Below are 143,865 nucleotides of genomic sequence, written 5' to 3'. Positions count from 1 at the left end.
TTTCTATTTATATTCTTGCCACTCCACTTATTTTTTAGCAGTGGGTGCATTTTAGAGTCTCCCATTTTGTGAGGAATTAGATCCATCTCTTCCAATGCTGTAATTAACATAAAATAAGGCTTGAATAAAATATTAGAACCTAAAAAAAAATAGTTGAGTTGGAAACAAAGGGTGACTCAAAAGGGTTTCCGCTGGGGATTAATACATACAGATCTGTATTTTAGAGAATCTCGGGCACCAGTCTTTAAAAGATTTTATTTATTTATTTATTTATTTATTTATTTATTTATTTATTTATTTATTTATTTATTTATTTATGAGAGACTGGGGAGGAAAGGCAGAGGGAGAGGGAGAAGCAGATTCCTTGTTAATCAAGAAACCTGACAGTGGGGTTCTATACCAAGACTCCGGGATTATGACCTAAGCTGAAGGCAGACGCTTAACCAACTGAGCTGCCCAGATGCCCCCTCTGGCACCATTGTGAAGGACATCAATGAAGATCCTGAGGAAACGAAGAACAAATTGGTAGCTATTGCAGCCATCTAAACAATATTTCAGTTATGGAACAGGATTAATTCAATTAAGTCTCATAACCCTCAAAAGTAGATGTGACCATATGCCATTTTACAGATGAAGAAATCAATGAATAGGGAGGTAACTTGACTTGCCAACAGTCAGTAAGTGGCATCAGATTTCGAACCCAGGCAGTCTTTTTTTTTTTTTAATATTTTATTTATGTATTTAAGCGAGAGAGAGAGAGAGAGAGAGAGGATAGGGCAGAGGGAGAGGGAGAAGCAGACTCTCTGCTGAGCAGGGAGCCTGATTCAGGGCTCAATCCCAGGACCCTGAGATCATGACCAGAGCTGAAGGCAGTTGCTTACCCAGCTGAGCCACCCAGGTGCCCCCAGGCAGTGGGTATTTTTTTTAAATTTTTATTTATTTATGATAGTCACACAGAGAGAGAGAGAGAGAGAGGCAGAGACACAGGCAGAGGGAGAAGCAGGCTCCATGCAGGGAGCCTGACGTGAGACTCAATCCCGGGTCTCCAGGAACGCGCCCTGGGCCAGAGGCAGGCGCCAAACCGCTGCGCCACCCAGGGATCCCCGGCAGTGGGTATTAATACTGCTTTTTTAGAGGCTTTGAGAATAAGGGTGGCATGCCATACTGGAGGTGGGACTGCAGGTTGTAGGATATTATGAAGCTTTCTTACAAATCCCTTTTGAACATCTCTCTCCCTTCCCAGCGTTAACCCTCATTCTGGCTGCTAACCTCTGCTCTAAAGGGCTAATGCTGCCACTCTGCTTTCCTTGAGAACTTTGTCCTTCTCCCTCAGGGCTGTGTATTTTCCACTTAGTTCTGAGACTGTGACCTTTCTGGTGTAAGCACCCTCCTGGGCTAAGTGAAATCTCCTTTAGATCTGATTATTTTTTTCTGGAGATAATCAAACCATGCTTTCAATTCCAGGGAAGGTGGGAGAAGTCTGGGAATTCGATGGCATTAAGATGTTGGATTTGATTTCAGCTTTGTTTTGTTTGTCTCAAGGATCCTCAAGTGGAGATAAGAAACCACAGAGAGAGAAAAGCCAGAGGTTTGAAGATTTTCCTTTGAAAATGCTTAAGAGAAAGAAAGAAAATACTTATTAAATATTTGGTTTCAGACACTTAAGAGAAATATTCAAATGGCATCTCCCTGGTCATTACTTTGCTGTTTTGGAAGGCAGCCCTTGTACACAGCCAGATATTTTTTCTAAATAACTGAAAAGAAAACTAAACCAGTGCAATAGTGGCCAAGTTCTTGTGGCCTTTTTTAATGTAGGATTTTTTTCTGAGGATAGTTTATGATATATAGTCTAAAATTTGCAATCTCAGGCATGCCAGGGGGCTCAGCGGTTTAGCGCTGCCTTTCACCCAGGGCCTGATCCTGGGAGACCCGGGATTAAGTCCCACGTCAGGCTCCCTGCATGGAGCCTGCTTCTCCCTCTGCCTGTGTCTCTGCCTCTCTCTCTCTCTCTCTCTCTGTGTGTGTGTCTCTCATGAATAAATAAATAAAATATTTTAAAAAATAAAATAAAATAAAATAAAATAAAATAAAATAAAATAAAATAAAATAAAATAAAAATTGCAATCTCCTCAAGTTTAAAGAACCACGTAGGGACATATGTCATAATATTTGTACAAAAAATTTGATGAATACATGTATACAAAGGCTGTAATTTTTATTTTTATTTTTCCTAATAAAGAAAAGCTAAAAAGAAAAAAAAGAAAAGCTACATGTGGAATACAGAGAATATAAAATACAGAAGTCAAAAAATTTCATCTTACCATCATATATAAGCATTATGAACATTTGTACATATTTCCTTCTATATTACTTCCCTCTTTTTCTTTCTTTTTGATTACTGCATTTCTCTTATTTTATAATCACAATGTTTCTGGTGTTCCACTTCAAACATAGCTATTTCTTCCTCATAGTATATAAACTGCTATTTAAAATATATACATTTGTTGGGGTGCCTGGCTGGCTCAGTCAGTGGAGTATGCAACTCTTGCTCTCAGGGTTGGAGGTCTGAGCCCCATGTTGGTTGTAGATTACTTAAGAATAAGATCTTGGGATGCCTGGGTGGCTCAGCGATTTAGCGCCTACCTTCAGCCCAAGGCATGATCCCGGAATCGAGTCCCACATTGGGCTCCCTGCATGGAGCCTGTTTCTCCCTCTGCCTGTGTCTCTGCTCTCTCTCTCTGTGTCTCTCATGAATAAATAAATAAAATCTTTTTAAAAAAATCTTAAAAAATATATAGAGAGATTTGTTTTAAAGTGTAAAAATAGGGATCCCTGGGTGGCGCAGCGGTTTGGCGCCTGCCTTTGGCCCAGGGCGCGATCCTGGAGACCCGGGATCGAATCCCACATCGGGCTCCCGGTGCATGGGAGCCTGCTTCTCCTTCTACCTATGTCTCTGCGCCCCTCTCTCTCTCTTTCTCTCTCTCTCTCTCTGTGACTATCATAGATAAATAAAAATTTAAAAAAAATTAAAAAAAAATACAGTGTAAAAATAGGGCAGCTCTGGTTGCGCAGCAGTTTGGCGCCGCCTGCAGCCTGGGGTGTGATCCTGGGGACCCGGGATCGAGTCCCACGTCGGACTCCCTGCATGGAGCCTGCTTCTCCCTCTGCCTGTGTCTCTGCCTCTCTCTCTCTCTCTGTGTGTGTGTGTCTATGAATAAATAAATAAAATCTTTAAAAAAAATAAAGTGTAAAAATAATTCTATTTAAAAAAAGGCATGCAATACAAACATACTAGTCAGACACATAAGTCTCTCAGCCCTTTTCCAGACTCATTACCCAAGGTACCTCAAATGATGGTTTGATGAAATTCTCAAGTTTTCACAAAAGCAATTTTTTTAAAAGATTCTATTTATTTATTTGAGAGAGAGAGTGCATGAAAGAGAGCACAAGTGGGAGGGAGGAACAGGCTCCCCACCCAACAAGGAGCCCCATGTGACTCACCCCAGGACTCTGGGATCATGACCTGAGCTGAAGGCAGATGCTTAACCAACTGAGCCACCCAAGCACCCCAACACAAAAGCATTTCTTTTTTTTTTTTTAATTTTTTTTTTTTATTTATTTACGATAGTCATACAGAGAGAGAGAGAGAAGCAGAGACACAGGCAGAGGGAGAAGCAGGCTCCATGCACCGGGAGCCTGACGTGGGATTCGATCCCGGGTCTCCAGGATCGCGCCCTGGGCCAAAGGCAGGCGCCAAACTGCTGCGCCACCCAGGGATCCCCACAAAAGCATTTCTTGAGGTTAATTTTTCCCCCTCGTATCTGTAATCCAAATCAATATACATATATTTTCTCTAAAGTGTTGTTAATGATTTCTTGTCTAACTTTTTTTCTGGATTATTTTTTTACACAATGTTTTTAATAACTATGTATGAAGAAATGTTGCTAAAACACTGAAATGCCAGTTCACTTTACCGTGAATGAGTTGGAGGAAGATTTTATACCAAGAGCATTGTTGGAATACAGACATTACTTGAATAGAGGCTAACCATGGCTTAGATTCTCTTCTTTCTTCACCTTTCTTAAAAATAAATTTTTTACTATGTGATAATTTTAGATCTACATAAAGACATAAAGACATAAAGATAGCACAAATCTTTCCTATATACACTTCACCCAGCTTTCCTAATGTTAGTATCATTTTTAATCATGGCACATTTGCCAAAGCTAAGAAATTAACATTGGTACACTATTAACTACAGACTCCATTTGGATTTTATTAGTTTTTCCACTAATATCCTTTTTCTGTTCCAGGATCCAATTTAGGACATCTCATTTCATTTAATCACTTCATCTTTTTAGTCCCATTGTTTCACTGCTCTCCAGAAAATTTTTGAGAAGGTAAAGGTTTCGAGACAGCACATACCAACAACACATTTGAGATCATGTTAGCAAAATGAGGCTGTAATCTACTGGAGTTTTGAGATTCTTGGTGGATGTTATTTTACTTAGTCATCCTGCCTCCTTTGGGCAAAAATATTTGAGGGGTAGCTGTACCAAATGTCATCCATGAGTGAAATCCTCAAGGCATCTTTTGAGAAATGTTAGACATGACTCCATTCTCAAAAATAGTTCCTACCCCACCAACCTTCTCATGGAAATTACAGCAACAGAGATTTGTTCACCACTCTGGACGACAGACGCCTCCATATATTTTTATGAAAAGTGCAAATCGGGGTGCATGAGTGGCTCAGCAGTTGAGCGCCTGCCTTTGGCTCACGGGATCCAGGATCGGATCCTGCATTGGGCTCCCTGCAGGAGGCCTGCTTCTCCCTCTGCCTATGTCTCTGTGTCTCTCATGAACAAATAAATAAATTTTTTTAAGTGCAAATCATCTTCATATTAATTTATCAGGTCTGTTTCTTTGACGGGTTGTCAGGTAAACTGATAGAAGAACAAGCTTGGGTAGGTGAGTTAAGGAAGTGCTGAGGACTAGCTTGAGAACATAAGGAAGAACTTGGAACACATTCAGACTAAACTGTTGGAAGGAAATCAGAGTATATTTGTGGGAACTGGGAGCCTAGAAGTGTGTATATGGGGGTAGTTGGAAGGCTGGAAGGTTGGAGAGAAGGAACAGTGCAATTTCAGGGCATCTCCAGTGGCATAGCGGTTTAGCGCGCCTGCAGCCCAGGGCGTGATCCTGGAGACCCGGGATCGAGTCCCACGTCCGGCTCCTTGCATGGAGGCCGCTTCTCCCTCTGCCTGTGTCTCTACCTCTGTGTGTGTGTGTGTGTGTGTGTGTGTGTGTGTGTGTGCCTCTATGAATGAATAAATAAAATCTTAAAAAAAAAGGAACAGTACACTTTCAGAGGAGGAAATATATTTCTGTGAGAAGTGATAAGAAAACAGAAATCTAGCCTTCTTTATACCTTTTCTGTAGCTAAATCAATGCTGAATGGAACACAATGCCCCAAACACCGATGACTGTTGATGGTGTTCTGTCAATTTATACTGACACAGTCATATCATGACTGAAACTATTAAAATACTTCCAATTCAGTTGGTAAAGCAGCTGCTCCCTTGGGCCCTCAAGTACCTTTTCACTACCCTAGCTGCCCTGCTCCTGCCCTGGGACCCCTGCGAGAAGGCTTACAGCTCTCTGGCACAGCAGGAGAATTGCTCAATGGCCAGGGCCCCGCTTCATTTCTGATGACTGTGCCAAAGTAGTGGGCAAATATTTGTGCATCATTCCCACTGATAAAGACCATGACCCAGATCCTTTGCTGTATTTTAAGTATTGAGAGGATTCCAACTATCAGGACTTCCAGACTCAAGCCAGCTTTCCACAATATGGATGGAATTCCTCCACCAGTTTGTCTTAACTTATTAAAAAAAAATTGTGGTAAAATTAATGTAACAAAATTTGCCATTTAATCATTTTTTAGTGTACAATTCAGTGGCATTAAGTTACTTTTATAGCTTTATTACCAATAATGCAATTTTTTTTTAAAGTTTATTTTTTTAGTAATCTCTACACCCAGCATGGAGCTCAAACGCATGACCCCAGGATCAAGAGTCATATGCTCTTCCAACTGAGCCATTCAGGCACCTGACCAAGAATGCAATTCTTAATATTTCTAGGCATCTAAAGCATCTGTGCTTTGGCTCACAATATTTCTTTCATTTCAAATATTTTGCTCTTTCATCTGCCTATTGAAACCCTGAATATAGGGGCACCTGGGTAGCGCAGTGGTTGAGCATCTTGCTTTGGCTCAGGTCCTGATCCCAGGGTCCTGGGATTAAGTCCCACATCGGGCTCCCTGCGGAGAGCCTGCTTCTCCCTCTGCTTCTGTCTCTGCCTCTCTCTCTCTGTCTCTCATGAATAAATAAACCAAAAAGAGAGAGAGAGAGAGAGAGAAAAGAAACCCTGAATATATATCTCCCTGTCCACCAAAATCTTCATTAATCTCTCATCACGAAGACTAAGCCCTGCCTGCTCTAAACTCTTGAAACATGCAATTTTGAAAGTTTCAAATATTTCCACTGCTGCCTTGCATCATCATTTTTCTGTGTGTATGTTTATGTATTAACACCATCTAGACACCTGTTTCTTAAAGTATGATGCAGGAATCACTTGTATCAGAATCATGTGCTTTAAAACAATGACAAAACAAAAAACAAACAAAAAAAAAACAGTAACGATCCTCAGACCCCAGTACCAAATATTCATTTCATAAGCCTGAGGGAGGGCCCAGATCGGGCATTTTAAACAAGTTCCCCCAAGGGATCTTATGCATACTGAAGTTTGAGAACAAAGTTCTAGGCAATTTCTCCTAAAGGGTAGGAGCTATGTCTAGCTATTTTAGCATCTTTCGTAGCACCTTGTGCTCAGTACTCAATAAACCTTGAATCGAGCAGCTCAATTGACGGAATACCAAAAACATGAATATGTTTTTCTGTTAATCTCTATGATTTAGACAACTGTTTTTTTGTGTGTTTATTTTTGTTCTTGAGTTTTTTAAGGATTTTTTTTTATTTATTCATGAGAGACACACAGAGAGAGGCAGAGACATAGGCAAAGGGAGAAGCAGGCTCCCCATGGGGAGCCCGATGCCAAACTCCATCCCGGGACTCCGGGATCATGCCCTGAGACGAAGGCAGATGCTCAACCAGTGAACCACCCAGGAATCCCTGTGTGTTTATTTTTGAATGGTCGGTGTCTAGTCCTACTTCTGCTAAAAACATCTCATTTTCTTTGTTTCCCTGAAGAAACTACTTCTTCCAAGTATTACACTATGTAGTTCAGTTGGAGTTAATCTACTTCCCGATTCTGGGGTTGTGAATGTGACCAGGCCAGCCTTCAAAGCCTAAGGAGTGATTTGTTCAGAGGTGTGCAACCCAAGCCAAGACCCGGGGTCAATCCTATTGTTATGGTAAACTCTTTCTTTTTTTTAAATATTTTATTTATTCATTCATGACAGACACACAGAGAGAGAGGCAGGGACACAGGCAGAGAGAGAAGCAGCTCCACGCAGGGAGCCCGATGTGGGACTCCATCCCGGGTCTCCAGGATCACAACCTGAACTGAAGGTGGCGCTAGACCACTGAGCCACTCAGGCGCCCCTGGTAAACTCTATCGGGATTGTTAAACTGGAATAATGTAGCTTGAAGTCAACACGGAGCTGCCTGAGCATGAAGCCACTGAAGAAAGTGGAGCCTAGAGATTGATGAGAAAGAGAACATCCTGAGGATATCCATGGAGTGCCTGGATAGAGCCTCGTCTGAAGCTTCCTCCTTAAACTTGCAAGTATTAAGCCAATTAACTCTCTTTCTAATTTAAACTAAATTGAATTGGCTCTGTCTGGCTTACACCAGGAGTCCTGACATCTATCTTTTTTTTTTTATATATTGCCCTCTACCACTTGATACTGTGAGCCAACAACTTTGAGTCTTGGGCTTTCCCTAACTCTCTATGCCAATGCTAACTATCACAAATATAATTTCTCAACAATGCTCAGGCCTGTTTGGACTTCTTTATTTCATTTGAATGGGTGTGATTTAAATCCCTCTATGAGTGCAGTCTTTATATACCTTTGAGCATGAAATGAACGCTAATTCAATTTAGATGAGGATATTCTAGATGTCATCTTTCCTGGAAAACTTCCCTGACTCTCACACTTCCTAACATTCCAGGTTAATAGACTCTCTTTTAGTTTTTTTTTTTTTTTTAAGATTTACTTATTTATTTATGATAGACATAGAAAGAGAGAGAGGGGCAGAGACACAGGAGGAGAGAGAAGCAGGCTCCATGCCGGGAGCCCGACGTGGGACTCGATCCGGGACTCCAGGATCGCGCCCCGGGCCAAAGGCAGGTGCTAAACCACTGAGCCACCCAGGAATCCCCTCTCTTTTAGTTTCTATGCTTACCTTTTTTCCAGCCCTCTTTACTCTGTTATAATGTTTACCTGCTTTCTCAAGTGGAGTTCTGCTTTCTCAAGTGGAGTTCCTTTTATCTTTTTTATTTTTATTTTTTGGTAATCTCCAATACCCAGCCCAGTGCTTTGCACAGAGTAGGTACTTGACATACAATTATTGAATGAATGGATGCATAATGAAAATGATAGTTACACTAATTAGGAGAAACTCATTTCTTTCCCCATACTTTCTCTAAGAAGGCTGCTGCAAATCAGTAACTACATTTAAGACTTCTGTTCATCAATCTTGTTGCCTTATCTTCCATTGTATGAGGCATATAGAGATGGATATTGGTAAGCTATGCAAATGCTGGCAATCAGGTGTGAAGGGTTGAAAACATGGAAAATTAAAAACAACTGAAGGAGCCTGGAAGTTATCTTGGGAGAGGAAGATTTAGAGTAGAAAACAAAACCAGCTTCAAATACTTGCATTGGGTGGGAAAAGGGCAAAAAATGGAGCCAATAAATTTACACTGAAGTTCTCCTGCATTAAAGAATTCTAACAATTAGGGCCATCAGAGGTACAACATGGCTGCTTCAGGGCTTCCTGAGCTTCCCCATTCCTGAGGGGCCCCTGTAGAGCCCAAATATCATTTGGTGGAGAATCTGTAGAACAGTAGTTAGTGGGGGGTCAAGAATTCAAAAACCGGCCCTTTACGAAGGTCTACTGCCACCCAGAGAACATTAACTTTTTAGAATCTTTTTAGGAATTCTAAGAATCTTTGAATCTTGAGAGTCTTAAAAAAAAAAATTCCTGCTACTTCTTGTGTAATGAAGTATGAAGTATGAAGAATTGATTCCTCCTCCTACTCCAGTGCTACACTGAGAGACAAGACAATCATGTAGCCCAAAAACATTGCTTTGCATTTGGTTAGAACAGGGCTCAGAAGCATGGGATGCTCCAATATATGTCCTACATTCTGCTCAACCCCAATCTTAAGGCTTCATCAGTGTAAACTTTGGTCAAGACCCGTGCATGTTTGTTTATGTCTTTGGGTAGTTTTACCTATTATCCTTAGGTGGTGACTAATTAATTAAGGATATAGGCCCTGCTATAACAACCAAAGGCTGTGTTCATGAAAGAGTAGTCTAAGGACCACCTGCATCAGAATCTCTCAGGACATTTTAAGAATGCATATTCCTGGGTCCCACTCAGACTTACTGAATGAGACTCTTTGGGAGGTTGGGCTAGGAATCTGCCTTATAACAAGTAGAAGGGAAGAAAATGAATTTTCCCTCTACCCTTCTGAATTCTTAGCTGAGCTCACTGTGTAAGAGATGGATTAACAAGGAAAAACAGAAGGATGTTAACATGCACATCTCATGTACACATGGGAGATTCCAGAGAAAAATGTATAACTCACAGAGGTAGCTTTAGAATTTAGGCTTATCTACTATTTCAATAGGGAAAGAGGAACGGAGATATAGACTTTAGAGGAGAGAGCAAATTATTTTTAGCAAAGATAGGTGAGCCTTTAGAAGATGGAAAGTATAATCATTTAGGATAAGGTATGTCTGGGTTTGGTGTCAACTTTTAGTCTCCTCTTCCGTGAGTACAGTCCATTCTTTCTGGGTGGTGAAATTCCCAAGAAGGAGACTTGTAACAATTGGGTCCCTTTTGGGGGCTCTGTCTTTAGGCAGGTAAGGGGAGTTGAGAGAAAGTCTTTAACTACATTTCCCTGCATGTGCCGTCTTCAAGTGCCTACAGCCCAAAAGAATCATTATGCCAAAGTGGCATATTTTGGGGTGACACATCCCAAACCCCTATAGATATATTTTGAGGTGGCATATTATTACCCTTCACAAGCAACTCCAGGTACTAATTGTGAGCCATCAAGTTTGAGGCTCATGACTTTAGGAAGTAACAGGATAGTAGTGAGGGGAACTCCCCTTCTCTGAATGCAGAAGTTATCTTTTTGGAGAAAACTGTGGACTGTTCTCAAATGACGAACAGCAGACTACTAGGGAAGAGATGAGCTGAATTTTTTCACTGCTAAGTCTCTGAAAATATATGACCTTATTAGAATTATAGATATCAAATTATATTTTATCTACTCATGTGGTGAAAAGATATTTTAAATTATATAATTGTATAGTCGTGTGCATGTTAAGTAATGCCTTTATTTTAAAAAGAAGTCAGGGACCACACACAAAAGGTAATTATGTGAAGGTATGGAAGTATTATCTGTTGGACCCTGGCTCACGGGTGCCAACGTGTCCCGGTGGACGCCCCAGAGACTCAGACCCCAGACAGGCAGATGCAATTAGCAAGAGGGTTTATTGAACGTTTGCGCAAACGGGCTCTCCGCCTCCGAGGAGGAAAAGAGCCCCGATTAGCAATCACAGGGATCTTTTAAAGGCAAAAGGAAAGAAACCGCCTAAAGACAAAAGAACCGCGGGAGTCGCATAGCATCCAGGTTGATTTCACAGAGGGTCAACATGAACCTATTCAGGGACATTCCAATCAGGGTGTGGGGGGAAATGGTTTTCTTTCTTTTTTTTTGGGGGGGGGGGAAATGGTTTTCTTATTGTAAACAGAATGCTTTTAGTTGCTAAAATTTCAGGAAGGCGCCTGGATGGGCTGCCTCTGGATTAGGGCTGGCCCTACTTACAAGGGGGGAGGTTTCTTCATTATCCAAACTTATTTTGCAATATACATATATATATCAAATCATCACATTGCTGAGACCAGAGGCTGAACTCAGGTTCTGACAAGATGGCCGGGCTGCCCCACAGAAGTATCAAGGAAACCCAGCATTTGCTGGCAGAACCAGTTCCTGGCTCTTCCTGGAGCAGCAGAAGGCCAATGAATCCCAAGCCATAGAAACAACTAGAGCATGGACTAGGCTATATGCCATTAATAATATTTAAAATCGATCTGATCATCACATGTGCATCACTTCTCTTGTTCTGCCAAGACCTCATTTCTTTTTTGTTAGCATTTAATGGACACAGTCTTAGAAACATTACAAAATAAAAGTCCAGACATCTTCAGTCCTTTGGAGATTCAATGCACATTAACAAATCTATGTCTTGCCCTGATTCACTGTTGTAAAGCATGAGCGGAGACTAGAAGTATCATCTGGATTGCCATGAAAATGTTTAAAAGTGGTGGCCCCTCTCTGCTTTTATTCATTTCCCCCATCAGGATTTAACTGTAAAGCACTGTGAATGAAAGTAGTTGTCAGGCTTAACTGCAGGGGTGTAGGTGTTTTTCTTCTGTTTTTTGTTTTGTTTTGTTTTTTGAGGGGAGGAGGTAGTTTTATTTTAGTTTTATGGGCTCCCTGCCCCTTTTCATGATGATCTAATTGCATTGGTTAAGCAGCTAACCAGTTCTTTAGAATAAAGAACTGCTCCACTACATCATTTGCTAATGGATCATCTGGATTGGGAGCATTTAACAAGCCTGGATTGATAGCAGAACTGTGTGAATCTGCAGTGCTGGGGACCACTTATCTTTCAAAATATCTAAACATGTTCTTCCCAACTTGTCTACATTTTAGGGGTACCTGGGTGGCTCAGTGGTTGAGCATCTACCTTTGGCTCAGGTTGCAATCCCAGGGTCCTGGGATTGAGTACTACGTCAGGCTCCTCCGGAGGGAGCCTGCTTCTCCCTCTGCCTGTGTCTCTGCCTCTCTTTCTATGTCTCTCATGAATAAATAAATAAAATCTTTAAAAAAAAAAAAAGGAAAGAAATTCAACAAAAAAATTGACCTTGACATATTTAGAGTCTTCAAATATTATTAGTTTAAAAAATATATTATTGATTAATATTTTCCAACATTTGTGTGATAATCATGAAGAATGAGAAATATGGGAAAGTAAATGACTTGCTTTTATAAGCTCATATTAAAAAATTCTTTTTTCTTTGCTTTTCTTTTTTTAATAATAAAATTATTTTTATTGGTGTTCAATTTACCAACATACAGAATAACACCCAGTGCTCATCCCGTCAAGTGCCCCCCTCAGTGCCCGTCACCCATTCACCCCCACCCCACCCCCGCCCTCCTCCCCTTCCATCACCTCTAATTCGTTTCCCAGAGTTGGGAGTCTTTATGTTCTGTCTCCCTTTCTGATATTTCCCACACATTTCTTCTCCCTTCCCTTATATTCCCTTTCACTATTATTCATATTCCCCAAATGAATGAGAACATATGTTTGTCCTTCTCCGATTGACCTACTTCACTCAGCATATTACCCTCCAGTTCCATCCACGTTGAAGCAAATGGTGGGTATTTGTCGTTTCTAATGGCTGAGTAATATTCCATTGTATACATAAACCACATCTTCTTTATCCATTCATCTTTCGATGGATGCCGAGGCTCCTTCCACAGTTTGGCTATTGTGGACATGGCTGCTAGAAACATCGGGGTGCAGGTGTCCCGGCATTTCATTGCATCTGTATCTTTGGGGTAAATCCCCAACAGTGCAATTGCTGGGTCGTAGGGCAGGTCTATTTTTAACTCTTTGAGGAACCTCCACACAGTTTTCCAGAGTGGCTGCACCAGTTCACATTCCCACCAACAGTGTAAGAGGGTTCCCTTTTCTCCGCATCCTCCAACATTTGTGGTTTCCTGCCTTGTTAATTTTCCCCATTCTCACTGGTGTGAGGTGGTATCTCATTGTGGTTTTGATTTGTATTTCCCTGATGGCAAGTGATGCAGAGCATTTTCTCATGTGCATGTTGGCCATGTCTATGTCTTCCTCTGTGAGATTTCTCTTCATGTCTTTTGCCCATTTCATGATTGGATTGTTTGTTTCTTTGGTGTTGAGTTTAATAAGTTCTTTATAGATCTTGGAAACTAGCTCTTTATCTGATACGTCATTTGCAAATATCTTCTCCCATTCTGTAGGTTGTCTTTTAGTTTTGTTGACTGTATCCTTTGCTGTGCAAAAGCTTCTTATCTTGATGAAGTCCCAATAGTTCATTTCATATTAAAAAATTCTTATGTCTACACTGGAAACCAGGCCAAAGGTGCAGTGGAAAAGATATACTACTTCTCATTTTATGATGGCACATTGCATCTCCAAATGGTCTCTTTTCTAGGTCATAGAAAATAAATTATGTTCTTGAAAACAATTCCTAGCATTTACTTTTTTTTTCTTTTTTTTTAGATTTTTATTTATTTGTTCATGAGAGACACACACAGAGAGAGAGAGAGAGAGAGAGGCAGAGACACAGGCAGAGGGAGAAGCAGGCTCCTAGCAGGGAGCCTGATGTGGGACTCAATCTCGGGTCTCCAGGATCATGCCCTGGGCTGAAGGTGGCGCTAAACCACTGAGCCACCCAGGCTGCCCTGAGATTTACATTTTATTTGCATTAGAACATATTTGTTACCCAGAAATATCTCAAGGTAAATGGCCTTTGGAAGAGACTGCTACCCATAAGCTGAGTTATCAGACATACTTTCTCTAGTGAAAAATTAAAATGGACATCAAAAGCCTGGAACTTGAAATGAAAAGACAACTTTTTTTTAAAGAACACTGACATTTGGGGCAGCCCCGGTGGCGCAGCGGTTTGGGGCCGCCTGCAGCCCAGGGCGTGATCCTGGAGACCCTGGATCGAGTCCCACGTCGGGCTCTCTGCATGGAGCCTGCTTCTCCCTCTGCCTGTGTCTCTGCCTCTCTCTCTGTGTCTCTATGAATAAATAAATTAAAAAAAAAAAAAAAAAGAACACTGACATTCTTGAGACCTAGCCTTTTAAAGAAGCTCAGAAGAGGTGGTACATCTGAATCCCAGGATTATATTTCAAAAACTCTTTGTGTTCTAGCTCCAGCTTGAATTGCTGATTTCTGACAAGTATTTTACCTCCTTGCATCTCTACTTTTTGTGAATCAAATGATGGTCATTGTTACTAGAGGTCCCCACTGTTAAGAATCTGCAACTAAAAAGTACTGTGAAAATAACTAGTGCTACTATGAATAGAGCCCATTTTTCTTGTGTTTTCAGATAGCAGTTTTCTTCCCATCTCAGTCTATGTATACTCCCTTTATTTCTACTGCTATTGTTGGAAATCATATAGACTAAAGGCTTACTTTTTGTGCTGTCATCACTGCCTTCCAAGTTGTCAAGATAGCAAGATTCAAAGATACAAAGATACAAAATCTTTAAAAAGCAGGGGGGAGGGGGCTGCACCTAGATGGCTCAGTTGGTTGGGTGTCTGCCTTCAGCTCAGGTCATGATTCTGGAGTCCTGGAATTGAACCCCATGTCTGGCTCCCTGCTTAGCGGAGAGTCTGCTTCTCCCTCTCCCTCTGCCCTTCCCCTCACTCATGCTCGGTCTCTGTGTCTCTCAAATAAATAAATAAAATCTAAAAAAAAAAAAAAAAGATAGCAGGGTACTGTATACAGAGAAGACAGTTTTCTGGGAAAGAAGATTTGATAGAGAGGAATATTATAAAACCTTTTGTCTTTGGGATTAAAAATCAGGAATATCATGCTGTGTTGTGTTAATAAGATGTAAAGAGGTAAATGTAGAATTATGGTCAACCTCATTTCTCCAGAGTACTTTAGACAATGTGTTGTGGTTTAGAATTCTAAAAACTCTTTTATTGGGACGCCTGGGTGGCTCAGTAATTGAGCATCTGCCTTCAGCTCAGGGCATGATCTCAGGGTTTCAAGGTGGAGTCCCGCATGTGGCTCCCCATAGGGAGCCTGCTTCTCCTTCTGCCTATGTCTCCACCTCTCACTCTGTGTCTCTCATGAATAAACAAAATCTTAAAAAAAAAAAAAACTCTTTTACTGAGGTACACACACATGAGCATACATTAATCATAAATATGGAATTCAATGATTTTTCTTAATTATATGTACACCCAGGTAATCTCCATTCAGATCCAGATGTAGAAAAATTTCAGTCCTCCAAAAGGTATAACTTTTTTTTAAGATTTCATTATTTGACAGGGAGAGGGAGAAGCAGGCTCCCCACTGAGCAGGGACCCACTCAGGGCTGGATCCCAGGACCCTGGGACCATGACTGGAACAGAAGGCAGATGATTAATCGACTGAACTACCCAGGTTCCCCCATAAGGTACAACTTCTACTGCATTTTAAAATGGCTTATTTAAATTATAACTCAAATAAATGAAACATACTTAAATATTTGACATGAGTTAAAAAGAAAACCACAGTCCCCAATCACATGACGTTGGGTTAAGTCCTGAGTCAGAAACCCAAAACTTAATACCTAACCTAACTACAGTGTCAACCCTAAGAAATGTAACCTTCAGCTAGAGCACATGGGAACTCCTGGGGCAGTGCTAGGAAATTTACTGACAAACCCCCTTCCTTCCCCCTTTAGGAGGGCAACCTTGCTCAAAACAATGTTTTTGTTTTTGCTGATAACTTCCTTTTTTCCACTCCCTCTCTACCTCTAACAACCCTTCCTTTTCTGTAGCCCTTTAGAGCTCCCTTCTACTTGCTAGATGGGATGCTGCGCATGCATGAATCTACTAATAAAGCCAATTAGATCTTTATAATTTACTAGGTTGAATTTTTGTTATGTAACACATGTTAAAATATATAAATAAATATGATCATATATTACTAAAAACTTTAAAAAGTTTTATTTATTTATGATAGTCACACAGAGAGAGAGAGAGGCAGAGACACAGGCAGAGGGAGAAGCAGGCTCCATGCACCGGGAGCCCGACGTGGGATTCGATCCCGGGTCTCCAGGATCGCGCCCTGGGCCAAAGGCAGGCGCTAAACCACTGCGCCACCCAGGGATCCCTAAAAACTTTAAAAATTAAGAGAAGGGGTACCTGGTTGGCTCAGTCAGTGGGGTATGAGACTTTTGATCTCGGAGGTATGAGTTCAAGTCCCACATTGGATGAGGAGATTACTTATAAATAAAATCTTAAAAAAAGAGACAGAAAGAGAAGAAAACACTCATCCACTGTTTTACTACCTTAATGAAATTGCTTTGATTTCTGATAATTTCATTTGTTAAGAGGAGAACCACAGGCCCAAAATGGCATCACTTAGGTTAAGGCCTGGAGTCAGTAAACCAAGACTTAATACCTAACTTACCTGTAATTCTGAGTCCCACCTTAACCTTTTATTAACCAGCCAGCATAGAATTTCCCGGTCAATACTAGGAAATGTACTGATATATCCCTTTGGCTCCCCGTAGGAGGGCAATCTTTCCTAAGCAATACATTCCTTGCTAATAAGTTATTTTCTTGGGCCGCCCGGTGGCGCAGCGGTTTAGCGCAGCCTTCGGCCCAGGGCATGATCCTGGAGACCCGGGATCGAGTTCCATGTCGGGCTCCCTGCGTAGATGCGTAGAGCTTGCTTCTCCTTCTGCCTGTGTCTCTGCCTCTCTCTCTCTCTCTCTCTCTCTCTCTCTCTCTCTGTGTCTCTCATGAATAAATAAATAAAAATCTTAAAAATAAATTCTTTTCTTTTTTTGTGTGACCTTTCTCGGCCTTTAAAAAGAGGCATTTCTCTTGTGTAGCTCGTATTTAGATGGGATGCTGCCCAATTCATGAACCATTTAATAAAACCATTAGATCTTCACATTAACTCAGTGGAATTTTATTTCTTAACAGATTCAAGTCTTTTTTCACATATTTTTAAAACATTAGGAAGAGAGGGGTGCCTGAGTGGCTCAATGGGTTAAGAGTCTGATTTCAGCTCAGGTCATGATCCCAGGATCCTGGTATGGAGTCTCACTCAGTGGGGAGTGGGGAGTCTGCTTCTCCCTCTTCCTTTCCCTCTGCCCCTCCCCTGCTTGTGGTGCTCGCTTTCTCAAATAAATAAATAAATAAATAAATAAATAAACTTTTATTTTTAGAAAGATTTTATTTATTTATTCATGAGAGACACACACACAGAGAGAGAGGCGCAGAGACACAGACAGAGGGAGAAGCAGGCTCCAGGCAGCCTGATATGGGACTAGATCCCCGGTTTCCAGGATCACACCCCAGGCTGAAGGCGGTGCTAAACCGCTAAGCCACGGGGGCTGCCCAAATCCCACTTTTTTAACCTGACATCATGTCATTTGCAGTTTCCATGATGTTTCATAATTCTTTGTATTTATAATGATTTGCTTCCACATAACATTGCATTGAACGAACATGATATTTTTTTTTTACTATTTCCCAACTGTCAGAAATAAAGACTGTGCCAGCATTTGCTCTTTGCTGTGAATAATATATTTCTGTATACAGAGTTTTCAATTTGTTAATAGCTTTTCAATGATCCATTTTACTAAAGGGAAAGAAAACCCACGTCTTTATTTCAGTACGTTGGCCAAGACATTAACTTTACTTCACTTCCTGTTCAACAAACGCAGGATAACAGTACAAGCCTGGAAGGGCCCTCAGAAGTACCACAGTGCTGCCTAATTTCTGCAAGATTTCCATGAGATCATAATTCAACTTTAGTCTGATGGCATCCCCGAGTTTTAGAATTGCTATTGCCATAAAACTAATGTGTGATATATATATATTTTTAAGTCACCTTCTCCAGCTTCCTGATAGGAAACCATGTCTGCCACCACCCCACCCCACTCTCATACCTTCTAGCTACTGGTTTTAGTTATTTATTTGCCAGTCTTCCTCTCTGTGCTCACTCTTCTGTTTCTCTCTCCAGGCCCTCCCCACACTCTCCCCTCTGCCATCTGACTCAGGAGACTGACCTGAGTGGACCAGACAGTGCTGAGCTGATGGGCCCCAACAAAGAGGAAGGACAAGGAAACAAGAGTATGAACTCCCCACTGGCTCCCTTAAAGCTTGGCTGCACCTGACCTCTGGAGATCACAGCCCCTCTCCACAAAACATTTTTGAAACACCTTCTCTATGTTTTGTTAACAATAATACTTCCCTGTGTCCCTTCAGCCTACAGAGAGCAGCCCCAGGATACCGCCCTGTCCTGTTTGCTTTTCTCCTCTTCTCCCCTTCCCACATTTCTGAAAATGGCCTATTTAATCAACCTATTGGGACTATTTTCATTTGAGCGTGCCATCTGTTTCCTGCTGGATGTCTGACTCATTCTGTATACCCTCAACAAACACAACCCACACCATCACAAAATGGGAGTTGTAACTATTTGTTTTGTTGATTCTGATGGTTAAATGGTCCAGAAAATACTGGCATGGCTCACCTCTGGTACTTAACACTGCATTGCTCAGATACTTCACAATCCCTGTCAGAAGGAGAAAGAAACTTCACTAGTGAACTTCGGTAGTAATGTTCATCTTCAATGGCTTATGAACTAAAAGAGTTATAGTACTCTTTCCTTTAAAGTTCAGATTTTTATCCCATGACAGCTCTCATGTTAGATAAATCTGTGCCAGAGCTACTTTATTTTAATTTGGGAGAGAGAGAGAGAATCTCAAGCAGACTCCCGATGATGAGCACAGAGCCCGACTCAGGTCCCTGTTTCATGACCCTGAGATCATGACCTTTGCCAAAACCAAGGATCTGACACTTAACTGACTGAGCCACCCAGTTGCCCCACAGAGCTATTTTAATAATAGCATGAATCAGAGCACCTGTCTTGCTCGATCAGTAAAGCAAGCAACTTTTTTTTTAAGAGTTTATTTATTTATTTATAAAAGACACAGACAGAGAGGCAGAGATACAGGCAGAGGGAGAAGCAGGCTCCATGCAGGGAGCCCGATGTGGGACTCAATCCTGGGACTCCAGGATCACACCCTGGGCCAAAGGCAGGTGCTAAACCGCTGAGCCACCCAGATGTCCCAAGCAGGCAACTTTTGATCTTGGAGTTATAAGTTCAAGCCCCACAGTGGATGTAGAGACTACTTAAAAATTGAATCTTTAAAAAATTTTTCTATTAAGAAAATAATAATAGCATGAACAGATGATATAAGAGCTAGTTGTATATTTTCCCTTGGTGGGTGTTAATAACTCACAGGCTATGGATGAAATAAGAACTCTGGTAATTAAAACATGTTTAAAATAGCCAACATCTGGGGATGCCTCGGTAGCTCAGTGGTTGAGTGTCTGCCCTCAGCTCAGGGCATGATCCCAGGGTTCAGGATCAGGTCCCATATTGGCTCCTTGTAGGGAGCCTGCTTCTTTCTCCCTCTTTCTGTGTCTCTGCCTCTCTCTGTCTCTCATGAATAATACTAATAATAAAATAGCCAACTTTTCTGAGCACTCAAGTTACTCCCTACCTATAACACAAGCACATGTAAAAACTGAAATAATTCCTCCAAGCCTTTGGGCACATCATTTGGCAAGTTACTTTCTGGCTGTGCTTAGTCTAAGTTTTCATTTCCTACAGAATAAGTGTTTTGAGCATTAAGGAGATAGTAAATGGGTTGAGGCAGAATTATTAGGTTAATTATTTCCTTGTAGAAGGAATGCTTCAAACTTGATAAAAGGAAATAGGTGAAGAAGGTGAGGGTTGACTCAAACCACTATATCATTTTCTTGATAGGTTTCTCCTTCTGACTTTCAGTTGGACATGTTTTGCTCTTACAAAGGCGAGGGTGTGGATCAGGAAGTAAAAAAAAAAAAGACATGTAGGGCTGACTCAAGGCCAAGAAAAACTTGGGCTTTCTCACTGCGAATTGAGCAATCCTCTCCGTGCTCCTCACTCTCCTGACTGGCCTCATCCATTCCCTGTCCACAGTTTTTGAATGCTGGTGAAGTCCAGAGCCAGCAGGCAAGAAAGAATTCTTGACCCATCTTTGGTGCAAAATGTTGGTTTTATTAAAGCTGGGATAGGACCCGAGGTGGGGGGGGCAGGAAGAGCTGCTGCCCCAGGGTTGTGATGGGTGGCTGACTGTATACTTGGGAGTTGGAAAAGGGAGGTTTTCAAAAGAACTTTCATATGCTAAAGAAGGCGTACAGCCATTGTCAAGTTAAGGCTGTTTTTGCCTCTAGCAAGGCATTAACATTAAGACAGTTGGGAGTTTCCTACCGGAAGTTAGGTTATTGACAAGAATGCTTTTTTTCTCTTAAATCAATAAAACATTTGTCAACTGAGCAGGTTAACCATTTCTTTTTCCTCCCCTCCCATTTTTCCTCCCCCTCCTCCCTCCAGGGAGCTTTTAGGATCTCATTAACTAGATAAGTCCTTCTATTATATGATCTCATAGCAACATATACCTTTCCTTATAAGCACTTACTATATTTTTGCATTTATTTTGACGACCATATTATTTATATCTCTCTCTCTGTCTCTCAAGTCTATGAGGGCAGGATGGGACTGATGGGATCTTTTCCCCCCTCTTAACGTTAGATCCTCAGGCCTCTAGCGTCTGATACTGAGATCCTCAGGCCTCTAGCATCTGATACTCAATAAACATCAGCTGAATGAATGGAAATGAATTTCATCATAGTCTTTTTTTTTTTTTAATTTTTATTTATTTATGATAGTCACACAGAAGGAGAGAGAGAGAGAGAGAGAGAGAGAAAGAGAGAGAGAGAGGCAGAAGCAGGCTCCATGCACCGGGAGCTCGACGTGGGACTCGATCCCGGGTCTCCAGGATCGCGCCCTGGGCCAAAGGCAGGCGCCAAACCGCTGCGCCACCCAGGGATCCCAATTTCATCATAGTCTTATAGGAGCTCCAAGGTAAACGGGGCTTTACCATGGTCTACACTTTCTTTCCCCTTGACAGAGAGCAGCATTTGCAGAAGCAAGTTAGAATGGGTGTTTCCCAAAGAAGCTCTACTTACCATAGACACCCTATTAAGTTTCTCCAGGATGTTGATGGTTATAGCCTTCTTTACGTGCAGGTCATCCCTAAGAGGACTATTTTCTACTTGACCTATGGTTCCAAAACCATGTCCCTTGATAAAGCCAAACTTAAACATATGAAACAATAACACTCCCTTAAAAAACCTTTGCAGAAGAATTTCGCTATTAAGGTTCTCTCTTGACTAGGAGATGTCAGAGAAGTCGGTTCCTGGCACCTTTGATTTTCTTCTCAAACCTGGTCCTGCTTTGTAGCATTTTAACTTGCTCCTTCTTTAGAGTGCTACACAAGGGTGAAATAATAATAATAATAATAATAATAATTCACATCTATTGAGTGTTGTTGTTTGCTATCACCAGGCATCATCCTAGTCATTCCCTATACCACTGACCTTTGGACAACACAGGTTTAAACTGCGCAGGTCCACTTATATGTGGATTTTTTTTTAAAACAAATGCAGTACAGTACCATAAATGTGTTTTCCTTATGATTTTTCTTATATATCATTTTCTTCTCTCTAGCTTATCCTATTTTAAGACTACAGTATATAAAACATATAGCATATAAATAAGTGTTATTCAACTATGTCTTCAGTAAGGCTTCCAGTCAACAGTAGGCTATTAGTAGGGAGTCAAAAGTTTTACATGGATTTTCAACTATGCTGGGAGTCAGTGTGTGGTTTGTACGCAGGGGTGCAAGAGCACCTGGTTCTGGGGGTCCAAACAGACCAGGTTTGGCTGCTCACCACTGACAAAATCCAAAGGTGGTGGTGCAACAAGAAATGAATTTAGTTCAGCAAGACCAATAGTGGAAGAGAGGGGATTAGTATCTCAAAGACTGTCTTCAAAGTACCACAGATACTTCCAGGTTTATAAGAGGAAAATGTGGGGCAAAGGTGGGTAGGTATGTACAGGTAGGCAGCAAAGATTCAAACTGATCATTGTCTTGGAGTCGATCACGTGTGGCGTCTTGCAGGTTCTAGGCTGTCCCTACTGCTTGAGGGGATAGATTCAGTTCCCATCAGGGGATGCTTCGCTCTCAGGGTCTTTTGACCCAAGAGACTAGCTGGAAAGAACTCAGCTAGAAAGTTTGAGGTCAAAATGGAGCAGCTGGAGTCTTCTTTCAGGTGCCCCTAATTCCTGCATATTCTGGGTTCAACTACATATTATTTCATTGACTCTTAATGAGAGAAAAGAAGTCCTCTCAGGTAAATGCTATTATTGATGTAGTTTTCATAATAGTTTGGTGAGGTTGGTGGGGTATAGAGCCAATGGCCAAGAATTCTTGAGACATCTTTGGAGCAAAATGGTGGTTTTATTAAAGCACAGGACAGGACCTGGGAGGCAGGAAGAGCTACTGCCCCAGGATTATGAGGGGCAACTGATTATATGCTTTGGGGTTTAGGGAAGCAGAGATAAGATAAGTTCCAAAAGGATTTTCACATGCTAAAGAAGACTCACAGGATACTGGAGGCCTTGCTATTGTCATACCAAGGTTGTTTTTCTCTCTAGCAAGGCATTAATATTAAGATAGTTGGGAGCTTCCTGGAGAAACATTATACTCTGCCTGCCTCAAGTATTTGCCAATGGCCTGCCGGTTATAAGAACATTTAACTTTATCTACATTTCCTTCTGCCATTTTTTCCCCTTACCATTATTTTTTTAACTATTTTTTTTAATTTTTTTAAAATTTTTTATGATAGTCACAGAGAGAGAGAGGCAGAGAGGCAGAGACACAGGCAGAGGGAGAAGCAGGCTCCATGCACCGGGAGCCCGACGTGGGACTCGATCCCGGGTCTCCAGGATCGCGCCCTGGGCCAAAGGCAGGCGCCAAACCGCTGCGCCACCCAGGGATCCCCCTTCCCTTACCATTATTATCCTCATTTTATAGCTGACAATATGGCAGGTGAGAGACAATAAATTTACCTAATATTAAAGGGGCAGTGGAGCCAGATTTGGAACCCGGGTAGTCTGATGCCCCAACCCACACCTTCATGTGCTGAACCACAGTGCCTCAGCACAGCTAGTGACCCTAACCTGTTAGCTTCTCATCCAATTGGGTAAGCCACAAAGACTACTCAAATTGTCCTCAGAGGGATGCCTGGGTGGCTCAGCGGTTGAATGTCTGCTTTTGGCTCTCAGGGCAAGATCCCGGGATCCTGGGATCCAGTCCTGAATCGGGCTCCCTGAGAGGAGCCTGCTTCTCCCTCTGCCTGTGTCTGCCTCTCTCTCTCTGTCTCTCATGAATAAATAAATAGAATCTTTAAAAAAATAAAATAAAATAAAAAAGTAATCAAAAGTATTTTATCTTTATGAAAAAAATATATTCATTGCATACAATTTCTCAGATTCCATATAAACCCCCAAATAACTATTATATAGATGATATCTAAAGAGCCTGTACTAAAAATAAAAATGAATAAAGAGCCAGTACTATATGTTAATTGCTGAGTTAACAAAATTACATTACTATTCCAATTTTAAAGATGGGGAAATTTCACCAGGTTGTGAAAAGACTTTCTTAAGCTCCTTAGCTGTTATGTGAGAGCCTAGATTACATTCAGGCCTATTCACTTATAAAGACAGCAATCTCTACAACTGACAGCATTGTTTTATTTTTTTAAAGATTTGTTTATTTATTTTTAGCAAGAGAGAGTGCAGTGGGGAGGAGCTGAGGAGACGGAGAGAGTCTAAGCAGACTCCCTGCTGCGTGTGGAGCCCTACTCCGCTGGATCCCCTGGACAGGGAGCAAGACCTAAGTGGAAATCAAGAGTCCATCCCTTAGCGAACTGCATCACCTAGGTGCCCCGACTATAATCTGTGGTATAGCTGTACCAAAAGACAGCAGTGTCTGCCCTACCATTAGATTTTTAGGTGATTTCCAACCTTTTAACATTAGAAGTGGCAGTTTGGATATGCCTGGCTGACTCAGTCAATAGAGCATGAGACTTGATGTCAGGGTTGTAAGTGCTTGTCCTACATTGGGTGTAGAGATTACTTAAAAATATATAATCTTAAAAAAAAAGAAATGGCAATTTAATGAACATTACAGTTAATTCTTTTCTTTGAAGTAAAAATAGCATTATCCTTTCTCTAGAGTACATAAGTAATAGACGTTTACTATAAAAAATCAAGGAACACATGAAATTTTAAGGGAAGTATCATCTGAAATTCTATCATCTTGTAATAGCCATTGTTAACATTTTGCTGATTACAATTTTGTGTCTTTTTTATGTATACCATGTACAATTTTACATAAGTAGAATCTTATGTCTCTCCATGTTTTTTTCATTCCCTAACTCCCAACAAATGTAATACATAGAACTAAATAGGGGGTTCATTATTTATTTTACAAAAATGGGATTGTTTATTTTGTAAAAATAGAAAAAAGAAATCACTTCTCTCCAATGTGCTCTTTTAGCTTAAAAATAAATCATGAAAATTCCTCCAAGACTACTAGTATAGATCCAACTCAATCTTTTTGATGACTCCTTGATATTCCATTGGATTTGCCACAGTATCTTCAATACTCCCCATTTTTTTTTAAAGATTTTTATTTTTTTATTCATGAGAGACACAGAGAAAGAGGCAGAGATATAGGCAGAGGGAGAAATAAGCAGGTTCCCTGAAGGGAGCCTAATGGGGGATCCCATCACAACCTGAACTAAAGGCAGACACTGAACCACTGAGCCATCCAGGCATCCCAATCACTACCCTATTTTTTTTTAAGATTTTATTTATTTATTCATAAGTGACAGAGAGAGAGAGGCAAAGACACAGGCAGAGGGAGAAGCAGGCTCCATGCAGGGAGCCTGACATGGGACTCAATCCCGGGTCTCCAGGATCACACCCTGGGCTGAAGGCAGCACTAAACCGCTGAGCCACCTGGACTGCCCCCAATCACTACCCTATTAAAGGGAATTCCATTTAGGTTTCTTTCTTCTTTCTCCTGCCAATCCAAGAATGTTGTAAATAACATGTTTATATAAATATCTTTACTTACAAATATGTCCTTACTTTATGGAATAGATTCTCTGACGTTACTGTCTTGTGTGACTTCTAAACCTAGGTCAAGGGCTAGCTGGCAAGCAAATTATGGCCCATGAGTCAAATCATGTCTGCCCTTTCCCCTCCATTTTTGTATGGCCTATGAACTCAGAATGGATTTTTTTTTTAATGGTTGAAAAATTAAAAAGAATAATACTTTGTGAAATAGGAAAATTATATGAAATTCAAGTTTCAGTGTATAATTAACATTTTACTGGACCAAAGCCATATGCATTTATTTATATATTGTCTGTGCTACTTTCATTCTACCATGTCAGAGCTGAGTAATTGTGACAAGAATATATGGACTACAAAGCCCAAAATATTTGCTATCTGGCCCTTCAGTACACAAAAGTTTACTGACCCTTGACCTAGGTGATTGATGTACTTCTCTTATTGCTATTAAATGGACAGGGTAACTATTTTAAATCTTTTTTTTTTTTATTTTTTTTAAATTTTTTTTTTTTTATTTATTTATGACAGTCACAGAGAGAGAGAGAGAGAGAGAGAGGCAGAGACACAGGCAGAGGGAGAAGCAGGCTCCATGCACCGGGAGCCTGATGTGGGATTCGATCCCGGGTCTCCAGGATCGCGCCCTGGGCCAAAGACCGGCGCTAAACCACTGCGCCACCCAGGGATCCCGGGTAACTATTTTAAAATACATTTATTTGGGACACCTGGGTGGCTCAGTGGTTGAGCGCCTGCCTTCAGCCCAGGGCATGATCCTGGGGTCCTGGGATCAAGTCCTGCTTCAGACCCCCCACAGGGAGCCTGCTTCTCCCTCTGCCTATGTCTCTGCCTCTCTCTGTTTGTGTCTCTCATTAATAAATAAACTCTTTTTAAAAATGAATAAATAAAATAAAATACATTTATTTTAGGGTATGAGGGGGTAAAAATCAATAGTTAAGAAAGTGGGGGAGTATTTAAAGCTGTTTTAGAAAAGTATATATATTGATTATTCCCTCTGTATAAAAACTATTTTGATATTCTGATTTCAGCAATTACCAGCATAAGTATATTATCTGGGGTAGTGGGGAGATAAATTCTCTGGACAGGTTGCAGGTAGGGTATCAGACTTTTGTTTCTTTAACTGTCAAGTTCAGCTTATTCCTTCCTTCTTTTTGTCTTTTTAAGATTTTATTTATTTATTCTTTTTTTAAATTTTTTTATTATTATTTATTTATGATAGAGAGAGAGAGAGAGAGGCAGAGACACAGGCTGAGGGAGAAGCAGGCTCCATGCACTGGGAGCCCGACGTGGGATTCGATCCCGGGTCTCCAGGATCACGCCCTGGGCCAAAGGCAGGAGCTAAACCGCTGCGCCACCCAGGGATCCCTTATTTATTTATTCTTGAGAGACAGAGAGAGAGAGAGGCAGAGACACAGGCAGAGGGAGAAGCAGGCTCCATGCAGAGAGCCCGATGCAGGACTCGATCCCAGGTCTCAAGGATCAGGCCCTGGGCTGAAGGCAGCGCTAAACCACTGAGCCACCCGGGCTGCCCATTATTCCTTCCTCCTTCATGTCTATTCTATAGTGCTTTTTGGATGCCTAGGGACAGCCAGGCAACCAGCTGCTACTTTGCAGACCTGCTAAAATAAGCCAGGACTAAATGTGAGAAGAAGCAGTTAAAAGTGTTAAGTAGCAGGCTGACTGACTTAAGACTAATTCTTAGCAGAATCAGAAAGAGGAGACTGTATTACAGATAGATCCACCTCAGCCCTGAACAGGAAAGTGTGCATAATAAGGGAGACAAGGGAAATGCCAATGGAAAAAAGACAGATTTTTTTATAGTTAAACACAGAGAAATAACTGATTTTCTTTTCCTGGAGAAATGTTCCTAGAATTGGCTGTTGAGATTAAAGCTGCCCTTGAAAAAAGGAAACAGGGATCCCTGGGTGGCGCAGCGGTTTGGCGCCTGCCTTTGGCCCAGGGCACGATCCTGGAGACCCGGGATCGAATCCCACGTCGGGCTCCCGGTGCATGGAGCCTGCTTCTCCCTCTGCCTGTGTCTCTGCCTCTCTCTCTCTCTCTGTGACTATCATGAATAAAAAAAAAAAAAAAAAGGAAACAATTCACTTAAGGATTTATAGGAAATCAGGAATTCCAAGAGGCAGGAAAAATGAGTGTACAGGAAGACTAGTCAACAGGTCAGAGGGGGCAATGGGAAAATTTTCACATTTCCAACTCTGTCACTTTTGTTTAAGCAAGAAGCTTATTTGTTCACCGTTAGAACTAATGTCCTAGACCCTAAAAGAGCATAATCTCTCCTTTTCCCTTTGTCACTATGCATTCTACTAGATCTGTTCAGCCAGTCCTCAGGTGTCAATGGGGTGGTGGTTCTTGTCTGGGCACTGGGCATTCCATGGTGGCAAAGCAAGCAGAAATCCTGCCTTCACAGAGCATGCAATCAGGCAAGAAAAGAGAAACTATAAGCACGTAAATCAGTACATTCTATAGTATTTAGAGGTTGGTAGATGCAATGGAAAAATAAAGCAGGGAAGGGATGGATGTGAAGGAATAGGTATAATTTTTTAAGCTTTTTTTTAAGCTTTTTTTTTTTTTAATTAGTTTCAGAGGTAGAGTTCAGTGATTCATGAGTTGCATATAACAATCAATGGTCATTACATCAAGCACCCTCCTTAATGCCCATCACCCATTTATGCCTTCCTCCCACCATCTTCCCCTCCAGCACCTTCCCTTCCCCTATGTTCATCTGTTTTGTTTCTTAAATTCCACATATGAGTGAAATCGTATGGTATTTGTCTTTCTCTGACTTAGTTTGTTTAGTATAATACACTGTAGTTCCATCCATGTGGCTGCAAATGTCAAGATTTCATTCTTTTAGATGACTGAGTGATAGGAATCAGTCTAATCTTAAGTAGCATGGTCAGGACAGGCTTCTAGGAGGTGACACATGAGACCCATACATGTCAAGGATGAGGACTCCAGGAAGGGAGACTGAAGGAGCAAGTGCCTGAGATGAAGCACTCCTGGCTTGGTGAAGGGTCTGTAAGAAGTCCAGCTAGTTAATGGGAAGCAAACAAAGAGAATACTTAGGAATGGGGTTGGAGGGGATCCCTGGGTGGCGCAGCAGTTTGGCGCCTGCCTTTGGCCCAGGGCGCGATCCTGGAGACCCGGGATCGAATCCCACGTCGGGCTCCCGGTGCTTGGAGCCTGCTTCTCCCTCTGCCTGTGTCTCTGCCTCTCTCTCTCTGTGTGACTATCATAAATTTAAAAAAAAAAAATTAAAAAAAAAAAGGAATGGGATTGGAGAGCTGAGGGGCTGGTGACTGGCACAACCGATATGTGCTTTGGCTTTTACTTTGGGTAAAATGAGTGAAAATTTTCCCTTAAAAGTGGAGATCCCAGGGGCTCCTGGCTGGCTCAACTGGAAAAGTATGCAACTCTTAATCTCAGGATTGTGAGTTCGAGCTCCATGTTGAGTGTAGAGATTATTATAAAAAAATCTTTTTTGATCTTTAAAAAAAAATGTAGAGATCCCAGATCTAAGATCTGAAATCCACTCCTAAATCTCCATGTCTTCTGCTACCCTGTTTTTTCCCTAATCCTCCATGCTCACTGCCTCCAGATTATCTCTGTAACATCAGGGCCACCGCTAGAGGCCTTAGTGAAGCACTTGCCTCCCATGCAAAAGTTCCAGGAGTGCCAAAACTTTTCGTAGTTACAGATTTTCCTTATGCTTCAGTCTCTGAAATGGCACAGCACAGCACTGTTATTGATCCTATCTTCATTTAAATTTTGATGTTTTCTGGGGACGCCTGGGTGGCTCAGCGGTTGAGCGTCTGCCTTCAGTTCAGGGCGTGATCCCGGGGTCCTAGGATCGAGTCCCAAGTCGGGCTCCCCACAGGGAGCCTGCTTCTCCCTCTGCCTCTGTCTCTGCCTCTGTGTGTCTCTTATCAATCAATAAACAAAATCTTTTTAAAAATTTAATATCTTCATCATCATGGAATTTTGGCATTAGTTTTAATATTTAGAAATATAATAGAAATATAAATCGTCTCTGCACTGGGAGCAGCTCTCCTGCTACAGCCCCTCAACCCCCGAAAATCTACGCCTGTGCAAAGTTCGTCTCCACCCCCTTCTTGGTCAGGAGCACCTCTCAGCTGCTGAGCCGATCACTGTCTGCAGTGGTGCTAAAACCACCGGAGACACTGACAGAGGAGAGCCTCAGCAGCTTGGCAGCCCCACGTCCCCTGACCTCATTTATTCCTAGCTGCAGCTTCTGAGCCAGCACCAATTCAAGGGACATTGACACAGCAGCCAAGTTTATAGGGGCTGGGGCTGCCACTGTAGGGGTGGCTGGCTCTGGGGCTGGAATTGGGACTGTGTTTGGGAGCCTCAGCGTTGGTTATGCCAGGAATCCCTCTCTGAAGCAACAGCTCTTCTCCTATGCCATTCTGGGCTTTGCCCTCTCGAGGCCATGGGACTCTTTTGCCTGATGGTGGCCTTTCTCATCCTCTTTGCCATGTGAAGGAGTCGTCTCCACCTCCCATAGGTCTTTCTCCCTTGTCTTGTCTGCCCATAAAGAGTCTCGTAGAAAATACAGGTCAAGGCTGTCTAATAGAAATGTAAGCCAAGCCACATACATAATGGTATTTTTTTGAGGTTTAATTGACATATAGCATTATATTAGTTTCAGGTGTACAACATAATGATTTGATATTTGTATATATTGTGAAATGATCACCACAATATGTTTAATTACCATCTGTCACCATACATAGTTGCAAAATGTGTTTTGTTTTTTGTTTTTGGTATTTCACATCTATTCTTTTTTAAAATAGAAATATAATTGGCACACACATAACATTAGTTTCAGGTATATAACTTAGTGATTCCACTACATATATGTCCTTTTATTTACATTTATTTATTATTTATTTTTAAGCAGGTTCCATGCTGGGAGGCAGCTATAACTCCCAACGTGGGGCTTGAACTCATAAACCGGAGCTCAAGAGTTGCATGCCTCACAGACTGAGCCAGCCAGGCCACCCTGCAAATGTTAACCATGTAATTCGAATGCAAAACCATCGAAATTACACAGTTCATATCTTACAGCTTTTGTGCACATGTGTATTTCATCTTTATCAGAACTGCCAAAATACTGTACAAAACTAGCTCAACCATTTTATTACACTTCTCGCGATACCCGTATGTGCTATCACACTCTAATTTTGGCCTAATGATAAGGAAGTGCCGAAAATAAAATAAATTATGGCTTGCCCTGTCTTTCCTATTCTATGCCATTATTTTCAGCATAAGTAATGGGCTATTACTGAGAAGTAACAGGAGTAAGAAAGGGTGTGATAGGGTTTCTTGTTTGTGTTTCTTAGAACAGTTGCCCTCTTTCTGTGTTGGAAGCCGAATTCTGGGTGGAACAGAAAGTGTGGCCTCTCGGAGTGGTCAGTGTCCTTGCCTACACATTTGTAGATGCAACCTGCTTACCGTATACTAGCTTTGAGTCTCATCAAACTCCCACACATTGTGAACCCCGTGGAATTCTGTGTTCATGTGCATCTCAAACTCTATGTGCACAGAGAGCGGCAAGAAAGAGCAGACCTATTGCATGCATCTCCTCTGCTCGCATGCACTCTAGTGTCCCACCAGACTTCACTCACAAAACACAAATTCAAACATAAAGTTTTTCAGAATTTCAAGAGAATACAGCAAATCATTAGACTAAGCTCAAGGCCTTCTGAGAGGCAGAGCCCTGAGTGACAGACATCACTGGCCACACACCCGCCACATACATTTGCACCAAATACCTCAAATTCCTTGCTAGTTGTGGAGAGACTGTTGCTACCTATTATCTTCTCTCCTTCTTCCTTGGTTAACAGAACATCAATTTTATTTGGGGTTAAAAGGGGTTCAGTGGAAAACTATTTGCCAGCAGCTTGTGGTGCTACCAGAGCCTGTGAAGTGCTTTTGGTCAGTCAGATGCAATGCTGAAGTGTTGTATGGGATTTGGGGAAGCAACCCATTCCTCCTTCCAAGCTGCTTAGAATACAAGCTGTGACAGCTAGCATGCCAGCAGTCATCTGGGAACATGAGATGGAAATTAGGTTCTCTAATGAAGCAGATAGAAGGTGCCTGAGTTCCTGAAAAATCATGGAACTGCCACATGAGTCCTTGTTTGCTTACCTCAGGGCTTTTGTGTGAGAGAAATAAATCTGTATTTAAACCATTACTCTGTAGTTAAACTATTATTAAAAATAAATAAATAAACTATGATTATTATTAGGCAACTTTATTATATCCAGATGAAACTCATCCCAATTTACAGGTAAAGTTGCACTAATTCTCATAGGTTAACAAATTAAGTTAAACTGTGTTTCAAATACAGATCTTGGGCAGCCCTCAATTTGTTATTGGGTAACATGTTTTGAAGCCCCTGGCTTGAATGGCAACCATTTCCAGGATTAGAGGCACTTTTCCTCTTTCTTCCCAGTTCAGGGCTATGTTCTGGTGCTCTGAAATTGCTACAGTGCTACCATGCAATGTGTTAGAATGACAATTATAGTGATAATAGGATAATATAGGAGTATAAATTTTTTCTAAGTAACTTAAATACCAATATCTAGCAATGAGTATGGGAAAGAAAATCATTAAAATCCTTGTGAATGGGCAGCCCGGGTGTCTCCGTGGTTTAGCACCGCCTTCAGCCTGGGGTGTGATCCTGGAGACCCAGGACCGAGTCCCATGTCGGGCTCCCTGCATGGAGCCTGGTTCTCCCTCTGCCTGTGTCTCTGCCTCTCTCTCTGTGTGTGTCTCTCATGAATCAATAAATAAAATCTTTAAAAAATAAAATAAAATCCTTGTGAATAATTGTAAGACGACCTATACAGGAGATGTTACCATAAGTCAGCTAACCATGAAAAATGGTTGCTACCATTAAAGAAAAATTAAAGGAAAGAGATCAAGTTGACTAATACTGCCATCTAGAGCTACTAAATATCAAAACTACCATTTCTTATCTATAAGGAAACTGAAACTCAGGATTTGGGTAGGTCAGGATTTTTTGTTTTGGGGTTTTGTTTTCAAGTTGTTATTTAAATTCCAGTTAGTTAACATAATGTAGTATTAGCTTCAGGTATATAATATAGTGATTCAACAGTTCCATACAACAGCCGGTGGTCATCACAACATACACATTCCTTAATCTCCATCACCTAATTTCACTCCTCTCCCTCACCCCCTCCCCTGTGGTGACCATCAGTTTGTTCTCTAGAGTTAAGAGTCTGTTTCTTGGTTTGCTTCTGTCTCTTTTCCCTTTGCTTGTTTGTTTTGTTTCTTAAATTCCACATAAGTGGAATCATATGCTCTTTGTCTTTCTCTGTCTGACTTATTTCACTTAGCATAGTACTCTCTAGCTCCATCCATGTTGCACAAATGGCAAGACTTCATTCTTTTTATGGCTGAGTAATATTCCATTGTGTGTGTATACACATCTTCCTTATCCATTTGTCAGTCAATGGACACTTGGACTGCATCCATAATTTGCCTATTGTTTTTTTTTTATAAATTAATTTTTATTGGTGTTCAATTTACCAACATACAGAATGCCTATTGTTGATAATGCTGCTATAAACATCAAGGTGCATGTATCCCTTTGAATTAGTATTCTTTGGGTAAATACCTGGTAGTACAATTGCTGGATAATAAGGTAGTTCTATTTTTAACTTTTTGAGGAGCCTCCATACTATTTTCCACAGTGGCTGCACCAGTTTGCATTCCCACCAACAGTACAAGAGGGTTCCCCCTTCTCCGCACCCTCACCAATACATGTTGTTTCTTATCTTGTTCATTTTAACCATTCTGACAGGTAGGTCAGTTTTTTCTCCCACTGACTTTTACAGGCTCTCCTAATTGGTCCATTTGTGAAAAACCACTTGACATTGCCAGGGAGGTACCTGTCAGTAACTGCGATGACAGTTGGAATGTAATCACAAACTGAGCTAATCTATGGAGTGTGTTCCACTTTCCATTTGTCCAGTCTAAGAGTCGTCCTAGCTAAGGAGCACAGAGGATGGACATTGGACTCAGAAGCATGGAGGTTAAAGCAGAAGTGAGTCTAGGAAGAGGATGGTAGAGGAAAGCAATAGAATTGCAGCATCCCTACCTCTTCTCAGAAGTCCTTCCTGCTTGTCCTCAAGAATTGACTTCATTCAGGTCTATTTTCACCCCTCCTGACTGGTTTATTGTCTTTCCTCAGCCCTGTTTGCTCTGTGATGACCTTCTGAAGGTTCATACTCTCTCTCATTCTCTTTGTAACATCTTTCTCTGTACCCTTTGAGTCAGTGTTGTTTGGTAGAAAGGTGCTGTGATTTGAATCTGAGCTCTTCATTTATCTTACTATTTTCAGAGGGCCACCACTGAGATTTTCGGAGGCTTGAATCATTCTTATCTGTATAGCGGGACATATGTGGACATTACAGGGTGGCTGCAAAACTTACATGGGGAAATCTGTTGTAAGAAACTGGCATGTGGTAGGTCGTTAGGAAATGTTATTTTTTCCCCTTTCTCATTTTCTTGTCTTCCAGAAATCACTGCTTGGGAAAAATTAGTAAAAAGGAAAATTAGGGAGTGCCTGGGTGGCTCAATCAGCTCAGGTCATGATCTGAGTCCTGGGATGGAGTCCCTCATTCGGCTCTCTGCTCAGTGGGGAGTCTGCTTCTTTCTCTCTCCCTCTGCCCCTCCCCCTACTCATGCTTGCACTCTCTCTCAAATAAATAAATAAAATCTTTTTAAAAAATAGGCTATTGGTATGAGATATTAGGTATGAATAATGTTGAAAGATTGACTTTTTCAAGATTTATTTATTTATTTATTTATTTATTTATTTTAAAGATCTTATTTATCTGTTCATGAGCATCACAGAGAGAGAGGCAGAGAGAAGCAGACACCCTGCAAGGAGCCCAATGCACGACTCGATCCCAGGACCCTGGGATCACGCTAAGCCAAAGGCAGAAGCTCAACTACTGAGTCACCCAGGCACTCTCAAAGATTGATTTTAAAGGTATGATGACAGTGGATTCTTACTGTTTTTCTGCTTTTTTACTTGACTGTTCTCTGAGAAAGGGAAGCTCATGAGACACAATTGCATGGTGGAAGGAAAAACCATGGGCTATTCTACTCACCTATCTGTAATTTGAAACAAATCAAACTCTCTGAGCCTAAGGTCTTTGTGAAATATGAACACTATTCTCTCTCATGCCTATTCATTCCATGCTTATGAGGACACATTAGGTAAAATAGTTGGAAGGATTTTGTAAAGTATAAAGTAAATACTAATATGAGTGATAATTAATATCTTTTGTGGGGTGCCTGGGTGGTAGAGTTGGTTAAGTGCTCACGTCTTGGTTTCAGCTTAGGTCATGATCCCAGGATCTTGGGATCAAGCCCCCAGACTTCCGAGTGGGGAGTCTGCTTAGGACGCTCTCCGTCTGTCCCTCCCCCATCCCACCTCCACCTCAGCCCCACACGCTTGCATACTCTCTCAAATAAATAAATCTTTTAAAAAATTAACTTCTCTCTCTCTCTAAAAAAAAGAAATACTTAAAATGAGGACTCAGGGCCTTTTTTTTTTTTTTGGCTTTATTTATTTGAGAGAGGCAGAGGCACAGGCAGAGGGAGAAGCCGGCTCAATGCAGGGAGCCTGATGCCGGACTCAATCTTCACAACCAGGATCACACCCTGAGCTGAAGGCAGACTCCCAAGCACTGAGCCACCCAGGCCTCCCGAGGGCTCAGTGTCTTATGCTGATGATACCAAACTCTTATAATTTGTGCCTGAGAAAAATGATAAATACTTATGAAATTACTATTCAGAAAAATAAATTCTGATAAATTATTATTCAGAAAAAGGTTAGATATAGTGCATACTGAAATGGAACCAAAAGTCTGAATATTCATTTCTCACCACTCATGAACCCTTCTGTCCAATACATATTTATTAGCATCTACCATGTTCTTGAGCTAGAAAAACACTTATCATTATCGTTAGAGAACTTAAAATGTAGTAGTCAGGAGAGTGGAACTGCAAGCATATAAGTAGATGCTGGAATAGGGCAGCCTGGGTGGCCCAGCAGTTTGGCGCCGCCACCTTCGGCCCAGGGTGTGATCCTGGAGACCCGGGATCGAGTCCCACATCAGGCTCCCTGCATGGAGTCTGCTTCTCTCTCTGCCTGTGTCTCTGCTTCTCTCTCTCTCTCTCTCTCTCTCTCTCTCTCTGTCATGAATAAATAAATAAAAGCTTTTAAAAAATCTTAAAAAAATAAGTAGATGCTGTAATAATACAAAGAAAATAGTAATGCCAATGATAGTTAACATTGACTTAGTCACCAATGACCTCAATTTTGCCAAAGCTAAAGATCAACACTCAATCCATCTTGTTCAAAAGGCAACGGGCAGAGGTGATCATTCCCTTGTTCTTCACTAGCTTAGTGCACACCCCATGTTCCTGGTTTTCTCCTAGGATCAGTCCCCTGCTACATGCTAGCCACATGCACCTCCCACTGAGTGATCTCATTCAACCATCTGATGACTGACTTCTCACTTCTACACTGAGGACTCCCAATTTTATGATTCCACCTTGACTTTTCTGCACAACTCCAAAATGGCTGATCTTACCACCCTTTCTATAAGAAACATCTTTCAGTTATTACCAGACTGGATTCCTGATCTACCAGCCCCAAAACGAAGCCTTCTGCAGGGTTCTACATCCCAGGAAAGAGAACAACTGTTCACCCATTTGCTCAGGCCAACCTTGGAATAATCCTAATCCTTTTCTTCCTTTCTTTCCTCCTATTTCAATTTTTTAAAATATTTTATTTATTTATTCATGAGACAGAGAGAGAGAGAGAGAGAGAGAGGCAGAGACACAGGCAGAGGGAGAAGCAGGCTCCATGCAGGGAGCCGGACGTGGGACTGGATCCCAGGTCTCCAGGATCATGCCCTGAGCCAAAGGCAGATGCCCAACCGCTGAGGCACCCAGGGATCCCCTCTTTCCTCCTATTTCCAGACCATCAGCAAATCCGTGGACTCTTTCAAAAATGTCCTGAATGTGATTATTTGTTCTCTCCTGCCTTCTAGGGTATTGCCGTAGTCCCAAGGTCATCCTCCAGGTCTGAAGCAGCCTCTCCTAACTGGCTTTTCTTGTACCATTTTTATTCTATTATATTCCACACAGCAGCCAGAATGAATCTGCTAAGACTGAAGCCAGATCATGTCACTTCTCTGTTCAAAAGCTTCCAACTGCTCTCCTCTGCCCTCCGCAGATACAAGGCTGACACACTCCCTCATTTTCTATGTGCCCTAGGCGCTCTGCACAAATATCACTTCATCAGAGAAGTGTCCCCTGAAGTCTTATTAAAAAAATAGAAGTTCCGGGGTGCCTGAGTGGTGCAGTCAGTTAAGCATCTGCCTTGGGCTCAGGTCATGTCTATCCAGGATGGAGCCCACCATCAGGTTCCCTGCTGAGGGGGCAGCCTGCTTCCCCCCTGTCCGCATGTCCCTCCCGCTGCTTGGACTCTCCTTTATCAAATAAATACATACATACATAGAAATAAAAAAATAAACAAATAAGATACAAGTTCCTTCTACCTCCATCCTCTATTACTTTGTTATTTTTCTCAGCGTTGCCACTGACATTATCCTAAGTATTTACTTTTTTTTTTAAGATTTTATTTATTTATTCATGAGAGACAGAGAGAGAGAGGCAGAGACACAGGCAGAGGGAGAAGCAGGCTCCACGCAGGGAGCCCGACGTGGGACTCGATGCCCACAGTCAGGATCACACCCCGGGCTGAAGGCAGCGCTAAACCTCTGAGCCACCCGGACTGCCCTCAGATGCTTTTATTAAGCAGCCTAAGCATTATTCTAGCATTATGCATCATCTGTTACATTGCCCTGACATTAGATTTGCTGCGTTGCTGTCCACATTTCATTGACGTGGTAGCTGCAGCACAGCTTCGTTAGGTAACCTGCCCAACGTCACACGGCTCGTCCGTAAGCTGCTTAGCCAGTAAGGAAGTAAATCCCGGGACTCCGCTCCCGAGCAGCGGGCGCTCACGTCCGAGCCCCGAAAGCCATTGGCCGGAGCCAGGATGACTAAGGTGCAGGGCGGCGCTGCGGCGGGGCGCGGGGCGCGGGCTTCCACCGCGCTGTCGGAGCCGGCTGGGCCACCCAGCTCTGCGGTCCCCGCGAGCCAGCAGCAGCGTCGCTAGCCCGAGGGCGCGTTCGGCGGCCCCGCACGCGAGCCGGATGTACCTCTCGTGGGGCCCCAGCCCCCGCGGGCCCGTGAGCCGGAGGCAGGTCGGCCGGCGGGGCGTGGAGCTGCGACAGGCGGCCTCCGGGGAGCGGCACTCGCTGCTGCTGCTGAGCAACCGCCAGGTGCTCTCGTGCGGGGACAACAGCCGCGGCCAGCTGGGGCACAGGGGCGCGCCGCGCTCCACGCAGCTCAGTGAGTGCGGGACGAGGCTGCGGGCGGGCCCGGGCGGGGGCGGCGCTGGGCCCCGGGGACGCGGCCCAAGGGGCTCTGAGCTGCCGGCGCGCGACTTCGTCGGTTTCGGTTTCCCGGAGCGCAGTTTGTTTCGGTTTCCAGCGCATCTTAAAAGCGAAACTGAGAGGGAGACTTCCCGGGACCGCGCTCCTCTGAAGAGCCGTGGCCCCTCCCACCAGCCTTCCCAGACCAATCCTAGCCCGCGCGAGTCTAGCTGCCGCCCGGCTACCTGCAGAGGCGGCCTAGGGGCTGGACAGCTCTAACTCGCTCAGAAGTACCCCGGGGCAACTTTTTTCTTAAAATTAAAAAAAAAAAAGTCTAATAGCATTTTTAACTTTACTGATTATGATAGAAACCCAGGAAAAGAAATTGCCTATAATTCCAATACCCAAAGACAACTACTAATATTTTGATGTATTTCTTTCTTGCTTTATTTCTTTTCTTTTTTTATAAATTAATTTTTTATTGGTGTTCGATTTACCAACATACAGAATAACACCCAGTGCTCATCCCGTCAAGTGCCCCCCTCAGTGCCCGTCACCCACTCACCCCCACCCCCCGCCCTCCTCCCCTTCCACCACCCCTAGTTCATTTCCCAGAGTTAGGAGTCTCTATGTTCTGTCTCCCTTTCTGATATTTCCCACACATTTCTTCTCCCTTCCCTTATATTCCCCTTCACTATTATTTATATTCCCCAAATGAATGAGAACATATAATGTTTGTCCTTCTCCGATTGACTTACTTCACTCAGCCTAATACCCTCCAGTTCCATCCACGTTGAAGCAAATGGTGGGTATTTGTCGTTTCTAATGGCTGAGGAATATTCCATTGTATACATAGACCACATCTTCTTTATCCATTCATCTTTCGATGGACACCGAGGCTCCTTCCACAGTTTGGCTATTGTGCCTTATATCTATTATATATTTACTTTTATAAAAGCATGTCATTAGGGCAGCCCAGGTGGCGCAGCGGTTTAGCGCTGCCTTCAGCCCAGGGCGTGATCCTGGAGACCCGGGATCGAGTCCCACGTCGGGCTCCCTGCATGGAGCCTGCTTCTTCCTCTGCCTCTGTGTGTGTGTGTGTGTGTGTGTGTGTGTGTGTCTCACTAATAAATAAATAAATTTTTACCAAAAAAAGCATGTCATTATATAGTTTTATATATGTAGTATTTTTTTTCTTTTTTTAAATTTTTTTTATTTATTTATGATAGTCACACTGAGAGAGAGAGAGGCAGAGGGAGAAGCAGGCTCCATGCACCGGGAGCCCGACGTGGGATTCGATCCAAGGTCTCCAGGATCGCGCCCTGGGCCAAAGGCAGGCGCCAAACCGCTGCGCCACCCAGGGATCCCTATGTAGTATTTTTTTTTTAAAGATTTTACTTATTGATTCATGAGAGACACAGAGAGACGCAGAGACATAGGGAGAGGGAGAAGCAGGCCCTGACAGGCAGCCTGATGTGGGATTTGATCCCCGGGCCCTGGGATCAGGACCTGAGCCGAAGGCGGACGCGCAACCACAGAGCCACCCAGGTGTCCCGAAACTCATCCTTTTAAACAGCAACCATTGGGGCGCCTGGTTCAGTGGTTGAGCATCGCCATTTGGCCCAGGGCCTGGTCCTGGAGACCGGGGATCGAGTCCCACGTCGGGCTCCCTGCGAGAAGCCTGCTTCTCCCTCTGCCTGTGTCTCTGCCTCTCTCTCTGTGTGTCTCTCACGAAAAAATAAACTCTTTAACAATAAATAAAAAAATAAACAAACAGCAACCATATTTCCCCACAGACCATGAAACACGCATGGAGCTTATCTCCCTCACAACTTTCGTGTGGATGTCAGGTCTTAACTTTCTCTCTTTTTTAAAGATTTTATTTACCTATTCATGGGAGACACGGAGAGAGAGGCAGAGACAGAGCAAGGGAGCCTGACGCCGGACTCGATCCCGGGTCTCCAAGATCACGCCCTAGGCCAAAGGCGGCGCTAAACCGCGGAGCCACCGGGGCTGCCCAAACGTTAGTGTGCGTTGGAAAGATGAGAAATCTGAGTGACCTTTCTTTTTGAAGAAAATAAACTTGTCTTAAACTTGTTAAATTAATAATCTTCTGAGGTATTTTGTTCTGTTTTTGTTCCTGAAGAACAAATTCGGGCCTTGGAAACTCTACACGTTGATCTCGTGAGCTGTGGAAAGGAACACTCTCTTGCTGTCTGTCACAAAGGAAGGGTGTTTGCATGGGGGGCTGGTTCTGAAGGGCAGCTGGGAACTGGAGAATTTAAGGAAACAAATCTTATACCTATGTAAGTATTTCCATTCATTCATTCATTCATCCGATAGTTTTGAGTTTTCTTTTTTTTTTTTTCCACCCCTGCCAGTTTTGAGTTTTCATGTGCTAGGCACTATGCAAGATATCAGGGTACAAAGATGGTTATGACAAACACAGTCCCTAGCCTCAATGATGATAGTGTACCGAGAGAATGAGGCAGGAAAAAAACTTGTAACACCAATGATTACTTAATTAGAGTCCTATGAAGGAGAAGGACAGGGTGAAATGAGAATATGTGACTCTTTGATCTAATTCTTATGTATTGGAAATAACTGTGGGGACCTACTCAGTAAATAAATATAAAATAGATATAAAATAAACATAAAAATAAAATAAATGTTATTTTAAAGTGAAAACATTAAATAGGAGATACAGAAAGAAATCTTATCGAACCACCTGACTAAAGCAGTCTCCTTGAAAAAAAAAAAACAGCTTGGAATGAGTTTGTTATGAATCCAATTGCTGTGAAGACAGAGTGCCCAGTCAACATTTTAAAAAAACCTATGGAACTTTTCATACTCTCCTGTTGAAGCCCTAAGACCATTCCTTATGCTAAGTTGATATATACAAGGTGATTCCACACATTTTCCATTACTGGGAGCTCCCATATGTACATGTAAATAATAGATGTTATTTGTTTTTTCTCCTTTTATTCTATTGTCAGTAAGTTTGCACGTCCCCTACCAACTGGATCCAAACTGGAAGAGGAAAAGATTTCCTCCCAACATAACCTTTTGGTCTGTCTTAAGCCAGACAGATCCTAATATTTTATATAGTGAGATGTGGGGAGAATCCTATCCTCACAAACAGCTTGCTCTAGGACAAATGATGACAAGCAGTCTGAATTGTGTGTTCATGAATTACATGTTTAAGACTTTTCAAAAGCATGATTTTTAATATTTGGAAGTTACTTTTTATTACTTCTTCTAGTTTTTAATTGTATAAGAGAGTGCTGTGGTTTGAGGGGAACAAACATTGAACTTGGAGTGAAAAGACAAAGGTTTGAGTCTAGTTCTACAACATGATACCTGTAACATGATTCCCTAGAGCAAACTAGAACTCTGAATTCTACCATATGAATTTCAGCCATATGAAATTGCTGATAGTTATGTTTTTGATTCACACAAATGGCAATTTAATAAGATCCAACCATTTCTTCATTGCATAGGGCTTAAATCAGGTGATATAAATAACAGTGTTCTATAAAATTCTAAAGCCCTGTGTCATATGTGTATGAAGAAATTTATTTTTTAAGCCATTAAGTATAGAATAAAAGTTAGTAAATGATATACTGCATTAAAAGTCTAATAAAAATCACTCTTGTATTAAACTGGATTCTGCTCTATACCTTGTTTTGTTTTGTTTGCTCTGTACCTTTATACATGTCGATGTCAGGTTAAGAATAGTTTGAGGGCTTTGGAATAAGGGTGCTGTGGAAAAATAAGGAAATAAAGTTATTTCTGGGAAAAATATACCCAGGTTACCAACAGTCCTAAAAATGATGGATGGATAAATGCAGACTTGTTGGTTTGACAACAGTTTCAGAAAATTAACTCCTTAAAATTACTGAAGACTACATGCCAATCAGGAAAATCACCATTACCGTGCTGTTTCTAAATACTACCAAACAGCTTTACATACCTGTACTCATCAAGAGAACTATTTATTCTATAGAAAAAAGATTAAAATAGCCCAATTTGAAAAGAATGGAAAGGAAGAGAAAAGTTATTTTCCTAAACCAAATGTATTACCTGGGATCGTTTTAAATAACTGTAGTTCACTTGGTGAGCCACTCTAAAAAAGGATTAATAGATTTTGTATCATTTTTATTATAGGAAGATAAAAACTCTGAATGATATAAAAATTAAACAAGTTTCCTGTGGACACTACCACTCTCTGGCATTATCAGAAGGTAAAAAAAAAGCCTTTTTGGATCTTCTAAGTGTCATTACAAAGTAATTTTTTTGAATATGAGTGATGCCTGTTGATTTTTAATGCACTGGGGCTCATTTTAATGCATTTAGAAGTTTTTGACTTTTTAGATTTCATAAGCTATATTGTTCTTTTTTTTTCTATTTTCTTCGTTCTTACTATATTCTAAAGTAGTGCCTAATTCATTCATATCAATGCCATAAAGGGTCATTTCTGTTCACATGACCTGATCTAAGTTAGAATTGAGTAATGGTTTTATCTTGAACTTTGTCTTTTATGCTGAATTGTTGCATATACCAGCAAACTCAGCTAAACTAAGACCTATTTGTTTTACTTAGATCAAAGAAAGATATCAAAATTATGACTTTACATTTTCTTCTACCATAGTCAGTCAAAATGTTTCAATGGAGAGTGCTGCAGTGGAAAAAATTTTCTCCTATCCTCTTTGGTTTGGTACCTGGGAGCCAGCAAATTTAAGAGACAACAGATTAACAAGAGAAAAGGCATACCAATTTTATTAGTATTTTCATGCATAGAAGTTTACAGAAAAGTGAAACTCAAGAAGTGTTTAGACTTGAGGGCTTATGTACCCTTTTAACAAGGGAAAGATTTGGGCTTTGCAGGATAATCCATCATAGGGAAGGGAAGTGACTTGGAAATACATATGAGAAACTAATGGAAGATAAGAGTTATTTTATTAAGAGTTATTTGTGAAGACCTATGTTGAGGAGGATTCTCCATCTCCGATGATGAGCCACTGACCCACCCCTGATTCAGGAGAAGAGGACAGCTTCACAAAAGGAAATATGTAACTTGCTTTTGGGTAGAGGAGGGCAGAGAATTTTCCCCACATTTGTGGATTCTCAATTGCCTTCAGCTCAAAATAATCCTTTTTTTTAAAAAAATAATCTTTTTTTTAAAAAAGATTTTATTTATTTATTCATGAGAGACACACAGAGAGAGAGAGAGGCAGAGACATAGGCAGAGGGAGAAGCAGGCTTCATGCAGGGAGCCTGATGTGGGACTCAATCTCAAGGCTTTTGCCTTGAGAGCCAAAGGCAGACGCTCAACCTGGGCCACCCAGGCGTCCCCAGTTCCAAATAATCCTTATGCCAGAGAGGCAGATTTTGGGGTGGCATATTGTGATTGCCTTCAAGAGACACGTGATATTTGCAGATCCCTCAAGTGATGTCATAATCATAATTGCAGCAGGGCCATAGGGGCTCTGGATAGCCAACATTTCCTGGTAGCCTTCTGTGCTGCTACCATGTGAAATGCTTTACCTGTGTAATCTCATGTAATCACCTAACAATCACAGAAGCTGCACATTGTTTGTATCCTTATTTTAGAAATGAGAACATTTGGGCTCAGAGACTTTCAGTGATTTGCCTAAACTCACACACTAAGAAATGAGATTTGAACCTACACCTGTTAACATTCCAACTCTAAGTGCTTAACCACTATACCATGCGGGCCATGAGACCATACCATAGTTCTGTGGCTAATCGTAGAACTCCTTCCTCCCATCTCCAGTGATTTGATCTAGGGCAAGTTATTTAACCTGAGTCTCAATTTTCTCATCTGTAGGAGTACTGATGCCTACCTTATGGGGCATTTAGATAATTCTGTGAAAGAAGGAACACAGTATATCCAGTACAGACTATAGCAGATAGCAGGGATACAATAAATATTAGTCTCTTTTCCTTCTTTACCTTCCTTCTTCTTAATTATTGAAATAGCCTGAATTATTTCCTTGGGGTATTGATTTGTCTTTATACTGGTTCGGGCTATAAAGGTTATATGGAGCCCAGGTACTCTGTGCATTTGCTATGGTGAACTATGAGTTCTCATAGACCTTCATGAGTTTGACATTCTGCAGTGTGTCCTCAGAAATACTTTTCAGTGGGATAAATAACTATAGAAGAGTTAAAAAAGAAAAGTCAGATATAATAACATAAAAATCTGAGCGATGTTCGCATTCTTCTGGGTAAACAATGAAGCATTAGAAGACACTGATTTTTGACCTCATGTAAATAAATTATCTATCTCTGGTCAAATTCAATATAAAATGTTGTTGGTCTTTTTCTTCCATAGGTCATTCCACAAGTATTTATTAAGTGCCTATAATGTTTCCAGCAGAGAGGCTATAGCTGTGAACAAACATAAGACTCTGCTTCCAAAAAAACAAAAAAAAAAGACTCTGCTTCCATGGAATTTATATTCTGGGGGGTGTATAGGGGAACTGAGCCTTAAACACACAGACAAATAATTATGTCATACAACATAGATAAGGGTATGAAGAAATGGGAGACCAGGTAAGGTGAAGGGAGCAAGTACCTGAGTGGAGGAAAGGAATCTTTCTGTTTTATAAAGGATGTTAGGGAAGCAATTGGTTTTTTTGTTTGTTTTTTTTAAAGCAATCGGTTTTAAGGTGAGTAGAGACCAAAAGAAGGGAGGGAGGGAGACATGATGCTAAGGTCCTGATCCAAAAGAATGATCTAGACACAAAGGCAATGAGGTAGCCGCATGCTCAGCAGTATGCTCAGAAACAGCAGGGTCCCTGGAAAGGTCTGAGCAAGGGGGAGATAAGGTCTGAAACATATCATGGGGGATACTGGTGACCTGGGGCTTGTGAGAATTGGCCTTTTATTGAGCAAGATAGCAGATTCCTGAAGGGTTTAATCTGACTTTTTTTTTTTTTAAGATTTTATTTATTTGAGAGAGAGTAAGCGAGTGAGTGAGAGAGAGCATAGGAGCAGGGGCAGAGGGAGAAGCAGACTCTCTGCTGAGCAGGCTCCATCCCGGACCCTGGGATCATGATCTGAGCTGAAGGCAGACCTTTAACCAATTGAACTGTTCAGGTGCCCCCTTACTTATTTTTTTTTTAAAGAGTAATCTGGCTGCTTTTCGGAGAAGAGACAAAGATGGACTGTGGGAACCCAGTGGGGTGCTATTGTAACCTTCCAGGAGAAAAGTGAGGGTGGCTTGGTGGCAAAGGGTTAACAGTGGAGAGGTGAGAAGTGGTTAGATTCCAGACACATTTTATCTTTTTTATTTTTGATTTCTTTGAAGATTTATTTATTTATTCATGAGAGACACAGAGAGAGGCAGAGACACAGGCAGAGGGAGAAACAGGCTCTTTGCAGGGAGCCTAATGTGGGACTCGGTCCTGGATCCTGGGATCATGACCTGAGCCAAAGGCAGGCACTCAACTGCTGAGCCACCCAGGCGTCCCTCCAGACACATTTTAAAGATAGAGACTAGGATTTGCTAGGTTGAAGGGTGTAAAAGAAAGAAGACAGTCAAGGATGACTCCAAGATTTCTGGTCTAAGCAGCTGAAAGAACACAATTGACCTTAACTGGGAGGGAGAAGAGGAGTGGATGTTCCTGACCACCCACCTTGCTTTTGGTTAGAATACTCTAACCTCCTTTATCCCTATTGTAATTACTCAAGACTTTTAGAATTAGGGTGGTAGTTTCTACTTGAACTTGGTATTCCAATGTGTTTGCAATTCTGAATTTCTCTGCTTCATTTTTGCAGGTGGCCAAGTGTTTTCATGGGGAAGTAATAGTGATGGACAGCTGGGTCTGGGGAGGGAATTCCCCTCCCAAGCCAGCCCACAGAGGGTGAGGTCCCTGGACGGCATCCTGCTGGCTCAGGTGGCTGCAGGTGGGGCCCACAGCTTCGCCCTGTCTCTCTCTGGGACCTCATTTGGCTGGGGAAGAAACAATGCAGGGCAGCTGGCCCTCTGCAAGAATAATGTCTCAGGTAACAAGATAGTCAGTAAATCATTCTTTCTTTCCAATTGGAAGACCAGCTCTGCAAAGGGGACTCTCAATGATTAGGGCAATGATTCCCAAACTTTGTGATACATTAGAATCACCTGGGGAGCCACCTTAATTTTTGATTGCCACTTTAATATATTACCACAGACTTGTGGCTTAAAACCACACAAATGTATTATCTTTTAGTTCCGGTGGTCAGAAGTTTGATGCAGGTCTCACTGGGCTAAAATCAAGATGTCAGCGGGGCTGCGTTCCTTTCTGGAGGGTTCAGAGCAGCAGGGTCGGGGATGGGGATGAGCGTTACACCATTTTCTTGTCTTTTTCTCCTAGAGTCCATCAGCATTCTTTGATTCCTAACCCCCCCTCTTCAAAGCCAGTAATGGCTGGTGAAGTCTTCCTTAAGTCACATTACTCTGACAGTGACTCTTCTGCCTCCTTCTTCCTTAAAGGACCCTTGTAATTACATTGGGCTCACCTAGATGACCCAGGCTACCTCCTTATCTTAAAGTCAACAGATTTGCAATTTTAATTCCATCTGCTTCATTAACTCCTCTTTGCAATATCACCTAACATATTCACAGCCTCTGGGGAAGGACAGGGACATCTTCAAAGCCCCTTCTTTTGCTTACTCTAAGAGCATTTACAAATCCCAGTGCCTAAGTTAGACCCCATACCAAGTAAATCAGTTTGTCTGGGATGGAAGCCAGGCATCGGTCATTATTAAAGATTCCACAGATTATTCCAATGTGCAGCCAAGTTCAAGAACCACTGGATTAGCAAATGCTAGCAGGAGAAACAACCAGTTCCTCTGGCAACCCTTAAACGAACTCACCGTGAAGTCTTCCCCATGAACCCTATACCTCCTCTGTTCAATTCTTTACATTCAGCTAACATATATTTAGCACTTGTTGTGTGCCAGTACTTACATCACATTTCATTTAACTTTGTCAACATGAAGTCCTCTTCAGTAGGTCCTCTTATTTTCTTAACTATTATTGTGTATTTGCAGGACACCTACTATGTAACAGAAATGAAAAAACCTAATGGCAATTTTATTAGGAATAAAGGTCTTAAAACAGCTTTTTAGGAGAATAGCTTTAGGCATTCCAGAAGATTGAAGAGTTTCCAGAAATAAATGCTAAAGGACTGCTTTTCTTTCTTTTCCAAAGTAGAGCTCTTTTGTGATACTTGTAAGTGTTCATTTAAAAAAATGTTAATGAAAAAAATAAAAAAATGTTAATGAATTATAAGTTGACAAAAGTATTAAAAAGTCTAAAAACTCAGGAAATCTGAGTCTTATAATCTAGAGATTCTGCTTTCTTTCATCAGGACAAAGCTACAAGCCTCATTCAATTAGTGCTCTGAAGAATCTAGGTGTGATTTATATCAGCTGTGGTTATGAGCACACTGTAGTACTTACCCAGGTAATCTAAAATGTTTTGCTATTTTTTTAATTCCTGAGAAATGTTAACACAAGGTACACTTACTGACTGTTGTTGAAAGCAATATGTATATCAATATCTCAACATATCCATTCAATGTAAAGAGGAGAAATTAACCAAATATAAGCCATGAAATTTTCAAGATCCTATAACAGAAGCTAATTTCAGCTTTTGGAGATATTTTTAGATACCCACTAAATTAGATTAATGGGGTACCTGGCTGCCCCAGTCAATAGAGCATGCAACTCTTGATCTCTGGGTTGTAAGTTTGAGCCCCATATTGGGTGTAGAGATTGCTTAAAAATAAGCTATTTTTTTTAAAAGTTATTTATGTATTCATGAGAGACACAGAGAGAGGCAGAGACATAGAGGGAGAAGCAGGCTCCTCACAGGGAGCCCGATGCAGGACTCGATCCCTAGATTGGGATCACACTCTGAGCCGAAGGCAGATGCCCAGCTGCTGAGCCACCCAAGTGTCCCAAAAATAAACTCTTAAAAATTAAAAAAAAAGATTATTAACCTTTTGTTAATCTAGGAACTAATCGGGTAGCCCCTGTGGCGCAGCGGTTTAGCGCCGCCTGCAGCCTGGGGTGTGATCTTGGAGGCCCAGGATCAAGTCCCACATCAGGCTCCCTGAATGGAGCCTGCTTCTCCCTCTGCCTGTGTCTCTGCCTCTCTCTCTCTGTGTGTCTCTACGAAAAAAAAAAAAAAATCTAGGAACTAATCCTTTTAGTAATTATTCATTCATAATGTAGTTCTACAGATGAAAATTATTATAGACAGAAAGTAATTTTTACAAGTTTTGATAACCAAAATTATAGTCTAGAACTACTTTGTTCCATTTCTTGCTTGGCACAATTACAAGCCTGCTTTGTAAATGTTTGCCTCCTCTTCTTGTACTGGCCAAATAGTATATTCCAATGGGATGAATTCTTTCCATAGTCATAAGGAATAGACTTGAAAACTATTTGAGTGGTTGAAATGTTATTTAAAAACTAAATATATAAAAAAAAAACTAAATATCAAGACACCTGGGGTGGCTCAGCAGTTGAGTGTCTGCCTTTGACTCAGGGCATGATCCTGAGGTCCTGGATTAAAACCCACATTAGACTCCTACAGGGAGCCTGCTTCTCCCTCTGCCTATGTCTCTGCCTTTCTCTCTCTGTGTTTCTCATGAATAAATAAATAAAATCTTTTAAAAATATAAAATAAATATCTAAAGTAATTTGTATTATTTTATTCTTTTAGTTAGAGAGTATGCATGCACATGAGGGGGGATGGGGCAGGGGGCAGCAGGCTAGGGAGAGAGAATCCCAAGGGCACCTCTCCTGCTCCCCCCACACGTGCTCTCTCTCTAAAAAAACAACCTTCTGAAGAAAGATTTTCAGAAGAATGCTCAAAGAAATAAAGCACCCCTATACTTAAATGTTGGTATTAACATTGTCTTGAACCAATGAATTGTCCTTCCATTCATTCTACCATGAATGTCAATGATTTTTCAAGTTTAACGAGTTAACTTACATTTACTATTAGAAATAATAAAACAATAAAATGATAATTTTAATAATAAAAGATTATATTTTATATAATAAATATAAGACCCCTCTCCTTTATACAGAGCTTGTATTTCACATAGTGCTACCATGTAATTATCTGATGATACTTAATCTTTAGTTTTTTAGTTACTTTTTTAAATCTGAAGTTAGTCTGATTCCTTCTTTCTCAAACAGAATGGGAAAGTGTTCACATTTGGAGATAATACCTATGGACAGCTGGGACACAGCCCCACTGCTGAGAAGAGTGGTCCACAACTCGTAGAAGGAATTGATGGCCTAGTTTCACAGATAGATTGTGGAAGGTAATGGGCTAGTTTTTTGTTTGTCTGTTTTTAGTGTGAGTAGAAAGTATTATATTTTATTACTTAGAAATGATTCCTCAGTGTTATCAAACCTTAAAACCCAAAATATGTGACTACTCTTTTTATAGTAGTAGTCATAAAAACTTTTTTAACTTATTTAATTTATATAGTTTTTTCTATTTTTTCTAATTTATTCTAGACATTTCATTTATTTAATAGGAATTTATTGGAAGTCTCCTTATATAGACTGCCTTATTAGGTGCTGGGGGTTGGGAAGAGGGTTTAAAATAAAAATAGTGGTGGGGCACCTGGGTGGCTCAGTCAGTTAAGCATCTGACTCTTGATTTCAGCTCGGATCATGATCTCATGGTCATGGGATTGAGCCCTACAATGAGCTCTGCACTCAGTGAAGAGTCAGCTTGAGATTCTCTCTCTCTCCTCTCCCTCCCCATCTGCTACACCCTCCACCAAGCTTACTTTCTCTCTCTCAAATAAATTAATTAATTAAAAAAAATTAGAATAGTAGTGCTTGCCTTGAAAAGACAAAATTTAAAGTATCTCATGCAAATAGAAGACAATATATATTTGCATATGCATTCAGAATTTGCATAACCTAATAATGAAGACACTGAATGTTATCTACCCAATTCATAAATAACAAAGCTTACATTTAAAACACAAATGGAAAAAAAATAAAAAAATAAAAAAAAACAAATGGTAGAAACCATAATAAAGACCCATCAGTAATATTTCATCCTTAAGGTTAGTAATAAATGAATATTCACCTACCATTTGTTTAGCCACATCATTTGGTACCCTCTCACCCTGATATTATGATAAGGAATCTCTGGGTATTTAGTATAAGATAAATCTGTTATTTTGTGTTAGGAGATACCTTTTTTTCTCAAAAAGTGTGCATAAGTTGAGCTTCATTATATTCTGTCTCTTGCAGTTACCATACCCTTGCATATGTCTACACTACTGGAAAGGTGGTGTCTTTTGGTCGTGAACCAACTTGCAAAAGCAGCCCAACTCATCCAGAGGCTCTGACAGAGAACGTTGACTTTACTTGCCTGATTTCTGCTGATGGTATGAGTGGTCCCACTAATTCATGATTTTGTTTTAATTGATGCCACTGGAGGAGATATATTATTTATTTTCTTTTCACAGGAGTACATAGAACTGTGGTTCTTTTTGTACTGTTATTTTTAACCCATACAATATGCATCATTTCTTATGCAGTGATTCCTGTAGTATTTAGTAATTTTTTTCTAAAGATTAGAGTAATATGGAAAAGATTCCAAGTTGATGAATGATCAGAAAGATACACTTTTATATATTTAATCAAACTTTTTCTAGGGGCACCTGGCTGGCTTAGTCAGTGAAACATGTGACTCTTGATCTCAGGGTTGTGAGTTTGAGCCCCACACTGGGTGTAGAGATTATTTAAAATAAAAAACAATGACAAAAAAAACCCTCTTCTAAAACAAGTGCATGAAAAATTAAATTTTAAGTGAATATACATGTAACCTGATCAAAATTAATCTTTTATACATGTAACATGTAACCTGATCAAAATAAATCTTTTAGGGTACTTGTGGTCAAAATTCATTTGGAAGAATATAAATTGCTAATAAATAATTTAGTTTGGTAATATATAAAATTTTTTAGGGGCACCTGGGTGGCTCATCAATTAAGCATCTGCTTTCAGCTTAGGTCATGATCCCAGGGCCCTGGGATCGAGGCCCGCTTTGGACTCCCTGGAGCCCACTTTTCCCTCTCCCTCTGCCTGCTGTTTCACCTGCTTGTGCTCTGTCAAATAAATAAAATCTTAATATATATATGTATATATATATATATATTTTAAGATTTATTTATTTATTCATGACAGACAGAGACAAAGAGAGGCAGAGACACAGGCAGAGGGAGAAGCAGGCTCCACACGAAGAGCCTGATGTGGGACTTGATCCTGGGACTCCGGGATCACACCCTGAGCTGAAGGCAAACGCTCAACTGCTGAGCCACCCAGGGGTCCCCATATATATATATATATGTATATATATATATATATGTATATATATATGTGTGTATATATATATATATATTTTTTTTAAGATTTTATTTATTTTAGAAAGAGAGAGAGAGAGCATGCATAAGAGTGTGGGGTGGAGGAGGAGGAGCTGAAGTAGAGGGACAGGACGACTTCATGCTAAGTACAGAGTCCCAACACAGGGCTCAATCGCATGACCATGAGATCATGACCTGCGCCAAAATCAAGAGTCAGATACTTAACCGACTGAGCCACCCAGGTGCCCCAATATATTTGTGTTTTTTTTAAATCTAATTTTTTACAGTTTTGGGTTTATAACAAAAGATTTATTTTTTTTTTCACTTCTAATAACAATAAGTACTTGGGTCCAGTCATGATCCCAGGGTCCCGGGGTTGAGGTCTACATTGGGCTCCCCTACTCAGTGGGGAGCTTGCTTCTCCCTTTCCCTCTGCCTGCTGCTCCTCCCACTTGTGCTCTCTCTCTCTGTCAAGTAAACAAATAAAATCTATTAAAAATTTTTAAAAAGTAAAATGAATAAGCATGCATTTATACTTTCTTTTAGACCTTGTGGATTTTCAAGTCAAACACATTTTTGCTGGAACGTATGCAAATTTTGTGACAACTTATCAGGTATGTATTATATTTTTTTGTTTCTTTTAAAAATCATTCTTAAAAATAAGCAAAAATGAATAAAAGTCATTTTTTTCCTCTAGATTTCAGAGCAATTTTTGAAACATTGTATCACTTGTATGTATTCAAATTTTTTACTAACATAAGTTCCTCTGTTAGAATGCTTCTTAAAAATCTTCTGTAATTTTAGGGGTACCTGGGTGGCTCAGACAGTTGGGCATCTAACTCTTGGTTTAGGCTCAGGTCTTGATCTCATGGGTTGTGGGATGGCCCTGTATCAACCAGGCTCCATGCTTAGTGGGAAGTCTGCTTGAAAGATTCTCTTCCTTGGCCCCTCCCTCCACTTGCTTGCACTCTCTTTCTCTCTCTCTCTCTCTCATGAGTGAATAAAGGGCCCCTGTGTGGCTCAGATGGTTGGACATCTGCTTTCAGCTCAGGTCATGATTCCAGGGTCCTGGGGTCAAGCCCCACATCGGGCTCCCTGCTCTTCGGGGAGATTGCATCTCCCTCTCCCTCTGCCTGCTGCTCCCCCTGCTTTTGCTCTCTCTCTCTCTCTGTCAAATAAAAAAATAAACTCTTTTAAAAAAATGAGTGAAGAAATCTTTTAAAAAAAAATGAGATGTAGCCTCTTTTAAAAATACTTGTAATTTTCACTTCCTCCTAAGAGATGATACCCCCAAACCTAAGTTCATTGCTTTTATTACTGTTTGTTATTAAGTAAGATTAATGATGATAATAACAGCATTAATATTAATTGTAGTTGTCATGAGTTAGGGACCAATTAAAATACTCCAAGTTGATTGACACATTTAATCCTTATATCAACTCCAATTGGTATTATTTCCCCCATTTTACAGATGAAAAAACTAAGTCTCAGAGAATTGGACTTACCCAAAGTTGTACTGCTAAGAGGTGGCAGAGCTGGATTTAAACCCAGGCAATCCAGCTCCAAAGCTTATATCATTATTCACCATACTGTAGAACCCTCCTAATTTTTGATAGAGAGGTTTTATTATCATATTTCTGGGAGTTCTGAAATGCCTGTATGGAGACAGAAGTATACAGGCATACCTCGTTATATTATGTTATGATTTAGCATTTTTTACAAATTGAAATTTTGTGGCAACCTTATGTTACATCAAACAAATTTGTGGGCACCATTTTTACAACAGCATTTGCTCACTTCTTGTCTCTGTGTCACAGTTGATAATACTTACAATAGTTAAAAATTTTCCATTATTATTACATTTGTTGTGATGATTTGTGATCAGTGATCTTTGATGTTATTGTTGAAATTGTTTCAACCATGCCCATATAGGATGGTGAACATAATCTATAAATGTGTGTTCTGATTGCTCCTCCAACTGGCTATGTCTCTGGCTTTCTGCTTCTTCTTAGGCCTAACCTATTTATTCCCTGAGCAAAATAATATTAAAATTAGGCCAATTAATAACCCTACAATGGCCTCTAACTGTTCCAGGGAAGAGTCACATGTCTCTCATTTTAAAACAAAAGGTGGGAATAATAAACTTAGTGAGGAAGGCACATCAAAAGCTGAGAAAGGCTGAAAACTGCATCAAACTTAGCCAAGTTGTAAATGCAAAGGAAAAGTTCTTGAAGGAAATCAGAAGTCCTCCTCCAGTGAGCACACAAATGATGAGAAAGCAAAGCAGCCTTATTGCTGAGCTGATATGGAGAAAGTTTTAGTGATCTAGATAGAAGATCAAACATTCCCTTAAAATCAAAGCCTGATCCCAGGAAAGGTCCTAACTCTCTTCAATTCTATGAAGTTTGAGAGAGGCAAGGAAGCTGCAGAAGTTTCCTGCACCAGGAAACTAAAAACTTTATTTGATTCTTTTTATTGTGATATTCACTTGATTGTGGTTGTCTGGAACCAAACCCTCAATATCTCTGAGGTCTGCTTGTACATAGTTATTTCCTTAATTTGTACTTTTTTCTTTTTTTTTTAATTAATTATTTGTTTGAGAAAGAGAGAGCATGTGTGCACAAGTGGGGGGTGTGGGGGGTGGAGGGGCAGAGGGAAAGGGAGAAGCAAACTATGTGCTAAGTAGGCTTGATCCTAGGGTGCTGAGTTTATAACCTGAGCCAAAGGCAGATGCTTAACCAACTAAGCCACCTAGGTGCCCCTCTTTTTTCTTTTTTTGCCCCTCTTTTTTTTTACAAATAAATTTTTTTTAGCAAGAGAAAGCACACATAAGAGGGGGAGGAGGCAGAGGGAGAGGGAGAGAGAGAGAATCTTTTTTTTTTTTTTTTTTTTTTTTTTATGATAGTCACAGAGAGAGAGAGAGAGAGGCAGAGACACAGGCAGAGGGAGAAGCAGGCTCCATGCACCGGGAGCCCGACGTGGGATTCGATCCCGGGTCTCCAGGATCGCGCCCTGGGCCAAAGGCAGGCGCCAAACCGCTGCGCCACCCAGGGATCCCAGAGAGAGAGAATCTTAAGCTGACTCTCCACTGAGTGAGGAGCCCAATGTGGGGCTTGATCTCATGATCCTGAGATCATGACCTGAACTGAAATCAAGAGTTGGACACTTAACTGATTGAGACACCCAGGTCCCCAAGTTTATACTTTTTTCTATTTTCAGGAATGTTTTAAATTTGACATTCATATAGACTCTTGCCATATTCTCTGGGAAAAAAAAAAAGTGTTCAGAGGCAAAAGTTTCTGTGCTGCTGGGGAGAGTGAGGAGATTGTACTTGGTTGCTCTATCATAGCCATCTAGTCAGCCAGTCAGCAGTTGACTTCTGTGTCTCAGGCTCTGCTCTCAGGGCTGGGGATAAAAGTGAGTAATACAGACAAGGTTGGTCTCATTCTTTTTTTTTTTTTTTTAAGATTTTATTTATTTATTTATTCATGATAAACACAAAGAGAGAGAGAGGCAGAGACACAGGCAGAGGGAGAAGCAGGCTCCATGCAAGGAGCCTGATGTGGGACTCAATCCTGGGACTCAATCCTGGGACTCCAGGATCACGCCTGGGCTGAAGGGAGGCGCTAAACCGCTGAGCCATTCAGGGTCCCCATGGTCTCATTCTTGGTATTGGGTTCTACAGGGAAAGAGGCAATAAATATATAAATGCAAAATTATTAAACTGTATTAAATAGGACATGTGAGATTGAAAAAGTGGGTTTCTTTAGAAATGTCAGTCAGGGGGCACCTGGGTAGCTGTCCGTTAAGCGTCTGATTCTTGGTTTTTGGCTCAGGCCATGATCTCATGTATCATGGGATGGTGCCTTATATCGGGCAGTCTCCTCTTAGGGTGGAGTCAACTTGAAGATTCTCTCCCTCTTCCCCACACTCACATGTGCATGCACTCTCATTCTCTCTCTAAAATAAATGGATAAATCTATGAAAGAAAGAAAGAAAGAAAGAAAGAAAGAAAGAAAGAAAGAAAGAAAGAAAGAAAAGAAAGAAAGAAAAGAAAGATCAAAGAAGACCTCTCAGAGGCTGGGACACTGAAACAGAGACCTTAGCCATTCTTAGATCCAAAGACAGAGTGTTCCAGGGGTGGCTGGGTAGCTCAGTTGTGTGAGTGACCAACTCTTGATTTTGGCTCTGGTCATGATCTCAGGGTCCTGAGATCGAGCCCATCCACAGGCTCTGTGCTCAGTGTGAGGTCTGCTTCTCTCCTCTCTCTCCCCCTGCCTTTCCCCTGCTTGCTCTCTAAAATAAAAGAACAAATCATTAAAAAAAATTAAAAAGAGTGTTCAAGTAGAGGGAACCACATGCAGAGAGGCCCTGTGGCAAGGAGAAGTTTAGCATGTGTGAGGGACAGAGAGAGGGCCAGAAGAGCAGAGCACAGTAAGAAAGGGTAGAGAGTTATAGGAGATGGAAGCGGGTAGGTGAGACGGGGTCAGCGTGAAGTATCCTTGGGGAGGAGACACAGAGCCTTAGCTGGATGTCCAAATCTGGAGCTCAGGGAGGACGTCAGCATTGGAATACAGACATGGTAGCTGTCCAAGCATAGACAGGATTTAAAACTGGGGCATAGATAAAAGGTCACCTCAAGAGAGAGAGTAAAAATGAGAGGAGAAATGTGACAGAATCCAGCAGTGAGGAGGTGCCAGGAGAAAAATTGAGAAGGGACAGTTTCTGAGGTAGGGGAAAACCAGGAGAGGGTGGTTCATCAAGATAAGAGAAGAACGGATTTCCAGAAGGAGGAAGTGGCTAATACTGCTGAGAGGTCAAGATGAGCACAGACATGATTTTTGAGAATGATCCTGTTCAGATGGAGAAAACAATGATACATAGGGGGAAAAAAAAGAAGAAGAATTGCAGAAGCAATGTCCCACAACAGGAAAGGAGAGGCAGGATCCCATCTGTGTAGAATGTAGGGGCTTGAGCAGAAATATTTATTTTTCTTCTAATAAGGAACAGAGGAGGTGAGGGTGGGGTGAAAGAAAGGTGATGAATGGCTTCAGTTTTCTCAGTGAGGCACAGGGCAAGGTCCTCATCTGGGAGTGAATGAGAGAGATGAGGAGTGTTATATGTTTAGGAATAAAAGGAAGGTGTGCAGTAGTTGTCTCAGAGAGTGAGAAAGCAAATATTGTGGGAAATTATGAAACATTATTTGGTGCCCATCTGAAGTTTGTGGTAGTAGGACAGAACGTGAAATCAACATGGCTGCGTGTGATTCTCTCCAGTGAATGGACTGGATTCAGTTTTGCTTGGGTTCAATTTTGGAATAATCCAGAGGTTTTTTTTTTTTTTTTTAAATTTATTCATGAAAGACACACAGAGAGAAAGAGTCAGAAACACAGGCAGAGGGAGAAACAAGCTTCATGCAGGGAGCCTGACATGGGACTCCATCTCGGGTCTCCAGGATCACACCCTGGGCTGAAGGCGGCACTAAACCACTGGGCCATCAGGGCTGCCCCTCCAGAATTGATTTTTAATCACAGATGGAGTTTTGCTAGGTAAGTCCAACAGGAAAATGACAGGGAAGGAAGTATTTGAAAGGGACTTCTTATAGTGCTGACCATGGAATCTATGCTTGGTAAGGACAAGGAGGCAATAAATAATGAACAAACAATAGGGTCAATGGATTGGAGATCCTAGTGGCCTCAAAGAATGTTGGAACGGGTTCCACTCTAAAGTAAATATCTTAGTCTGCCCTGCCTGCTAACAAAACACCATGGACTAGGTGGCTTATGAATAGCAGAAATGTTACTTCTTACAGTTCTGGAGTCTGGGAAGTCCAGGATCAAGGGGCCAGTGTACTCAGTGTTTGGTGATTGTTTATGGGTGGCTGTCTTCTTGCTATGTCCTAAGGCGGCAAGAGAGCTCTCTGGGGGTCTCTTAAAAGGGCACTAATTCCATTCATGAGAGCTCCACTCCCATGACTCAGTCATCTTCCAAAGGCCCCACCTCTTAATACCATTATACTGGGGATTAGAATTTCAACATATGAATTTGGGGGGGAACATATTCAGTCCATTCTTCTCCCCACCCCTCCAACTCCCAAAATTCATGTCCTTCTTGCATGCAAAATACATTCATTCTGTTCCAATAGCCCCCAAACTCTTAACTCATTCCAGCACTAAAGAATGTTGGAGTGGGAGTTTCACTCTAAAGTAAGAGAATCAGGATCCCTGGGTGGCGCAGCGGTTTGGTGCCTGCCTTTGCCCAGGGCGCGATCCTGGAGACCCGGGATCGAATCCCATGTCGGGCTCCCGGTGCCTGGAGCCTGCTTCTCCCTCTGCCTATGTCTCTGCCTCTCTCTCTCTCTGTGTGTGACTATCATAAAGAAATAAAAATTAAAAAAAAAAAAAAGAAACGAATGTGAAATATTTAAAAAAAAAATAAAGTAAGAGAGTCAGAAAAGGGTATATGATGACCAGAAAAGAGAATCAATCTTTCTATCTTTCTTTCTTTTCTTTCTTTCTTTCTTTCTTTCTTTCTTTCTTTCTTTCTTTCTTTCTTTCTTTCTTTTCTTCTTTCTTCTTTCTCTTCCTTTCTTTCTTTTGATTTTATTTATTGAGAGAGAGGGTGAGAAAGAGTATGAGCAGGTGGGGGTCGGCAGTGGAGAGGAGGAGCAGAGGGAGAAGAAGAAGCAGACTCCCTACTGAGCAAGGAGCCTGATGCAGGGCTTGGTCCCAGGACCCTGAGATCATGACCTGAGCCAAAGGCAGATATTTAACTGATTGAGCCATCCAGGGGCCCTGAGAATGTTTCTAATAGAAATTTTAGAAGGTCATATAGTTATCAATGATTATAAACCATAGGGTATCACCAAGATCTGGGGCAGTGGTTTTCAACTAGGAATGATTTTGCCCCAGGAAACACTGGGCAGTTTCTGGAGACATTTTAAGTTGTAGTAACTGGAAAAGGGCAGGTGTGTTGGGGTAGCTGCCATGAGCATCTGGTGGGTAGAGGCCAGGGTTCCTAAACAACCTACAATGCACAAGACCCTCACAACAAAGAATTATCTGATCTAAAATATCAATAGCATCTGCTTGAAACCACTCAACATGGGTGGTTGAGATGGAACAGAGGAAGTGTGGAGATGAGATCAAGAATTGAGAGATCAAAGTGGGAAATCATGTTTATTAGTTCCGTAGTTGCCAAGAATTACAGGAAGGATGACAACAGACATCGCAGGGCCAAGGGACACAGCAAGGTACTAAAGTTTTCAGTGTTGAAGGGTCATGCCAAGGACAAAGGGAGATGATTACTTCAGAGGAGCTGGGATTTTGAAGAAAGTAGAAGAAATGGTATGTAAGTACCAATAGGGAGCACGTCATTGTCCTAAATTTCCAGCAATGTGTGTGTATGTGGTGGTGGTGGGGGGAATAAAAGCTTTTTCGTGATTGAACTAGAGGGGACACCCAGGACCCAGATCAAGAAGCTGAAGGGGAGCTTCAGAAGTCATGGTTACTTATCTTTTTCCAGAGGTCTTTATTTAAGCATTAAACTAAAATGATGAAGAGTTTCCTGACTCCTGGGGTGCCTGGCTGGCTCAGTTCATAGAATATGTGATTCTTGATCTCAGGGTCTTGAGTTTAAGCCCCACATTGGGCATAGATTTACTTAAAAAAAAAAAAAAAAGAATTTCCTGACTTATTACAAGTTCAGTGGAGGCAGAGATATAACATGAAGTGGAACATTAATGTCTTTGGAAAACTATATTAAAAAGTCAGGTTTTTCTTCCTAGGCAGTGATTTCCGACACTTCTAGCTGAGCCATTTGGTTTCAAGTATTGTATAGAACCATGGTTCTTAAAGTGTGGTCCTTGTACCAGAGCAGCAGCATCATCTGGGAATTTACTAGATGCAAATTCTTGAGCTCCACCCCTAAATCAGAAACTGTGGGGTTTGGCTCAGCAGTCTATGCTTTAAATAAGATCACCAGGTTAAGTTTGAAAACCACTGATCTAAAAGTAAAAATATATGGGTGATTAAAAGGGAGAAAGAAACTAGTATTTTTTGCATACCAACTATAATCCACAGGTTTTGTATGCCTAATATTATTTAATCTTAAGAAGAGCCCAGAGAGGTAGGTATTATTATCTCATTTTAAAAAATATTTTACTTATTTATTTGAGAGAGAGAGAGAGAGCAAGAGAGCACGCGAGACCACAAGCTGGGGGAAGTACAGAGGGAGAGGGACAAGCAGACTCCCCAGTGAGCAGGAAGCCTGTTGTGGGGCTTGATCTCAGGACCCTAAGATCATGACCTGAGCCAAAGGCAGACGCTTAACTGACTGAGTCATCTAGGCACCCCTATTATCTTATTTTTCAAATTGTGATTAAAAATACATGTATATCATAAAATTTTCTATTTTAACTATTTTTAAGTATACAATTTAGTGGCATTAATCACATTCACAGTATTGTGCAACCATCACCACTATCCATTTAGAAAACTTTACCACCCCAAACAGAAACTCTGTAAACTTTAAATAAGTTTCTATTCTGTGACAGCCACCCCCCTCCCTGGGTAATCTCTAATCTACTTTCTATGAAGTTGCCAATTTCATATAAGTGAAATCATACAATAATAGTCCTTTTGGTTTATTTTACTTAGCATAGTGTCTTCAAAGTTCATCCATGTTTCAGTGTGTATCAGAATCTCCTCCCTTTTTTGGGCTGATTATTCTGCATGTATATACCATGTTCGTCTGTTGATGCTATTGCTGGACACCAGTTGTTTCTACCTTTTTGGCTATTATGAATAATGCTACAGTGAATATTGGTGTACAAGTATCTGGTTGAGTCTCTGTTTTCAATTATTTTGTGTCATCCCATTTTTAAATGACAAAATTAAGGCCTAGACTAAGCCAAGTAACCAAGTCTAGGAACTGGAACAGCCAGGCCAGTCTGTGACATAACTCCTTTGACCAAACCCCACTGTCTAAGAGGGCGGGGCCTACCTACCACCTGTGCTGCAAGCTTTGCTGTGTTATTACTCAGCATGTGGTTATGTTTTCCTGATCATTTTTTTTTCTTCCTTGAAGAACACCAGTTCCACAGACGTTCCCAGGAAAATCCTTCCAGGAATAAGCCAAATTAACGAGTCCTTGACAGAAAAATGGATAGCAGCAAAAAAACGCACTGAATGTGAAGTGGCTAAGAGGTAGCTCTGTCTGATAAGTTGTAAATCACTTTTATTTGTTTTGAAACCATGAGGTCATTTTATCCTAAATATAAGACAGAGGGTATATGGCTTTGCTATGAAGATATTTGCATTTTAATCATGATTCTCTCCTAACATCTCGATGTTTGAAAAAGTCATTGATGTCCTCATTCATTCGTCATTCACTTGACACAACTACATTGAGGACATACAATTCCCAGGAGCCTCAGTAGATGTGAGCAATGCAGGAATAAATAAAAAATCATGTGTCTCACAAAGGCTTCATTAAAGTAGACCTTTTTTTAATATATCTTAATAGTTTATACTCTGGGCTCCATAAATTTTTGTTTTCAGAAGGATGGATTTTATTCAAATCCATGATTTAGTATAATCAACCATGAAGGGTTTGGGTGAGATTTATCAACACAAAGTATATCCAGAATTTGGAAGACTCGTAGGAAAGTAGTTATTTCATTAATGATTGCATGTCATCAGTTATATAACTAGACATAAGAGGAGGCATGCTTTATAATACGTTATGATGAAGTTTTGGAATATAAGTGAGGTCCAGAACCAATGACCAAGAAAGAATTCTTGAGACATCTTTGGTGCAAAAGGGTGGTTTTATTAAGGCACAGGGACAGGACCCGTGGGCAGGAAGAGCTGCTGCCCAGGGCCTGTGAGGAGTGACTGATTATATACCTGGCAGTTGGGAGGGGTTTGAGGATAGCGTACTCTCTAAGGAATTGTGGAAGCAAGGTTTCCAGGACCTTGAGGGGGCTAGCTATTGTTGAGAAAAAGTCACTTATTAATAAAACTTTAGTCATGAAACCCTTCAGATGCATATCAGTGGGCCATTGCTTGGGGGATGATTGCCAACAGGTATCTTAGGGGGGTAAAGGTAAAGGAAGTTTCTAAAGGAATTTTTATACGTTAAAGTAGACTTACAGGATCCTGGGGGTCAGGATAAGATTGCCTTTTGCCCTTGACAAACTATTAACATCGAGGCAGTTGAGTCCCCAGAGGAATGTCCCTCTGCCTGTTTCAAGGACTTGTCAATGTGCGGCCCTGCCTGGGTCCTCAGCTAGCCCTGTCCCCATCATTATGACTTAACACATATGTTGTTACTTTTACAGTGAAATTGCAGTGATATTTTCATCTCCTGCTTGTCTGACTGCAAGTTTTTTAAAGAAAAGGTAATTTTTACATGAGATTTACCTTCTTTTAAAACACTAGGGATTGGGGCAACTGGGTGGCTCAGTAGGTTAAGCAGGGTGACTCTCGGCAATCCCCAGTTGTTCCATTGGTTCTTAACCCAGCTACACTCTTCGTCACTCGTCAAAGGGACTGGAGGAGCTGTTGAGTCCAACAGCCTCTCCTCAGAACCAGAGAAACACAGGGAAGCTGACTGCTGTGGCTTCCCACTGGCAGCCCATGGGGCAGAGTCCCCAAAAGCATCCCTGTTCATCCCCAGCATATCCCAGTCAAAGGTGAGAGAAGAGAAATAAGACACTGTTTCCCTCTGCCTTCTTCCTCTCCCATTTGCTTTCTTCTTCTTGCCATCCTTCCAGATGAAACTGAGGGACAGGGACTCTGCCATACAGTGTTTCCTCTTTCTTCCCTACCCTAGTCTCAGGCTAATCCTTATTGCATATGTAACACTTTCCATGCTAAGAATATTATTTCTGTAAAGTGGAAAAGTATCCTCCCAAGAGTAATGAACCTCAAGGTTTGGTCTTAAGATGCCAAAGACTGTAAAGGACAATATATTTTAAGGAGAGATTTACAATACTTTGTTGGAGCACTTGCATAACTATTTTAGCCTGGGTAAATATTTACTATTGATGAGTTAATTCAGTAAGCATACAATATTTCTTGATAGAACATTTATAAAGACAAGTCACTTGACAGATGCAGTCTCTTCAGATATCACCAAAACAACCCAGGAAAGCACAACACTGAGACAAAGCTTTGATAGTGTTACTGAGGGGAAGGACAAGTTGGAATTTATCAAGAATTTGCAGGTTGGTTTAGGGCAAGTCTTTGACTTGGGAGGGAAAGGCTGGGGGCTTGATTAGGATCTGGAAATGATTCAATTATCCAGGACAGTTGGAAACAGCAAGGCAATGACTTTGAGGCAAGCAATTCAAAGAATCTTAGGACATAAACTATCTGTGAACGCCTTCCATTGAGGAGTTAATGAGTCTTTTCAGGAAGTCCCTATAATGGGGATCCTGGATGGCTCAGCGGTTTGGCGTTTGGCGCCTGCCTTCGGCCCAGGGCGTGATCCTGGAGACCTGGGATGGAGTCCCACGTCAGGCTGCATGGACCCTGCTTCTCCCTCTGCCCAGCTTCTCCCTCTGCCTGTGTCTCTGCATCCCTCTCTCTCTGTGTGTCTCATGAATAAATAAAATCTTAAAAAAAATCAATCTTAAAAAAAAAAAAGTCCCTATAATGAACAATCAAACCATTTGCCTGGGCTAGGGTCTCTTGGAATAGTGAAGCCATGCTAATGAAACAGTGGAATCCTAAAGTAATGTAGATGTAGATGGTAAGGTGTGGGGGCAGGTGGGGGAGTAGTTTCAGTTCTCAGATACCACACACAAAATTTTGCTATTATTGCAGCCCACAACTTGTAGCTACTTTAGAGATAATAAGCTGTTACCTACTCTCTTTTAGGAGGATATAAGCTTTAAAAAAATTTTTTTTTTGTGCCAAGTAAATTGATTATTTCGAAAGGGGGCAAGCTGTAAGAAAAAAGTTTATATTGGCTAACTAATAAAGCAATAAACATGTATGGAGTATAAAAATATTCTTTTCCATCTGTTTATGTGTTGTTTTGTTTTGTTCTTTTTTACATCTCTTGTAACCAAAGAGAATCTGCAGAAACGACTTCCATTGATGTGGACTTAAACAAGGCAAGAGATACCTTCAAGAAGTTAACAAAAACACAATGGATTTCTTTTGTGGTAATGGCCAATTTTTACTTGACAAGTAGAGCAATAGAATTTCTTTACAGATCCAATATGACTGCAGTTTAATTTTGTTGGAAGTTGTGTCAGAGGGACTGTGTGTGATAGTGGAGAGGGCTAGTGTTCATGATGAGGTCATTATATTCTAGACACTGTATTAGATGCTGGAACTTTTTAAATCACATGTAAATATGCATTAAATATAGAGTTTTTCTTTTCAGTATGAAAAAACAATGTTTGAGAGGTAAATAACCATTCGCATATATATGAAAATAGCACTAGTTCTGTTTTGTTTTTTAATAATAAATTTATTTGTTATTGGTGTTCAATTTGCCAACATACAGAATAACACCCAGTGCTCATCCCGTCAAGTGCCCCCCTCAGTGCCTGTCACCCATTCACCCCCACCTCCCGCCCTCCTCCCCTTCCACCACCCCTAGTTCGTTTCCCAGAGTTAGGAGTCTTTATGTTCTGTCTCCCTTTCTGATATTTCCCATTCATTTTTCCTCCTTTCCCCTTTATTCCCTTTCACTATTTTTTATATTCCCCAAATGAATGAGACCATATAATGTTTGTCCTTCTCCGATTGACTTATTTCACTCAGCATAATACCCTCCAGTTCCCTCCACATTGAAGCAAATGGTGGGTATTTGTCGTTTCTAATGGCTGAGGAATATTCCATTGTATACATAAACCACATCTTCTTTATCCATTCATCTTTCGATGGACACCGAGGCTCCTTCCACAGTTTGGCTATTGTGGCCATTGCTGCCAGAAACATCCGGGTGCAGGTGTCCTGGTGTTTCATTGCATCTGAATCTTTGGGGTAAATCCCCAACAGTGCAATTGCTGGGTCATTGGGCAGGTCTATTTTTAACTCTTTGAGGAACCTCCACACAGTTTTCCAGAGTGGCTGCACCAGTTCACATTCCCACCAACAGTGTAAGAGGGTTCCCTTTTCTCCGCATCCTCTCCAACATTTGTGGTTTCCTGCCTTGTTTTGGAAGCAAGATAAACTTCACCTGGACTGGGGGAATGGAAAGGCGGTTCTCTCTTTTGAGATCCATGCCAAATCTAGTTGAGATGAATCTTCTACTCATCCCTTATCCTCTTTGGGTTACATTTTAAGATTGTATTTATTTATTCATGAGAGACAAAGAGAGAGGCAGAGAGTTAGAGGGAGAAGCAGGCTCCCGGCAGGGAGCCTGATGCAGGACTCCATCTCAGGACCCTGGGTTCACGACCCGAGCCAAAGGCCAACTCTCAACTACTGAGCCACCAGGTGTCCCTGGGTCACATTTTCCTTACTTTTTTTTTTTTAAAGACTTTATTTATTTATTTATGAGAGACACACACACACACACAGAGGCAGAGACACAGGCAGAGGGAGAAGCAGGCTCCATGCAGGGAGCCCGATGTGGGACTGGATCCCGGGACTCAAGGATTATGCCCTGGGCTGAAGGTGGCGCTAAACCACTGAGCCACCCGGGGATCCCTTCTTTACCTTTTTTATTGGGCTCATTTATTCAGTTTCTCTTTTAAGGTCTATTCCAGATTAGTATTTTGCGATTCTGGGCCGTGGGGGAAAACTTTCCCTCTACCAACTCAGGTTGATGTGTTTGGGGGCCGGCAAACTTCAAAAGGCTGGTTAACAAGAGAAAAGAACACAAGTTTTATTCCTGTGCTTGTGGGGAGCATTCAGATGAAGAGGCTCCGCGAAGAGCTAGGGTCGAGGGCTTCTTCTTTTTTTTCATTAAGATTTTATTTATTCATGAGAGACACAGAGAGAGGCAGAGACAGAGGGAGAAGCAGCCTCTCACAGGGAGCCTGATGTGGGACTGGATCCCCAGACCAGGATCAGGCCCTGAGCCAAAGGCAGATGCCCAACCGCTGAGCCTCAGGCATCCTGGGTCCAATTAATAGGGAAAAGGGAATGGAAGAGAAGAGGTTTCCAAGAGAAAATAAATAGACTTTTTAGGGAGACACATAGGCTGTATGGAGGCCAAATGGAAGGTATGATGGCTTGTGCTAATGTTTGTTTACACGATTTCTCATCCAAGGGCAAGTGGCTGATCTTTTCCTGGCAGTGAAATTTGCCCTCCAGGGGGATTTATGGCTGCCTCACTCTTGGAAGGCCCTGCCTTTAGTCAGATAAGGGAAGATCTGAAGGCTTCTTTCTGTGTCAGCTGTATCACACATGTCTTTGGTTTAAAGACATCTTTTTTTTTTTTTTTTTTTTTTTAAGATTTTATTTGCCAGAGAGAGAACATGAGCAGGGGGAGGGCATGAGGGGCAGAAGGACCAGGAGAAGCAGACTCTGCTGAGCAGGGAGCCTGACACAGGGGCTCAATCCCAGGACCCTGAGATCAAGACCTGAGCCAAAGGTAGATACTTAATTGACTAAGCCACCCAGGTGCCCCTAAAGTCATCTTTATACCATTTGAGGTCCTTACATTTTGAAGGGAAAAGGGGAGTGTTCTCTAACATGTAGTAGATATGAGATTTTTAGTTTCAAGATGAAAAAGAATAGTAGATGTTGATGTAGGAAAAGATGTTAGGGTTTGAAGCCAATGGCCAAGAAACAATTTTTGAGCTGTCTTTGGTGCAAAAAAGGTGGTTTTATTAAAGCACAGGGACAGAACCCATGGGCAGAAAGAGCTGCACTGGAGTTCTAAGGAGTGGCCCATCATATACTTTCAAGCTGGGAGGGGGTTAGGGAGAGCGTTAAGTCTCTAAGGAATTTGGAAGCAAGGTTTTCACGTCCTTTAGGAAGCTAGCTATTGTTAGGAAAAGGTCATTTATTACCATCTAATAGAATCTTAGTCGTGAGACCCTCCAGATGTGTATCAGTGGGTCATATGCTTGGGGAAGACTGCCAACACGTATCTGCCAACATGTATCTTGGGGGGTTTAGAGATAAAGGAAATTTCTAAAGCAATTTTTATATATTAAAAGTAGATTTACAGGATCCTGAGGGTTGGCCTAAGATTGTCTTTTGCCCTTAGCAAAGTATTAACATCGAGGCAATTGAGTCCCTAGAGGAAGGTCACTCTGCCTGTTTTAAAGATTTGTCAATGGGCTGTAGGGAGTAAGGAAATTTTTTTTTTAAAGATTTTATTTATCTGCTTTTTCTCATTTGCCTTCAGCTCAAAATAATCCTCATGCCAGAATGGCATATTCTACTAAACTTCCCACCTCTGTACAGGATCACTGAGGAGTGATTTGGGCTCCTTCTGTCTGGAATCCTAAGCACTGGGGCCATGAAATCCTCCAGATCTCTTGTATTTGGTTGGTGGATAAGGAAAGAGTATAGAAGGTTCCATGAGAGGTTTCAGGGGTCATGCCTGGAAGTGATATATATCACCTTCACCCATATACTGTTAGCCAGAATTCAGTCATATGGCCCCACATAACTGCAGGGTAGGCTGGAAATGCCATCTTGAAATTGAAACAGGATTGGTGAAGTGAACATATGGCATTATCTCTGCCATGTTAGATTTTAAGTCAGATAGATCTGGGTACGGATCCTTCATCTGTCAGTATCTAATTGAGTGACCTCCATGATTCACACAGTATGTACCTGCACATATGATTTCACTTTATTTCCTTCATGCACCCCAATATAAAATAGGGAGGATGGCTCTCACATAATACTTTAGGAGCATTTGGGATGCAAGGAGTGATGGAGTTTGAACAGTAGGTTTGAGGAAAACTAATGATTATTCCATTGGAAAACTGTGGAACAAAACCCCTGGGTATAGCTTGGTTTTCACTATAGTCTATATCTAATATATACTGGGCCTTCCCTGATCCTTTCAACTGCAGATAACTACATGTCTCAAGGATAATCTGCTCAGAGCTCTTCCATGTCGTTCTTTACACCGAGAAGCATTATTAGTTTTCCTTCTGCTCCCAGAATGTCCAGTGATGCATGATCCTAGGAACTGGATGGATCTGGTGGTTCCATTTGCAGAAGCTGTTTGTAAGATGAGAGACCGATCTTCACAGATCCTGAGTAAGTTTGATTACTTTTATCACTTTATCTGTACTCTTAATAAAGAATCACTAAAGTAAAAGTTGGAGCAAATTTTGGATAGAGGATTTAAAAACACACATATGTTTGGATATGTGGTATGTGAATGTTTGAAAAGATTAACCTAATATTATTATAATCGTTATTATTATTACACAAAGCATGTGTAACTCTTAGACTTGGACATGGCTTTGATATCAGGGTTTAATGACCATAGAGAATCCAGTCAAGATAAATCCACACTTTAAAACTTCTTGTTCCTGTTTTAAAACTTGAAGTATTTTCACTTCAGGGAAGCAAAATTTGCCACTCCAAAATGTGTCTCTTTAGCATGTGGATTTTTCTAGACTATTTTTTTTTTCTAGACTATTTTTAAGAAACAGAAGGCTCAGGAAGAAACTCTGACTTTCCCTCTAACTGCCTAAAAGAATTAAGATATAAGACTTGCTCCAAGAAGGGAGCTATCACCAACGGTACCTATAATATAATATGAACTAGGTATGGTAGACAGGGAGGAGATTAGCAAAGTCTGTTAAAATTCCTCTATGTATCCATTGTTTCTGAATGGCCCAGCAAACATTTGTTTACCAAACATTTACTCTTTTTCATTTTCCTTGAAGTGTCTTCCTTCTTTTTGAAGACTCAGACTCCTACCCTCCTCTCCTTAACTCTGCATGGCATATAAGCCTCAATTGCCAGACTGCCTGTGGGCCTCATACACTTACAGAGCCCTCACACATACAAAATTAAATTTGATTTTCTGTCATCTGTCTCATATCAATTCAATTCTTAGACCAGCTAAAAGAAACTTGAAGGATAGCGGAAAATTTTCCTCCCCAACAAATCAGTGATGAAAAGCAAATGTTAAATTTTGTGTTCTTACTTATTTTATTCAATATTATGGGATGTCCTTTTACAATTTTAAGCTAATGTTCAAGCTCCAAAGCTTAAAAAGGTACAAAGGGAAAAGGGTATACAGTGAAATATAAGCTACTCAGTCCCTCTCCCAAAAAGCAGTTATAGAAAATAGTTTTTTGTGTGTAAACTTTGAAAGATATGTATTAAAAAAATAGAGAAATATATTTTCTTTTTTTAATGGTAGCACACCATTCACATTTTTTGATACCTTGTTTTTTCCCACTCAGTGGTATATCATAAAGATATGTTTGTTCTATTATAGGAACTGCCTGGTTCTATTTAATGGCTTATTAGTATTCTATCGGGAGGATATACTATAAGTAGCTGTCTCTAAATTTTTGCTATTATAATAGTGTTAACAGGCATTTCTTTATATGTGTATAAATTTACACAGACAAGGAAAATTCCAGAAAGCACAATTACTGGATCAAATTATATGTGCATTTAAAATCTTGAGAAATTTTGGCAAATGACACAACTTTAAGTGGTTACCATTCACGTGGTAGTCTAAGTAAATTGCATGCAGTGCAAAATGATAGCCCTGACAGAGGATGTACCAGTTTACACTTCATCAACAAATATGACAGCATCAGCCCACACATTTTTCTACAGTATTATCAAACTTTGGTATTTGCCATTAAGAAAATAATCTCTTAATATCAATTTTAATTTTCTCATTATGAATAAGATTGTGCTGGTCTTTCTGTATCTCAATTCCATTGTATATCATATTCTGGGAACTATCAGTTTTTCCTTATAAACCCATTTTCCCATGTGTGGTTAGTGTTTTTCTTTTTTATTTAGGGGCTTTTAAACGATGAAGCCAATTAATTCTTTATCAATAATATGAGTTACAAATCTGGGGTGCCTGGGTGGCTCAGTTAGTTAAGTGTCTGCCTTTGGTTCGGGTCATGGTCTCAGGATCCTGGGATCAAGCCCTGTGTCAGGTTCAGTGCACAGCAGGGAATCTGTTTTTCCTTCTGCCCCTCCCTTTGCTCATTCTCTCTGTCTCAAATAAAGAAAATCTTTTAAAAATGAGTTATAAATCCTTTTTCTCTGTTTTTTTTTCTTACTTTGTGGTATTTTTTTTTTAAGATCTTACTTATTTATTCACAGAGAGAGAGAGAGAGAGAGAGAGGCAGAGACACAGGCAGAGGGAGAAGCAGGCTCCATGCAGGGAGCCCGATGTGGGACTCGATCTCGGGTCTCCAGGATCATGCCCGCCCTGGGCTGAAGGCAGGTGCTCAACCACTGAGCCATCTGGGGATCCCACTTTGTGGTATTTTTGAATGCACAATTACCTTAAAACATTTTTATGAAGGGGTACAAAGGTGGCTCAGTCAGTTGAATGTCTAACTCTTGGTTTTGGTTTGGGTCATGATCTCAGGGTTCTGAGATCAAGCTCTGTGCCAGGCTTCATGCTCAGCAGGGAGTCTGATTGGGATTCTTTCCCTCTTCTTTTGCCTGTCTCCCTGCTGGCATGCACTCTCTCACTCTCTCTCTCTCAAATAAATAAATAAATCTTTAAAAAAAAAAAACCAAAACCAACAAAAACGTTTGTTTCTTTAAAACATTTTTATGAAGTCTAGTATATGAACATTTTCTTTTATGGTTTCTATGTTTAGATCATACTCCAAAAAGTCTACTCTGAAATTAAAAAAATAAAAATTCCCATACTACTATTAGAATTTTTTTTAAGTTTTACTTATTTAGGTAATCTATACCTGATATGGGGCTTGAACTCACAACCCCAAAATCAAGAGTCACATGCTCTTCCAATTGAGCCAGCCAGGTATCCCCCTTTTCTTTTTAAAGAAGGCTCAATGCCCATCATGGGGCTTGAACTCATGACCCTGAGATCAAGAGTAACATGCTCTACTGACTGAGGTAGCCAGGAAGCCTGTTCGTACTAGAATTTTTATTTCATTTTTATGTTCAAATCTTTGATCCATGGGGCGCCTGGGTGGCTCAGTTTGTTAAGTGTCTGCCTTCGGCTCAGGTCATGATTCTGGGGTCCTGAGATCAAGCCCTGCTTTGGTGCCTCCTGCTCCATGGGGAGCCTGCTTCTCCCTCTCCCTCTGCCTGATGCTACCCCTGCTTGTGCTCTCTCTCTCTCTGTCAAGTAAATAAATCTTTAAAAAAAAGATCCTTTAATCCATATGGAGCTTATCTTGAGTAAAATTTTTCTGAATCAATTTTCAGTTGTCCCTACACATTTATTCAATGATGTCTCATTCCCATCAATATGCAGTGCCACCTTTATCATATACTCAAGTATCATGTATATTTATTTGAGTCCTTTTATGGAATCTCTAAGATATATATCTGTCTTTCCTGTATCTGGGTCATAGTATTTTAATTATATTAGCTATTTTAACATTTGATAGGTTTGTTTTCTAAGAATTAAGATACAAAAATCCAAGTTGGAGATAAGTAATATTATATCATTATTGAGTTAATTAAAAAATATATCCATATATACCAACAGTTCATAATGTCTGAAAACATAGGTAATATTGCATTTTTTCAGATCAAAAATGTCCTTGGTGACATTATATGTGTGTATGTGTGTGTATATATTCTTATGTGTGCTTTCAGATTTTTAGATACTCTCTAGAATTTTCAGTTCAAAAATCATGAAATCTAGTAGTCAAATATTAATATAAGCTATTAGCAAATTTCTAAGAATCCTAAATTTGAATATTTATTTATTTATTTATTTTAAAGATTTTATTTATTTATTCATGAGAGACACACAGAGAGAGAGAGAGAGAGAAAGAGAGCAAGAGAGGCAGAGACACAGGCAGAGGGAAAAGCAGGCTCCATGCAGGGAGCCTGACGTGGGACTCGATCCCAGTTCTCCAGGATCAGGCCCTGGGCTGAAGGCAGCAAGCACTAAACCGCTGAACCACCTGGACTGCCCTAAATTTGAACTTTTAATTCCAATGATACTTAATCAGGGAAAAACATTTTTTTTTCACATCTGTGAGTAATAAATGTCTAGGATGATATCCTAAGATATTTTATGAGTTTTGCCATCAGAAATGGAAACTATTATCTATTTCATACATTAAAGAACCCAGTAGAAACTAGGGGATTTTTTTGGAGGATGCATGTTTGTCCTAGTGATTTTATACCCCTCAGAACAGTGTTGGGCATCTTTGCAAGAATCTTCTCTCAACACACTGGTCCAGATGCTTAAAACTGCCATCATCTCTCAACTCCATCACTGGATTCAAACCAATCAGGGTCACTGCAATCTTAAAGTTCTTCTAGGAATGATGAAAGAAGTGCATAAGGTAAAGTGAAGAGATATATATACCATTTTACTCAATTAAATCCCTTAGGTCTTTGCAAAATGGAGTCTTGTTTTGTTTCAAAAATAGAAAGAAAATATTTTATTCAGTCCTTTGCAATTCAAAATTTTGCTTGTTTTGCTTATTGGCTAGACTCTAGTCATACATTACATGTTTTATATATTACATATTTTACAATATTACATAGTTTATATAGTCTATATTACATATTATATATATTAGATGCTCAAATACTCAAAAATGAGAATGATTCAGCATTTTCAGTAGAGTATTAACATAATTTAGAAGTAATTTAAAGGTAGTAATTTAGAAGTAACTTAAAGTTAGGCTACTAATAAACCTAATGATTATGGGAGATAGGGAGGAGCCAGAATACTTTAAATAAAAGAGCAGAATTAAATTGGTATTGTTCAATTAAAAATAATTAGCTAATATAAGATGATTTTATAAATATAAGTTGCTATATGACAATCAAAAAAATTTCATCACAAAATATCAATCCCAACAAGAGAAAATATTATGTATAAAGTTAGTGTTTTTCAGAAGGACTAATGCACCAATATTTCTAAAGTAGTATATTTCTTTTTACCTAGCTTTATTGAGACATAACTGACATATAACATTGTGAGAGTTCAAGGTGTACAACATATTACTTTGATATACTTATTTAAAATATTTATTCATTTTATAACTGGAAGTTTGTAGCCTTTGACCAAAATCTTCCCATTTCCTCCACCCCCTGACAATTGCCATTCTACTTTCTGTTTCCACTTTCTATTTCTGAGTTCAGCTCATATATATACCTATATTTCTTTCTCTGACTTATTTCACTTAAATAATGTCCTCCAGATCCCCCCATGTTATCACAAATGGCAGGATTTCCTTCTTTCTTATGGCTGAATAATATTTAATGTATATATACATCTTCTTCATCCACTCATCCATCCAGGATAAATGAATGAAGTTGTTTTACTGTCTTGGATTTTGTAAAAAATGCCACATTAAACATGGGGGTGCAGATATCCTGTTGAGACAATGATTTTATTTCCTTTGAAATGAATATATTTATTCAGATGAATATTTTTTTAATATACCCAGAAGTGGGATTGCTGGATCATATGGTGGTTCTATTTTTAATGTTTTGAGGAATATCCACACTGTTTTCCATAGTGGCTGCACTAATTAATATCCCTGCCTGCAGTGTAAAGGGTTCCCTTTTCTTTACAACCTTGCCAACACGTACCTCCTGTCTTTCTGATGACAGTGATTTTAATAAGTACGAGGGGATATCTCATTGTGTAGCTTTGGGTTGCATTTCCTTGATGATCAGGGATGTTAAGCATCTTTTCATGTACCTGTTGGCTATCTATGTCTTCTGTGGAAAAACATCTATTCAGTTCCTCTGCCCATTTTTAAATCAGATGGTTTTGTTTTGTTTTGTTTGCTCAGTGGCATGTGTTCTTTATTATATTTTAGATATTAATTCCTTATCTAATATATGATTTGCAAATATTTTCTCCCATTTCATTGGTTGCATTTTCATTTTATTATTGTTTCTTTTGCCTGCAGAAACTTTGTAGTTTAGTTTTTAGTAGTCCAACTTACTTACTTTTGTTGCTTCTGCTTTGGTTGTCATATTGAAAAAAGTCATTGCCAAGACCAATGTCAAGGAGGTTTTCCCCCGTTTTCTTTTAATGTTACAGTTTTAGGTCTTATGTATAAGTTTCTTTTTTTAAGATTTATTTATTTATTTATTCAGATTGAGAGAGAGAGAGGCAGAGACACAGGCAGAGGGAGAAGCAGGCTCCATGCAGGGAGCCCGACGTGGGACCCAATCCTGGGTCTCCAGGATCACACCCCGGGCTGCAGGCGGCGCTAAACCACTGCGCCACCGCGGCTGTGCCCTTATGTATAAGTTTTTAATCCATTTCAAGTTAAATTTTCTAAGTGGTATATGATATGGTTCCAATTTCATTCTTAAGCAAACGGTCATCCAGTTGTCCCAACATTTTGTGAAGAGACTGTCCTTTCCCCATTTAGTATTCTTGGGTTCTTTGTCAAATGTTAGTTGATCGGGTAAAGGTTTATTTTTGGTCTATTGATTCTGTTCCATTGGTCTATGTGTCTATTTTTATTCTAGTACCATACCATTTTGATTACTATAGTTTTATAGTATTGTTGTAAATCTGGAATTGTGAGGCCTCCAGCTTTGTTCTTCTTTCTCAGGATTGCTTTGGTTATTCAGAGTCTAGTCATTCCATACAAATTTTAGGATTGCTTTTCCTGTATCTGTGAAAAATGCCTTTGGAATTTGGAGACGGCCTGCATTTAGGCTATAGATAGGTGTGGTGCTATGGACATTTTTAATAATACTAGTTCTGATCTATGAACACAGGGTATCTTTCCATTTATTTGTATTTTCTTCAATTTCTTTCACCAAAGTCTTACAGTTTTTTTTTTTTTAAGATTTTATTTATTTATTCATGAAAGGCAGAGAGAGAGAGGCAGAGACACAGGCAGAGGGAGAAGCAGGCTCCATGCCGGAGACCTGATGTGGGACTCGATCCCCAGTCTCCAGGATCAGGGCCTGAGCCAAAGGCAGGCGCCAAACTGCTGAGCCACCCAGGGATCCCCAGGTCTTACAGTTTTCAAGGTGCCTCAGTGGCTCAGCTGGTTGAGTGTCCAACTCTTAATTTTGGCTCAGGTCATGATGTCAGGATCTTGAGATCAAGCCCTACATCAGGCTCCACACTCAGCAGGGAGTCTGCTTGAGATTCTCTCTGTCCCTCTTCTCATCTACACACTCATGTTCTATAAATAAATAAATAAATAAATAAATAAATAAATAAACCTTTTTTTTAAAATTTTTTTAAATTTATTTATGATAGTCACACACAGAGAGAGAGAGGCAGAGACATAGGCAGAGGGAGAAGCAGGCTCCATGCACTGGGAGCCCGACGTGGGATTCGATCCCGGGTCTCCAGGATCGCGCCCTGGGCCAAAGGCAGGCGCCAAACCGCTGCGCCACCCAGGGATCCCTTTTTTTTTTTTTAATTTTTTTAATTTATTTATAAATAAACCTTTTAAAAAAAGTTTTATTGTTTTCTGTGTTCAGGTCTTTCACATCCTTGGTTAAATTTATTCCTAAGCATTTCATTTCTGATGCTATTGTGAATGGCCAGTTGAAGACAAAGAATCATGAGAAGTCAGACATTTTTTTAAAGTAATGTATAAAAGAAAAATGTTTGGCAGAAAAAAATTGGAAATTTTAAAAGTGAGAAATTTTATGAGAGCTGAAGGGTTTTTTTTCTAAGATTTTATTTATTTATTCATGAGAGACACAGAGAGAGAGGGAGAGACACAGGCAGAGGGAGAACCAGGCTCCCTGTGGGAGCCCGATGTGGGACTCAATCCCAGGCTCTCGGGATCATGACCCGAGCCAAAGGCAGGCACTCAACCACTGAGCCACTCAGGTCCCCCTGAAGATGTTTTGTAATGTACTTCTTTCATTAAGAAAAAGCATACATCAAAACTTGTAGGTTTATCCCATTTTTCATTCCTTATAATGGTTCTTTGCCTTTTTTTTTTTTAAGATTTTTAAAAAAAAAATTTTATTAGAGACAGAGAGAGAGAGAGAGAGAGAGAGAAAGAGACAGGCAGAGGGAGAAGCAGGCCCCATGCAGGGAGCCTGACGTGGGACTGGATCCCGGGTCTTCAGGATCACACCCTGGGTTGAAGAAGGTGCTAAACCACTAAGCCACCAGGGCTGCCCTCTTTGCCTTTTTTTTTTTTTTTTTTAAAGAACCAACCTTTTTATTTGTTAATCTTCTCTCCCCTGTACATGTTCTTTATTTCCTTAATTTATATTCTTCGATTCTTTATTTCCTGCCTTTTATCTTTTGGATTAATTTGATGTGATAAAGGCTTATTTAGGTTGCTGATTTTCTGTAATTGCTTCCTCTGGGAAGCCTTGAACCCCTGAAGTCCTTCTCCAATCAGAAAATACCTTTCATGCCTGATTACTTGTTTTTACCTATTAGACTCTGGGTCATGGGTTGGTAATCTATACCCACGGTCAGCCTTGTGTTTTTGTTATTAAAGTTTTACTGGAACACACCCACTCTCACTTGTTTACATATTGTCTAATGCTGTTTTATGTTTCAAAATGGCAGGGTTGAATAGTTGCACCAGAGACTGTATTATCTGAAGCACAAATATTTACTGTTTGGATTTAAGAAAGATTTTGCCAACTACTATTACTAGACAGTAACTTGTGTGTCAGCAAGGACAATTTTTAGCTTATGTTTTGTTCCACACCTGACAAATAGTGTGTGCTAAATTAATATTCATTAATTAATGGAGAAAGGGCTAAATTTTTCAAAAGTACCTTGGATTTTTACAGTGCTTTTATTCCCAAAACCTAGAAATTGTTTCCAGAGGGTGCCTGGGTGGCTCAGTTGGTTAAGCATGGGTGGCTGAGTTAGTTAAGCGTCTGCCTTTGCTCAGGTCATGATCCTGGAGTCTCGGGATTGAGCCCTGCATCAGGCTCCCTGCTCAGTGGGGAAACTGCTTCTCCCTCTGCCTCTTCCCCCTACACTTATGTTTTCTCTCTCACTCTCTCTCTCTCAAATAAATTAATAAAAATTTTTAAAATTTTATTTATTTATTCATGAGCGAGAGAGACAGGAAGAGACACAGGCAGACGGAGAAGCAGGCTCCATGCCCAGAGCTTGACGTGGGACTCTATCCTGGGTCTCCAGGATCATGCCCTGGGCTGAAGGCCGTGCTAAATCGCTAAGCCACCCAGGCTGCCCAAATTAATAAAATCTTAAAAAAAAAAAAAGAAAAGAAAAGAAATTGTTTCCAGTAAACCTGTGCCCTAAGAATTGGTTTACTAATCTCTACTGCCAACATCTGTTATCTTTTACGGTATTTATGAAAAATGGATAAATTATAGATCAAAAACTGCAAGTTTTATAGGACTTTATTTTATTTTATTTTAAATTTTTATTTATTTTATGATAGTCACACACACAGGGAGAGAGAGAGAGAGGCAGAGACATAGGCAGAGGGAGAAGCAGGCTCCATGCACCGGGAGCCCGATGTGGGATTCGATCCGGGGTCTCCAGAATCGCGCCCTGGGCCAAAGGCAGGCGCCAAACTGCTGCGCCACCCAGGGATCCCAGGACTCTATTTTATCAATGACAAATGCATTGGGTTTATAGAGCTCTGTTCTAATTATAGCCATATATATAATATATAGCCATATATATAATAGATTAAATCATTTATTAATAGAAAATAAAATTCACAAGTCATGTTTTCTTTAAGGTAAACACAGCTAACTGTCAACTACCAGAAAATACTTTCAACATAAATGAACCCTCTTATTTGTTGAAATTTTATGCAGAAAGAAGACTGTTTATGGATAACAACCTGGTAAGACTAACATTTTTATTTCTGAAAATTTTCATACTTTATAGGAGGATGCATTAATTAGCTTTGCAGGTGTCTTGTTTATAAATCAAGATTTGAAAATTTCTTCAGTATAATGCTGAATTGCTAAATTAGATGATCACTGAAAACTTAAACATATTTCACTCAGAAAACAAATGCATTTTCTTAGAAAGTTTTCCTCGGTAATTTGAATTCTTAAAAACAGATTCCAAAAAGTATAGAGGGAAACAATTTAAAGTGATAAGGCAAAAGAATGAAGTTTTTTTTCCTTTGAATTATTAAAACTGTTACCTCTTGTTATTTTTTTAGATACCTGCAGAAAACTCCAGTCCCATTATTTTCAGTGATTTTCCATTTATTTTTACTTTGCTATCCAAAATTCAATTATTACAAGTTGAGTCCCATTTGAAAATAGTGGTATGTATGCTCTATTGTTTCTTTTTTTTCATTATCCAAAGTTACAAACATATACAAAATAGAGATAATGTGTAATGAGCCCCCATCACAAAGTTCCATTTATCATCAACATTTTGCCACACTTTCTCCATTTATCACTTTTGTTGGTTTTGTGATTGTTACTATTTTAGCTGAAGGATTTTATTTGTTTGTTAATTAATTAATTATTAAAATATTTTATTTATTCATGAGAGACATGAGAGAGAGAGAGAGAGAGAGAGACAGAGACAGAGACAGAGAGACAGAGAGAGAGAGAGAGAGGCAGAGACACAGGCAGAGGGAGAAGCAGGCTCCATGCAGGAAGCCCGACGTGGGACTTGATCCCAGGTCTCCAGGATCACACCCTGGGCTGAAGGCGGCGCTAAACCACCAAGCCATCTGGCCTGCCCTAGCTGAAGTATTTTAATGGGATTCCTAGGCTCAATTTTCTTTCACCTCTCTATACTTCAATGCATTGTTTCGGGTTGTTTTACTCTGATTCATGCTGAGATTCATCAGTGGGTTCAGGTGGTGACCACATGATTCTTTATTATAATATTTACCATCAACATTTTATTTAATAATTTTATCCATTGCTTTGGTTGAAGTTTGCAAAATGGTGTTATTTTTAATCATATCATTCCTTCCAAAGTTATTAGCTGAATTCTGTAAAGAACTTTTCCTCATCCACCAGGCCATTTGGCTATATTCATATAAGAAAATATAATGAAGCTTAATCTTTTTCTTTAATTATTAAATGTTGCCAAATCATTGTACATAGAGGTCATACTAATTTATGTTACTACCATCAATGTACACACTTGAATTCGTGCAGGCTGTTATCAAGCTTTGTGCTGTATTCCAATTTGAGAGGTTAATTATATTTCAGTTTAATTTTAATTTGCTTTTCTCATTATTATAATTATATATATTATATTATATATATAATATATATAATATAATAATATTATATATATTATAAATTATATATATTATAATGTCTAAGTCCTCACTTTCTTTAGATAATATCCACTGTTTTCCTTCTATGAGCAAATACTGAAATGATCTAGTAACTGCTCTTTCTCTCTCCCTTCCCTCTCCTCTATCCAGTTTTAGCTACTACTGTAATCTTAGTATTTGGATTTCATATCTGCTGAAGAGCTTGGAGCTTGATAGGCAGTCTCCTTCAGATATTTTTTTATTCCCAGATAATACCTATGAGTCAATCTGTGAGTTTATTCTGTTTTCCATTTACTCTCTTCCTTCTGCTTTTTTTCTGGTAGTTGTAATATTCCTACATAACATTTACATGCTCTTTTGTCTCTTTTATCATCATCAGCATTAGTTCTTAGTTAAGTATTTGAGTGGTCACCCCACTCCCAGACGTTATACTAAAGATTTTCCAAACATGTTTTTTTGTGTTTTTTTTAAGACTTTATTTATTTATTCATGAAAGACACACAGAGAAAGGCAGAGACATAGGAAAAAAGAGGAGAAGCAGGCTCCATGCAGAGAGCCTGATGAGGGACTCGATCCTGGGACTCCAGGATCACACCCTGAGCCAAAGACACAGCTCAACCGCTGAGCCACAGAGGCGTCCCTCCAAACACGTTTTGATTGCTGAAGCCTGTTAGGTTATTCCTCAGAAAAGGTTCCTATCTATTTATACTTTAAAGACTCACAGGAATCAGAAGTCATACCCATTACTTTTATTAATAATTTAAAGGATACAGGCCATCCAGGTGAAACATGGAGAAGTCTGGGACATCACATGCACAAGAGGAGCCACTCCAATTATAAAACATTTCCGTGATACTCTATTAATTATACAGCTTATGTGATATTCCCCAATGACCCATGCCCCATAAATCCATAAATTCCAGGTTTATTTATATTAAGCAATGTAGATGGACAAGGTACATCCTGCTAAAAGCATTCCACAGATAAAGACTCTCTCTCTAGTTACTATTATTAGTGTCTGTCATCAACATGTTTACAAGATTTGAATGCGACAGGTCTTCTTTTGTTTCCCAGCCACCTCTTTTTAAATTTTCCTCACATCCTGGTAATGGGAGAAAATTATGTTTCCTTTAAACAAGTCCTTCCCTCTGTGGCACTTTCTTTTCCAGCAATGTTCTGTGTAACGGACCTACTCTTAGTGAGGGGTTAGTGAGGGCTATGTGTATAGTCGAGCCAGGCAGATTGCATATCATGAAGCATTAGGAAAAGTTTGAGTAGAAGAAAACTCTTCGTTGTGGTTGCCATGAGTAAAATTTAAAAAGGAGACTCCACAACCCTAACCTCCAAAGGAGAGATGATAGACATTGTCAAAATTGTGAACTCCAAGCTATATTATCAATTCACATGCATAAATGTAGAAAAGGGAAACCAATACATGGAGAATGAGAGTAGAGGAACTGGAAAATAAGATAAAATGCAGGTTTCTTGTCTAATTCTTGGTTAGGTGAATGAAGGTTGGGGGCTACTGCAGCCATATATACCTCTCCCTGCTATAGTCATTGGAGGATATTGCTGGCCACTCCCTGTCACTCTGAGCCATGGGTCATGTGGCTCAGGAGTCAGTATTGCTGAAGTGTCCCAGAGCTACAGACTCCTGGGCTATAAGAGGAGATGATCTACAATCAAGAAGGACCAGAAATGGCACTTGTTCCATCTCCCTACAAACCTGGAACTTCTTTACAATAAACATCTTCAGGATAAAGCCGAGAAATCTAGTGGCATCACATAATTTCTTAGTATACAGTAGTGGCAGAGGTCTGGGACAGGCTTTTCCAAGCCTGGAATCACATGCCCGCCTTTCTGAGATGCTTGTAAAGTGCTGCTATGGGCAACCGCACTCAGCCTGGAAACCTGGAATTGGATAGCTATTATCCACCTGTCTTGTTGTCATGATTTGCGGGACAGGCCCATAAAGAGCTACATTGGTTTATGATTCCTAATACTACTTTTTGCCCTTAAGATGTAGCAAGAGCCCTAGATGAGTGTTAAAGTTCAAAGCAAGGACAAGTCCAACACTAGATTTTTAATCCAGGGGAGTTCAGCAGAAATAAGATCTAGACTAGAGTGGTAAGGAAATGCTGAGAATTCAAAAGAGCTAAATGGAAGTACTGTGTAAGGTGACTGAGAACAGGTAAAAAGTAAGGCTGCAGGCAGCATATTTTCTGGGATCTCTGCTACAAATCAGGTAGATGGACCACAGTTACGTGAACAAGAGTATATCTTCTCTGAGCAAGTCTTTCCTCTGATATTTTCCCTAATTTAACATCATTCTTGAACTCCTAAACTGCTCTTATATTCTTGACGATTATGGTGCTAAAACTCTGCTTCTTAAGACTGATGGTAGGGATGCCTGGGTGGCTCAGAGGTTGAGTAGCTGCCTTTGGCTCAGGTCGTGATCCTGGGGTTCTGGGATGGAGTCCTGCATCAGAATCCCCTTAGGGAGCCTGCTTCTCCCTCTGCCTATGTCTCTGCCTCTCTCTCTGAGTCGCTCATAAACAAGTAAATAAAATCTTAAAAAATACTGATGGTAGATTAATGTCTCAGCATATTGAATACCACTATATTGCCTTTAAGGATCATGTTTACTATAAGTAAGATAGCTTGTAATTACTTAGCTGTACCTCCATGGTGACTAACCCCCTGTATATTTCTAGATGCCATGGTTTCACACATCCTGTGATCTCTTTATCCTCCATAGTGTAATGTAGATATGATGCCCTCTTTTCTTAAATAATTACAATCTGAGTATGTATAGCAATAGGAGGGATAAGTATATGCTATGCAGATTCCATTTATTTGAAATATGAAACACTTCCTAGTGTTCCTATGAGATTCCTAAAATATTTCCTTTTTTTGGACTTAAAACAGAAAGAATACCTGCCTTGGGGGCAAGTGATTCCATACAACGAACTCCTTCCATTTACACTTAGAGTCAGACGACGTCACCTAGTTGAAGATGCTCTGCGTCAGTTAAGCCAAGCCGAAGACACTGACCTCCATAAAGCATTCGTGGTACAGTAAAAGTCTCTTTGGACATTTTTACTAATGTGAAAGGGGAACATTTGTATAATATAGCAAAGGAAGAGCCTGCCTTTGCATCTATAGTTATCAGCTGAAACGTTTTCAGAATTCTAGGGTGCCTGGCTGGCTCAGTTGGAAGAGCATATGACTCTTGACCTTGAGGTTTTGAGATCAAGCTCCACGCTGGGCAAAGAGAATACTTAATAAGTAAAAAAATAGTAATTCCTTACTTCCCTTTAGAGAAAAGCTACGGGATATTTAATTAAATATTGGAATTATGTGTAAGCTATTCATTACCATGGCCTACAAAACTGCTACATAATGAATCATCCAAAAGCTTAATGACTTAAAATGCCAATAATTTATTATAGAGATCTGATATTCAGCTAAGGATCTGCTAATTTCGATTAAATTCATTTGGGTAGATTTGTAGATTTTTGTCTGCACTTGTTTACATGTTTGGGTGTTGGCTAGGAACTGGCTGGTCTAGGCTAGATTAAGGTAGGCTGGGGCAGTTTGGTTCTGCTTCTTGTGCTTTTCATCTTCCTGGGACCAGCAAGCAGTGCGAGAGGTGTAAGATAGCAAGTCCAATCACACAATTAACATTGCTTTAGTCAAACCAACTTATGTGGCTGAACCCAAGTCAAGGGCTGATGAAATATACTCAGCCTCTTTAATAGGAGAAACTGCAAAGTCACATGCAACAGACATGGATGGATCAAGGAGGGTAAAGCATTTGGGCTATTAATTCAATCAACAAGCAGCAGATAGAACAGATACTTTTCCTACATTTTGGCTCTAGTTTTAGTCATAGACTATCTACTATATTGGTTCTAATTCTAGTCATCTTTCACTTCATTCTTTGTGGGTACCTGTAGGGTTTTTACTGTGTTTATCTCAGATCATTTGTTCTATTGAGGCCATAGAATAATGAGTAATTCTTTATGTAAAAGCTGGACTCTGTCCAGAAAGGAGTCGATTTTCCTCGTATCAGCCATGAAAGGAAGAGTTAGGTTCTCAGAGAAGAAACCAGAACCTAGAGGTTAGGGCTCAGACATGAGAGGGTTATTTTCCACCCTGGGACTAAATGGGAAACACAGAAACTATTTTATAAGCCAGACTTTGTAGTTGTGTATCTCCTTCTGTTTCTACTTTCTTTTAAATCTTCTTTATGAGGAAATCAAAAGAAAATTATTCTGCCCACAGGAGATGACAAAGAGGAAGGAAGGTTAACTTCAAGGTAGATCCAATAAAAAAAATAGACTCTGAACAAGGCAAGGTTGTCAAGGCCAGTTATGTGTGGGTCTTGACCACAGTGAAGGCAGACTTGCCAGTGTATGTAAGCAGAAATTAGAAAACTGGAAGTGAGCTTAATCTCTTATTGGGATATATGGATTGAATGTAAGATGATCCCTTGGAAATGAGATGATGGTCTGTGGCCAAGGAGTCAGTTAATCAGTGGCAGAGATAAGATCTTTCAGGGAAAGAAAGGAGAAAGAGAACATTTAGTGGAGTTTAGTGATGCTTACATTAAGAACATAAAAAGTAGGGTACCTGAGTAGCTCAGTTGGTTAAGTGTCTAACTCTTGATTTTGGCTCAGGTCGTGAGATCTCAGGGTTGTGGGGTTGAGCCCTGCATGGAGCTCACACTCAGCAGGGAGTCTGCTTAGAACTCTCTCTTTCTTTCTCTCCCTCTGCCCCTCCCTCCCTGTGTGCTCTCTCAAAAATAATAAATAAAAATAAGATCTTTAAAAATAAATAAATTAAAATAAAAAGATAAAGAGAAATTGGCCAGGAAAGGAAATAGAAAAGTAATTAGAGAGGTAGGAGGAAATCTGGGATAGTATTGGCCACAAAGACCGAAGGTCAATTTTAGAGAAGGACAGTTCTTACAGCATAATTTTTAACAAAGTTAGAACCGTTTTGGCTTCTCAAACTTCATATTTGGGTAGGTTAAGCTGCCATACACATTCAGTGTGAATAGTGTTTAAATTGAAAATGTTGTAAAAAAATTAATTTTTTCAAAAATATTTTAAAAAGTAAATAAGGGGTACCTGGCTGACACAGTCAATTGGTAAAGCATGCAACTCTTGATCTCAGAGTTGTGAGTTTAAAGCCCCATGTTGGCTGTACAGCTTACTTAATAAAATCTTGAGAAAAGTAAAATAAAATTTAAAAAGTAAATAATAATAGAACTGAAAAAAGAAAAAGAAAAGGACAGTGCATAATGACTTCCCACACAAGGGCAATAGGCAGTTCCTTCAGAGATGCTAAAACCCAGGGGGATTGGGAGGGTAATTTATCAGAAGTTCTAATGCGGGGAGAGGCAGGAGAAACCAAATAGCTGTTGATTGGAGCCAAAGTTGTAAAATCTGAATGATTTTACAGACAATGAGACAGAAGGACCAGGGATCTGAAGCACATCAAAATGTGGCTCAAGCCTCTGGTCAACATCACCGGTAATGCTGTCTTGCCAGAATCCCCCTTTACTAGGGTCATGTGGCAGTGTAAAGGACTCACACGCGATAATCTGACAATGAATAGGTTCAGGGCATCCCTTGCTCAGCAGGAAATTGAGGGAGAGCAGATTGCAGTGAGGTGTGGGATTGAAGGGATATGGGATACTAGGAATTCTGATGATTATAGAAATTTTGAAACTTTTCCACAAAGATCAAAGCATCATATTTTAATTCTGATCCTGTGTATTCTCTTTCCTCAGGTTGAATTTATTAAAGAAATTCGATCTATGGGATATGGGGTAAAATCCGAGTTCTTCTACAGTATATTTGAAGAGATGACCAATATAGAATATGGGATGTTCATGTATCCTGAAGAGGGTTCCTACATGTGGTTTCCTGCGAGGGTAAGTCTTTTATTTTCTTATAGTTTTTCAGAACAGAAAAAAGTATACCATATACTGCAACATGAAAACCATAATAACAATGTAAAATTAGGTCACATAGAGAGCCTTACTCCTCAAAATTTGGTCCACAGAGCACGAGCTCCAGCATCCCTTGGGAGCTATTAGAAAAGCAGAATCTCAGGTCCCACCCCGATCAGTGTGTGAATTTTATAAGATTCCCAGGTGCTTCTATGCATATTAAATTTTTAAACATCTTTTATGAAGTATAGTTGAGATACAATGAAGTATATATCAGGTGTCCATTTTGGTAAGTTCTGATATACACATATACCCATGAAATTATCACCACAATCAAAATATATAGTGAACATATTCATCATTCCACCAAATTTCCTCATACCCCTTTCTTTCTTTTTTTTTTTTTAAGGATTTTATTTATTTATTCATGAGAGACACACAGAGAGAGAGGCAGAGACACAGGCAGAGGGAGAAGCAGGCTTCATGCAGGGAGCCTGACGTGGGACTTGATCCCAGGTCTCTAGGATCACTCCTGGGGCTGAAGGCGGGCCTAAACCGCTGAGCCACCCGGGCTGCCCCTCATACCCCTTTCTAATCCCACCCTCCACACTCCTCCCATCCATGCCCATGCAATCACTGATCTGATTTCTGTCATTATAGAGAAGTTTGAATTTCCTGGAATTTATATAAATTCCAAGATTTCTATTCCAGTGCCAGCCTTGCTGTTAGCAGGTGAATGACTGTGCCACTTAATTAATAGCCTCAATCTACTTGCCCTAGTGACTTCTTACAGTAATTGTGAGGATAAATGTTTAAAATGCATTTAGCATTTTAGGCCAGCAGTCTCTTGGCTATGCTGTAGTGGTGGCCTAGCAAGATGTGGCCAGTGTTTTCTCTCATGTGAGACTACAAACAAAGTGCAGAGAGAAGAGTGAAGCCGGTTTCACTAGGACTCTTTCCTTCTTCCTTCCAACACCTTCCCTGACCCATATGCTTGTCTCTGTCAGCACAGCTAGGCTGAGGGCAGTATCACCAAAGGGGACACACTCATCTGACACTAGTGACATGCCTGATGCACAATGAAAGTGTAGATAAAGTGCACTCTTCCCTCTGTGGTGTCTTTTTTCTACATGAATTTGAAGGCAAAGACTATAAAATTAAATAGTGAAAACCTTGGCTTATAAGGCTATCTGAGCATATTTTTTTATATTCCAGATATGCTGTCAGTAACAAAAAATAAATCCATTCACTTAATATTCTGACCTGTTCCTTTGTATTTTAACTTGTGGAAGAAATTTAAATTGTATTAAAGCCTGTGTAAGAACCTCAAACTTTATTTTCCTGAACCATTTTGTTTCTAATTTGTGACTTTTAGAAAAGAGAACCAAAACTAATTTTTACTAATTATCCTCTTGCATTATTTATTACTTCTAATACGTTAGGGATGTTTTTTTCTTCTCCTTTTCCAGTCTAAATTTAAGAAGAAGAGATATTTCCTTTTTGGGATACTGTGTGGACTCTCACTATACAACTTAAATGCTGCCAATCTTCCTTTCCCACTGGCTCTGTTTAAGAAACTTCTGGACCAAAAGCCATCATTTCAAGATTTAAAAGAACTCAGTCCTCTTTTGGGGAAGTAAGTAATATTTTTCCAGAACTATAGTTAAGTCTCAGTTTTTCAGGAACAACTGATGTTAATCACACACATACACAAAGTGATAAGGTCTTCAATTTCAATAAATGTATACTCTTTTGATGAATGTGAATTTTAGCCTGACTTAAAATAAAGTACGCCATCTGGGGAATCCCTGGGTGGCTCAGCAGTTTAGTGCCTGCCTTTGGCCCAGGGCATGATCCTGGAGCCCCGGGATCGAGCCCCGGGATCGAGTCCCACGTGGGGCTCCCTGCATGGAGCCTGCTTCTCCCTCTGCTTGTGTCTCTGCCCCCTCTCTCTCTTTCTATGTCAATCATGAATAAATAAATAAAATCTTTAAAAATAATAATAATAAAGTACACCATCAAAAAAGAAAAGCCAAATGCTCTTTTGATTATCAACCTACAACAGACCTCTGGTGTACTATCTACTATCTTCAACTTATCTAGATGGAAACAGTACATGATATTCTTTTTTTTTAAGATTTTTTAAAAAATATTTTTTAAAGATTTATTTATTTATGATAGACATAGAGAGAGAGAGAGGCAGAGACACAGGAGGAGGGAGAAGCAGGCTCCATGCTGGGAGCCTGACATGGGACTCGATCCCAGGACTCCAGGATCGCGCCCGGGCCAAAGGCAGGCGCCAAACTGCTGAGCCACCCAGGGACCCCCTTTTTTTTAAAGATTTTATTCATTTACAGAAAGAGAGAGACAGAGAGCACGAGTGGGCAGGGGGAGAGGGAGAAAGAAAATCTCAAGCAGATCCACACAGTCTGGAGCTCAACACAGGGCTCAAAACCTGAGGTCATGACCTGAGCCAAAAATTAAGAGTAGGATGCTTAACCATTGAGCCAACAGGAACCCCGGAAATGGTACACAATACATATATATATATATTTTTTTTTGGTACACAATATTTTTAATAAGAATCATGCTTGCTATATTTAATAAATCATATTTTGTTGTTTAATATATTTAAATACATCAGCATATCATCTTTATTTTTTAAGTATTGAAAACTACTTGTTCTAAGTTAGAAGGCAAACTATATCCTGTGAGGAAAATACTGGCAACATATATGATAGACAAAGGATTAGTATTGCTGATGTATAAATATAAATATATGTATGTATACATATGTGCCATCACACAGAAATATATATGGCTGAGTGTACATACATATGGCCAATCAAAAAATGAAAATACGTTCAACTTTACTAGTAATTGAGGAAATATAAATGGGAATGAGATGTCCATTTTCTGCTTACAGACTGACAAATGTTAAAAAGTTTTTCATAAAATACAGAGTTGGGGGATGCCTGGGTGGCTCAGCAGTTGAGCGTCTGCCTTCAGCCCAGGGCATGATCCCGGGGTCCAGGATCGAGTTCCACATAGGGCTGCCTGCAGGGAGGGAGCCTGCTTCTCCCTCTGCCTGTGTCTCTGCCTCTCTCTCTGTATTTCTCCTGAATAAATAAATAAAATCTTTAAAAAATAAAAATAAAAAATAAAATAAAATACAGAGTTGGCAGATTGGGAAAAAGGATTCTCTTGTCAAGTACTATTAGTGTAAAAATAAACTGCCTAGATTTATACTGTATGCCCTGTTTAGAAAACAGGATTTTTCAACCTTAGCAACACTGACATTTTGGGCTAGATCATTCTTTATTGTGAAAGGCTGATCTGGCATTATAGGATGTTTAACAGCTTATGGGGTTGCTACCCACTAGATGCCTGTAGCGACCTTCCCCTAATTGTAACCACCAAAATCTCCAGATTTTGCCAAACTGTCCTCTAGGGAACAAAATCACCACTGACTGGGAATCACTGGTCTACAGGAAGGGGCTCCTTTCTGTAATTTCCATTAAGACAGAGCAGTGTCTGTGTTAGCAGGGGCCCAACCAAACTGTAAAAAGAGGTAAACTCTAGGAAGAGGGAGCGAGAAGATAAGGAGAGGACATTTACGTGGCATTTTATACGTTTCTATATTGTTCAAGATTTTTTCCATTGAACGTTTATTACTTTTGAAAGATTTTTTCCAAGAACGTTTATTACTTTTAGAAGATCAATAAATATAACTTTATTTTTTAATTTTTATTTTTAAATTAAATATAACTTTTTAAATGAAAATTTTCATTAGGAATTTGCAAGAAATTCTAGATAATGAAGCTGATGACACTGAAGAACTTTACATATATTTTTCTGTGAGTACCAATGCAAACCAGATTATAGTTTAACTTTCATCTGTTTTTAAGTATAATTTCTATTATACTACTTTAAATATGGGATTTCTTTTTTTTTAATTTTCTACCCTGCACTCCTGGGATTCCTTTTTTGAAGGGAATTTTACTTCTGTACTATATAAGACTTTCCTCCTACCTGCTCGTTCTTTGATAGTTACGTTTATATACTCTCAAGGTGAAAATATAGCAATTATGCAATCAGTGTGAACAATGTAAACCACTAAATGCTTAAGACAATATACAACATAAACTAGGGTAGGTTTTTAAAATTTTTTATATGTATTTAAGAGGCTGCATAATAATAACTACATAATAATAATTAACTACATAAATAGTTATTTAGCTTCCAGTTATTTAAAATCTTTTAGGTTAGAATGTATGGGAATAATGAATAATGCTATTGTGGCTGTGCTGGGGAGGGAGAATTTATTCTCCCTTTCAAAGTCCTTTTAGTTGGACTAAGAATCAAAATGACATGAGACAGATGAACAGGAGATTATCAAATTGAATTTTGTACTACGAGGAATGCATACAGATATGAAAATTCCAAAGACAGGCAAAATTAGGTATATATGTCATTCTAAACTAAGGAGAAGGGTAGAGGCCTGGACTTCAGAGCGAAGGCATGCAATTTACAGGAAGATGAAAAAAGAGTAAATGTTGGATAAACAAATGTTTGCTGGGCTACTCAGAAACAGTGAGACTAAGAGGACTTTGATCCAAAGCACCTTGCTAGGTTCCTCTGCGTCTACAATGCCTAATTCATATTACAATGTAGTGTCCTATGGTGATAGCTCTCTTCCTGAAGCAGGTCCTCTAACTAAATTATTTTTAGACATTTGAGGGGGAAGTCAATAAAGAGCTTTTCCTGAATCTGCTGGGGGGGGGGCTTTAAAATTTTGTTTTGTTTTTTCTGATTCTGCTGGGTTTTGACTGCTTTTAACTCAGAAATAATCTTCATGTCAAAGTGGTCCCTGCAGGTGATTGAATTGGTACATGAACATTTTGTTTACAGATATACTGGGACAAAAATAATGCTAATTTAATTCCAAATGGGATTTCTGTACCTGTGGACCAAACCAACAAGTAAGTTTTGAGATTTAGAACATCTCCTATGAATACACATAAAATGCTTTTTTATCACTATAATTTATCAATATATTTTAGCTTCTCAGATGATCATTTTAGCTCCTCATCTCTGAGGAAGATAAAAAGGTTACAGGTTGGGATGCCTGGCAGGGGGGAGGGGTGCTCAGCGGTTGAGTGTCTGCCTTTGGCCCAGGGCGTGATCCCAGTTTGGGGATCGAGTCCCCCATCAGGCTCCCTGTGAAGAGCCTGCTTCTCCCTCTGCCTGCGTCTCTTCCTCTCTCTGTGTCTCTCATGAATAAATAAATAAAATATTTTTTTAAAAAAAGGTTACAGATTAAGAGAAGGGGAAAAAGGACTCAGGATTAAATATTCCCTTTGTAGAACTTTTCACTAGTTATTCATTTAACAATAATTTTTGAGTCCTTAGATCCCTTAGATCCTATTTTAGGTGCCAGAGATACAGCTGTGAAACAGACAGACAAAAATGGAGCTTGCATTCCAGTGAAGCAGAAAGACCACTTACAAATAAATTATTATGTAATATAAGGTCAGATAAGGATGAGGACTGTGACAAAAGAGTCACACGGTCTGATTTACAGTAGTGTTATGCTGGAGCCTGCTGCCATCTGCTTATGAGAGCTCACTGTTAAAATTTTTTTTTAAGATTTTATTTATTTATTCATGAGAGACAGAGAGAGAGAGACAGAGACACAGGCAGATGGAGAAGCAAGCTCCATGTAGGGAGCCTGACATGGGACTCGATCTCGGTTCTCCTGGATCAGACCCTGGGCTGAAGGCAGTGCTAAACCGCTGAGCCACCCAGGCTGCCCTGATCGTTAAATTTTCTAAAATGTTGAGAGTTTATTTTTAAAGTATTAGTAGCATGAAATCAGCCATGGTGGGAATATTTACACCACAGAACCGGCAAATGCTGCTTTCATTTTTTTCTCTTTAGAGAACTGGTTGTTAACCATTTACCAGCACATCATTGTTTCCAGGAGGGCAGACAGGGGTTGATTTAGATAGGACGGTCCGCTAGGAGAGTCCATGAAACTGTTCAAAGGGTGGGAGACTTTCATGTTTCTGGTGGCTATCTGGTAGAAATATCTCCAAGTAGTAACCCTGTGGTCAGGAAATTCATCATGGTGGGAGGAAAAGACAGACTTTTGCAGAAATAATTTCTACATAGTGAAATATGTTGTTAAGAGAGGAGGGTAAGGAGAAGAGAGAACCAACCCTGAGAAAGTCATATTGCTATGGAACTCTGATGGTTGACAGAAGTTACCAAGGAAAGAGGGACCACTGCAAGCTGTGGCCTGACTGCCAAAGAGACAGTGAGCCCACAGAGCTGAAGGTCAGTTTGGCCAAAGATTCAAATGCCAACTGGGAAGAGGCTGCTGTGTCAGGCTGGGAGTCAGATCAGGGGAGTTTGGAATTTACCCTAAGGGAAGTGGAAAGAAAACCTTTGAAAGATTTTAAGATGGAGAATTATATATTCAGATTAGGTGTTTTAAAAGTATCTCTCTTGGAGAAAATGGCAGCAAAACAAAGTTTTAATCCTTCTACATACTCCTAGTTTCCTTCCACATGTTTTTAACTTCTGTCTGTCTATATAGCACTGTATGTTATGCAGGAATTATTTACTTTTCTTTCTCAATAGAAATGATAAAAAGGGCAAAATAGAGAATATTTTAGTGAACGGTAATGTATGTTATTGGGTTTATTTTTTTCTTCTCTCAAGGAAAGAATATGTTTCTGCATGCATCGATTACATTTTTAACACCTCTGTAAAGGCAGTTTATGAGGAATTTCAAAGAGGATTTTACAAAGTCTGTGACAAGGAAATACTTGTTAAACTTTTCCAGCCTGAAGAACTAATGACAGCACTGGTTGGAAATAATGATTATGACTGGAAATATTTTGAAGAGGTTGGTGATAACTAAAGTGCTCCCAGTTCTTCCAAACAACTTCTGTATATTCCCCCTAAAAACCTGTTTTCTCCCTCTTTTTCCCAAGAATTCACAATATGGTCAAGGATACCACAAATCACATCCTACTATACTGATGTTCTGGAAAGCTTTCCACAAATTGACTTTGGAGGAAAAGAAGAAATTCCTCTGTAAGTATTACTAATGGATGGATATATAATTATATATCTTTTTAAAGGTAAATATTTGCCATGAAGTCAGTATTAAACTTTTTTAAAGTTTATTTTATCTATTTAATCTCTACACCCAATATAAGGCTCAAACTCACAACCCCGAGATCCATAGTTGTATGCTCTTCTGACTGAGCCAGCCAGGCGCCCTGCCATGGAATTACTGTTAATAGTGGGTCACACATGTTAACAGCAAAGCCAGTCAGCAAAGCTTCCTAAACCAATGCTCTTTCCTCTTATAAAAGCTGGTTTCCCATTTAAAAAAAAGATAATAAAAAAGATATTGCTAGTTGCCTCCTAATCAAGCCTTTACTCTCACATTCGAAATGTATATTTCTCTAATATTATTTAGAAATAATACCAATAGCAATGACCACTGATAATACTAACAGCATTTATTGTGTGCTTAGCCTATGCCAGGCACTGTACTGACCACTTCATATCTGTTACCTCCCTTTATCCTAATAGCAATGTTTTGAGGTAGAAACTTAATTTTTCCCCCATTTCAGATCTGAGGAAAAGAAACTTGACGCATTTAGTAGCTTGTCTATATTCACACAGCTGATGCATGTGAGAAATAGACTTGGAACCCAAAGCCAAGGCTCTGAACCACTAAACTTTGTGGCCTTGTGGCACAAGAACTTCTCTCAGGGAGCACCCTAAGGTTTAATGGCGTAGTCTCCCACCTTCCATCCCATTTTTCAGCTATTCCAGAGATATACTTCTTCTTGCTATTTTTGTTGCTCCTAAGGACATTGTAGGACAATTTCAACTTCATAAATCTAACCTACTTCTCCACAAACCCAAACTACCTGTCTAAACTTCTCTCTCAATGAGAAACTTTTGCTTCAGCCCATTAATTCTACTATCTGTGCATTCAGTACATCTTACATCTTCCTACCTCTGGCTTTTTCTTGGGCTTTTGCCTTCTACCTCAAAAGCTTACCCAACTCCTTTCCTGGAGAATTAACTAGCCAGATGTGATCCCTGTAAGTCTCCCTGCTACCCCAGCCTGGTGCCTCCCTCAGTCTCAGGCCTTCATTAGGCTCTCCACCTCACCTAGGACTTCCTAGTTGAGCTAAATATAAATACACTTCCACGTATCTTGCTATTCTTTATTCATGTACGTGATTTTGCCCAGTTGGACCATGAACTCACTGAGGACAAAGACCAAAAGTCATGATTTTTCCATGTCCATATGGCCCTGTGTAGTTCTCCCTACACAGGGGTACTCAGTGATATGTACTGAATGAAGTGATTAATTTCTTCCTTTTCATTTTATGTTTTGGTCTTTCTATGAAGTATCTTAACCAAAGTTTATTCCTTTCTAGTTTTTCTTAGGGGAAATGACAGGTGGCCTCTAAGTGGCAAACAGGAGATAGGAATCATATTTCGCTGTCCGGAAACTTTCAGTGAAGCAGATTATCCAAGAGCACTGACCTGTTATAATATTCTGGACCTTCCTCAGTATTCTACAATGGAGAAAGTGGAGGAAGCCCTTCAAGTAGCCATCAACAGCAACAAAGGATTTGTCTCACTCTGAGTCACAGAACAACAGTGATCCCCAGAGTTTTGGTGAGGCCTCAGAGTCTCAAGCCTTCCACTCTTCTATTCTTCCTTAGGTCTAAGTAGCACAAGGGGTTGAGAGGAATTAGTTGACAAATGTTGGGATAAACAACAAAATGATGAATCAAGAGTGATTAAAAAAAAAAAAGGGTACTTTTAAAAAATGAATCCACATTTCTTGACCCCTAAATTTACCAGAATGTTTGCTTTCTACTGAATCATTCCTGAACAATAATTATCAGTTAAAAATAAACTGAATTTTAAAAGCTAACATATTTTTTAAAATGTTGTACACTGGGGCAGCCGGAGTGGCTTAGCGGTTTAGTGCTGCCTTTGGCCCAGGGCCTGATCCTAGAGACCCAGGATCGAGTCCCATGTTGGGCTCCCTGTATGGAGCCTGCTTCTCCCTCTGCCTGTGTCTCTCATGAATAAATAAATAAAATCTAAATAAATAAATAAACAAACAAACAAATAAATAAATAAATATTGTATACTAATAAACATTGTCTGAAAATATGAAAGATAGGCTGAAGCTTGAATAAATAAAAATAATTCAACATGTTTTTGAGGCATGCAAATGTATATTTTATATCTTGGAAGGTCTCCAGAGTTCTGATTTTAGCCAACTGTTGAGTAATTTATTTGAAAAATCTAAATGTTAAAGAATTCATTGAATAATCACTTATGGCTCAATACTGTGTTACAAAAATCATTTTTAATGTATATATCATTTTGGTTAAACACTGAGCCCAAGCAGGAACTCATGTCTATTAGTATTTGGAGAAAATGGAAGAACATGAAATATGTCTTAACAATATGGCTATGGAATGAATTAAAAGAGAGACAGAAGTAGGTCTGTAAATTCTGTAGATCAGTTCTATTTTATATTAAATTTTAAACTGTAAGCTATTCTTTTTTTTTCTTTAAAGATTTTATTTCTTTATTTCAGGGAGAGAGAGAGAGCATGTGATAGCAGGAGCAAGGGAGAGAGGGAGAGGGACAAGGGAGGAGCAGAGAACCTGACGCCCCAGGGATCATGACCTGAGCCAAAAAGCAGAGGCTCAACCAACTGAGCCACCCAGCCAAACTGTTCTATAAATGTCTGTTGTTATGGCAAACATACAGGGAAGCCTTATATTGGAAAGACCATGGTGTGTAGTCCATGTCAGGTTGCTGATGTGGAAGGAGGGCAAGAGCGTCAGAGGATAGATGGAACATGGATAGGGAATTCACTGAGGGTACTAGAATGTGAGGTGGCCTTCCTACAGCCTCAGTGAATCCTCAGATTTATTTTGGAGAAACATCTGGTTTCTATAATAAATGGAATAAAGGCTCATATATATTCTATTTGAATTTTAAGGGAAAGATAACTCCTAAATCTCAGGGATCCTTATGCACTTGACATTTGGGTTATATTTTTCAGGTCTTTCAACTCAATCATAAATTTTTTTCTTTTTTCTTTTCTAAGAGTACGCTTCCTCTACTTTTTTTTAAGATTTTATTTATTTATTAATGAGAGACAGAGAGAGAGAGAGAGAGAGAGAGAGAGGCAGAGACACAGGCAGAGGGAGAAGCAGGCTCCATGCAGGGAGCCCGACGCAGGACTTGATCCCCAGTCTCCAGCATCAGGCCCTGGGCTGAAGGCGGCACTAAACCGCTGAGCCACCTGGGCTGCCCTATCATAAATTTTTCTAATGCAAGTGGATGAACTATACTCGACATTTAAGGAAGAGGGTGTAGCAATTCTTTACATACTCCTTCAGAGAGCATAGGAAGAGGGGTGCCTGGCTGGCTCAGTTGGAAGAGCATGCAACTCTTGATCTTGGGGTTGTGAGCTTGGGCCCCATGTTGGGTGTAGAGATTACTTAAAAATAAAATCTTTAAGGGGCACCTGGGTGTCTCAGTCTGTTAAGCCTCTGCCTTCGGCTCAGGTCATGATCTCAGGGTTCTGGAATGGAGCTCTGTATCAGGCTCCCTGCTCAGTGGGGAGCCTGCTTCTCTCTCTCCCTCTCCTCTGCTGCTCCCCCTGCTTGAGCTTTCTCTTTCTGTCCAATAAATAAATAAAATATTAAATAAATAAATAAATACATAAATAAATAAATAAATAAATAAAAATTTTTAAAAAAGAAAACAGAGAGGGAACACTTCCTGATTAAGTACAACACCGGCATTGTACTAATGTCAAAACCAGACAAAGACATTATAGGAAAAGAAAAGAAAACTACAGATATCTCTCATGAACAGAAACACAAGACACCTTTCCAAGACTTTAACACATCAAACATATCCAAAAATATATAAAAAGGATAATACCTTGTGGCCAAGTGGGGTTTAGTCCAGAAATGCACCTAAAAATCTATCATATCTCACTGTAATAAGACAAAGAAAAATCATATAATTACCTCAATAGAAGCAGAAAAAAAATTTGACTAAATGCAATAGTCACTCATGCATGATAGTTTTAGCAAACTAGGAGCAGAAGGAAACTTCTACAACCTGAGAGAACCTACAAAGAGCTAATCTTACACTTAATGTTAAGAGACTAAATGCTTGCTTTCCTAGTAAATCTAGTAACAAGGTAAGGATGCCTCTCATCACTTCTATTCAACATTGTACTAGAGGTACTAGTTTATATAAGAGGGGGCAAAAAAGAAAAGAAAAGGCATAATGATTGGAAAGGAAGGAGTAAAACTATCTTATTTATAGACTATATGGTTATCTCCAGAAGATCCTAAGGGATCTAAAACAAAACAAAACAAAACCTACTAAAAGTATTAAGTAAGTATAGAAAGGTCTCAGGATTCAAGGTCAATATATAAAAATTAACTACTTATACACATACTAACAACAATCATAAAATTAAAAATTTTTAAAGTATTTGTAAAACCAAAAAATATTTAAGAATAAATTTAACAAGATATGTTAAACTATACAGTGAAAACTAGAAAAAATTGCTGAAAGACATTAGGGAAGCTTTAAATTAATGGGGAAGTTGCACCTACGTGGCTGAGTCGATTAGGCCTCCAATTCTTGGTTAGCCTCTGGTCTTGACCTCTGCCTCATAGGATGGAGCAGCCCCTCCTTTCCGGCTTCATCTGAGAGTCTGTTTGAGACTCTCTCTGACCCTCCCTCCAGCATGAATGGGTGCACATGTTCTCTCTCTCTTAAATAAACCTTTTTTTTTTTTTTAAGATTTTATTTATTTATTCATGAGAGACACAGAGACATTGGCAGAGGGAGAAGCAGGCTCCCTATGGGGAGCCCGATGCAGGACTCAATCCCAGGACCCCTGGATCACGATCTGAGCCAAAGGCAGATGCTCAACCACTGACCCACCCAGGTGTCCCAATAAATAAACCTTTAAAAAAGAAAATGAGGAGAGAGATACTCATGGACGAAGGAATAAATAAACAGTAGGTCAATTCTTCCCAAATGATTTGATTTAGTGCAATCTCAAAATCCCTGCAGTCTGTTTTGTAGATATAAACATCCTAAAATATATATGGAAATGTGGAGGACCTAAAATAGCCAAAACAAACAAACAAATAGAATAGCCAGAACAACACTGAAGAAAGACAATAGTGGAGCATTTGAATGAACTGATTTTGAGACTTAATTATAATCTACAGTAATGAAGGCAGTGTGGTCTTGAAGTAAAAATAGACACATAGGGACACCTGGGTGGCTTAGTGGTTGAGCGTCTGTCTTTCGCTTAGGTTGTGATCCTGGGATCCCAGGATGGAATCCCACATTAGGCTCCCCATAGGGAGCCTGCTTTTCCCTCTGCCTATGTCTCTGCCTCTCTGTATGTGTCTCTCATGAATAAATAAATATAATATAAAAAAATAGACATATAGATCCAAGAGACACAGTAAAAAGTCCAGAAATAAATCCAATTACACATAGCTAGCAGAGTTTTGACAAGGACCATATAGTAATTCAATGGGCGGGCGGGGGGGGGGGAGTCTAGCTAGAACACCTGGAAATCTGTAAGGTCAAAAATTAACCCCTATCCTACCTCACACCATAAAGAAAAATTCATTTGAAGTGTAACAAAGACCTAAAACAATAAAACTTCTAGAAGATAATATGTAAGAAAATCTTTACAACCTTGGGTTAAGCAAAGATTTCCTAAGACAAAAAAAGAAGAAAAGGAAAGGAAAGGAAAGGCATTAACTATATAAAAGAAAAAAATGGATAAATTGCATTAAAAATTAAAAACTTCAGCTCTTCAAAGACACTTAATAAAATTAAAAGGCAAGCCACAGACGGATAGAAAACATTTCAAAACATATCTAATAAAGAACTTGATATATAACATGAGGAACTGTAATATATAGAAAGAACTTTGAGATAATCAAATTAATAAACAGCAAAAGATGTGAATAGACATTTCACCAAAGAAGAGACAGATTAGCACTAATAAACACATGAAAAGATGCTTCAACATTATTAAACATTAGGGAAATGGAAATTAAAACCACAGTAAGATATACACATAGACAGGCCACTGCAACTGAGTAAGGGACAGGTGGGACAGGGAGAGATAGGAAGGGGGCTACAAGATCAGACTCAAAAAATCCCTAAAATGGGCAGCCCCGGTGGCGCAGTGGTTGAGTTCCGCGACAGGCTCCCTGCATGGAGCCTGCTTCTCCCTCTGCCTGTGTCTCTGCCTCTGTGTGTGTGTGTCTCTCATGAATAAATAAAATCTTAAAAAAAAAAAAAAAAAAAAGAAATTCCGAAAATGCTGAGGTGTAAGGAAACCAGAGAGAAGGGAACAAACTGACCACTTTGCCCTAGATGTGTGTGTGTTGGGGGGGTGGTGGTGGTGGTGATGGTGGTATCTTTTGTAGGACAGTCACCTGTGATCAACCAGAAAAACCAGACCTAAAAAAGAAGCCCTTAGAGATGTTATCACCAGTCCTTACTCAAGCCAAAATATCACAAGAGTGATAAGGCCACAAGCTCCCTGGTCGGTTCTAAATTAAAGACTGTGTCAGTGGAAGCCCAGGTTGGCAACCCTGTCCTGGCCTTTAGGTCCTAAGAGTTTTTTTTTCTGTATCCTCACTTAATAAAACTCTATTGCTTTACTCTCCTGTGTGTGTGTGTGTGTGTGTCTGTGTGTGCACGTGTGCGCGCTTGTGTATGTGTGTGTGTTTGGGGGGGCGGGGTTCCTTCTTCCACTCCATGAGACAAGAACCTAGCTCTCCCGCTTCACAACTGCTATAATTAAAAAGGCGACAATTCAAATGTCCTCAAGGATATGGAGGGATGGGCAGGGGGACACCTGGGTGGCTCAGCAGTTGAGTGTCTGTCTTCTGCTCTGGGCGTGATCCCAGGATCAGGGATCAAGTCCGACATCGGGCTCCTGCTTCTCCCTGTGCCTGTGTCTCTGCCTCTCTCTCTCTCTCTCTCTGTGTCTCTCATGAATAAATAAATAAAATCTTTAAAAAAAAAAAAAAAAAGAGGGACTGGCACGGCCATAAAGCGGTGGAGGGAATGCAAAAGGGCACACAGCACCTCACAAATATTTGATAGTTTCTTATATTCGTAGGTATTTACCATACCACAGAGCAATCCCACTATATTTATTTTAAAGATTTTATTTATTTATTCATGAGACATACGGAGAGAGAGAGGCAGAGAGACAGGCAGAGGGAGAGGCAGGCTCCCTGTGGGGAGGCCGATGGGGGCCTCCATCCCGGGACCCCGGGGTCACGCCCACGCCCTGAGCCGAAGGCAGACGCTCAACCGCTGAGCCACCCGGCCGTCCCCCATTTTTAGGTATTTACTCATAGGTATTTACTTATAAGAAAGGAAAACATTGATCCACCCCAAGACGTGCTCACAGTCCAAAGCACCTTTATTCACGGTAGCTCCAGCCTGGAAAGATCCGAAATGCCGGTGACCCGGCGAAAGGACAAAGTGCCACTCGTCGCATATCCGCGTATGGTAGTAACAGTCAACAACAGCTACTGACTGACCGGCGACCACTGAAACACAACAGGTCAAAGCTCAAAAAAACAAAGCCCTATGCTAAGTGTAGGGGACAAAACAACAACGAACCCACCGGCGTCAAGCCTGCACAGGACTGACTGCCGCGAGGGGCTGTGGCGCAGGCAAGCCGTACGCACCGGGCAGGGGGCGCGTCGCCGGGCGCCGGGCGCCAGGCGCCGCGCTGGGGGCGGAGGGGCCGAGCGCGCGGCGCTCGCTCTCCTCCTCACGCTCGTGTGGCGGAGCCGAAACCGAACGCCTGGCCGAGTCGCGGTCCCTACCGCGGGAATTCCCGGCGATTCTGGACGCCCGCCTGGGTCGCCGCTGCTCCCGGCGGAGCTGCGCGATTTCTTCGAAGGCCACTAGGTCCGGTTCCGGCGGCCGCGGCTCGCCCGGGGGCACGTCCTCAGCCCTGCCCGCCCACCTCGCCGCCCGCCAGCGCCCTGTTTACTCGGGCCGCCTGCGGGGCCCGTGCGCGAGCCGCTCGAGTTTCCCTTTCCTTTCAGTGCACAGCGCGCCCCCAGACAGTCAACAACGGTTTCGTTTCCGAAGGGAGCTGCGGGCTCCGCCCCCAAGCAGCACGTTGCGAGCCCGGCGCCCGAGCGCGGGGGCGGGGAGGCTGCGGTTCCTCGACGCCGCCGCGCTGTCCGCCAGCTCCGGCTGCGCACCGCGGCTGCGGGGACGGTTTCCTCGGGGTTTCCTCGGGGTTTCCTCGGGGTTTCCTCGGGAGCTCGGCCTCCTCCGAGGTGCGGAGAGCGGACGCGCGACGGTGGAGCCCGGGAAGGCGGCGATGGAGCGCAGGCCCCCCAGGAGAGCTCGGGGCGGCGCGCGCCCGGCGCCCGGGCCGCTCCCCGCGCCCCGACGCCCCGCGGAGCCGCCGGGCACCCAGCTCTGGCTCTTCCCCAGCGCCGCGGGCCTCCGCAGGGCGCTGCCCCCGAGGGCCGAGGAGACGCGTCAGATGTGCTGCACGCGCGGGCGCCTGGTGGTGCTGGAGCGCGGCGGGGCCGGCGTCGAGGTCCACCAGCTGCCGGCGGGGAGCGACGTCAGGAAGCCGAGTGAGTGGGGCGGGCGGGGCGGGCTCGGCGCCCCCGCCTCGGGCTGCGGCTGTGAGGAGCCCGGGGAGACGCCCGGCGGTGTGGGGGGGGGGGGCGGGCGGTGCTTCTCTAGAAGGACGGGGCGGCTCAGACGGGACTCGACGCCGCGGCGCCGTGCGGTGGCCGCGGGCCCGCCGCGGGCCGGGAGGCTTTTTGCGCGTCGCGCGTGTGGCGGCCGAGTTCTCGGTGCCTCGGGCCCTGGGCGGCGGCGAGGGCCGGGGGGGGGGGGGCGCCCCGCAGGTAGCCGGTGCGGACGGAGCGCGCCGCTCGCGGCAGCCGTGGCCGGCCGGCCTTGCGCTTGCTCTTCGGTTACTCGTTCTTCGGGCACGGCGGCCCGGCTGCGGTTCCGTGAGCCCGGGAGGGTGTATGGTTCTCTTGTGCTCAACCGCGGGGTCTTGGATACGCAGGCGACTTAAAGGATGCGTTCAGCGGCACTTGTCCGAGGTGGCGAGGCTAGGAACTGTGGCTCCGGTTTCGCAGGTGGAAGAAAGCGAATGGCCCCACTCTCAATCTTGAAAATTTTGCCCATCTGTTGAGCGAAGGAAATGGTATTTCACTGGTCGTGTTTTTGCTTTTTCGCTCGAGGGAAGTCGAGCATCTTTTCTTTTTTTCTGTCGGTCATTTGCATTCCTTTTTGGTGAACTGCCTGTTCGCATCTTAGACTGGCCTTTTAAAAAATTGAGTCAATCTCTTATTTATTTGAATTTGAATATTGAGTAAGAATAGCCCTTTGTCCGGCGTAGACGTAGTGGTGTTTTTCCTGACTAAACTTTAGTTGATGTTATTTGTAGCCTCCTCCATCAAGCTTTTCTATGAAGAAGGCTTACGGATTTGGTGTTACAAAGCTCTCCACGCTCAAGTGTTTTTTTTTTTTTTTCTTTTGAATGTACTCATCTTTATAGTAATTTTAAGCTTTTGTTTATTTTTTTAAGTAGTCTCCATGCCCAGCGTGGTGCCCAGTGGGAGGCTTAAACTCTCGACTCTGAGATCAAGACCTGAGCTGAAATCCAGAGTCTGGGGCTTAACCAACTGAGCCACGCAGGCATCTCTTAAGCTTTTATTATTAAAATCAAAATTTTGGATGCATTTGAAAATGACTTTGTTTTAAGGAGGTGGAGGAATCTGGATGTACTTGTTTCTCCTAATGGCTAGTCTGATGTCCCAGTACTTTCTTGGAGTAACCTTTTTTTTTTTTTTTCCCTCTCTCCCGCCCCTGAGTAACTCCCCCCCCCCCAGGGATTTGAAATGCTGATCTCTAAAAAACATTAGTCTATTGGACCATTTCTTCTTTATTACCAAACTGTTTTTGGTTCTCATTGCATTTCTAATGTGAAGTGGTTTGTGCTTTGAGATTTTTACATGAATAAATTCTATTTGGTTAGAACCAAAAAGTAAAACAAGATCTCCTATCTAATTTTTGTGAACAAATGAAATAAGAGTAAACGGTACCTGTGGACAATTTTAAAATCTCTTAATTTTTAGAAAGGGCTAAATATGCAATAATGACCATGAAAATTCTTTTGACACCATTCTTCCTTAAAAATAGTCCTCAAACACAATTCTTCCTTTCAAAAATATAGAACTTGGCTTCTACATGGAGCAATTAAGAGGTTTTATTTTATTTTTTAAGAGGTTTTATTATTATTTGTTTTGTATTTGGAAAGAGTAGGTCTCAAAATACACAATATATTTTTTTCTAAAATGAGTTATGTCCTCCAGATATTGTTATATTTTCTTATAGAATTTTTCATTTCTGTCGCTTCAAATTCAATTTCTCTGTCTCAATTTATCAAACGGGAATTCAAAACAATATTTAATTGGTTATTTTAAAACTATATTGAATTTATTTGATTTTATTTTTAGAGGGGGGAGGGGCAGAGGGAGAGAAAAAATCTTAAGCAGGCTCCAAGCTCCTCCATTTTACAATCCTGAGATCGTGAGCTGACCTGAAACCCAAGAGAGATGCTTAACCGACTGAGCCGCTCAGGCACCCCAAACCTATATTCAGTTTATTTTTATTTTTATTTTTTTAAAGATTTTATTTATTTATTTATTTATTTATGAGATACATAGAGAGAGAGAGAGGCAGAGACACAGGCAGAGGGAGAAGCAGGCTCCATGCAGGGAGCCCGACGCGGGACTCAATCCCGGGTCTCCAGGATCAGGCCCTGGGCCGAAGGCAGCGCTAAACCACTGAGCCCCCTGGGCTGCCCTATATTCAGTTTAAAACAAAGTATGAATCAGTGCTTTCCCAAATTGAAAAAAATCCATGGCCGGGATGTTTGGATGCATCTGCCTTTAGCTCAGGTCATGGTCTCTGGATCCTGGGATCCAGCCCCTTGGTGGGCTCCCTGCTCTGGAGGCAGTCTGCTTTTCTCTCTCTCTTTCTCTCTTTTTTCCTCCCTCCCTTTTCCTCTTTCCTTCCCTCCCTCCCCTCCTCCCTACCACTCGTTCTCTCCTTCTCAAAAATAAATACAATCTTAAGAAAAAAGAAAAAGAAAAAAATCCATGGTCAAACAGTAGCATTGTTAGTTTGTCTGCTTTCATTCTTTTTTTTAAAATTTTTTTAAAATTTATTTATTTATGATAGTCACACACAGAGAGAGACAGAGGCAGAGACACAGGCAGAGGGAGAAAGCAGGCTCCATACACCGGGAGCCCGATGTGGGATTCGATCCCGGGTCTCCAGGATCGCGCCCTGGGCCAAAGGCAGGCGCCAAACCGCTGCGTCACCCAGGGATCCCTGTCTGCTTTCATTCTTGAATTTTTCTTTAAAGAGAGGTTCGTTTTAAGTCCAAGGTTGTCTCGTTGAAATTTTCTGGGGGGTGTTTTAAGTGTATTATAACAAAATGATTAATGATAATGGGTAATAACCAGAGTGGTGATAATTCCTGGTTGGATTTGCTCTGCAGAGTGCATTAAATTAGGGAAAAAAATGAAGATACATTCCGTGGACCAAGGAGCAGAGCACATGCTGATTCTATCCTCAGATGGAAAACCATTCGAGTACAACTATAGCATAGAGCATGCAAGGTAGGGAACTTTTTTTTCTTTTACTAAAAATTATTTTAAAGATTATTTAAGTTTTACTCAAGAGGCAATCATAATTTTTATAGGAAAATGTTAATTTATATGAATTTTGTCCTCTGCTTTATATAGTGGCTCTAAAGTAAACAATTCTGAAATGACCAGTGAATTTCATCAGTGAACTATATCAATTCCAATTAAATACAATTAATAAATTTAACATTGATGTTGTGACTTTCATTATAGTGATTGACATAAATTTTATTTTCTTTCATCAGGTTTCAATGCATTTTACAAGAAAAAAGTATAATTCAGATCACATGTGGAGATTATCATTCTCTTGCACTCTCAAAAGGTACTTTTCTGGAATATTGTTTTTTAGAAGGAATAAACATGTATATGTGTATAGAGCTAGTAGAATGTATGTGCTTCACTTTATAATAGAGAAAGTTATGATTTTGAATTTGCTATAGTTCAGGGCACTTGTTCTTTTTTTCCTTTATTCTTTTTTTTTTTTTTTTTTTAAGTAGCTCTAGGCTCAATATGGGGCTTGAATTCATGACCCTGAGATAGAGTCAATCAAGAGTCACGTGCTCTACCAACTGAGCCAGCCGGGCACCCCAAGGCACTTGTTACAAAATAAGAGAATTTTTGGATGTATAAAATCTTTAGGTTTCCATATTCATCGTTTCTACATTGCATTCTGTCAAATGACAAAACTAAAACAATTTAGTAAAGAATTTGATACCCTTTGTTCAAGGACAGACAATCGATGGATTAGGAGTACAGTGCATCACAAGCAGTGGAGCACTCTTCTAGAAGGACTTTGAGCAAGGGCAAGTTTTGTAAAGCATTGGAAGCCACAGTGCAGAAATAGGGCTTGGTTGATTGGGGGTTGCATATCTAATTTTATTTAGAAATAGCAGGCAACAAGTATATGGCTCAGAGTTGGCTTGGTGTTTGGGGATTAGTTTACTGCATATATGGTGTTTCTGTTCAAGCGGAGCAGTTAAAGGAGTTTGTAAGTCAGTTTGCTGATACGGCACTGGTTCCATCTTGACTTGAGAGATTTATTTCAACAGTTCCATGTTTTTATTTTTCAAATAAGAAACAGTGAAAATATTCTGAATAATTAGAATCATTCTGGAAAGAGGACCAAGCATGGACCCCTTTCCTAGAACCTGCTTCCCTTTTTCTAGTGCTCTTTCAGCGCCCATGACAGGAGCTTAGACTCCCTTGGGTCTAATCTTGTGGCCAGTTTGCAGGCCTCAGTGTGTTCCCCGTTATCATTTAAATTCAGGGATTCTCTCCAGCCCTTATTATTTCCTATTTCTTTTCTTTTTTTTTTTTTTTTTAAGATTATTCATTCATGAGACACAGAGAGAGAGAGGCAGAGACACAGGCAGAGGGAGAAGCAGGCTCCCTGTGTGGAGCCTGATGCAGGACTCAATCCCAGGACCCCGGATCATGACCTGAGTCAAAGGCAGACGCTTAACCACTGAGCCACACAGGTGCCCCCCAAAAAGTTTTTTTTTTTAAATATAAAAGGCAGATAGAAACAAACTGAAGGGAAACTGGGGTGAAAGAGAAGTAACTAATCTAGAATTTGACCTTTGCTGAAGGCCCAGTTGAAGTTGAGAGTATGAACTTACATTTAAAAAATTGACCTGGGGATCCCTGGGTGGCGCAGCGGTTTAGCGCCTGCCTTTGGCTCAGGGCGCCATCCTGGAGACCCGGGATCGAATCCTACGTCAGGCTCCCGGTGCATGGAGCCTGCTTCTCCCTCTGCCTATGTCTCTGCCTCTCTCTCTCTCTCTGTGACTATCATGAATAAAATAAATAAAATAAAATTAAAAAAAATTAAAAATTGACCTGGTTGTTTGAATTTATCCATTCACCAACACATATTTCGAATATCTACCCTTTTTAAGTTATTTATTTACTTATTTAAAAGATTTTATTTATTTATTCATGAGAGAGACACAGAGAGAGAGAGGCAGAGACACAGGCAGAGGGAGAAGCAGGCTCCATGCAGGGAGCCCGACGTGGGACTTGATCCCGGGTTTCCAGGATCATGCCCTCGGCCAAAAGCAGGCCCTAAACCGATGAGCCACCCAGGGATCCCCTACCCTATTCAAGTTATAAAGATAAATGGATACACCAGGTCTTCAAGAAGTTAGAGTCTAATGACGTGGGGCAAAAAAGATATTCAGAGTTTATTTCTGGTAAATCATAATCTAGGAAGAATGGAAGGGAAGCAAGAAAGAGAACTAACCATTTCATCATTCATTATATGCCTGGTGGCTGGTAGGCACCTGATAATTACATTTGAAGGAGAGGTGCTGCCTCCCACCAGATCCTGCACAGTCTTTTGCAAAGAGGTACTCAGTAAACATTAATACTCTGATATATTTTTTCAGACCCTGTTAGATATTGTCATCTCCATCAGATAACACTTAAGTTGTCTTGAAAAATAGGTTCCATGTATTCAATTAAGGAAGAAGATGTAGAGTCAAGATACTGTGCTATGATGTCAAATGTATAAATTACTTAGAATCTTCAGGCTAATGAACAGAGTGGGTGGGCAGAAGGCAAAGATTAAGTTTAGGCTTTATTTTCCCAGATGTAGAAAGTTTCTGGTTTTCTTGGGCCCATCATGATTTGTTTTTTAAATAAATATTTCTTGGTTTTGATTATAATATGTTCAGGTAGCTCCATTCTACCTGTCTTTGTCCGTTCAGGCTGCTGTAACAAAAATACCATAGATTGGCTGACTGAAACAGCAGGAATTTACTTCTGTCAGTTCTGGAGGCTGGAAGTCCAATTTAGGGTGTCAGCAGATTTAATGTCTTTTGAAGGTCCACCATGTAAGTGGTGGAGAGGGCAAGAGAGCTCTCTGGAATGTCTCGTATAAGGGCACTAATCCCATTTTTGAGGGCTCCATACTGATGATCTTAGGTAATCCTCATCATCTCCCAAAGGTCCACCTCCTAATACCTTCACGTTTAGGGTTAGGATTTCAACAGGTATATTTCGGGGTGGGAGTGGGCGGTGGACATGACCGTTTAAGAAGCCCACAATCTAGTGATATGGGACAAGTGGGGATGTTCAGAGTTTATTACTGGTAAGTCACAATCTAGGAAGATGAGATTTGGGGAAGCAAGGACACTACCCTTTGAGGCAGGAAGTAAAGAAGTATAACTGTTATTGCTAAAGAGAAGATGTTCTAGTTTCACTGTCTCAGACATACGGTATCTGAGAAGTTGAATGTAAGAGACTGTATAGTATGGATAACATACATAATGTCCTAAGTTAATGTTTCCTGCACTTGAAACTTAATAAGGCAGCTTTTTGTTTATGTCAAGGTGGTGAGCTTTTTGCGTGGGGACAGAATTTACATGGCCAGCTTGGAGTTGGAAGACTATTCACCTCAGTCCCCACGCCACAGCTTGTGGAGCACCTCTCAGGAGTCCCATTGGTTCAGATTTCTGCGGGAAAAGCCCACAGCATGGCCTTATCCATGTCTGGAAACGTTTACTCATGGGGAAGAAATGATTTGGGACAACTAGGCCTGGGCCACACTAACGGTATGGAAACATATTTTCAAGCTCTCATTGTCAAATACATTTGTTAGATAAGAGATGATTTTAACACAGGCCTCCCTGTCAAAAATGGTTCAGATCTTCACTGTCATTTATGCTGTTTTTCCTGGTTATCTCTGTCTTCAGGGCAGAATCAATCTAGAAGACATGCATTGTGTGGAGGTGGTTGTGTTTAAACATATGTCAGGGTTGTGTGGGCTCAGGGAAAGGACATTGGACTGTTGGGAATATCTAGGCTCTGCTTCCTACTTTGCAAGTTAACTAATGAGAAGGCCTTGCTGAGTCACTTAATTTTTCTCTAGGCATTATTTTCTTTTTCTGTAAAGTGATGCTTTTGGTTGAAATGACCTCTAAAGTGCCTTTGCACTTAAATGTCTGTTAACAGAAGTATATCCATGTTAGGACAGAAGGAGACTAATGATTTCTTTAGAAACTCACATTTTCTAAACTTAGTCTATAAGGTATTAATTATATCTGTATACACAGATAGGGAAAAAAATCTGTAATTCCCATATCGAACTACTTCCACAAAGCAGACTGTATTTGCTGAATCCCTAAGTGCTAGGACAAAGCAATCGTTTAAAGAAAAAAGAGGTAGTGTGGGGTAGGGACATGGTAGTAGAGATTTCTTTTTTAAGATTTTATTTACGTATTCATGAAAGACACAGAGGCAGAGACTTGGGCAGAGAGAGAAGCAGGCTACGAGGGGAGCCTGATGTAGGACTTGATCCTCGGACCCTGGGATCACAACCCGGAGCTGAAGGCAGATATTCAATCACTGAGCTACCCAGGTGACCCGGAAATAGAGAATATAAAAGAAAAAAAGGATATGTTTATTAAAAGGGTGATTTTAGATGGGAATTGGAAATACCAGATAATGCTGCAATTAAAGTTAATGAAGTTAGGCTAAAAGAAGAGTGGGTTCTAGGAACTGGCTTGACACTTTGGCATATGAGTTCTCCTGTGTGTGGCCCTTTGATCACTGCCTCACCCCCAGTTTTAGGCCAAAATAAATATACCAATCCAGCGGCCTTTCCTGTCGGGTGTTGGGAACTGTGGTTGCCAGCTGGGAGTCCAGGTATTTTACTAGTAGCATAGAACTCCAATGTGTAAGTTGATGGTTTGTTTTTTTTTTTTTTTTTTTTTTTTTTTTTTGATTACTTCTTTTCCTTGTGTAGGTGAAGATTTTCCTTCTCTTATTGAAGCACTGGACAATCAGAAAGTGGAATTCCTCGCTTGTGGTGGCTCTCACACTGCCCTGCTCACAAAGGTGCGTGTTGCCTGTTCTCTCCAATGATAATTCTGGAAGAACTTTTAGTGGGGAAAGCACAGGAACACCTAGGTGTGCACACTTAGTGATTCCCTGGGAAAAGGGGTCACTTCCTACATGCAGGATTGTCCTCCTGATAATTTGAGGAGTTTGCTTTGACGTTTTTTTTTTTTTTTTTTTAAGATTTGTTTATTTTAGAGAGTGTGTGCACATGAGTGGGGGGGAGGGGCCAAGAGAGGGGTAGAAAAACTGACTTCCTGTTGACCACAGAGCCCAATGTGGGGCTTGATCTCATGCACCTGAGATCATAACCTGAACTGAAATCAAGAGGCAGATGCTTAACTGACTGAGCCACCTAGGCTCCCCTGATATTAATTTTGTTAATTATTCAGTCTTTTTATTAATTTTTCAGTAATATTACTTACTGTTGTATTTCTTTAGAATCTGATAAGTTTTCTTTCTTCAGGATGGGCTGGTATTTACTTTTGGTGCTGGAAAATATGGGCAGCTCGGTCACAATTCAACACAGAATGAGTTAAGACCCCGTTTGGTGACTGAGCTTGCTGGGAATAGAGTGACCCAGGTAGCATGTGGAAGGTAAGTTGTAAAGTGTCCGTGAAAATTGATGAAGTGAATACAATAAATTTAGATAGATAATTTAATAAAACTTCCATCAGTTTTGGTTTTTTTTTTTGTTTTTTTTTTTTAAGATTTTTATTTATTCTTGAGAGACAGAGGCAGAGACACAGGCAGAGGATGAAGCAGGCTCCATTCAGGGAGCCCAACATGGGACTCCATCCTGGAACTTCAGGATCAGGCCTCCGAGGGAAGGCGGCGCTAAACCACTGAGCAACTGGGGCTGCCCCCATCAGTTTTTTGATTGATTTAAAAGTATGCATTTTCATACTTTTATGAAAAAGGGGTCAAGATGCTTAATTTACATTGTTAGGTAATAATCTTTATTTTAGAATATATATTTGTTTTCATTGGTTTTTTAGAAAATATGTATTTAAATAATCTCTGTACCCAACATAGGGCTACAACTCCCCAGATCAAGAGTTGAGTGCTCCTCGGACTGAAGCAGCCAGGCATGCCCTACATTGATTATATTTTTTTAATAAGAAAATTAAAAAAAATAAAATATAAAAAAAATTTATGCACTTTCTTTTGCCCCTTTAGTGAAATATCTTTGTAACTGTCCAAACATAAATTTATTGGGCAGCCCCAGTGGCACAGCGGTTTAGCGCCACCTGCAGTCCAGGGTGTGATCCTGGAGACCTGGGATCGAGTCCCACGTTGGGCTCCCTGCGTGGAGCTTGTTTCTCCCTCTGCCTGTGTCTCTGCCTCTCTCTCTCTCTCTCTCTCTCTCTCTCTCTCTGTCTCTCTCTCTGTGTCTCTATGAATAAATAAATAAAATCTTTAAAAAAAGACATCTTTTTTTATTAAAGATTTTTATTATTTGTTCATGAGAGACACAGAAAAATATGTCATTTATTTGGGGAAAAATAAACAGATGTGAATCACAAAGGATTATTCATTGATGTAATCACTTTCTCACAACCCCTTAGAGGGAGTAATCACAGTTAGAAGGTAAGATAAAGTCAGTGGTGGTTTAAGTAGAATATTTTGATAAGTTTGATTTTCAGGGCAGCCCCCGGTGGCTTAGCGGTTTAGCGCCGTCTTCAGTCCAGTGTGTGATCTTGGGGACCCAGGATCAAGTCCCACATCAGGCTCCCTGCATGGAGCCTGCTTCTCCCCCTGCCTGTATCTCTGCATCTCTCCCTCTCTCTGTGTCTCTCATGAATACATAAATAAAATCTTTAAAAAAAAAGTTTGATTTTCATAGTTTCTTTTTTTGTTTTTGTTTTCTTTTTACTAAAAGTAGAAAAACTTGCTAAAACTCCTTGGCTTACTTAATTATTCCTTGAACATCATTCAGTCTGCTTCTCACTGGTGGGATTTTTGGTTGTGCTGAGGTTAAGAAATCTTTTCAATCAGATACATTTAACTCTTTTGGGCATTATTTTTCCTTAAACACAAGCAAATTCAGGCTCTACCTGAATAGTGGGTTCTTGTGTTTATTTGCTGAAATTTTTTGTGTAAAAAACTCGTATATGTACTTTCAGTCTATAGACCTGTTCTTTTATGATCCTGGATAAAATTACATAGATGGATATTATTAAAGTTGACCAGATGATTGGGATGGTATGATTCTCTGCATTCAAGGGAACACTGTCACCACTTGGAATTTTTCATAACATACATTTTTTTTTAAGTAGCATGTGTTAGAAGAGGAATCTCATGTTAGAGGTCTCTTAATACAAACCAGGGCAGTTCCCCTATTAACATAGGAGAATTCACTGGAAAATCTTTCAGCACTCACTAAAAACTGTTAAAGTCATACTCACATTTATTGTAAGAAGTGAATACAAATTAGAACCAGTCAAAGGAAGCAATGTATAGGACAGAGTCTAGAAAGAGTCCAAATGAGGAGCTCCTTCTGTCCAGTCCCTTTGGAATCATGGACAGAATGGTATTCCTCCTCCCAGCCCAATACAGAACAATATGTAGAGTATTGCCATCTAGAGAAGTTCACCCAAGATCAGAGCTGTTATTGGGGTTTCGTTGCTTAATCATGATTGATTGAATCATTGTCCATGGTGGTGAACTCAGCTTCCAGCCTCTCCTTCCCAGTAGGTTGGGCTTCCATGTCCCTCTTCCTGAGCCACTTGGATAAACTTTTAGGTGTGACATCAGGATCTTGCCATGAATAACAAGCAGTCCTGTCACCTGGGAAATTCTAAGGGCTTAGAGGTTATCTTCGAGGAAATGAGGACAAAGGCCAGATTCTTTACTTAACACAATCTAGAGTGGGAGAGACTGTGGAGTAAATCAGGGAATCATTGTGGTAAAGGTCTTTGGGAAATAGAGGAATCACCTCATTCCATATTCTAGGATGGGGAGAAGGGGGATTCTCAAGCTGAGGCTTGAAAAAGGAGTTGCAAGCAAGGGGAACTGCTTGTTCCTAAACGAGGGAACACTGTTCACCAAGGGAAAGTATCGTGGCCTTGAGTGGATGTATGGATTCCAAAATCATCTTACCCAAATATTAATGCTATCTTAATTTCCGGATGGCTAATTTCATCCATTGGGAGTTGGTTAACTCATTGCACTCACTGGGTAAACCTAATTTCAGCAGTTTATGTGTTGCTGCATACTCTCTAAGTTGTAGATAATTGAGAATTGACCATAGGTGCTTTCTTTTAATAGGTGGCACACACTTGCCTATGTTTCTGATTTGGGGAAGGTCTTTTCTTTTGGTTCTGGAAAAGAAGGACAACTGGGAAACGGTGGAACACATAATCAGCTGATACCACTTCCCATGAAATTGCCATCAAATGAAGAACTCAAATTTGGTAAATTTTGTAGGAACATGGGATTTGGCAAAATACCATTGTCAAGAAACTGATTTTTTGAAGTGTGTAATATGACAAGGAAAAAAATATATGGCTCTGAAGGGAATTTCTCTAAACGTTGGTTTCAATTTTTTTTTGTTTCTTTTTTTTATATGTAAAGAACTTAAAATATTCACTATAATCAATCAAGTTAAAATAACCATTAGTTTTCTCTTACCCCTTTAGATTAAAATTAATGTGGACCTAAAATGATAGAACATAAAATAGATTATATGGATCCAGAGGCATATACTGCAGGAGACCTATTAATTCCGTGGTGATTGGTTTTTTTTTTTTTTTTTTTTTTTAACCTGGCAACTGACTCACAATCACATAAAGCCCTGAGAATGTTGAGCAGCTGACATATGCCAGGCACTGTAACTGTGCTGACATGTGTTATCTCACTGGTCCTTCAACAGTTCTGCGAGATCTGTGCTTTCAGAGACTTGGAGGGTGAAGGGTTAGCCACTTCTTAACAGCCAGTCAGTGGTTTGGCTGGATTTGAACTGTGGCCTGAGTCACAGCACTCTGAAACACTGGTATAGAACTGTTTCAGAGCACTTCAGTTACTTGCTTCTGAAACCTTAGTGGTGATCTATGGTACCAGAATTCTTTTAAGTTCTAGGAAAATGAACAGTAGGATTATTTCTTTGAGCAGTTCATATATTTGGTTTCTTAGAACCACTTAGTCTTTTGAAGTGCTATTTACATTCTTTACAGTCAATAGTTATTGGTTAAATCCTGAGTTCTAGAAGACAGCTTTTAGTACTGAGACCTGAATTAAAGCAGGGATCAGTTAAATAATCAAATACTAGTTTGACTATTTTATATAAACATTTGCATTAACTATATATGTCAAACTGATGTCACATTGCAGGTCACCTCTGTTTGCCAACTAGACATTACCCTGAAGGAAATGTCTATTTCTTCTTTATGGGTGTGAAATGTCTTACATCTGTGTATCAGAAAGATGAAAGGACTAAGTTTAAGAAGAATGTGAAGATTTAAACTGAGTGTGCATGTTTGTGCCAGTGTCTCTTCTGCATTCTTACTTTCTCTGTCTTCCTTTCAGAAAGCCGTACTTCAGAGAAGGAGTTAATAATGATTGCTGGAGGGAATCAAAGCATTTTGCTCTGGATGGGCAAAAAGGTAAAAATAGATCTCAAGATGTTTGGTTACTTTTATTTTATTTTTATTTTATTTTTTAAAGATTTATTTATTTATGATAGAGAGAGAGGCAGAGACACAGGAGGAGGAAGAAGCAGGTTCTGTGCCGGGACCCCAACGTGGGACTCGATCCCAGGACTCCAGGATCGTGCCCTGGGCCAAAGGCAGGCACTAAACCGCTGAGCCACCCAGGGATCCCCTTTTATTTTATTTTAAAGATTTTATTTATTTATTCATGAGAGATGCACAGAGAGGCAGAGACATAGGGAGAGGAAGAAGCAGGCTCCCTGCAGGGAACCTGATGAGGGACTCTATCCTAGGACCCCGGGATCACCACCTGAGCTGAAGGCAGATGCTCAACCACTGAGCCACCCACGTGTCCCTATAAGTTGGTATTTTAGACAAAATGAAGGGTTTCAGGATCCCAAGTGTGGTGAATTTCAAAATCACCTAGTTCCTAAGGTGACCTTCAGGGAATAGCTAAACATTATTGATTGTCTAAACTGAATAAGTATTGACTCACAGAAATCAGCAGATTTGTCTCTGGTAAATGTCAAATCAGATATCCTTAGATCTTTCCTTTGCCTTGCCAGTGGCATTCAGTCAGGATCCTAGCAGGCCATCAGGTTGACATTCTAAAATGATTTTGCTGGCCAGAACTAAGAAAGACAGGTTCATAGGCCTGTGAATAATAAGTTCATAACCTTCGCATCCTACTCTGCTGAGGCACACTGAGTTCCTCTCACTCTTACAGCCCTTGTAGGATCTTCCCCTTGAGGCTGTGTGATACTTGTTTGACTCTCCTAATACCTATTTAAAGTGCTGAGTGTTGGAGCATTCAGAGAAATTTACCTTGGTTTTGATTTTTAAGCCCCTTGGGCAAGAAGTTGATAACCACGCCAATGATTGATTATTTCTTGGTAAAATCTTTTATTTCCCATAGCTATATTATCCATATTTAAAAATTAGTATACCCTGTATCCTTAGAATGTGCCTCAAAGTTGGATAATTATTTCTGTTGGGTCTCAATTCCTGTGTTTTACTTGCTTGTTTATGCACAGAATCCCTATGTTAATCTGAGGAGGAGAATTCCTACACTGAATGAGGGGACCGTAAAGAGGTGGATCGCTGATGTGGGGACTAAGCAGTGGCAAAATACAAAAAGGTACACACCCATGTGTCTCTCTGCTCATACAGTTCTGTAAAGTAGCATTTTGCCCTGGCTGGTTCTGCACAGTACAGAGACATGAGGTTTTGTGGTCCCCCATGGCCCATCAGCCAGAGATCTTCAGGGAAACAACGGAGAAGGTGCATGTGTGTGTGTAGAGACAGAGGTTTCTTTTTGAGGAATTGGCGCACACAGTTGTAGAAACTCATAAGTGCAAAATATGTAATGTAGGCCGGCATGCTGGAGACCCAGAGAAGGTTAATACTGCAGCGTGAGTCCTCAGGCAGTCTGAAGGCAGAATTCTCGATGCCTGGGAGCCTTTTTCTCTTAAGTTAAGGCCTTTGATGATTGAATGAGGCACACCCTCATTAAGGGGGATGATCCACATTACTCAGAGTCTGTTGACATGAATGATAATCTCCTCTAAAAAATATCTTCATGGCAACATCTGGCTTGGTGTTTGACCAGATATTTAGGTACCATGGCCTAGCCAATTGACACATTAAAATTTAAACATCACAACTAACATATAAACTCCATGAGGGCAGCTTTCTTTATTGGAGAACTTCTCTGAATCCTTGATATGTTTGCATATATTGTAATTGTTCTTTTTTTTTTTTTTTTAAGATTTTATTTATTCATGAGAGACACAGAGAAGCAGAGAGACTTAGGCAGAGGGAGAAGCAGGCTCCCTGCAGGAGCCTGATGTGAGGACTTATCCCAGGACCCCAGGATCACTACCTGAGCCGAAGGCAGACGCTCAACTACTGAGCCACCCAAACACTCTGTGACTGTTCTGAGTAGGAGATACAACCTATATAATTTCCCATCCCTCTTTGACCTTTGACCAAACCACTTGTTTTGTAGACTTCCTATTCACAGCTGAACAGAGTGGCCAGTCTTGCTCAAAATGATACAACTCATACCATCTATAAAGATTATATTTACTTTTATAAATATTTCTTTTTAGAGATATTTTTAGGTATGATTTCCTAATTCTGAAAATTGGTTGTATAAAATAGCTACATCATAATCTGCATAGGTGATCAAGAACTGTGCTGGTGACTATAATCACCACGCTGAGTGTTGCATAATATGTGGAATTGTCGGGCAGCCCCCATGGCACAGCGGTTTAGCGCTGCCTGCAGCCTGGGGTGTGATCCTGGAGACCTGGGATCGAGTCCCGCGTCGGGCTTCCTGCATGGAGCCTGCTTCTCCCTTTGCCTGTGTCTCTCTCTCTCTCTCTCTCTCTCTCTGTCTGTCTCTATGAATAAATAAACAAAATCTTTAAAAAAAATATGTGGAAATGTCAAATCACTGGGTGCTATACCTGAAACTGATATGACATTCTATATCAACTGTACTTTGATCATTTAAAAAACCTACTTGTGCTATTACTTCCAAGTGGAACTGAGCATACCCTCCTCACACCCATCCTCCCATTTAATTTCTGGTAATTTTTTTTCTTAAGTGGAACAGAAATAAATAGGGCTTGGAAAGCTGGGTGGGATGGGAATGTCTTATTTATTCAAGGAAATACCCTGGGTCATTCCTTTTCTTTTTTCCCTGGGGCTTCTCTGAGTACATACTTTTTATTACTCACATTTGCCACTGAAACTTTGAGATTGAGAAAATGGAATAGATATGTAGCTGTCCAAGGCAATATGCAAACAAATCAGAGACTGAGAAGTTTGAAGGACAGTTATGAGATGTCATGCTATAATGAGGCATACACTATGTCATGCTATAATGAGGCATACACTATGATTTGTTTTAACCACCATCTTATTTGTAATACAGGGAAATCAGAGAAATATTTTCATCTCCTGCTTGTCTGATTGGAAGTTTCTTAAAGGAAAGGTAACACATATATGTATTTATAAAGTTCAAGATTCTGTTAGTGTGTATAGCATGGTGACTATAGTTAATACTGGATTATATATTTGAAAGTTGCTAAGGGAGTAGATCTTATAAGTACTCATTATAAGAAAATAAGTTTGTGACTATATGGATGTTAATTAGATTGATGTAATTATTTTGCAATATATATATGTGTTAATTTGTTATGTACACACCTGAGACTAATACAATATTATGTATCAATTGTATTTATTTATTTTTTAAAAGATTTTATTTATTTATTCATGAGAGAGAGGTAGAGACACAGGCAGAGGGAGAAGCAGGCTCCATGCAGGAAGCCTGTTGTGGGTTCGATCCCGGGTCTCCTGGATCAGGCCCTGGGCTGAAGGCAGTGGCTAAACCGCTGAGCCACCCAGGGGTCCCATGTATTTTAATTTAAAAAATGAAAGAGTATAAAGAAAGTGGCTTACCGGTGGTACAGCGGTTTAGCGCCGCCTGCAGCCCAGGGCGTGATCCTGGAGACCCTGGATCGAGTCCCACATCAGGCTCTCTGTATGATGCCTGCTTCTCCCTCTGCCTGTGTCTCTGCCTCTCTCTCTCTCTCTCTCTCTCTCTCTCTCTCTCTGTCTCTATGAATAAATAAATTTTAAAAATCTTAAAAAAAAAAAAGAAACAATGCCATCTCATCTTAAAAAAAAAAAGAAAGTGGCTTAAGGGTAAAATAACTAGTTCTGTGTTTGTTTCTTTAAAAACTAACTTTTTAAAAAATATTTCTTTTTATATGAGTGCATGCACGTGCATGTGGAGTGGGGAGGCAGAGGGAGAGAGAGAATTTCAAGCAGACTTCCCACTAAGTGTCCAACATGAGGCTTGAGATCATGACACTGATATTATGGCCTGAGTAGAAATCAAGAGTTGGATACCTAACTGACTGAGCCACCTAGGCACCCCTAAAACTTAGCTTTTTTTAACAAAAGCAAATATATGTGCACTGTAGAAAATGTCAAAAATAAAGACCTATGATGAAAACACTGAAAATCACCCATATTGTACCATTTAAGAGGAATAGCATTTGTGTATATATCTTTTTTCTTTGCAAATTTATTTTTTTACTAGAAATGAGATTATATGTATTACTTTATCCTTAATATATATGTCCATTTTCTATTTTATTCATTTCATATTATTCAATATTTTTCTTTAACATCATTATAATGGCTACATGATTATTCCATGGGAAGGACATACCTTAATTTAACACATTTCCTAATGCAAGATGTTAAAGTTTCTTTGAATTTTTAAATATTATGAAAGAACAGCTTCGCATCTCTTTTCCTAAATATTTATATAATATTTATCTAAAAAATGTTTTCTATTTTGAAACACTAAATATTTGTATTATTTTGCAAAGAATGTATTTCTAAGATAGTGAACATAAATATGTTAAGAATAAATATAATTCACAAGTTAAGATATTTAAACATTTCATTAGTAATTTTCTGTTGCAACACTAAGAATTTACTGCTCTGAAGGCTTTCTATTTTATTTTATTTTAAAGATTTTATTTATTTATTCATGAGATAGAGAGAGAGAGGCAGAGACACAGGCAGAGGGAGAAGCAGGCTCCATGCAGGGTGCCCGATGTGCCCCCCTTTTTAAAGATTTACTTATTTACTTAATTGAAGGAGAGAGCACGAATGGGAGGGGCAGAGGGTGTGGGAGAGATATCTTAAGCAGGTTCCATGCCTAGCATGAAGCCTAATGTGGGGCTCAATCCCAGGACACTGAGATCATGATCTGAGTTGAAACCAAGATTCAGATGCTTAACCAACTGCGCTACCCAGGTGTCCCTGAAGCCCCTTGTTTTGATCCTTTCAGTTCATGTAACTGGGGGAAATGGTCATTTTTTTCAGAAATGTGAAAAACCTCTAATTTTTTTTGTGGCTTTTTAAAAAATAAATATTTAATATAATATCTGAGTTAAACTTGGATAGTAGGTATATTGTTAATGTGGTCTTGATATATTTTAAAGCCTTTAGAAATAATCATAAGTGGTCAACTACATTTTCACTTGTATTTGTGTTTAGTCAGATTATCTTTCATTGTAAAGTTGAGGAAAAAATAATTTTATTTAAATGAAATAAGGTTTATATTTTTATCTTTGTAAAGATTTTATTTATTTACTTGAGACAGAGAGAGGGAGAGAGTGAGCGAGCATGAGCATGGGGAGAGGCAGAGGCAGAGGGAGAAACAGACTCCCTCCTGAGCAGGGATCCCACCGTGGGGCTCAGTCCCAGGACCTGAGATCATGACTTGACCCAAAGGCAGATGCTTGACCATCTGAGCCACCTGGGCACTCCTGAAATGAAATAAAGTTTAGAAGAAACTCTTCATTCAGATAAATAATCTGATTAAATATTTGATTTTGAAGTGTCTTCATCTATTTACTTACCCATCTACTTTTAAATTTATCTTCCTTCTATAGAATAGCTGCAGAAACGATGCTTATTCACTTGGACTTAAATAAAGCAAGAAACGACTTTAAAGAGTTAACCCAGAAGGACTGGATTGCTAACATGGTGGTATTCTTTAGATTCTTGTTGAGAAAAAGAAAACACACTAAAACATTTTTTGTAAGAATTCAAAATTTCCGAAGAAATACTTTGTTTCCAGAGAGTCTCTGAGACCCTGTAGCATATCCAAATCAGGTGAAATTCAGCTAGCATTCAGGAATTGGCCCCTATGGGGCAAAATGGTTGCTCTAATAGTCACATAGATGACAAATAGTCTAAGTCATTCATCTGTACATATACACACACACACCCCTATACATAGATGCACACACTCTTTTAGAGGGAATTTTGTCAATTTATGGCTATAAGGAAGATGATTAAAGGATTTGTTGAGATTGGTACAGAGAATACGGACATGTTGTTTACAATTATTTTTATTTAGTTTTTTAACAAAGATTTTATTTATTCGTGAGAGGCACAGAGAGAGAGAGAGAGAGGCACAGACACAGGCAGAGGGAGAAGCAGGCTCCATGCAGGGAGCCCGACGTGGGACTCAATCCCAGGTCTCCAGGGTCATGCTCTGAGCGAAGGCGGTGCTAAACTGCACCACTGGGGCTGCCCTACAATTATTTTAAACATAAGTGTAGAAATGAGAAAACTTTTTGATATGAACATCCTCCTTACCAGGGGCTGCCTGGATTCTTTTTCGTGTGTATTTTTCCCAAACATTTGTGTTCGGAATTGAGGAAATGGTAAGGAGATTGGAAGGATTAAAAGCTTTCATTGGTAGTGGAGAGAGTTTGTGATAAGGCAGGTGGTCCTATGAGGAAATGGTAGGAAACCATGTTGGTTTTTGTTGTTGGGGTTATTGCGTTTTTGTGTATGGGGTTAATTTGTGTTGCTTTTTGGGGTTCTTACACATTCTTTAAACATAATGAGGTGTGATAGTGGAATGAGGGGGTAGGATGTAGTACTTATTATTGAAAGGGCTGCCTGTTAGTTCTGAATTCCTTGTTCATTCTGTATAATTCTTACATGATTTCTCCTTGACTTCCTTCATGCTTCATAGCAATTAAATGGGACAACACTTGTCACATGTCTATACATTGGGTAGTTGGGGGGCTTTGTGAGATTGGATGTAAACATGGGTTTTAGGACTGAATGGTTATTCCAGTTTCTCGGTGGAATGAAACTCCAGGTTCTAAATGTTATTTTATTACAAGTTACATCCAGTTCTTGCTGTGTGTTGAGTGTCTTTTCCCTGATCCTTTTTGACCACAGATAACAACAAGTCTCAAGGATAATCTGCTCAAAAATCTTCCATTTCATTCTCCACACCAAGAAGCTTTAGAGATTTTCTTCCTTCTCCCTGAATGCCCCATGATGCATGATTATAACAACTGGGAGACCCTGGTGGTTCCGTTTGCAGAGGCTATTTGTGCAATGAGTGACCAATCTTTAGGGGTTCTGGGTAAGATTGATAACTTACATTTGAAAATACTTTAACCATCCTCTCAGTAGAAACATGTCTGGTAAAGTTATAGCAAAACTTAGATATTGTAAATAAGTTCATCTTCTTAGCATATTGTAAAGGTGCTACTCCCAAGTCTGTAGTAATTATTATAGTGCTCCAAATAGATTGCTTTACTAACTTTTTAGAGTTCTTGTAATGGTACATGTGTGATTTGGTAATGAGGTCCTTTGTCCCCAACTTTTCATTATGAAAAATTTCATATATAGAAGTTGGAAGAAGAATACGATGAATATCTGAATACCCTCTACCTTAGAGTCAACAACAGTTAAGCTGTTGTCATTTGTGCTTTTCTCTTTATATGCAGATTACATTTTATTTTTGCTGAAGTGCTTGAAAGTAAATTGGAGACATCATGACATCATGACATTTCACCTGTAATATTTCAGCATGCATCTCTTAAGAATATGAGATCCTACATTACCACATCATTATCACCTAATCCCATAATATCTAATATCTAGGCTATATTCAGATTCCTGCACTTGTCTTAAAAGTATTTTACAGGCTTTTTTTTAAAGAGTCTAGGTCAGTTGTCCTATAGAATGCCCCACATCTCGATTTTTCTGATTATTTTCGCCTTTCCTGTATTTCTAGTACACTGGAAGTTAGGTCTAGGGGCTTGATTAGATTTTAATGAGGTTTTTGAGACAAACGGCATATTCAGCCCTAGAAAGTCCATTCTTTCTTATATTTTATTAAATCTAGATGAGTGATGAAAGCTAGTTTAAACCATCATTTGCTTTTTTACAATGCTGAGAGTTGCTAATGTGTATTTTTTTTTCTTTTTAGTAAGCTCTAAGACCAACATGGGGCTTGAACTCATGACCCTCAGATTAAGAATCATGCGTCAAGCCAGCCAGACACCCTTGGGGGAGGGGGTTGTTTTTGGTTTGTTTGGTTTTTGTGGGTTTTTTTTTTGTGTGTGTGTGTGTTTAGGTAGGCTCAATGCCCAATATGGAGCTCAAACTTAAAACCCTAAGACTAAGAGTCGCATGTTTTACTGACTGAGCCAGCCAGGCACCCTGACAGATGTTTTTTAAGAGTTAAAAACTCATGCTGGGAGTGAGGAAAGAGAGTTGTGCAATTGTGATTAATTCTTAAATCTGGTTTTTAAAATAGCATGCTATTTTATCTGGGCGGGGGAGGGGGAAAGTGACTCATCTTGTCAAGTTTTTTCCCCACAAATTAATTAGATCAAGTTCATGATTTTGTTATTGTCAAGGGATTTTTTTTGAGGGCATTACATTCTTAACTTTCATTGCAGTTATATTTACTAAAAAGTTTATTACAAATGTTTTTGTAACTCTGATACATATGATAGTATGTTTACCTTTAAGAATCCAAGAGAAATGACATGCTAACAATTATTTACCTTTATATCCCTCAGAGGAGTACTGGGCCTCTCTGCAGGAAGCTGCATTCATCAGACTGGTCCAGATGTTTAAAAGAGCCGTCACTGCTCAGCTGCATTACTGGACTGAAAGCTCTGAGAACAACTATCATGTTAAGGCTCTCTTAGAAATACTTAAAAAGCTGCATAGGGTAAGAATTCTTCCAGACACACATAGATTTTACTTTTGCGGTAAAAAGTCCCCTGGTTTCAACTGGCCAGAATCTTAAGCAGACTCCAGAAACATGTCGATATTGCTGTTTTTTAAATTTTGTTTTCTTTGACTTAAGTCACGCATATCAAGGAGTGTATGTACTTATCTGTGTGCAGTTTGAATAAAAGTAATGAAACAGGCAATAGTGTAACTATTGCCCATGTTAAAAAGGAAAACATTTTCAGTACTTTAGAAATGCCTGTGTATCTTACGCCCCCTCACCTGGAGATAGCCATGATCTTGGATTTTGTGTTAATCATTCTCTGTTGTTTTAGGGTTATATATATTTCTAGATACCATATTGTTTAATTTTGCTGTTTTTGAAATGTGTATGAATGGAATACATGCTTATTATGTAATGTTTTATAGATTCAAACAGGTTAATATTTATGGCTGTATTTCATTCATTTTGTAGTCCATAATGTGAATCTCACCAGAGTCATTCATTCCAGTATCCGTGGGAGGTATATGTGCTGTTTGTATTTCTTTTGGGGAGGAGGCATTCTTCTTTCAGAAAACATACCGCTGTAAATGTTTTCATGTATATCTCTCTTGGCATTCATCTGTCAAGAGTGGGCGTTTAGTTTCCACACTTAGTTCTGGCATTGATAGATTGTAGGATGTCCGTGTTGTGTTCTTTATTATAGGTAATGATAAACTGCCTTCCACAGTGGTTGGATTAATTTAAATCCTCTCTAGAAGAGGAAGAGAATACCTACAACTCCAAGTGTGACTTTAAAATTTGGAAAATGTTTTCAGTATTAAATGATACCAAATTATGATTTTAATTCTGTTTCCCTTGTTCTAATGCATGTTATCATATTTATAATTGCAGTACTTGTTTCCTCTTCTGTAAGATGTCTGGTTTTTGTTCAGTTTAAATGTATCCTTTGACTTTTTCCTTTTTTTAAAAATTTTTTAAAAATTTATTTATTTATGATAGTCACAGAGAGAGAGAGAGAGAGGCAGAGACACAGGCAGAGGGAGAAGCAGGCTCCATGCACTGGGAGCCCGACGTGGGATTCGATCCCGGGTCTCCAGGATCGCGCCCTGGGCCAAAGGCAGGCGCCAAACCGCTGCGCCACCCAGGGATCCCTCCTTTTTTTTTTTTTTTTAACTGATTATAGACTAGTCCTTTGTCAGTTTTATGTGTTGCAAATATCATACCCCAGTTTGTAGCTTGTCTTTTCACTTTGAGATGTTTTGTTTTGTCCTTTGATGAACCCACAGTCTTAGTTTTAATACAGATAAATTTGTTAGTCTGCTCCTTTATAATTCTTACTCTTTGGGTTTTGTTTTAAGCTTTGTTTTTTCTTCAAGTTTTTAAATTATCACCCTACATCAGGAATCAGTTGAATGGGTAAAGCTGTGTTCCAATAAGACTATTTGCCCTGAAAGCTGCCCTAGTTTGTCTTGTAGCAGAGATGATAGCTGGGGCCAGAAGAAGAGTACAAACAGGCCAATATACCTATGTCTAATATTTAAAAGGTTAGAAATCTGGGACGCCTGGATGGCTCAGTGGTTGAGCATCTGCCTTTGGCTCAGGGCGTGATCCCAGGGTCCTGAGATCCAGTTCTGCATTGGGCTCCCCACAGGGAGCCTATTTCTCCCTCTGCCTATATCTCCACCTCTCTGTGTCTCTCATGAATAAATAATATCTAAAAAAAAAAAAAAGGTTAGAAATCTGGCTAATAACTATGGAATACATATACTCTAAAACAAAATATACCCTATCCACCCACCTTGCCAAAGAAATCTTCCTCATGACAGGGGAGGCCAGATTTGAATTTAGAAATCTTGGACTCCTTACAGAGTTTTACATTGGAAGGTGGAGGCTCAGAGGCCTCCCCAAGTCCTCTGCCTTCTTTTCCTACCTTGTTTTTGTCCCATATTTGGGGTATCCTGTACTGCCCTACTACCCATATGTGGACATGTCCGTATGTCTGCATTCCATACCTGCTTCCACAGCGGCCATATCTTGGGCACCTCTGGAGCACCAGAGCCTATGGGTATGCTCACCTATAATACAGTCCACTCTCTAGAGAACACAGAGGGGAAGAGGTCTCTGCACATGGTTAGGTCCCTCTGGTCCTGTAGGCCCCTTACTTTTACTTTTTTGAGAAGGGGATTGGCTAGAGGAAGGCCAGGGCAAGCACCTATAAATAAATCATGGACCTAGGGCAGAGGTTACTCTAACCGGGGCTAATGGGAGCATTGATTTGAGCTTTGCCTTTCATAATTTGGTGTTTAATCCAATTGGAACTTTATTTTAAATTTACTTTTTATTGTTTTTCATATGAAAACAATTGCCTAGTACCACTTAGTGAAATTTTGTCCTTTTGCTACTGATAGGCAATGCAAACAAAACAATCTTAGTGGAAATTTGATTGGAGTTGCACTGAATCTGTATTTCACTTTGGAGAGAATTGATATATTTGTATAATAATATAATTATTAGTTATATATTTATTAATTTTTAAAGATTTTATTTTATTATGAAGTAATTTCTACACCCAGTGTGGGATTTGAACTCATAGCCCCAAGATGGAAGAATCACTTGCTCCTCAGACTGAGCCAGCCAGGTGCCACTTGTTTGTAATTTTGTTTTTTTCTTTTTTAAAGATTTTATTTATTTATTCATGGGAGACAAGAGAGAGAGGGGGGCAGGCTGAGACATAGGCAGAGGAAGAAGCAGGCTCCATGCAGGGAGCCTGACGTGGGACTTGATCCCGGGTCTCCAGGATCACACCCTGGGCTGAAGGTGGCGCTAAACCGCTGAGCCACCCAGGGATCCCCCACTTGTTTGTAATTTTATTTTATTTTTCATTTTTCATTTTTTATTTTTTAAAGATTTTATTTATTTATTTATTCATCAGAGACACACACAGGCTGAGAGAGAGAGAGAATGAGAGAGAGGCAGAGACACAGGCAGAGGGAGAAGCAGGCTCCATGCAGGGAGCCTGACATGGGACTCGATCCCGGGTCTACGGGATCACGCCCTGGACTGAAGGCGGCGCTAAACCGCTGCGCCACCCAGGCTGCCCTTGTTTGTAATTTTAAAGGAAAAACTTGAATATTACTATTGAATAGAATATTTCCTGTAGGGTTTTTCCTAAATTGTTAAACATTTTAAATCCACATAAATATTGATTCTCTCCTTTCCTGCTGAAATTCCAGTTACTCATATATTCGACTTTCTCATTCCTATCTTCTGTGTCTCTTAACGTTTCTGTCATGTTTTCCAGCTCCGTGTGATTGTATCCCATTTTGGATGACTTCTTCAGCCATATCTTTCTGTTCATGAAATATGCTCCTTTTAGTGATTTTTGTCTGCTAATAAAACTGCCCTTTGTGTTTTTATTTCCGGTATTATGTTTTCTACTTGTAGAGGTTCCCATTGTTTCTTTGACATTTCTTTTCCTTGGTCACTATTTATGATCTCATCATCTTTTATTTTCAAGCTTCCCTTTTGCTTATTTGAATCTATATGCATTAGTCCTCTGGTATCCAAAATCTTTCTAGGTCAGTCTTGCCCTCTATTACTTCTGCTGAATCTGCTTCACAGTGCCTTCGTTATTGTGTTCTGTGACTTGTGTGTGTGTGACATTTTCCCTCTATTACTTCTGCTGAATCTGCTTCACAGTGCCTTCGTTATTGTGTTCTGTGACTTGTGTGTGTGTGACATTTTCTTTGGAACATTATCTTTTGGGATTCTTCGAGAGCTGTGTTTCTCCAGGGAGGATTTGCTTCTACCAGGCTCCTGGAGACACTACTTCAGTTTAGTACTACTTTAAATTCTTGGCTTGAAGCTCTTTAGATCTCTAGGTGTGGTATGAAGGTGGTGTGCAAACTTTCAGCAAAGTGCTCTTGTGATTGCAAATTCTGTTAGGTGACTTTTTTTTTTTTTCAGCTTAGCCCCATTTTAACTAGCTATAGCTTGCTTTCTGGGCTTGGGGTTAAAGTGATGTAGAGCCTATTCATTTCTAGTTTACCCTCACTCTGATGGTTTAGCACTTTTTTTTAAGATTTTATTTATTTATTCATAAGAGACATAAGAGAGAGAGAGGTAGAGACATAGGCAGAGAGAGAAGCAGTCTCCACGCAGGGAGCCCGATTTGGGACTCAATCCCAGGACCATGGGATCACACCCTGAGCCGAAGGCAGATGGTCAGCCACTGAGCCACCCAGGCATCCCTGATGGTTTAGCCCTTTTGGGTCCCAGATTTCTGAGGTGACATTCTGTTTTTGGCCTCATAATTTGGACAGTCTGGGTTCTGTCTTCTTTCCCCAAAGCCCCAATCGTTGCAAAGTGAAGTTAGGTTCACCAGGTTTGGCAGATACTCTCAAGGCGAGTGCCGCTTTCATCTCATTTTTGACCTGATTATTTCATATCTACTTACAATATTGGTGTTGCATTAAAAATATTTGTTTATGCTTTATCCTGTATTTCTGATTGTTTTCAGTGAATTAAGATACCTAATCTGCCATACTACTTAAAAAAAATATAATTCTGCCCTACTGCTGAAAAGCAGAGCCCATCTTTGGCTATTCTTAAAGGTTTTGTACAAAAGAAAAAGATTTTTAAAACTTTGGGTTTGGGGCAGCCTGGGTGGCTCAGCAGTTTAACTCCTGCCTTGAGACCCGGTATCGAGTCCCACGTCGGTTTCCCTGCATGGAGCCTGCTTCTCCCTCTGCCTGTGTCTCTGCCTCTCTCTCTCTCTCTCTCTCTCTCATGAATAAATAAATGAAATCTTTTTAAAAAATACTTTGGGTTTGAAAAATTGAGAAATTTACTAAAGAGCACAAGGAAAGTATATTCTAACGAGCTTTCCCGCTTATAAAGAGAGAATCCTGAGAAATATTGAAGCAGTGACAAAAATCCTCAAGGGATCCTGCTTTATCCTTTGACTCTAAGAGTGACATTAGATTATTTGTCAAGCCTACCCCACCCCCAACCTTGGAAGGGAGACCACAGGAAGCCACAAGGATAAAACACCCACTTTTTCCATAACTGGGGTTATGCAAGGTTAAAATCAACAGGGTTGAGAGGACCATATCATAGGGTTGAAAGCGTCACAATGCTCTGGGTGGTGATACTGGAAGGCTTGGATCATTTGGGGTTTGGGCCGGCGTCAGTAAGAATATTCCAGGTGAATGGAGGCCAAGAGGGGCTTTTAGAAGAACCCTTCAGAATGAGTCATTTAGGCCAGGACTGTGTCCATCCAGATCAAATACTGATAGTCACTACTATCCAAAGTATCTGGTGTCAGTATCAGTGTCTTCACTGACTGACGGTTAGCACTGTTCCAGGGTGTCCATGTGCATGTAATGATAACTCCGGTCATGAGGGGATAATGCTAGAAAATATCCCCACAGTTTAGGAGGGGAATGCTCCACATATGCCTTACCAGAGAGGAACATCTATAAATAGTATATTGTTAAACTCTGAAGAATATGACATGAAATATTGGACCCCAGCATACTTTGGATTCATATTGCACTGTATTTTTCTTTGAACCTAAAATTCTTTAAAAGCTTCTCTTTGGGGCAGCCTGGGTGGCTCAGTGGTTTAGCGCCGCCTTTCAGCCCAGGGTGTGGTCCTGGAGACCCAGGATCGAGTCCCACATCAGGCTACCTGCATGGAATGGAGCCTGCTTCTCTCTCTGCCTGTGTCTGTCTCTCTCTCTCTCTCTCTCTCTCTCTCTCTCTGTCTCTCATGAATAAATAAAATCTTTAAAAAAAAAGATTCTCTATGAATTAAAAGTAAGTAGGAGTTTATCATCATATCATCAATTTCTGCTACTAAGTCATAGGTATTCTTTATGTTCCTGAAAATTTGGGGCTTTGTCAGTGAAGGAATTGGATAGAACTTTATTCTGGTCATTGAAAGAGTGTTTAATTTGCTATTTATGCTGATAATCCAATTAATAGCCATAAAGCAAAATTGTCTTTATATATAAAACTTTCTTATGGGCCATATTTTATTTAAGGTAAACCAGGCTAAGTGTCAACTGCCTGAAAATATTTTCAAAGTAAACGAGCTTACGCATTGGCTTGATTTTTATGGGGATGCATATAGAAGATCCTCTTGGAAAGTTAACTCCGTAAGTATGGTATGTTTATTATTATCTATTTTGTAAAGATTTTATTTTTTTTAAGTAACCTCTGCACCCAGCGTGTGGCTCAAACTCACAACACTGAGATCAAGAATTTCAAACTCACAACACTGAGATCAAGAATTTCATGCTCCACCAACTGAGCCAGCCAGGCACCCCCAGTATGGTATGTTCAAAGGGAGAAGTTGAGCATCAGTGAGTTAATATAGGTATAACTTTGTGCATAAGTTTTCAAATATCCTTGCACCCTGCAAAATTGCTCAGTAGAAATAACAGGGCTTACAGGCAAAGCAAGATAGACCCCTCAAAACCAATGCAGTTTTGTAGCCAAAGCCCTAATAGAAAAGTGGTTGCTACCTTAGATCACGTGGATCAACCAGGCAAGCAGCTTCTGGAGAGGACCAGGAGAATATGGAAATGTACAAAACAAAAGGGTAGAAATCTGTTTACAGTCTATAATGAGCGGATTGGTAGTACTAAGATAACACATATGCAAGTAGGGCTGTCTCAGGTGGGCATCCAGGGCAGCAGGACCCACCAGAAGCTGGCTGAAACTGCGACTTTGGGGGTTGCTCTGGGTATAAGAACACCTTTATTTCTTAAAATAAACCACCGGGTGGCTTAGTTGGTTAAACATCTGCCTGGCTCAGGTCATGATCTCAGGGTCCTGGGACAGAGCCCTGTATCAAGCTCCTTGCTCGGCGGGGAACCTGCTTCTCCAACTCTGCCCCTCCCCCCACTTGTTCCTTGTCTCTCTCTAATCAATAAAATCTTTTAAAAATTTATAAAAATAAATTTTAAAATAAAGCTAAAGGGCTCTTGCTAACCAGTTCAGCTGTTGACCTGAGATTTGTTTTTCCTTCTCTCTGAAGGTTATAATTCTGCTCCTAGCACATCAACCCCTGACAGGCAGAAACCATGTATTAGCTCATCAGCTAGTCTACATTATATCATTCCCCTTGTCACTAAATGCATTTGAACTAATTTACATTTCCGAAGTGCCCATTGCTGCAGAACAGACTCTTTGGGAGAAGCATCTAGAATTAAAATTAATTATAATTAATTGCTAAATTAAGTGAGCACTGGAAATACTAGCTTTATTTTTATTTATGTATTTTTTATTTTTATTTATGTATTTTTACTAGATTTACATACATTTCATTGACCAGTACTACTAACCAGCAATTTGGATTGCTTTGCCTAGGAGAACTGAGACTTTAAACTTAATCAGGGATTTTAGGCTATGGGTTAAGGTGTAAGATTTCTCTGGTCTTTCATTTGTCAGAATTCTTGTTGTTTGTATTTTTAGGACACTTCAGTTGGCACTCAGTATCCTGTCATATTCAGTCATTTTCCATTTATCTTTAATATTCTGTCAAAAATCAAACTACTGTATGCAGATTCACTTTTAAAAATACAGGTAGGTATGCCTATTTCTTTGTTTTCATTAACAAATCAGATGACAAAAGTCTTCTGAAGTGTATAATATTTGAGGGGTTGATAACCTTGAAACCAATGGTTATTAAATTCACATAGCTTAGACTCTAATGAGGTTGGAAAGAAAGACTGTCATAATTTGACTGGCTTGGCCTTCAGGCATTTTAGGGCCTCGGTAGCAAAGGCTAGTGCATAGACAACTGACCTAGTTTGTAGAGTTTTTACCTTGAGATTGAGCCCTGTATACAGGTCTCTGTATGGTACTCAGAGGCATAGCAGTCTTGGGCTTGATTGGGATTAGCAAACCAATATTTAAGAAGCCCAGTCTAATTAAAAAACGTAACAGCGGGAATAGAGGTGACAGGATTCTTGAAATACGGACACACATAAATGGCTGGTCCTCTAATGATGCCACAATAAAGATTTGTTGCAAGTATAATCTTTTCAGTGAACTATCATGAGGTGCGTTGGGTTTGTTTATCAACATATCCAAAAAGTGATTTTGAACTTAAAACTGGACAATTGAAAATGCCTCCAGGAATGTAAAGTGCCCAAGAGTGTTAGCTCTTACTGTTGCTTTTTTGTATGCATCCAGTTATTTCTATGTATGAATAATATTCAATTATATGTCATAACAGTAGTTACTTTCATATAATGCAGTTAACTATTATAAAACAAAATGGGAAATTGACTTATGAATATGACCGTTAATGAAATACTTAACAGGAAAATGAGATACAAGAATTTTATTTATCTTTAGCTCTTCTCTTCTAATTTTAAACACACCTCCAGAAATAATTTTATAGATCTAGTATTTGCTTTTTCATTGTTTTGACAAGAGTCTTAGGCTTTTAATGGACTCAAATTGCCATTTGGTCAGATAGATAATCTGTGTGTGTGTGTGTGTGTGTGTCTCTGTCTCATATAACTTCTTAGATTATCTGTGCCCTAAAGTCTCTTGTTGGATTTTCCTCCTAGAATACAATATCTTTAGAGAGGTGTCTCATACCTGAATTTTCCTGCAGCATGCTTTGTTTCTGAACTTCTTTTCCAAATGAGGTTATGTTCAGTACACTGTTTCAGTGTTTGCTATTCCTCTGTTAGCCTAATGATGGTAATTAGCTTTGGTAACTGAAGTATTAATAATTGTGTTTGCAGGATAAAGTGGATGAATGGGGCCCACAGTTGGTCGGTCACTTTCCTGCTTATGCTGGTTGTCTCCACAAAGCTTTTTTTCTTTTTAGCTTTTCATTTCTTAGGTGTTTCTTTGGCTCACTCAGGTGGATGCTGAATGTATAGCTTCTCTCCCGTGGCTTATGTAAAAAATAAGGCTCTTTTCTTAAATGTTCATGACAAGCACTCATAATAAATTGAACCAGTTTATTCCACTTCATAAATTCCCACTTAGAACAAATGGTGAGATGAATGAAACATTTCTGTTTTTCTAGGAGAAGAAATTTAGAGCTTGCATGCGGTTGGCTGGAATTATGGAACAAGGAAGGTCCGAATTAGCTTTGCTGCCCACTTTTAATCTAACAGTCAGAAGGAGTCACTTGATTGAGGATGTTTTGAATCACCTAAATCAATTTGAGAATGAAGATCTGAGGAGGGAGTTAATGGTAAAGTATAATTCTTCATGTTTTTGCTGCTGAGAGAAGGAAGACATAAAAGGATGTAACAGTGGGTCTTCCAGAGAAGAAATTCTCTCCCTTGGCCACAGAGCCTGTTTTAGAGTTCCCCCTAATTCCTCGCTTACCTGTGAATTTCAGGGAATAACTGCAGGTACTTGGTACTCTCGGGCTAAGGAGCAGCGGGTGAAAAGTTTGTCCTCCCCCAGCCTGGGTAGGTAGAAAGTCCAGAACTAGCCCTAAGAAGTCCAGTCCCTCCTGAGGCCTGATGTAGCCTGGCTAGTCACCCGCTGTGAAAGGTGCCAGTGAGATGAGGTTGACCTAGAGGAGATTTGACAGTTTGTTTCTGCTCTCATCCAGGCACCCAGATTGGTTTGTGAAAAAGAAAACTTCCTCTTTATTGACTATATAGTTTTTTGAGGGTATTACTGTCGAAATCCCCATGTTCTGAAACATAAATGATCTCTGGTTTAGTTACTATATAACTTGTCTTATTAGTAGAAATTTGACACAGATTAATAATAATATCTTATAAATCTAGTGAAAGTTTTCCTTGGCCCAAGAACATTGTGAATGCTTCATGAGTACTTGTATAACCCTTTCAGTGGCACTGTGTGGAGGGTTGTTTTTCCTTCATTTTGCTGATTGGGAAACTGAGGTGTAGAACAATTAGGTGACTTATCCAAGAGCAATACAACTGAGAAGTATCAGAGCCAAGATTTGGGTCCAGCTCTTAGGCTCCAGACTTCCCACTTAATCACAACAATGATGGGTCTGATGATATTTATTAAGTGTTTTTTGGTAGGAGACTCTAGTTTATCACTTAGCCTACTCAGATTAAAGAATGACTTGACTGAAGTTTAAGACACTATTTTAAAAGTATGTTGTGGGGCACCTGAGTGGCTTGGTCATTAAGGGTCCGACTTTTGGTTTCGGCTTGGGTCCTGATCTCAGGGTGGGATTGAGCCCCACTCTGGGCTCCTTGCTCAGTGTGGAGTCTGCTTGAGTTTCTCTCCCCCTCTGTCCTTTCACTCATTTTCTCTCTCTCTCTCTGTCTTTAAAATGAATGAATAAATATATTTTTTTAAAAAAAAGCCTGTTGTACTAGGGGTTGCAGTTAAAGGTAGCATTTCCACATATTTTTACACATAGGTAATTAAAAAAAAATCTAACAAACTCATTATGTGAATCTTACTTGTGCTGGCCAGCCAGTCCATGAGTTATTTTAGTTCTACTTTCATGTTTCATACATCCATTTAAAAATTTTGGATAACGTTTGATGAGCAGCTGCCACTTTCCAGACTGTGAGGCGTTTTGCATGTGTTACTCTTTTTTTTTTATAATCTCGTGAGGAAGAGGAAAATGGAGGTTTTGTGAGATGAAGGAACTTGCCCATAAGAAGGAACAGAGTAAGGATTTGACACCTGGTCTTTTTTTTTTTTAGATTGTGTTTATTTATTTGGAGAGAAGGGGCAAGGGTAAGGGAGAGGGACAGAGGATCTGAACCGAATGCAGAGCCTGACAGGCTTGATCCCACGACCGTGAGATCATGACCTGAGCCCAAACCAAGAGTCAGATGCTTAATCTACTAAGCCACCCAGGTGCCCCAACACCTGGTATATAAAGGTTTTGAATAATTCACTGAAGTTTGAAACTTGCATGTCTAGAAAATAGAAGAGCCATTCATCTAATTAAACCAGTAAAAGCTTTTGGGGAAGTGCCCGCAGAACATCCTGATGGGAATGTTGAGCAGGCCTTTGGACAGGAGTGTGTGTCAATCAGGAGAGAAGATAAGTGGATACAAAGGTTAAATGCCTACAGATGATAAGTAGAGTTTAAAGAGAAGTCAACCATCCAGGGAAAAAGCAGAAAGGATGGAAGTACCAGCACAAAACTGCAGGAAATTCTAGTATTAAAGGAGCAGGAAAAAGAGATAAAAACCTGATTAATCCTTTATAAGAGAAAGCAAGGGAGAAAAGAATGTGAAGAAAGAAGAATGATCAGAGGTGTAAAATGGGTTCATGAAATCGAGAGGAGACATGAGAACAGGTTCTTGGTCCTCTTGAAGAGAACACTTAGGTAGAGAAATAGGTTTGGAAGTTGGTACACCTGATTCTCCAGAATTTGGCAATCTAGAGTAGAAGCCGGTATTGTCCATATTGGAGACAGTGGTGTTGAGATATTTTTCTTCCTTTAAGAATAAGAGAGACTGGGATGCCTGGGTGACTCAGCGGTTGAACGTCTGTCTTCTGCCTAGGGCGTGATCCCACAGTCCCAGGATCCAGTCCTACATCGGGCTCCCTGCATGGAGCCTGCTTCTCCCTCTGCCTGTGTCTCTGCCTCTCTCTCTGTGTTTCTCATGAATAGGTAAATAAAATTAAAAAAAAAAAAAAGAATAAGAGAGACCTTAACACATTTGTACACCAAAATGAGGGATTCTAAGAAGGAAAGGTAGGAATGAGTGAGTATTTGAAGGAGCAGAGATGGGTTATGGTAGAATTATCCTAGGGAGGGTTTGGTGTCAACAGGTGCCTTCTCAAGGAGTAAATAGCTAAGCCAATAGATGACTTATATGTGCTCTGGTTTTTCAGTCTTTGAAAATCCAACTGTTTTTTATTTCTTTATGTTTATTTTTATTTTACTTAGCATACCTTATTAAATGATGATGCTGATTGAGGTCAGCTTAGTAGCTAAAGACATCAGGCTCTGAGACTTGAAAGATAGACATAGGATTAAATCTAGGCTGCACCCCCTTAGCCCTGTGTGACCTTGGGGAAGTTAATATTTAAATTCTTTTTTTAAAAGATTTTATTTATTTATTCATGAGAGACACACACACAGACCAGAGACACAGGCAGAGGGAGAAGCAGGCTCCATGCAGGGAGCCTGACGTGGGACTCAGTCCCGGGTCTCCAGGATCATACCCTGGGCTGAAAGCGGCACTAAACTGCTGAGCCACCTGTGCTGCCCATAATATTTAAATTCTTGAAGCTTCATCACCTCATAGAATTAATGTGAAGATTATATGGTGATACGAGTAAGATGCTTACCATGGTGCTTGCCACATACTTGGTTCCACAAATAATGCTCGCTCTTAGTATTACTAAATGAGCCTTAATACATAGCAATACAGAGCCCTGGAAGTGATATATTATTTGTTCTGTTTCCTCAGGTATCATTTAGTGGAGAAATTGGACATGACTCTGGAGGAGTCAAGGTAGAGTTTTTCCACTGTCTGTTTGAGGAGATGACCCGGCCAGAATATGGGATGTTCACATACCCTGAGGATGCTTCCTACATGTGGTTTCCCGTCACAGTAAGTCCTCTCATCTTTGGTTATGGTTATTATGACAGAAAAGGCAAAAAAAAAAAAAAAAAAAAGGGAGGTGGTATGTCACATACCATTGAAAATTAGGTTATATAGACTGTTTTAGGAGAGGAGTTATTGATACATATAATTATGGAAATAATCTTCAACTTTAATAAGGTGATTATTTTCTTTTTTATTATTTTTTTATTTTTTTAGGTGATTATTTTCTTAACCCAGAGTCCCCTTTCCCTGGGTTTCCATTTCCGCCCACATAGGAATATTTAAGCAGTAAATGTTTCTGATAATTTATAAAATGTATGGATAAAAAGAAAACCCTTCCTTTCCCAGGCACCCATTTTTTGTTGAGTTTTATTTTTCACAGCGAAGTTGAAAATTTCTTTACAAATTTTCATTTAAAAGGCTATATAGAGCAGCCTGGGTGGCTCAGCGGTTTGAGTGCCTGCCTTCGGCCTAGGGCATGATCCTGGAGTCCCGGGATCGAGTCCCACATCGGGCTCCCTGCATGGAGCCTGCTTCTTCCCCTGCATGTGTCTCTGCCTCTCTCTCTCTCTCTTATGAATAAATAAATAAAATATTTTTTTAAAAAAAAGCTGTATGAAAAGAAATTGTGAAAACTTCAGTTTATGAGGATTGCTGAGCCTAATGTGATTCTATTTATGTCTCTGTGGCAGAGATTTAAATTGACTAAATTGACTGCACATAAACTCTATACTCTTATTACAAGCTTTTTTTTTTTTTAAGATTTTAAGAGAGGGAGAGTGTGCACAAGCAGGGTGAGGGGCAGATGGAGAGGGAGAAAGAGAATCTCAAGCAGACTGCCCACTGAACGTGGAGCCAGATGCGGGGCTCAATCTGAAATCAGGAGTCGGATGGTCAACCGACTGAGCCACCAGGGTTCACCCACTCAGTTTTAATTTTTGATTTGACTTTGTAAAAGAGAGAAAAGGTTTACCTAATATAAATATTCCATTTTACTTGTAAAAATGATAACACATTAAGTCTTTTTTTCTCTTTTCAGCCTAAATTTGAGAAGAAGAGATACTTCTTCTTTGGTGTTCTGTGTGGACTTTCCTTATTCAATTTCAATGTTGCCAACATCCCTTTCCCACTTGCCCTGTTTAAGAAACTTTTGGACCAGACTCCATCACTGGAAGACTTAAAAGAACTTAGTCCTGTTTTGGGAAAGTAAGTAAACATAGTTCTTTTTCTAGAACTCCACCTAATATGTTTTTGAATACTGGAATACCTTGTTTTATTACTTTGTTGTCCTTTACCCATGATAGCATTTTTTATAAATTGAAGGTTTGTGGCAGCTCTGTGTCAAGCCATTTTTCCAACAGCATTTGCTCACTTTGTGTCTCTGTGTCACATTTTGGTAATTCTCACAAATTTTTCCATTACTGTTTTATTTGTTATGGTGACCTGTGATCTGTGATTACAACTCCTTGAGAGCTAAGAGGATAGTGAGCATTTTTATCAATAAAGTATTTTTAAGTTAATTAAAAGTATGTGTGCACATTGTTTTTTAGATATAATGCTGTTGCATACTTAATAGACTACAATAGGTATAAACATAACTTTTATAAGCACTGGGAAACCAAATCATTGTTTTGACTTGCTCTGTTAGGATAACTGCTTTATTATGGTGGTCTGGAACCAAACCTGCAGTAACTCCAAGGTGTTCCTGTAAATAATTAAAGCACATACCTCAATAGTATTTTCATGTTCAACAGTAACATCCTATGTACTTTAAATTTATACGTATCATACGTATAAATTTATATGTATATAGTAACATTCTACATACAGTAAATTTATTCAATTATAATTTTGGGAAGAATTGTTGGATAATTAACTTTCTCAAATTAAGAAAAGTTGTTTCATTCTCAACGCTGGCATTAATCTTTGACCTTTATTTGTGTAGAAACAGTCATGGACAGAGCACAGGTTATATACTATGATGTGAAATCTGCAAGTGATATTTATTTTAAACCTTGTTTCTTATCATCTTTATTTTTTATTTTTTTATTTTTTAAAGATTTTATTTATTTACTCATGGGAGACAGAGAGAGGCAGACACAGGCAGAGGGAGAAGTAGGCTTTCTGCAGGGAGCCTGATGTGGGACTCAATCCCAGGAATGATCCTGGCCCAGGATCATGACCTGAGCCAAAGGCTTAACCACAAGCCACCCAGGCGCCCTATATCATGACCTTTAAAGTGAAAACTTACTTCTGCGTTAAAAAGTCAGGCTACCACCTCAGAAAAAATATTGGTAATAAAAGTGGTAATATTCCTGCTGTATAAGGAGTTCCCACATATCCATAAGAAAAATAGACAGTAAAAAAAAAAAAAATAGACAGTATACAAGAAGGCAACCTACAAAAGAAGTACCAGAATGGCTTAATTTCCCCAGTCACCCTGGAACATTGATGAAACTCAGAAGCTAATTTGTGCTTCAAATTGACAGTAGTTGGAAGTACTGATGCTATATAGTGTTCACAAGGGTTTGGGAAAAGTTTTGCTGTAATTTCATGGATTAGTGGTGGACATAAGAATTGGTGATTCCTTTTCAGAGAACAGTGTGGTAATACTTAACCGAATCACAAATGTATTTGCCCCTTTGGCCTAGCAGTTCTGTCTCTAGACATTGTTTTAGGAAGAATACAACGTTGCAAAATTTTCCAAACTAATGTATATTGTATTATATAGTTCATAATGTGCAGAATGCTAAATGTTCTTTTAGTAAGGGAATTCTATACTTTTGGTATATTTATGTAATAGAACCCTATGTAGATTTTTAAAAGAATGAGAACAGTAGTATGATATTTTTTTTTCTTTTGAGAAAGCAAGTGGGGCACAAAGGGCAGAGGGAAAGGGAAAGAGAGACTCTCAAGTAGGCTGCGCATAGTCAGTGCAGAGCCCGATGCAGGACTCAAGCTCATGACCTAGATCATGACCTGAGCTGAAATCAAGTCAGGCACCTAATAGAATGAGCCACACAGGCACACCAATTCTATTATTATTATCTGCCTTTCACAGATGAGGAAACAAACACAGTTTGGGTAACTTGTCCCAGACCCCATAGTGACAGAACCATGAATTGAACACAGTGATGCTCCAGTGTGGCATCCAGTTAATCATTATACTAACTATACTAATAAGGAAAAAATAGGAAACGCACAAGATTTGGAGAGGAGGAGATAAGTTTATTTTACTAAAACAGTGAAAATGATCTAAATAATCCTTTTGCATCAGAAGACTTAATACACATCAACTTAGTAAATGTGAAGATCGTTAAATCTGTATCAGTGTTTCTCATACCTTTAGGTCTTAAGACTTAAGAATTTTTAGAAAGCTGTATTAGTTTAGAACAGTATAATATGGGTGCAGGTTTTCAATGGAACAAAAGTAAGAGTTCAGACACTGACCCCTGCACCTATGGAACTTGTGAGAGGTAGCATATTAGATTAATGGGAACAGGAGTATTGTCAGTTCATGCATATGGGGAGAAATGAGGGCTGATAGCTTATGCCGTCTATAAAAATCAACTTCATGTGGATGAAAGACCAATATAATGCAGGAATGTTGAAAATATGGACAAATATCTTTCTCACCTTGGGAATCTTAAGACATAAAAAGTACCAACATTAAAGGAAAGATTGATAAGTCTAACTGTAATAGATTAAAGAATTCATCTGTTCTTCATGAGATACCTTAACAAAAGGGCAGTAACACCCCTCAGACTGGTATTTGTAACATACTTTAGGATAGAAGAGGTATCCATATAGGTAGGTATAAAATATTGGCAATGTTTTAAGAGGTAGGTTCGTAAGTATTCTTCATAAAAACATCCATAAATAAGCCCATAAGCCATATGTGGACAGATAATGACAAGAGTATCATGAACCAAGTATTATCATGAATCCAGTTTTGTCAGCTGAGTTCCCATCACTCTTCTTCTTCTTACCGCCCACCCCCCAAAAACCTACAATGAATACAATATGGTCTGTTCATCACAATGCTGTAATGAAAAATCCGGCTCTCCTTGTGCCCTTACAGTTTCTGCACATAGCTCTCCGTACTTTAGGTGAGACTTTCATCAGCATATCTTGCCTACTAATCTCAGGGTTTATTGACAGTAATGTCTCAGCTTTACATCCCATAATGCCTGCTGCATGGGATGCTTAATAAATGTTTATTGAATGAATACATGAGAGAATGAGCAAATACAACGAAACCTGTGACTTTAAAAATATGTATGAAGTACCATAGGACAATAGAAGATAAGAGATATAAAAAGACTGGCTACCCATGCTGATAGAATCTATATTCTCACAGATGCCTTAAACAGTTAAGGTAGTCAAATTTCACAGCAGTCTTAAGCTTGATCATATCGGGACAGTAGATAAAGAGAAGGTCCTTTGACCTTCTTATTCCTCAGATTCCCTAAGTGATAACCTGATATTTAAAAGATTATTTGTTCTGTAAGTACAGTTCAAAAGCTTAAATAAAGGTAACACCAATTTGAATGAGTTCCAGTATCAGTAAATACATTATCAGTCCTTTTCTGTTTTTTTTTTTTTTTTTTTTTTAAGGTTTATTTATTTTATACAGAGAGAGGCCAGAAACATAGGCAGAGGAAGAAGCAGGCTCCCGGCAGGGAGCCCAGTGTGGGACTGGATCCTGAGTCCTGGGTCCTAGGATCACGCCCTGAGCTGAAGGCAGATGCTCAACCGTTGAGCCACCCATGCATTTTTATCAGTCTTTTTCTAAATAGAAACCTACAATCACTGGGTAAAGGAATTTAGGATGGAGGGAAGATTGCTTGTAGAATTGCAAATACTCATAAACTTCACACTCGTAGTTGGGGTCTGGCTGTCATTACACAGAGACATGGGCATTGTTAACTAATGACCTCTCACCTTCAGAATTATCATTGATTTGACACGTATTTTAGATGATGTATCTAGTGATCATGATTATTGACTTTAAAAAATAAAATTACTTGTTCTTTAGGAGTTTGCAGACGCTTCTGGATGATGAAGGTGATGACTTTGGAGAAGTATTTTTAATCTATTTTAATGTGAGTAATGATAAAAATGATATTACAGATCAGTTTTAATCTGACCGATCCTTAACATATTTATCTAGACACTCTTTTTAGTGAAAGGACGAATTTCTGAATTAGTGCAAAAGGTTTTTCTCTTATTTTTTATAAACTGGTCATATCAGATTTACTACATAACAAACTACATCTATACTTACAGCTTAAAAGAAAAACAGTTCATTGAGTTTCTGGACTGGGTCGACTGGCTGGGCTAGATGGTTTACATTGGCTTTGCTCATTTACCTGGTTTTGACTGGTTTATGAAGTGTGGGCTGGAACGCCTTTTCTGTTCTAGGAGTCCCCTATGCTCCAGTAGGCTAGTTGAGGTGTCTTTATAGAATGGTCTCAGGATTATAAAGAGTGGGAAGAGATGGCAAGCCTCGGCGTACAAACTTCTTTTTAAGCTTTTGCTTCTGGCAGTTCCCATTGGCCAGAGTACCTCACGTGGCCACACACCCAGATTCAAGGGCTGAAGAACTAGTCCTCAGCGTATTGCAAAGTCACACTGCAAAGGGGCTTGAATACTAGGCTGGGAAGAATTTGTGGCCACTTTTGCAAATCTGCCATACTATGTCTATACTGTATAAAGTGAATGCCGAAATGTGGCAATTTGCCAGTTTTTTTCAGTATGATAAAATAATATGTTTTGTAAAAATTCAATTTTCACTCTGCATGATATGTTGGTAATATTTTTGTGCACACTCCTTGCTAATTTTAATGACTAAAATGTGTATTTTTAGAAAATCTTGAGAGAAGTATGCTTCAAAGTGTTTTTGTTGACAATAGGTTGTTTGGGATTATTTTGGAGATGCTGAATTTATTTGTGGTTACAGGTGCATTGGGACAAAAATGATGTAGACTTAATCCCTAATGGAAGTGGCATCATTGTTGACCAGACTAACAAGTAGGTATAGAGAAGTGAAATATTTGTTTTGTTTATGCACTGTTTATGTCACTGGGCTCTAAAAATCATTTTTTAATAAAGCAGAGAGTTGATGTTATGTTGTGTGTATGTGTGTGTGTCCTGGAGTTTATATTTTGGTAGGGAAGGAAATAGCTTTCTCAGGCCTTCCCTTGCCCTCCTGTCTGGGTTTATATCACCAACTTCCCTCTCTATCCCCTTACCCTGTTTTACTTTTTCTTTTCTTTTCTTTTTTTAAAAATTTTATTTATTCATGAGAGACACAGAGAAAGGCAGACACATAGGCAGAAAGAGAAGTAGGTTCCTCACAGGGAGCCTGATGCGGGACTCGATCCCAGGACCCCGGGATCACAACCAACATGAGCCGAAGGCAGATGCTCAACCACTGAGCCACCAGGCATCCCTACTTTTTCTTTTCATATCACATACTATGTACCTTTAGGGTTTATCTGCTTATTTACTTACCTGTATTTCCTCCACTATAGCGAGCTGCATGATGGCAGGGAGTAGTCATGTTTATCATTGTATATGTAGTACCTAGAGTAGTCTACAGTGGTGCCTGGTCTGTAGCAGGCACTTAGTATTTATTAATATTACATGTTACTGTGCTGTCTTGAGTTTTCAACACCTTACCGGATACAATTTTAAAGCCATAGTTTGGGATGACACACATTCCATTGATAGTTGGTCACAGCAGCAGAGAGATACCACCAAGTGAGCATTCTGATGTAAGCTAACTATTTTTCTTTAATCTTTTAGTCTTTATTTTTTAAAAAATAACTTTTTTTTTTAAGATTTATTTATTTGTTCATGAGAGACAGAGAAAGAGAGACAAAGACACAGGCAGAGGGAGAAGCAGCAGGGAGCCCGACGTGGCACTTGATCCCGGGTCTCCAGGATCACACCCTGGACTGAAGGCAGGCGCCAAACCGCCGAGCCACCCAGGGATCCCCTAAAAAAGAACTTTGTTATTGCAGTACAACATACAGAAAAGTACACAAATACACAGATCAAGAAATGGAACATTTAAAAAAAAAAGAAATGGAACATTTTCAGCTCTGTAGTATATTTTATGAATACTCCAGTTTAGCCATAGTATTACTGTTAGACATAATGAGGTTCTCTGCCTCTTTAACAATGACTTTTTGCCTGGTCCCTTCCCTGAATTCAAGGCAAATGGCCCAAAGGGAAAGACTGTAGGTAAAATGCTGGGCTCACTTTAGAGGGCTTCCTTTTTCTCTTATTACTTCAGAGCCCTCTAGAGTCTTGACTTAGATCTAGAAGCCTGGATCTAGATGTGTTTTTGTATATTTTCTGGCTTTTTCTAGTTCTTCTCACTGGAAGGTGTTTGCTGTAAGCTACTCTATCATAGCTAGACGTAGAAATCCCCTCTGTATTTTTACTTAGCCACAAATACTGAGTAATTACTCACTGTCACAGACAATATGGAAAACCATAAAATAGGAAATTTCCCGTTTCCCAAGCCTGTTCCCCAGAGCACTGTTAGCAGGTCTCAGATTTTATTTTTCCAAACTTTTTCGGTTCTAATCTGTGTCATTTCTCTTAATTGGGTGACCTTGAGGAATTACATAATTTTACCATGTCCGTTTCTTTACTAAAATGTCCTAAAAATTTGCCCTGAGAGTTATGTGAAGATTAAATTAGATAATATATGAAAAAATTGCTTCTTGGTCTTTTAGCTAAGATCAAGTGATAATATATGAAAAATAGTCATATGCACATGGTAGGCACTGAATTGTTAGGTGTTCTAGTTCTTTATGTCTGGCCTTTTTCCACTTTCCCTGCCCTCCCTACCAGTTTCCTTCTGCAATAAGCTGAAACCATTTTTTGTTTCATTGAAGGAGAGACTATGTTTCTAAATATGTCAATTACATCTTCAACATCTCTGTGAAGGCAGTTTATGAGGAATTTCAAAGAGGATTTTACAAAGTGTGTGACAAGGATATTATTGAATTTTTCCATCCCGAAGAACTAAAAGATGTGGTTATTGGAAATACAGATTATGACTGGGAAACATTTGAAAAGGTATATCATAAAGGCCTAGAAGTTTGAATTTGAAATTCTTTCCTATTTCCTGAATACATTTTCTTCCTGCATTTTTTTTCTTTAGAATGCACATTATGAAGAAGGATATGATAATTCACATCCCACCATAGTGATGTTTTGGAAGGCTTTACACAAATTGACTTTGGAGGAAAAGAAAAAGTTCCTTGGTAAGTATAATATCAAGAGTAGATCTATAATCTTATATCCTTTTTTATGGGATAAGAAGACCTTGTTTGTCATAGCCACCATTTGCCACAAAGGCTAGTGTAAGAGCCATTCTGAGTCCAGTTGGATATTCTCCATGCCAGACTATGTGGACATAACAAATATTAATATAGGTCTTTTTTCCTGTGATTTCAACCCTGCCTGTTGCTTTCAAATGTTTCTTCAGTTCTCCATCCAAGTTAGATATTTAGTCTGCTTTCTGTATTTGTGACTCAGTTATTCAGGCACTATGGGATTAGCCATGTTTTACAATGTCATTGTCTCCAACCCATTTTATCTCCCCTTCTACATTTTGATCTCAGTTTCATGCTTCCTTGGTTGTTTTCCTGCATCTTTGCTTAATGACTTCCTCATTTTCTTGTAAAAATTTCAGTACTTATTTTTGGGGAATGTTTATCTTTTTCTTTTTGTGGATAACATGTATGTTGGAAGATACTTAGACTTCACCAGGAGCTTAGCCTGACTTTCCAATCTTAACTTTCACAAGAAATCATCATTTCAGCCAAACAGTTCCATCATCTATACATTCTTGAGTTCACCTTGTACCCTCCCACCTTCAGGCTTTCTCTGAAGTTCCTGGTCCAGCCTCCACCCTTCGCCCACTTCCTTGTTACTGCTCTGAACCTTTCCCTTTTTAATGGTCCAGCTTACTTCTGAACTCTCAGAAGTCTCTCCAGTCATCCCAGCCTGATGCTTTCTCCCTGTCCTGAATCACACACAGAATAATTTTCACTTAGGAAGCACTTAATTCCCTGGCGCTTTATCCAGTTGTCTTACACCCTTTTCTTTTTCTCCTGCTATTTGTCTTTTTCTGCACAAGAATATAATACTTGCATGGACTGTGAACTGCTTGAGGGACAACATACCAGTCCTGGATGCAGTGTAACGCAGGACTGCACGGGGTCCCTCAGTAAACGTTTTCAAATAAACCCACTTTTTTCTCTATAAACCTTGGTCTCTGGGAAGCAGACCACTCATTTCTATTCTTCTTTTTAGTGTTTCTTACAGGAACTGACAGAATTCAAGTTAAAGGCTTAAAGAACATGAAAATAACATTCTGCTGTCCTGAAAATGTGAATGAAAAAGATCCCATAAGAGCACAGACCTGTATTAGTGTCCTCTACCTCCCTAAATATTCTACGATGGAAAGAGTGGAAGAAGCCCTTCAGGTAGCCATCAACAACAGCAGAGGCTTTGGCTGATCCTGCCTCACCACATCCTTTACCTCTTTTCGGGAATCTTTTCAAAAATAAAAGTAAGAATGCAAAGATTAGTGTAAAAGTCCTGTCTGTTCGTTGTGTTCACCTGCTCTTTTAGAATCGTGTTTTTGCATGTGAGATGTGATAATGCTGTTAAAACAGGGTGACCCCAAAGCATGATGCATTAAAGACAGAACTTTGTTTCTCAGAATTGTGTGGCTGAAGTGGTGTTGCTTCTACTCCCGCTGCTCCAATAGAAGTCACAAATGACTTTCCTGTGGAAAATGTCAAGGGACGTTTCTGTCTTAAATCTTCTGTATTGCATTTGAAACCATTGGCTGCTTTCTCCTCAAAACTATCATGAACTGATGGACTTTGGCTTGTGTTTTCTTGGCTTCTTTCCCATTTCCTTTGCGTAGGTTTCTTACACTCCCCTGACCTCTCCAGTGCTAGTGTAGTCTG

The 143,865-nt window shown here is 40.1% G+C and overlaps 2 protein-coding genes and 1 pseudogene across 6 annotated transcripts; all 3 read left to right on the top strand.

The window, feature by feature from the left end:
* The first annotated feature begins 27,517 nt into the window (after positions 1 to 27,517).
* Positions 27,518 to 29,684, top strand: LOC129501749 (ATP synthase F(0) complex subunit C2, mitochondrial-like; annotated as a pseudogene).
* Positions 29,685 to 37,034: 7,350 nt separating this feature from the next.
* HERC6 (HECT and RLD domain containing E3 ubiquitin protein ligase family member 6) lies at positions 37,035 to 94,637 on the top strand. Of its 3 annotated transcripts, XM_055313007.1 has the most exons (23): positions 37,036 to 37,672; positions 39,842 to 40,001; positions 41,863 to 41,939; positions 45,502 to 45,729; positions 47,076 to 47,170; positions 48,919 to 49,046; positions 49,999 to 50,135; positions 51,660 to 51,727; positions 60,201 to 60,319; positions 61,456 to 61,515; positions 63,195 to 63,288; positions 67,117 to 67,306; positions 71,387 to 71,541; positions 76,891 to 76,998; positions 77,326 to 77,433; positions 81,340 to 81,483; positions 84,212 to 84,355; positions 85,843 to 86,009; positions 88,167 to 88,230; positions 89,285 to 89,355; positions 91,100 to 91,286; positions 91,375 to 91,477; positions 92,848 to 94,637. In XM_055313007.1, the coding sequence occupies exons 1-23, from the start codon at positions 37,474 to 37,476 to the stop codon at positions 93,057 to 93,059; spliced, it is 3,018 nt and encodes a 1,005-aa protein (XP_055168982.1). In that variant the 5' UTR covers positions 37,036 to 37,473; the 3' UTR covers positions 93,060 to 94,637. The 3 variants fall into 3 exon arrangements, with proteins under 3 accessions (XP_055168984.1, XP_055168982.1, XP_055168983.1); XM_055313008.1 differs by lacking the exon at positions 71,387 to 71,541 and having other exon boundaries at positions 76,970 to 76,998; XM_055313009.1 differs by lacking the exons at positions 89,285 to 89,355; positions 91,375 to 91,477; positions 92,848 to 94,637 and having other exon boundaries at positions 37,035 to 37,672; positions 91,100 to 91,267.
* Positions 94,638 to 99,618: 4,981 nt separating this feature from the next.
* On the top strand, positions 99,619 to 143,565 carry HERC5 (HECT and RLD domain containing E3 ubiquitin protein ligase 5). Of its 3 annotated transcripts, none has more exons than XM_055313004.1 (23): positions 99,619 to 100,131; positions 103,083 to 103,203; positions 103,476 to 103,552; positions 106,563 to 106,784; positions 107,978 to 108,069; positions 108,536 to 108,666; positions 111,340 to 111,485; positions 112,597 to 112,673; positions 113,753 to 113,856; positions 115,660 to 115,719; positions 118,205 to 118,298; positions 119,514 to 119,703; positions 121,154 to 121,308; positions 127,361 to 127,474; positions 128,796 to 128,906; positions 130,372 to 130,542; positions 133,724 to 133,867; positions 134,901 to 135,067; positions 138,900 to 138,966; positions 139,824 to 139,894; positions 141,775 to 141,958; positions 142,044 to 142,146; positions 143,201 to 143,565. In XM_055313004.1, exons 1-23 carry the CDS (start codon positions 99,867 to 99,869, stop codon positions 143,404 to 143,406), a joined length of 3,072 nt encoding a protein of 1,023 aa, XP_055168979.1. In that variant the 5' UTR covers positions 99,619 to 99,866; the 3' UTR covers positions 143,407 to 143,565. The 3 variants fall into 3 exon arrangements, with proteins under 3 accessions (XP_055168979.1, XP_055168978.1, XP_055168981.1); XM_055313003.1 differs by having other exon boundaries at positions 127,361 to 127,483; XM_055313006.1 differs by lacking the exon at positions 99,619 to 100,131 and adding an exon at positions 100,616 to 100,718 and having other exon boundaries at positions 127,361 to 127,483.
* Positions 143,566 to 143,865: the final 300 nt, after the last annotated feature.

This window comes from Nyctereutes procyonoides, unplaced genomic scaffold (assembly GCF_905146905.1).
Source record: "Nyctereutes procyonoides isolate TBG_1078 unplaced genomic scaffold, NYPRO_anot_genome, whole genome shotgun sequence".
Lineage (NCBI taxonomy): Eukaryota > Metazoa > Chordata > Mammalia > Carnivora > Canidae > Nyctereutes > Nyctereutes procyonoides.
This window is presented reverse-complemented; position numbering and strand designations above follow the sequence as displayed.

What these genes read in the sequence shown, in the direction of transcription:
- HERC6 (XM_055313007.1), top strand. Translation starts at nt 37,474, where the DNA reads ATGTACCTCTCGTGGGGCCCCAGCCCCCGCGGGCCCGTGAGCCGGAGG. An exon ending in TTGCCTGATTTCTGCTGATG is followed by an intron (nt 50,136 to 51,659) that starts GTATGAGTGGTC and finishes ACTTTCTTTTAG; the next exon opens with ACCTTGTGGATTTTCAAGTC. An exon ending in TGTTTATGGATAACAACCTG is followed by an intron (nt 76,999 to 77,325) that starts GTAAGACTAACA and finishes TTATTTTTTTAG; the next exon opens with ATACCTGCAGAAAACTCCAG.
- HERC5 (XM_055313003.1), top strand. Translation starts at nt 99,867, where the DNA reads ATGGAGCGCAGGCCCCCCAGGAGAGCTCGGGGCGGCGCGCGCCCGGCG. An exon ending in GGAAGTTTCTTAAAGGAAAG is followed by an intron (nt 115,720 to 118,204) that starts GTAACACATATA and finishes TTCCTTCTATAG; the next exon opens with AATAGCTGCAGAAACGATGC. An exon ending in ACTGGGAAACATTTGAAAAG is followed by an intron (nt 141,959 to 142,043) that starts GTATATCATAAA and finishes TTTTTTCTTTAG; the next exon opens with AATGCACATTATGAAGAAGG.